The sequence below is a fragment of the Neolamprologus multifasciatus genome, chromosome 2, assembly GCF_963576455.1.
Source record: "Neolamprologus multifasciatus chromosome 2, fNeoMul1.2, whole genome shotgun sequence".
NCBI classification, from domain to species: Eukaryota; Metazoa; Chordata; class Actinopteri; order Cichliformes; family Cichlidae; genus Neolamprologus; species Neolamprologus multifasciatus.
In genome coordinates, this window is record NC_140440.1 from 27,113,324 (window position 1) to 27,231,968 (window position 118,645).

The window sequence follows — 118,645 nt, forward strand, 5'->3', positions numbered from 1 at the left end:
TTTCCCCACGGGGATCAATAAAGTATATGGTATTATTATTATTATTACATTATTATTCATTATTATTACATTTTACAATAGAAAAATGATGGTATTTACAGATGTATCCAGAAATGTGTATTTGTGTGTTGGAAATAGAAATCGGAAATACATGCAGCAATTTGTTAAAATGTGCAAACAAATGTTGGGATACCATATTTGAGAGATGTTTTTATTTATGCCACCAGATGGCACTGTCTCTCTTGAAATGCCCCTAGTCAGGGAAGGAGATAGTGGATAGCTTGTATTGATCCAACATTAACAGTACTGCTGTTCAGTATGTAACATTTTCTTATCAATTGAATACTAAGTAAATACAATTTAGAAATGTTGATTAGTGTAAAGTTTCTAGTGTTGTATGAATTGTTCTGTATGAGTTGAACTGAAACCCCGGCATCATTTTACCATTGTCACAATGTTATATCAAGAAAACTAGTTTATTCCAGTCAAACTATGATGTATGTATGATGTTTTTCACAGACTGAAGAACAACAATCAATGCAGGAATGGACATGTATACATTTATTTTGTATGAGAGCAGTTCACATACAGGCCTTCATAAGAATCAATGACTAACTCTATTTAATCTGTCAAAGGGCTTATTACAAATGTTTGCTATAAGTAATATTGTTACAGCTGCAGTCAAATAATCAATTAATAAATAAGTAAAGTTAATATTTACCCGACAAATGAAGCATCTTTATTTAATTTCTTCCCCTTCAGTTTTCTGTACATGTAAATACGACCTTTCAGTGTTCAATTCAATTTTATTTATGAAGTGCCAACAACAGACAACTAAAAGAGCTTTACATTGGAGGATACAATAATGTACAGAGAAAACCCCAACAATCAGACAGCCCTCTATGAACAAGCACTTTGGTGACATTTGGAAGGAAAAACTTCTATTTAACAGGAAGAAACCTCAAGCAGAACCAGACTCAGCCATCTGCTGTGAGCAGTTGGGGGTACAAATTTTAAACCATAACTTATATTTAAGGGAAAAGTTAGAAGCTGCTGAAGTTCCCTGCTGCCATTAAGAAAAGTCATAAATAAGAGTTACCATCTAACAAATCTTTCATTACATTAACATTGTTAGCTTAACTAATTAAAAATACAATAAAGAACAAACTGAGTCATCTATATTGGAACAGGTTGGGATATCTGGGACAGATATAAACAATGATTAATGTTTGTGAATATATGGACACTATGAAAAAAATATGTTAAAATATACATTGCTACAGGGTAGGGAAGGGTAAAATATACATTTATCTTTGTCTAAGGAGCTTGGAAAGAATCTTTGAACAGAGGTGGTGGTTTACGACACCAACTGTCTGCCATCTATAATCCAGCCTTGAGATCCCTTCCCAGACGCCTTAATGCACTCACATCCTGGGCCATCTGACCTCAGGAAATCACATGATAGGGTGGCTCTGGTTTCACAATGAGCTCACCCAAAACCCTGGCTCATTGTGACCCACACATGTTTTCACACCTTGGCTCATGTGATTAGGTAGAGGATCGTCAGGGGGTCCTTTGTCCCTCTTTGGGGGATACTCCCACTGGGGTTAATCTGGGACTCTCCACCATTTGACCTTAGAACTGAAGAAGCTTCTCGGATGAGAGGTGAAACGTCTTCAAGCAACTTAAAGAAGTCCAGACGCTTTTCTTTGCAAGCTCCTTAGACTACGATGACCTGGATGACTGAGAACCTTCACAGACTTATTAATAATTTACTATTAATAATAATGAGTTATTAATTTATTATTTTTATCCAATATGTTAATTTGTCACAAATACCCTCTAATGACAGGCAGATAAGCCGCTCTCTCCACACAGATGATTTCTTTGTGTTTGTCTAGTCTTTGGTCTTCAGTCTCAACATAACTGTAGAGTTTATGTATGTTTGGAAGGAGGCTGAGCTGCTTTCTTGTCAATACACTGACAATGTGAACTCCAGATATGTGTGTTAAAGCAGCTCTTAGATAATTGTTAGTATAAAAAAGATGCCAAGATGTTAAAAACACAACTTCCCCAGATCCAGAAAATGATCAGTATTGCTAGTATTATGTCTATAAGAAGTAATTTGATATTGCTTAATCTATAAATTTTAACTGTCTAATGTTTCCTAAGATTTTTTTAACACCATGTTCTCTTTTTCTGTGTTGCTGCAGTGAAATTTGTCCAAAAATTCAATTTTTCAATGTTTCCTTATTTTTCTAACAAGACAAGTTAAAAACTAGTCTCACTTAAATGATAACAGGAGGAAATCTCAGATCTTTAACAGAATACAAAAAAGAACACAAAAACCCCCACTCATAAAAGCTGTGGTTGAAAAGCTTGTACACTGAAAATCACAATAAATGAAAGATATTCATACATCTTGACAGTAAGTCCTCCCTCTGTGGCTCTTCAGTGGTTATTTTGCATAGAAGCTCTTAATTCACCTGACTTTATGAACCCTGGCATACAAGCAATCGTCTTCTGTAGTTTCAGTGTGCTGAGGCGGCTTTGAAAACCGGACTTGGCCATTCTCCACCTCTGCCTCCACCTCTGCTGTTTGCTCCACTCGCTTCTCCTGCAGTTTCATGACCTCTAGATTAGCATATGTTACTTCATCTTCACCTTCTTCATCTGCAAATTAGCAAGAAATGTGAGCAATTGTGAGACTTCTTTGCTTTTTTGATAGGGGTGAAATAAAAATGTTCACTGTCGTGTCTGCTGTGGAAACAGCTGTTTCATTTTAGCACAAAGACGGGAGATGATGTGAAATGGTTTGTCTGACTCTGATCAAAGTTCACACAAAAATGTTCCAGTAGTTAAATGTAGTTTTATCTTTGGAGAGAGCTGTTTCTCCTTCTTTGTAGTTATTGTATTGAAGTTAGCTGATCAGCAACAACCAAAAATTACATTTACATGTGACAAATGCATCAATAAACTCAAACTAAAACAGCAAAAACAGTTATTAAACAATGTAAAATTATGATGTATATTCAACAACAACAACAACAAAACAAAATCCAAAAGGTACACTAACCCGAGCAAGTGACTGAGGAAAAAATAAGTTTTGTACTTTTTGGTTTAGTTGGTCTGTAGTTTTGCTTTTTCCTCTGAGCACAGATGAGTGCTACACCCACAACTAAGTAAATTACAGCTGCTGAGAGAACAACACCGACCAGTGGGAAATATCCTGTTCAAAACAAACAGATGTTTGAGTCAGCAAACACACAGTATGTTCTTATAAAAAAGGTCAAGAAGGAAGAGGAAAATTACACACATAGATCTACAGAGTTTTTATTTTCCACTTACTAATGTTCCATGGTTCATCACTGCTGTTAGTAGAGTGATTCTTTGACACTATGCTGCTTTGTGTAGACTCTATTGTTTGTTCTCGTGTAGGTTGTGTTGTTGGTTCAATACACAGGGTGTAATTGGCTTCATGCACCCACCGTGATATCTGTGTCCCATTGACTAAGGTGCAGTTAATGAAAATGAAGCCTATGAGTAGAAACATATACTTGATGAAAAACAGAATGACCAAAATCATTAAAGTTGTCATTGTCACAGTGTTCTCACTCACCGCAGGTAGATATCCTCTTTTCTTTGGAGACATCACTGACGTTGTTTCTGACTGAGCAGACCAGACGTCCTGAGACGTGCTGTTTCAGAGTGATGATGTTACTCTCATTATTTTCAGAAAGGAGCTCAGCATCTGTCAGTGTGCGTCTATCCAGAGTCCAGCTGTACTGAAGACTGTCCCCTCCCTCAGAGGAGCAGGACACCCTCATCTCTCCCTGGGACAGACACTCAGAGAGCAGCAGGACAGAGGACACAGGAGCTGAGAGAAACACACACAGATGAGTTTAGATGTTAAATCAGAATCTTGATCATTCTAAAGTATAAAGAATAACATATAGGCATCCAAAATTTTATAAGATATGCTTTATAGATTAAAATTATAATTTAATTTATAGATTAATTGACAACTTATAATGTTAGCATTTTCCAACAGGGAAAACATTACCTTGAATAAACAACTGTAAAGTCCACACGTCTGATATTCTTCCATCTGAATCAAAGGTTTGAAGGGTATAATTACCACTGTCATTCCTTCTCAGATTATTGATCCTAAATATTCTATAACTGGAATTTAAGGCAGAGCTCCTTTCTGTGATATTAGGAATCACCTCATTATTTCTCACATGTAGTATTTTTAATGAATTCTTTAACAACTGGAATCTCGACATTTCTGAGGTGTTGTCCATCAGCTGGATGTCCACAGTTCCTCCCAAAGCTCCATAACACTGAACTCCATCCTGTCTGCCATCACAGTGAGTTTCCACACCTGCAAATAAAACACATGTAAAAAAACATAAATTATTATTTTAGGTGTTCAAATAGTACTTTTTTGCTTATTTTCTGTCTGTTTCAGTGCCAGAGGAGAGATGGTGGCTTTAATGGACAAAGGGTCTTAAATATAGAGCCTTATGCAGGAGGAAAAGAGGAAGACCTCAGAGAGCATTCATGCAGAGGGTAGGTGTGACAGAAGAGGATGCTGTGGACAGGATGAGATGGATGCTGTGGTGACCAAGCTGAAAGAAGAGAAATTGGAGCTGCTTCTTAGTAAGAATAATGAAACTCGTTTTTTGGCTGTATGGTGTACACTGTACAGCTTCTACCTAGCTTCAAAGCATATTGTTGAAACACAGTGAGGAGAGCTGAACAGCTTACCATGGGAGACTACAAAAACATAAATAGTCCATCTACAGCATCTATGCATGCTCACATTCAGCCTCTGCTGATCCAGTCAGCAGCTATCAAACTTCAAACTCATCAAAAAAGAAATGATCAACTTCAGAAATAAGTTTAGGTGACATAATTTAATAAAATAAATTATTTTTCATTGCCCTTCACAGTCAAATAACACTAATACTAATACTACTACTAATAATTATTATTATTATTATACATTTTCAACCTCTACATAAGATTTCAGATTACAGAAGAATATATAAAAAAATTGAAATTGTACTGTTGGAAATACTAACTCTGTCAGGTTAATCTTTAACGGCTTGACAAGAGTTCAATTTGGATATTTAACAGTCAATGTTTACAAAAATTAAATATCAGTTTTTAATTTATTTTTTCTTATATTCCACTAAAACAATAACACAATGCACAATGCAGCTACGCTAATTTTGAGCTTTTATTGTTTCTTTTTCAAACTTGAACATTTTAGGAATAACACTGCTTTCACAAATTCTTTTCTACAAATGATGGCACCCTCTAGTGGTGAATAATAACAATGCTACTTCAGACTTTATTGACAAACTTTCACACCTTCCTGTACTGTCATAATACAGTTCTGTGCATTTTTATAGCATAAAATCACAAAATATGCCACCTCCATAAAGATGAAGGCCTCGCAACATTAGAGAAAACCCCTATTAACATATTAAACTGCATTCAGGTATATTACTCTGTTTGACTGACATGATCATAGTGGGCTAACAACCCTCACAACCACCTTTGCTGGGATAGCCCCCATCAGGGGTTTATTATATTGGAGTCTCCACCTGTTCTAAAACTGAAGGAACATTTTGGATTAGAGGCGAAAAAAAAACTTAAAGAAGACCATTTATTTTATTTTACAATGACCTGGGTGGGCAGTACAATGGCAAGTGTTTCATTGTATACTCTGTTGTAATAGCAAAATAAGCTATATCTGATTTAAAGAATTCAATTTTCTAAAAGCAGCCATCACTGATGGGGTTCATTTTATACTCCTGTGAGTTTTTGAAGTTTTGTGTAATGTTTTGGGTGAATGTTTGGTGGCTTTCACCCAGTACCATTCAGGACAGGATGAGTTACAGTCATACATTTTTGTTTTATTATAGTTTTATTGGATGAAAAAAATGTGCTCCAATACTGGACTTGATAACACAGCTGGTACATGTGCAAACCCCCCCCCCCCCCCCCCCCCGCCCCCCAATAAACAGCATACTATAACAGACTCCTCAATTCCCATCTATTTAATCACAAGGCAGCTTTAAGACAAGCTCCTCTACTTAACACAGATGTAAACTTGTACAACCTACACTGAGCATGTTTCCTGTTAGTGATCAGTTTCAGACAAGAACACGTAAATTTAGACCAGACAGGAAGTAATTACTATTACATTTGACATCTGCTTTCAGTATCTTAGTGTTAACTACTTAAAGCAGTTGTCAGTACTCAATATCATCTCATTGGTACTAAGAATTCCAACCAAATATTGAACTCTCTTTGTCCAACTTAAAATCATTTGATTCATTCCTGTTCTACATTAAGGTGAAAATTTTATATCCTTCAAATTTTTTTTGTGAAAATAATATTTTTTGCAGATTGTGTTAAACCTCAACAGTGAAATCATGGCAAAAGAAGAAAACTAGCAAGATTGTTTCCACTTTTTCTATCAAGACAGTTGATATGGAGACTTCAGAAGGCAAGATGAAAAGCTAAACTTTAACATATAAAAATCAAAATGGATCTGAAAGTGACATGACAACGATGCCATGAAAACAAACAAGAAAGTATGCAAAGAGTAAGTTGGTTTTGTGTAGCAGAAACAAAGAGAAAGATACAATTGATTCGGAAATGTGTGCACAACCTGCCATGGACTGACAACCTGTCCAGGATGTACACCACGTTTACCTCTACGAAAAGCCCTGCTTGAGAAATAGATGGATGTATGAGATGCATGTGTACATATTTTTTTTTTACTGAATATGGAAATGCATTTCAGTATTTTAGTATTTGAGATAATTTTTTAATCATCAATAAAGGATAATTTAAAACTTTTATCGTGTGCACTTCGTCTTATTTCTGCAAAGCATGTGATTAATCATTTAAAATAAAATTTTAGTGGAAAAACCTTAAAAAGCTCACCATAAGAAACTCTGACCAGCAGCACCAGCAGTCCCACCACAGCTTTCATGTCTCCTCTCTGTTACGTGTCTGTCACCCAGTCAGCAACAGCCTGCAATGCATCTTATTAGAGATCATCAACAGAGGAGAAAGAGTGAAAACTTCAACCAATAAGAACATTGTTATAGTCCTCTTTATTTTTCTCTGAGGTGTAACTGAGGGGCTCTCATTTTACTTCCACTTTCATCATACCATAACTGGACATTTCTGAGCTGAGGAGAAGAAAACGATCCTTATAAGTACTCAAGCAGAGAGCTGTACTTTGTAAGATGATGCATCTCTTCTGCATATGTTTAAAGTGTGTAGTCACCTTAATAAAGTTTTTATGAAGTCAGAACTCACTATCGTTACAATTTTGGCCAAAGTTTTATACTTGTTGTTTCAGTTTTCAATTAGATTGTTGTTTACATGTTTATGATATAGTGACAATGATATTTGACTTTTATTTAAAAGCTAAAAGCAAATAAATTGTTGAAATCTGTTAAAATATATTAATAAGTCACCATATGTATTTATATATGTACACATATACACATGAAACCGAAAAAGAGAACAAGAGAGAGCAAGAGAGTATCACTGATACTTTTTAAGACCTCTGGAAATCCTGGCGAACATTTGTTAAAGCCTGCTTTTAAACGAGAAAGCCTGGCTTCTTAGGAGCGAAAATATAAAAAAGGGGAATGACACATGACTTTTGTACATTAGTTTTTATTTAGCATTATGAGTTTTTTTTTTCATTTTACAAATTACAGGTTGTATGATATAAACCCCAGATCCATCTGTCTATTTTCTATTATGACATGTATCAGACTGTGTCAGAGTTTTTGTCTGTAATGTATTGGAACTATAGCCAACTATTTGCTTTTGTAGGTCATTAATATGAAATTAGATAAACACTGAAAGGCACTTCTTTACTGATAATACGTCACACCATTAGCATCATATTTATTGTCCCGGAGGGCCTGGAGATTATCCCAGCTGTCTTAGGGCGAGAAGCAGGGTACACCCTAGACAGGTCGCCAGTCTTTCACGGCGCATGAATCTGATCACTAACAGAAGCTCAGAATCTGTGCAAAAGAAGCTCAGCTGAGAGCTGCCTGCTGAGTTGACAAAGAGTGAATAGTGATGAAGCTTCGTTTTGCCTGTATATCATTCAATTAGTGGTCTCTATTATACCCTCACTGGCTTGCTGAGTGGAAAAGATGTTTAAATGCATGCCACCAGATGGCACTGTTCCTCCATGGATGCTGGGAAACTGTGCAGAGACAGTCCTTAACATTATTCTACCTTTTAAAGTACTGGAATATGGATATTTATTGAGTCTCAAAAGCTCTTTTTTTATATGGATGATGAATGATTTTCTCTCTTCCTCTTAGTCACACATGAATTAGCTTTCTTTTTGAAGGCTTGAATGATGCATTTCAGTCACAGTGATGCCCTCTGCACACAAACTAAAGCATCTTTACAAAAACACAGTCAGACAGGCTGAAACCACAAAATTACAAGTTCTGCTTTGGGTAAAATTATGCCAATATCACCTTTACATGATGACAATTGTGGTTTTGTTTACTTTTTTGTTTGTAAGTTAGGAGACTTCTTGTGATAGCTGACAGGATTGGGATGAAGTGTGGACATTTACCTAGAATTCTTTAACAAAAGTTTAAGAATTCATTAAAAATACTAGATTTAAGAAATAATTAGGTTGTTCCTGATATCATAGAAAATAAATCTCTTTCTCTCCCCTAGTAACGGAACATTTAGGATCAGTAATCTGAGCAAGAATGACAGTGGTAAATATTAGTGTAAAATCTTTTATTCAGTTAGAAAATCATCAGTCAAGTTTAACATTTAAATTAAACACTGTTTTTAAAAAACATATATATATGATACATCTCACACAATACCAGATATGTGTATTTTGCACTTTCGCGCTTCATTCATTAACGACTATAAAGAAATCAGATCAAAAGTCATCTGGGTGTGTTTGTCTCAGCTCAGGGTACAGGATGATTGTACTGTGGGAACACCAAGCGGTAGAATAGTCATTCGAAAGTGGGACACAAATATTTTGGTGACAAAACAAATATAAGATCCAATAGATGTACTGATGTTCTGTTGTGATAGAGAAGTGGAGTGAAAGTAAAGGAGATCCATATATATGAGCTTTGATGGTTTGTATTTCAATCACCTGAAGCATCTTGACATACCATCTCACTCTGTTGTGCAGTATGTATAAAAGCACTGATCACTCAAATCATCTGATTTTTGAACATTGGCATACAAACAGTCATCTTCTGTAGGTTCAGTGTACAGAGGTCGCTTTGAAAACTTGACTTGGCCATACTCCACCTCCTCCTCAGATGTTTGCTCCATTTCCTTCTCCCGGTGTTTCATGACCCTGACATCAGCGTAGGTTACTTCCTCATCATCTTCTTCATCTATATTGTAGCAAGAAGGAGTAACACAAACATAGTATTACAGTGACTGAGTGGTTTGACTTTTCACAAAACCTTTTTTTTATAAGATTTAAACAAAAATGCTCAGTCCTGTTTCCTCACATTTCTCGTTACTGTATTAAAGCCAGCTGATAAATGATACACTCAAATTTTACTGACATATGACAGAATTATAAAGTTTTGGCAGTAAATCAAAAAATGTAGAGGTAGATGCTGGTGAGAAACAATATTTGTGTGTATTTCTGTAAATACCATCAAAATGATAATAAACCATCTCAAATCTTAGAAAAAATGTAAAAAGGCAGTCTGAGCTACATGAGTAAGAACAACAGGGATTTTCGTACCTTTTTGTTTTGTAGGTTTGTTGTTTTGCTTTTTTCTCTGAGCCCAGATGACTGCTACACCCACAACTAATAAAATTAGGAGCGCTAAGAGAACAGCACTGATCAGTGACAAAATACCTGTTTTAACAGGACACAAAACCAAACCATTCAGAAAACACCTTTTTTTTAATTAAGAAAGAACAAATTAGAAAAGAACATTAACGGATCTACTGTAGTAGAATTAATTTTCACTTACTAATGTACCACAGCTGAGCACTGCTGAAAGCTGGACTGAGGATATCATTCAGGTTGTCAATTGGCACTCTGTCACTCCCTTCAGTCACAGAACTTTGCGTGATCATTTTAGGGTCTTGTGTTGGTTGTGTTGTTGGTTTAATACACAGGGTTTTATTGGCTTCATGCACCCACCCTGATATCTGTGTCCCATTGACAGAAGTGCAGTTAATGAAAATGAAACCTGAGAGCAAAAACAGATTATGTACGTAAGACAAAGTGACCAAATGATCATATTTGTGATTATCACAATGTTCTCACTCACCACAGGTAGATATCCTCCCCTCTTTGGAGACATTACTGACGTTGTTCCTGACTGAGCAGACCAGATGTCCTGAGACGTGCTGTTTCAAAGTGATGATGTTACTCTCATTGTTTTCAGAAAAGAGTTCAGCATCTGTCAGTGTGCGTCCATCCAGAGTCCAGCTGTACCGAGGGCTGTCCCCTCCCTCAGAGGAGCAGGACACCCTCCTCTCTCCCTGGGACAGACACTCAGAGCCCAGCAGGACAGAGGACACAGGAGCTGAGAGAAACACACACAGATGAGCTTTGGTAGTATAACAGGATCCTGGTCATTCCTTATTATTGTAATTGAAGAACATACATACTGCTAAAATGCTATTACATGTATATCTATCAATAGCCTTAATTTCCGAGCAGGGAAAATAATTACCTTGAATAAACAACTGTAAAGTCCGCTTGCCTGTTGATCTTGCATCTGAATCAAAGGTTTCAAGGGTATAAATACCACTGTCATTGCTGCTCAAGTTATTGATCCTAAATGTTCTATTAACGTGGAAAATGAGAGATCTGTGTCCTGTGGTATTAGACAGAACTTGTTTGTCTGACACATATAGTAGTATTAATGAATTCTTTAAATATTTGTATTTATGTATTTCTGAGGTTCCGTTCATCAGCTGTATGTCTACTCTTCCTCCCAAAACTCCAAAACACTGAGCTCCATCCTGTCTGCCATCACAGTGAGTTTCCACACCTGCAAAAGAGAAAAAAAATTAAAGTCAAGAAAATAAAAGAATAATATCACAGTTTTGAGAGCTCAGTCTCTGTTAGAAGGTAAACATTTGCATCTGCAGCATGCAAATGTTAACCTAAATCAAAAATAGCACTTTTGTGGCTACTGTGTGTCTGTCTCAGTTCACAGTATGCAAATCATTTAGTATTTGCAGATGCATTATACAGGTTTGTCACGGAAAGAGAGTGAGGTTTCAGCTGACATGTCTTTTGTAGAACAGCTGCTGTAGCTTCAGTATTCTGCTGTCCATGTTTTAAATGCTGCAATTTGTCTGTGCCTTTTTACAACAAAAGAAAAGAAACGAAAAAGAAATAAAGCTCAGTAATTATAAAATTGTTGTTTATGAAAAAGTTGTTACCTTTGTTTGTGAAAAAGACCCTAATAATTTTAAAATCATTCAAAATACCTAATATTAAAATGAGTATTTTTGCCAGCATAGTGCTATGTCCGATCTACTTTTTTATGTGTATTTTTATATTTACATAATATTTAATCAGTTCGTCTGCGTTTAGTTTACTTAAACAATAATGCAACTGTTAATGTGTTTAACAAGCCCTCAACTGAAAAAAAAAAGTTTTATTAGCTGTAGTGGATCCCGTAGGCACAAAACTTGAATAAAACATAGAAGTTAACATTGAGGCACCACATGGAAAAAGTTTAGTAGCTCACCATGAGAGACTCCGAGCAACATCAAGAACAGTTTAAATACAACTTCCATGTTCTGCATTTTTATCTCTTTATGTCTCTAAAACAAGCGTGAACAGGTCTCGATATATCCTGTTAGTGATCAGCCTCAGAGGAGAACGTGTGAAACCGTTGAGGTGAGGTTTTACTGAAGTTAAAATGATCTTTTCACACGCTGAGAGGAAGAAAGAAAGAGGTATCAGTTTTTCTTCCTCTTTAAAAGATAACTCAGATGTGATGGATTGAGAGGAAGAGAGGGAACAATTTGTCATTCACGCTAAGCGAGGTTTGATTAAGACAAAAAGTAGTCAAGTGTTAACAGAAAAATAAATATTTACAGAAATAAATTTACATGAGAGAATAATCATAAGCTACATCTTGTAAAATACAGTTAAACCAAACTGGGTTTGAGTGTTTACTATTTGATTTTAACCTAAACATCAAAGTAATACTACTACTACTATGTCAGAACTATTTCTTTAACTACTGGCAGCCCCTAGTGGTAAAGAAGTTTCTTGTTGTTACAGCACTAACTTTCACTGGATATAAGGGGCCGAGCTGAACTCCTAACAAACAACCAAAAATCACAATTCCCCTTCCGCCAAACGTTACACTTGGCACATTGCAGTCAGACAAGTAGAGTTCTCCAAACCCATACTAATCCATCGGATTGCCAGATGAAGAAGGGCAGTTCGTTACTCCAGAGAACATGTCTAATGCTCTAGAATATAGTGGCACCATGCTTTAAACCACTTCATCCGACTGCTTTCATCGTGTTTGGTGATGTAAGGCTTGGATGCACCTGCTCAATCATGGAAACACATTTTATGAAGCTCTCTATGCTATTGGAAGGTCACACAAAGTTTGGAGGTCTGTAACAAAAGACTCTGCAGAAAGTTGGTGACCTGTGCACACTGTGCACCTGATGAACCTGTGCTGTGATTTCACATGAAATACCATTTTGTGGCTGAGTTGCTGTCATTCCCAATCACCTGGACTTTTTTAAAACAGCTGACTGTAGAATATTTACTAGTGAGAAAATTTTATGACTGGACTTGAAAATTGGCATACTATTACGATATAAAATTTTGTGAAATTTACTGAGCTCCTAACAGTGATTTCACAAATTTTTATACAAGCAGTCTGTATACCTAGGTGCTTGATTTCATACACCTGTGGCCATGAAAGTGATTGTATCTTCTGGATTCAATGATTTTAGTGGGTGAGTGAAAACTTTTGGCAATATATCCTTCAAGCTTAGACCTCTACCAGAAACCTGGGAGTTTTGAGGGTCCTGTGAAGTATCTTTGCTGTTCCTACAACTGTGCTCATTTGGTAATCTCAGATGACTATCCAGGAATGACATCCCCAACTGGCTGTCACCTTCCGCATCTTCCACCTTCCCCATTTTCTTCACCTTCTACATCGTCTCTAGACCTTGTGAGCCCTTGGTATTAATTTAATTTAGTAATTTAGCTTGTGTTCTGATCCTTCGGATCTTTCTATAGCTTGGTTTTGCTACATCTATCACTACGGCCGCCTTCTTCTTACAGGATGCCCAACACTACAGTGTCTGATTGGTTAGCCATCACCAGTTTGTCTGTCTGTAAGGACATCACACGGGATCTTAGCTTGGTCATTCTCAACAACTTATGGCGGCATATACCATTTTGCCCTTCAGGCCATACTCAGGATAGATATTTCAGTACCCTGTTCCAGGCACTATGTCATGGCGTATCTCCAACCTTGGTGAGCCTGTTCTAATACTGAGTCTCATTTATTAGTATCTCTGTGGAAACATTGTTACTGTACTCGAAAAATGACAACTTCACAGTAGTCAGATACCTTCAACATGTATCATCATCATCACCGTATCATCACAGTGTCCATTCATACATCATTAAAATCTGAAAATGCTTTTAAGATGTTTTGTTTGTGAAACTGATGGTTTTAATGTTAATATATATCAATGTCATTTTCAGTATCCACAAAAAGGCACCACATGTGTACAGGTTGTAATAAAATAAGTTTATACAGTGCTGTTGATTCACACTTTTATGAACTCATTCTTTTTCCTCACACTTTACTTTACTTAATTCATTAGAAATAGATGGAGGTGTGAAATGCATGTGTACATATTTGTTACTGAATATGGAAATGCTTTTCAGTATTTTGGTACTGAAGATTATTTTTAATCATCAATAAAGGATCATTTAAAACTTGTACTGCGTGCACTTCATCTTATTTCTGCAAAGCATGTTATAAATCATTTAAAATAAAGTTTTAGTGGAAAAACCTGAAACAAACTCACCATGAGAAACTCTGACCAGCAGCACCAGCAGTCCAACCACAGCTTTCATGTCTCCTCTCTCTTACGTGTCTGTCACCCAGTCAGCAACAGCCTGCAATGCATCCTGTTAGAAATCAGCAACACAGAACAATGTGTGAAAACTTTAACCAATAAGAACATTGTTATAGTCATCTTAACTGAGGAGTCATTCTACTTCTGCTTTCAACATTCAACAACTGGACATTTCTGAGCTGAAGAAAGGGGAAACAGTTCTTAAGTACTGAAACAGAGAGCTGATCTTGGTAAGACAAAATTGTATAAACACATCTGTTCTGCATATGTTTGAAGCGTGCCGTCACCTTAATTTAGATCTTTATAAAGTCAGAAATAACCATCATTACAGTTGTTGCCAAAAGTTTTGTCAGTGGCACAAATTTTGTGTTTCATGCTTGTTATTCAGTCTTTAATTAGATTGTTGGTCACATATTTATGTACATGTCACAATGATCTTCCTCTCTCGCCCCTGTGGGTGGTCGATCCTTCAAGTTCGGGTCCTCTACCAGAGGCCTGAGAGCTTGAGGGTCCTGCACAGTGTCTTAGCTGTTCCTAGGACTGCGCACTTCTGGACAGAGCTGTTGTTCCTGGGATCTGCTGGAGCCACTCGCCTAGCTTGTGGGTTATTGCACCGAGTTCTCCGATTATCACTAGGACCACTGTTACCTTCAACCTTCCACATCTTCTTGAGCTCTTGTCTGAGCCCTTGGTACTTCTTCAGCTTCTTGTGTTCCTTCTTCCTGATGTTGCTGTCATTCAGTATCACTTTGTCTATCACTACAGTCGTCTTTGTCTGCTTGTCTACCACCACTATGTCCGATTGATTACCCATCACCAATTTGTCCATCTGCACAAGTCCCACAGGATCTTAGCTTAACCATTCTCCACCACTCTAGCTGGTGTCTTTCATTTTGACCTCAGGACTTCCAGGCCATACTCGGCACAGAAGTTTCTGTATACGTAGTTATGGTGTTCCATGTATGCCCTGCCTGCTTGCATCTTGGACAGGAACATCTCTAAAAAGCCTCTTGCATGGTGTGATAGACCCCAGCCTCTATGGATCTTAGAGCTTGTTCCTGTGCTGCCATGATTAGTGCCTCTGTGCTGTCTTTCACTCCAGCTTTGTCCAGCTACTGGTAGGATTTCTGTATGTCAGCCACTTCCTCTGTTTGCTGATGGTACATACCGGGCAGGGGCACTGTCCTTCCATGATGGCTCCTCCTCTTTCTTGGGTTTCTGCTGTCTGAGGTATTTGCTGAACATTGTGGATGTTTGTTGTCTCATCCTGGACAACAGTTGCCTCTAGGTGTTTTCTATGTGAGGAAAAGACCCAAGAATATTACAAATAAAACAGCCAAAACTCTAACAATCATATGACCCTCTATGAGCAAGCACTTTGGAGACAGTGGGAGGGAAAACTCCCTTTAAACAGGAAGAAACCTCCAGCAGATGTAGGCTGAGGGAGGGGTATGTTGTTGTGAAGGGCTGGAGTTAGGGGAGGAAACCAGAACAAATAACATGCTCTGGAAGAGAGTCAGAGATAAATAATAACTGACTTCATCCAGAGAGATGTACAAACACATAGTGGGGAAAAAAGAGAGCCAGAGATTAATAACAAGTTTTCTGGCTATATTTGGTTATCAATACAATGGTAACTCGAAGTCTAGAAAACCGAAGATTTGTGTGTTTATGTGGCTCTTAGCTAATTCCAAGTGCAAATAAGTTAACAATATGTTTAACACCTTCCCCAGAATGACTATAATGAGCAGTTTGACAGTGCTCAAATACAAATTAGTATAAACAGCTGTCACTGATGTGATGATTATTTTAATCTAAATCAAAATCAGAATATTGGTCATTCAATGTTCAAGATCCAAGACGTTTCTTGTCACCACAAAACACAAATGGTTACACTGAGCATGAAATTCTTACTTTGCAAGTTCCCTTCATGCAACTGAATAAACATCTAATTAACACCCCCCCCCCCCCCCCCCCGCCAGATGGCAGGAGTGTAAACAGTGTGTGCTGTGGGTGGGTGCGGTCCCTAATGACATTGTCTGCCCTTTTTCTGACCTGGGCGTTGTAAATGTTCTTGTAGTGGTGGAAGGGGTACTCCACAGATGAATTGTGCACTTTTATTGACACACTGGTTAGCATTCCTGTCCTATTCCTGTACCACACTATGATGGAGTTTGTCAGGATACTCTCCACTGTTCGTCTGTAAAAGTTGCTAAGCAGTTTGGGGGGTGATCCAAATTTTCTTAGCTTCCTTAGTAAGAAGACTCATTGTTGAGCCTTCTTGATGATCTGCCGTGTGTTATGGGTCCAGTTGAGATCCTCACTGATGTGGGTGCATTGGAATTTGAAGGTGTTCCCCCTCTCCACCTCTGTCTCGTTGATGTATAGTGGGGCATACTGGTCACTCCTCATTCAGCAATCTTCTCCTTAGTCTTCTCAGCATTTAAGGAGAGATTGTTTTCCAGCCACCAGGACAGAAGTTGGGCCACCTGTTCCCGGTTGGCAGCCTCCTCTCCACCAGTGATCAGCCCAAAGATGGTTGTGTCGTCAGTGAACTTAATGATGGAAGTGTTGCACTGGGAGGGGATGGAGTCATAGGTGAAGAGGGTGTACAGGAGTGGACTGAGCACACAGCCTTGGGGGATCCCTGTGCTTACTGTCTTTGTACCTGATGTCCTGGTACCAACTCTAACTGCCTGAGGTCTGCCTGTGAGGAAGTCCAGGACCCAGCGACAGCGGGAGGGTGTCAGACCAAGAGTGAAGAAGTTTTCCTTCATTACAATTGAAGTGATTGCGATGGCGCGATACAGGTTAGGTTGTTCTTCTTGGGGAAGGGAACTATGGTGGTGGACTTGAAGCATGTGGGCACAGCTGACTGGGTGAGGGACACATTAAAAATGTTTGTAAACACCTCCGTCAACTCTGAAGAGCAGACCCCCAAAGCAGGACCAGCTGCTTTCTGGGGGTTAGTCCTTATCAGAACCTTGCATACTTCAGTCAAAGTCACAGTTAGTGAGGAGTAGTGATGTGTTGGTTACATATATATACATATGAGTGTTTGTGTATAAATACACAAACAAAAGACATATGCTGTGTAATTTAAGTGATCTAGGTAGCTCTGTTTTGGAAGTTCAGTTAATGCTAGCAATGTGTTTTGGAGTTTGTACGTGCTTTGTTTCTAGGGCTCCCTGTATATATTTATATATAAACGTATATAGTCAAAGGAGCTTGCAAAGAAAAGCGTCTGGACTTCTTTAAGTTACTTGAAGACGTTTCACCTCTCATCCGAGAGGCTTCTTCAGTTCTAAGGTCAAATGGTGGAGAGTCCCAGATATAAACCTGGTGGGAGTGTCCCCCCACAGAGGGACAAAAGGACCCCCTGATGATCCTCTAATCGCCTGAGCCAAGGTGTGGAACTGGGTGTGGGTCCCAAACAGCCAGAATGTTCACAATGAACTCACCTGAAACTCTGGCTGTTTGGGACCCACACCCAGTTCCACACCTTGGCTCAGGCGATTAGAGGATCATCAGGGGGTCCTTTTGTCCCTCTGTGGGGGGACACTCCCACCAGGTTTATATCTGGGACTCTCCACCATTTGACCTTAGAACTGAAGAAGCCTCTCGGATGAGAGGTGAAACGTCTTCAAGTAACTTAAAGAAGTCCAGACGCTTTTCTTTGCAAGCTCCTTTGACTACAATGACCTGGATGACTGAGAACCTTCACAGACATAAACGTATATAAATAAAACCACAATTTTTTTTACATTAGTATTTCCTTTTGTGCATAATTTTATATGATTTTTGATAACAAATTAATTAGACCAACAAAACAACCTGAAGAGCCGGTTGGGAGCCGAAAGAGCCTCCCAACTGGCTCTTTTTAGTGAGCTGAACCGAAAGAGCCGGTTCTCTAAAAAGAGCCGGAATTCCCATCACTAGTGAGGAGCTCTGTGATGCCTCTACTGGTAGAATCCCTCTGTGTTGGTTGGTGTTGAGGGTGTCGAAGTGAGCGTAGAACTCACTCAGCTCATCTGGTAGGGCGTTGCAGCAGACTGTGACCCTGCTGCTACTCTGTTGGAAATCAGTGATGTGTTGCAAGCCCTGCCACATGCATCAGGAATCTGAGTTGTTGTAGTATCCCTCCAGTCTCAATCTGTACTGCCTCCTGGCTTCCCTGATGGCCAAGGCCATATCTGTCCTTTTTTGAAGCCTTCTGCATCAACAGATTTATTATAATTTATTTATTTATAGAAATAGCTATAATATGGTGTAATATGGAGATTATAGCATAAATTGTAGATCTACTAAAGGCTTAATTTCCCAATAGGAAAAAAACTATTTTGTATGATTTGTGGGGGCAAAAGAGGAATAGGATAGGAATGGGATCCCAGAAAAACATACAGTGTAAAAAAGAGCAGATAATAGCAGGAGTTAATTGAAGACAGAGGGTATAAATACAAAAAAGTAATGGGGGAAGATGACACGGAAGAGAAACTATGACACAGCTGAAAATAATCAAGAGATAGAAGAAGTAAAACTAGACATGAAACACAGAAGATGACCAAAGAAATAAAACAAGAAGTTAATCAAAACCAAAGCTGACACACTGAACACAGGTGAACTTCACAGAAAGAAAACACAAAATGAATAAAGAAAACCAGCAATTTCAACAAATACAAATCAAAACTAGACAGACAGACAGACAGACAGACAGACAGACAGATAGATAGATAGATAGATAGATAGATAGATAGATAGATAGATAGATAGATAGATAGATAGATAGATAGATAGATAGAATAATTAATTCAAGAACCAATTAAAAAAAATCACCCATAATAAAAAACTAAAATGATAAAATAACATATAAAGCAACAGATGAAACACAAGGAACAAAATAATGCCTATGACTTCAAGAACCAAAACTTAAAACAGTTAAACATAATCTTAAGAAACATAATTAAATAACAGTCAAAAGCAGGGCCCAACCATTATGACTGAACCCTGCCTCAAGGGATGGTCAACAAGTCCAAGACAGTTCATGCTGCCTTGGTTGGGTGGAGGGAGCAAAGACAGATAGAAACAAGACATTCAAACAAGAGGGGAGCAAAAGAGTAAGCGACATGAAGGCTGGGCGAGATCAGGGGATTTAGGAGACACTTTGGGTGGCTGACCTTGACGAGGAGCAAGGTCAAGGGAATGTTCTGGGGGTCAGCTGCCAGTAAGTTTCCACACAGACAAATTTTAAAATGTTTGAGGAAAAAAAAAAGATGTTGCAGCAAATTCAAAGCACCAAATGTAACTCATTATGAAGTATTTTTATTAGTATTTTAATTGTAGAATTTAAAAATTTAAATGTAAAAATTTAAAGCTGGTACTCCGGCTTCCTCCCACCGTCCAAAGACATGCAGCTTGTGGGGATAGGTTAATTGGATAATCCAAATTGTCACTAGGTGTGAATGTGCGAATGAATGTGAGTGCGAATGGTTGTCTGTCCCTGTGTGTTAGCCCTGCGACAGACTGGCGACCTGTCCAGGGTGTAACCTGCCTCTCGCCCTATGACAGCTGGGATAGGCTCCAGCGCCCCCCGCGACCCTGAAAAGGATAAGCGGAAGCAAATGGATGGATGGATGGAAATTTTTCTTTTGATTAAATCTGCAGTCATAAATACAAAGAAAACAAATTCAGGCTCTTCTGGATGTTGACTTTTGTTTCCTTCTTTGTCAACATGATGCCACACTGCTTCAGTAATGTTAAGGTTCAGGTTCAGGTTCCCTCAGCCCTAGCTTTAACAAGGCTGAGGGAGCAACGCAGAGTACTTGATTACCAGTCAAAGGTTCGGACACACTTTCTCATTCAATGCTCTTGTTTTTTTGTTGTGTTTTTTTTCATCATACATAGCACAGTAAGTATATAGCATATACTCTACTATACTATACTATACTATACTATACATATACTAGTATATGTACATACATATGTATATATATGCACACTGCAAAAAACGTGGGAAAGAAGAAGCTGAGGTTATTTTGTCTCTGCCCTGGCTTTTGCTTCCTATATCACCTTTCCACATGTGTCTATTTTCAAGAATCTAAAACATGCTTTGAGTTAGTTCACTTTTTGTTTACTGCTTAATTCCATATGTGTGAAAATAAAGAAAAACCTTTAAATGAGACTGTAAGTGTATACATATATGGCTTAATATTTCTGCATAACTGTGTTTGTAAAATAAATTAAAAACAAAACAAAAAAATCTGCACACTAAAAAAAACATGGGAAAGAAGAAGCTGATGTTATTTTGTCTCTGCTCTTGGTTTTACTTCCTTTATCACCTTTCCACATACAGTTTGTGAACACCGACTGATGTGTAGTATCAGTCATTTCTGTTATTTATGCTGCAAACTGTATGAACACACTCTGAACAGCAAGAAGACATGGAAGCTGTGCTTGGATTGATAGTGATGTTGCTGGGTTTGTCTCATGGTGAGCTGAAAACAGTCGAGGAATTGTTTTTCTTGTATTTCTTTTAAAATAAAATAAAAAAATTCAGGAACTGTTGAATACATCTGCAGTTTAGGACTGTTTTAATATAGAGCACGTTCATTTTCTTTCTTTTTAGTTAATTTCATTTAATTCTTTTTTTCTTTATTAACACTTTTAATTATAATAGGAAACTCTGACATCACTTCATGTGAATAGCACTTTCAGGAAACATAACAACTATGTTGGATTTTCTTAAGCTGAGACACGGCTATTGGACCCCATGGTTTTAGGGCTACAGTGCCAATTAAAATATTTTTATGCAGTTCATAATTTTCATAATTTCATATTTTATTTTATTTTATTTTATTTTATTTTATTTTATTTTATTTTATTTTATTTTATTTTATTTTTTAACAATTTTAACAGGGCGTCAAAATTTATCTTACACTACCTAATATGGAAACGTGAATTTCTTGGGAATTTAAGTTGTTAGTTTCAAAAACCTCTTCTAGTATCATTAATGTAATGGTTCTCTCTCTTCCTCTCAGTTCTTCACACAGTAATTTACTTTTCTTCAAGGCTTGAACCCTAACTATGTTTCAGTCACAGACATGCTTGCATCAATAAATGTGTCTTCACAAAAATACAGACAGGCAGCAGCCACAAAAACACCATTTCTGTTTTCAGTAAACATTTGTCAGTGCTGCCAGTCCATTGTAATAATTTTGCTTTTCATTTCCTTTTTTGTGTGTTTGCAGGTGTGGGAACTTACTGTGATGGCAGACAGGATGGAGCTCAGTGTTATGGAGCTTTGGGAGGAACTGTGGACATCCAGCTGATGGACAGCAGCTCTGAAATACCTAGATACAAACTGTTAAAGAATTTCCTAATGATACTATCTGTGAGAAATAGCACAATTATTCCTAATACCATAGTACAGGGGTCTCTCTTTTTCCCCGGTAACGGAACATTTAGGATCAATAACCTGAGCAGGAATGACAGTGGTGATTATACCCTTGAAACCTTTGATTCAGATGGATATTCATCGGGCGAGCGGACTTTAAAGTTGATTGTTCAAGGTAAATGTTGGGAAATGCAGCCTTTAATTTATGTAAATGCAGTATTGTTTTGGTAATCTTTATAACATACAGCACAGAATTTCACATACGTACATTTTGTGCATTCCCTGTTTTGAATTAGCAAACCATAAATAATGATAATCTACATGATGCACACTACATTCACTAAAGTATTGGGCCACATCTCTTAATCTTTGAATTCTGATGTTTATAGCTCCACTGGCACAGATGTATGAAAACCAAGCAGCTAGCCATGCAGTCTGCTTCTACAAACATTTGTGAATTAATGAATAATTGTAAAGAGCTCACTGAAATTGTGTATGTTACTGTAACAGGATGCTACCTTTGCAGCAAATAATTTTGAGATATTTCTTCCCTCCTAGATATTCCATAACCAACTGATAGTGTTGCAAAGTAGTAGATTTTAGGAACTATGGAAAATCAGCTACCAAGTTTAAGACCATGTAAAGTTACACAGAAGGAAGCACAGTGCATGAAAGTGCATCTTGTTATAGTACCAAAACTCATCTGTGTGTGTTTCTCTCAGCTCCTGTGTCCTCTGTCCTGCTGGTCTCTGAGTGTCTGTCCCAAGGAGAGATGAGGGTGTCCTGCTCCTCTGAGGGAGGGGACAGTCCTCAGTACAGCTGGACTCTGGATGGACGCACACTGACAGATGCGGAGTTCCTTTCTGTAAATAATGAGACTAACATCATCACTCTGAAACAGCACGTCTCAGGACATCTGGTCTGCTCAGTCAGGAACAACGTCAGTGATGCCTTCAAAGAACAGAAGATATCTCCCTGTGGTGAGTGAGAACACTGTGAATTTTTATTACCATTACCTGGACCCCAGTTGTCTGCGTCTTCTTTAACGCATCTTTACTTAACGATATTCAGTAGCCACAAAAGCACCAGTTATGTTCTAGATAAACATTTTCATATGATTCTTGTTGTCTGTCTCTCTAATTCATACACATATTTCACAATGGAATTTCATTTTAACTGGAACATTGAAGCCACATTTTTAAATGTGTTGTAAAGAACAGAAAGTGTTCTGACTGTGTGTGTGTTTAAAAAAAATACATTTTCAGTTACTAACAAAAGTTAAATGGCAGTTACAATACCATCTATGATTTTATTGATTTATTGTGGCACCATATGTCTACCCAAACAGTGAAATATTCAGAGGTCCATGCTACTCATGTGTGCAACAATAAAGGCATCTTCACAAAAACACAGACAAACAGTGGCTGCAGTAACACCATTTCTGTTTCAGGTAAACATTTGTTAGTGCTGCCAGTCCATTCAAATAATTTTGCTTTTGTTTCCTTTTTTTGTGTCGTTGCAGGTGTGGAAACTTACTGTGATGGCAGACAGGATGGAGCTCAGTGTTATGGAGCTTTGGGAGGAAGTGTGGAGATAAAGCTGATGCACAGCACCGCAAAAATACCTCGATACCATTTGTTAAAGAATTCATTAAAAATACTAGATGTGGGAAAGAAAAAGATTCTTTCTAATATCATAGAACATAAATTTCTGTTTTTTCCCAGTAATGGAACACTTAGGCTCAATTATCTGAGCAGGACAGACAGCGGTAATTATAGCCTTAAAAGCTTTGATTCAGATGGAAAAGCATCAGACGAGCGGACTCTACAATTGTTTGTTCAAGGTAATGTTTTCCTTGTTGTGAAATGAAGCCATTAATAGATATGAATATAACTTTAACATTGTTGAAGTAATCCATATCTTTCCATACATGTATTTTACGGATTATACATATTTTTCACTGAAGACTATAAAGATTGATTGATTTAATTCTGCAGTGTCGATTTGAAATCTAAACTCATCTGTGTGTGTTTCTCTCAGCTCCTGTGTCCTCTGTCCTGCTGGTCTCTGAGTGTCTGTCCCAGGGAGAGAGGAGGGTGTCCTGTTCCTCTGAGGGAGGGGACAGTCCTCAGTACAGCTGGACTCTGGATGGACGCACACTGACAGATGCTGAACTCCTTTCTGTAAATAATGAGAGGAACATCATCACTCTGAAACAGCACGTCTCAGGACATCTGATCTGCTCAGTCAGGAACAACGTCAGTAATGTTTTCATAGAACACAGGCTGTCTACCTGTGGTGAGTGAGAACCTTATGAATAAAAGTTAATAAGAACAAATTAAATTTTTATGGTCATTATGTCTTGAACTGTTTGTTTGTTGGATTATACTATACTTCATGTTATTTCTTTTTTATTAACTGCAGCTCTGTCAGTGGGATACAAACATCAGGGTAGGTACATGAAAACAATGTGCACTGAACCAACAGCAGACCCAGCTCTGCCTAATATGTGATTTTGGTGTCTCTGAACAGATAAGTCCTTGCTTATATGTGGTTTGCGAGCAGTTGTGGTCATTCTCTTGCTAATTGGAATTTCCATCTACTTTGCTTGGAAGAAAAAGAAACATGACAAAGCTGAAGTCTCTGCTGTCCCACAAACAAGAGGAGATCCAGAGGACTCTCTTCTGATGGTTGAAATGAGTTCTGCAACTTACACCAACACCTAGTTTCACCTTTTACTTGCTGTTATTTGTCTTTGGTTCACAAGCATGAAAATAGCATTTAGAGAGAAATTCTTCTGCTCTTTTTATTCCCCACGAATTATGTTTCACAGACAGCTCATATTGAATTATGATGAGAAGCTCTGTGGTTTCTGGGTTTTACATTTTTTAAATACAAATTTTTACCATTCTTAAACAATAAAGTCTTGAATTAAGTTTACTTCATGTGTCAGGTTTTTTTTTTTTTAATTTTCTGCAAATGAAGTTACCGAGTGAGGGGAAGGGGAAGCAGGAGATTTATAGATGAACTGGGGCAACAACAGCAGTCATGCAGATGCTGCACTGGTCCATTGCACTGAAGAAAGAACTGAGAGAATAAGAGCTTTAGATTCATGTTCCTAAGATCACCAATTGTCATGAGCTCTGGTTAATGGCTGAAAGACTGAGATCACAAATTCAACCCAAGGCAGGAGATTTTTGTCATTTTAGACTCCTGGGTCCCATCTGTGCAATGTTTACATTAAATTCAAATGCAAGTCACATGCACTTTGTGGAAAAACAATGTGATCAATGCTTACGTGGCAAAATAAATGCATCTTGGTGTATATCTTTTAATTCTTGTACAGTGATAACATAAAAGCATATTAACTGAACTGATCACTGTTTCATAATGTCAAATACGTTTTTAGACATACTGCACAATATATTTTGTGGATGGTGAAAACTTCTATATTTGGAGTTTTATTATTTGAGTTTTAAAACATAAATAGGGGAGAGTGGGGTGGGTTTTTACTTAAAGTAAAAACTGGCACAACTCACTTTAAGATTTTGCTTAAAGTGAGGCCATGATAGTAATGGTTCCAACTAGGGATGCAACGATACCAATTTTTTCAAACCGATACGATACCGATACTTGGATCTGAGTACTTGCCGATACAGAGTACAAAAACCGATACTTCTACCACACACACACACACACACACAAATGCAATGAATTGGAAGACAGGTTTTATTTTATTCTCTGCCGATAAAAAATTAAGTCTTAATAAAAATGACCACAAAAAAATTTCAAGTGAAAATAAGCACTTCTGTTAAATTATTGCAGAGTCTCCACATTGTAATTTAACAAAATATCACTGAACTATTGTCACTGTCTCGAGCTTTCGGAATAATAAATAAACACTTTTGTTTGGAATAAAATAAATACAAATTAGGTTTGAGAATAAAATAAATTTTGAAATTATTGCAGAGTGTCCATATTGTAAACAAAAAAACAAAATAACGAAAGTATTTGGCATTGACGAATAAACTCCTCATCTGCCCATGGATCATCAGTCCACTGTGCCGTTAAACTGAGGACTGACATCGCGCACACACTGCTTGTCTTTACCTCTTCAGAAAGTTTTGGCACCATTATCTCTCTGATGTATGGGTGGTTGGGAATTTCATATCACAGCTCGAGTATGCTGAGAAGACAATGCAATCCTATGTTTTCCACGGCCGGCATTGGCTGGTCATCCAGAGCGATAAAATGAGTCAGAGCCTCTATTATTTAAACTGCCCGTGGATTTTCTCTTGACATTTTTCATCGCTTTTCCAAAACCTGAGTTAAAGTTGGCTGTTCCTGTCCACACTGCTGACATTTTGTTTAGCCTAGCTACAGCAGCCTCCAGTTTCTCTTTTTTATCTGGAGCAGCCAGTCTCACTCTCACCCTGTGCCTGTTTAGCCCGGGATGTCCCCCTAGTGGCCAATCTAAAAAACTACAACAGAAATGACAAGCCACCCTCTGATTAATGAAATAAGTTGGTATTGGTTCATGGTATCGGTTAACTTTTATGAGTATGAGTACACACATATTTTACAGTATCGGCCCCGATACCCGATACCAGTATCGGTATCGGTGCATCCCTAGTTCCAACTAAAACATGTACATATATTTGAGGATGTTGTACATCCCTGGGAACAATCACTTTGGATCTGAAATATAGTATTTAAGAAATATAGCTTTCTTAAAAAAAAGTGCTCTTGTGGCACAACTTGATTTTGCCTGCAAACTTCATAATGACAATCACAATTACTTTCAGATTTACATATGTCAAGCTATATGCTCTAAATAAGTACCCAACTTTACTTCTTTGTGAATTATCTGCATTTTGATAACTGATGATGAGCATTTCCTGGGGAAATAATTATTGTTCCCTGTATACTTTTCCTTAAATGCACACTTAACCCAACCTGCTTTTGCCTCTGATATCCCTGCCAGCTGGATCAAATTGTCATTTCTTTGTGCATATTCAAATACCATGAACTGGCTTTTGAGTATGCACAAAGTAATGAACACATAAAGGCTGCTAGTGCCTTCATATGTTCTGCCAGCTCTCTCTCCATATGGTCATCAAGGACTTGATTGACAAGTCCAGATCTTTTATATCCTTTTATAGCCTTATTTCTCTTCCATCTATCGTTTTCTTCTCCACATATTGTTTTAATGTCATCATGAATATGTTCATCTTCCTCGCCACTTGATGAATGGACTTCCCCTTCTCACGTCATTCACTCTGTCCATGTCTTGTAAAGGAGTGGAAGCCCTGCCTGTCCTCCCTATTATAAGTCAATGGCATGATGGTCCATTTCTATTTTTGGTCTGAAATAAAGAATGTCACTGTGAAAAACTGTAAATAAGAATAATAAAAAAATCAATCAATAAAATAATATATTTAAAATATTCATAAGTTGGGCACAAAGCACCACACCATATAGACTCACAGTGTAGCTTACCAAAGCACTAAAACATTTGTGAAATGTTTTTAAACCTGTCTGTAACTGTTTAGACAAAACAATCAAAAAACCTTGATCACAGGAATTTTACTTTGAAAGGCAAAAATCGTTTTTGAAATTAAATATTCTTAATTCTCATGCAATGAGGTTCTCTTATTTGCAGGATTAGTAAAATGGCTGACTCTTCAAAAATGTGCAGTCACATGACTGATTTCTTCTATGGTTCCCTAGAAACAAGGGGTACAAATCACCCCCTTTCTCCTATTGTGGTAATAGCAGCATGACAATTTTCAGTATGTTTTACACAATGTCGCCCTCTAGTGGGAAAGGTTTGGACTTTATCATTGCTTCGTTACACTGTCCTTGCTTTTATTATATTTTCCTTCACAAAAGACTTTACACTAATGTCAAGAACTTACTATTATATTATTATATTACTTACAATATTAAAGAAATCCACCAGTACAGCAACATTTTCCCATACCAAATAGTTTGAAACTACAGTACATTAAACCTTAACAAAATAAAAGTACACTGAAGTACATACTCAGTCCATGCTTAACAGGTTTGTGTATCTGATTTTATTTAATTTTTACAAGCAGAACGAACTCAGTGTCTCAAATTTATTAGTGTGATGGCTGTGAAAGCTATAGCTCTGGCGACTGTGTTGAATAAACAATAACTATTATTCATTTTTATTTTTACTTATTTATCTCAACTTCCTAAATCACTCATTTCTAAAATTACAATATTGTTTAAAAACATTTTAGGACATTTATTCATCTATTTTTTGCATTTTGCGTGCGGTAAGATGGTTTAAACATGTGCAGAGGAGGGATAGTGGCTATATTGCACAAAACATGTTAAAGATTGAGCTGCCAGGGGAAAACAAAATGAAAAAACCACAGAGAAAACATATGGATATCCTGAAGAAGGATATGCAGAGGGTTGGTGTGATAGGAGAGGATGCTAGAGACAGGGTGAGATGTAAGCAGATGATCGCCTGTGGTGACCCCTAAAGGCAGACACCAAAATAAGAAGAAAGAATGGGGCACTGTGATGTTTGTCTTTTATGACAGGGGGCACTGCACCACCCACAGAATCATTATTTGCGCAGCCCCAATGACACTGTACTAGTGTAGGAGGAAGGAGTTTAGTAACTTATTAGTACCTCATCACAGATTCAGAGATAACAAAGAGTTAAATATGTGTATTAACACTTTTTTATGTTGCAGTGTGGTCTGAAGGTCAGGTTTTTTCTCTATTTTCTATTTTCCTTCTCTGAAGCCAACCTCCTCCTTATGGCATCCTACTCGTGTTTTCTCTCCTGTGGTGTTGCCCAAGACTTAGGATTTAATGTTAAATAATGCTTTGCATGCATGTTTTACATTGCTTCATCATTGTTTAGAGCATTGCTGTCATGGTTCTCAGGATCTGGAGAGGGTGTGGTGTGTGTTTGTCTCAGCCTCTCCAACCAGGCGGAACTGGACTTTGCTTCCCCGCCTCTGAACCCGCTCTCACAGCACACCTGTGGCTCATTCACACTGATTCTGCTCTGGCTTCTCATCGCAAGCATTATTCCTGGCAGACTACTTAAGATGGCAGGAGATGCTGCTTCCTGGTTGGATTGTTGCACTACCTAGTGTCAGTGTAGCCTAGCCTAGCCTCTTGAGTATCTTTTGTCATTTCCCAGAGTTTCCTTCTAACATAGTTTTCCCTGCCCATCTCTCCTGCTGCCTGGATTCCTGTGGATGTGTGTGAGTGGGCACGAGTATTCTGGATTGGACTGCCTGAGTGAGTCACGGACTGTGTAAAAGAGGAGAGTGTGTGCCTGCCCTGGACCTTCCCTCACCTTCGGACCCCCCAACCCCCTGGAGCCCTGTATTACCTGTTCCACTGTATATATGTATATATTCTCACCTGGTGCCACATTGTAAATAAATCCTTCACCATCTCTCAAAAAATCAGAGTCCTGCGAGTGAGTCCTCTGCCTAACTGAGAGTGACAACTGCATGTTTTTATTGAGAATTTGCATCAATACTGCTTGTGATCATGGCATCATTGGGCCTGTCTAAATTTAGAATCATACTAGACAAACTTAAAACTGGTTTATACTGGTGTGAAATTAAAGACTGAGCTTAACAGTGATATTTTGTTTGCAAAGATAAAAACTGTAAGTGAGTACTGGCTATTATAAGTCACATCTAATCTTCACTTTGTAAAGACTACTCAGAATTACTATTTTAAACAACTAATGTGAAAATTGCTGCAACATATGATTTCTTTGTTGTACATACTTAAACAGAAGTCTCGTCTACTTGTAAAAAAACATGCAAACTAATTGCTATAACAAAATATACAAATAAGTGTTACTCAAAAGCTTCAGAAATCTTCCCCAAAACAGGTTCCATTCTCCTAAAAAAGGCCACATATGTACAATTAAGGTAAAAACACAGTTCAAAGTATAGTAATACAAGCGTACATCAAAATATAAAATGTGTATTTTACACCTCACCTTCTTTTATAAAGTAACTGACACCACACATTCAGAAACTGTTTCAGTCGTAATAATGAGAGAACAACACACAGAGAGAAGTCGGTCACCTATAGAAATAGCCATGTTCCTATGCACATGATAGGATGTTTAAAAACTGGATTTAAACATTAAAGTCAAATATGACCATTTAAAAACCTGACTGTCAAGCAACAGGCACACCTGGACACCAGTGTGGAGCACAGTGGTAAGGTTAAAATGGTGTTTGTTAGACAGAATTTGCAACCACTTCTTTCTTGGTGGTAAACTGGCGGCAGGGACAATATCAAACACTGATCTCAAAGAGTGGTTGAGAACAGAAGAGGAAAAACAAATGAAGGCTTTCTGCATTAGTCCACCAGAACAATGTCATTAGGATTTTTTCCAGATTTATTAAGACACATACAGAAGAGGGGGCCGATCCCCAGATATAAATCTAAAGACAGGCCAAAGACTATTAATATTATTATTATTGTTGTTGTTGTTCCTGTTGTTGTTATTATTAAAGTAGGGACAAAGTAGCCCATGAAGGTGTCACAGGAAGCTAAAGTGTCTGAATAGAATTCAGTCATCATTAATTTATTCATATTTGTTTTGCTCTTTATGTGCTGTTAGCTGGAACATTAACTGTGTTTCAGCCACAGACTTACATGAAGCAACAACCTTTTGGCATCTTGATGTCACCTCCTCCTTCGGTCTGCCGTCAGTGGTGCAGTCGGTGTAAAAGCTCCAACCACTTAAATCATCTCCTGTTGCTTGAAAACTTGATTTGGCCATACTCCACCTCCGCCTCTGCTCTTTGCTCAGCATCCTTCCTCTGACATTTTGTGATAATGACATCAGCATAGGTTACTTCCTGGTCATCTTCTTCAGCTGCAAATTAGTAGGAAGAGGTGGAGCAAACATAATGTTACAGTCAGTGTATTAGTACAGGAATGGTTTGACTTAAACAAGAACTTTCACTCTCATGTCTGCTGCAGGAACAGTTGATTAGCTTTAGCACAAAGGTTGAAGTCAGTGTGTGTGATTCTAACTGGTGCACTTTAAAACTAATTCAAAATGTTTCATTGGTGAACTCTAGGGTTGCCGTTTTTGGAGCTGTTTCCCCATGTTGTTATTTGTTGTGTTAAAACTAGCTGATTAGCCATACCAACAAATTTGACATATGACATGACATATGACAGAGGTGTGATTAAACTCTTGGCAAGACAGCAAAAAGGTTAATTAATTTAAAAAAAAATATATATATATATATTTAATTAATCAAAGTGGAGTGGGGAAATGAAAAGTTTGGTACCTCTTTGTTCTGTAGGTTTGGTTTTTTGCTTTATGATGTGTTCACAGGCACCTGCTACACCCACAACTAACAAAATGAGCAGTGCTGAGAGAACACCACCGATCAGTGGTAAATAGGCTGTTTGAAAAAAGGACAGAATAAGACAAAAACAAGTCAGCAAGTCTGAGTTTTTATGAAGACAAAGAAAGAAATAATGAGAAACTGGCAATAGTCAGTCTACTGTAGCAAAGTTATTTTCACTTACTTATGTACCATGGGTTATCACTGCTGACAGTTTGATCGAAGGGTTTGATCTTAGTGGGGTTTTTATTTGACACTACGGCGGTCTCCTTAGATGTTGCAGTTTGTTTGGGGACTGTTGTTGGTTTAATACACAGGGTGTTATTGGCTTCATACACCCACCGTGATATCTGTGTCCCATTGACTGAAGTGCAGTTAATGAAAATGAAGCCTGAGAGCAAAAATGTATAATTAATGAAAGACTGAGTGACCAAAATGATCATATTTGTGATTATCACAGTGTTCTCACTCACCACAGGTAGATATTCTCTCCTCTTTGGAGACATTACTGACGTTGTTCCTGACTGAGCAGACCAGACGTCCTGAGACGTGCTGTTTCAGAGTGATGATGTTACTCTCATTATTTCTAGAAAGGAGCTCAGCATCTGTCAGTGTGCGTCCATCCAGAGTCCAGCTGTACTGAGGACTGTCCCCTCCCTCAGAGGAGCAGGACACCCTCATCTCTCCCTGGGACAGACATTCAGGGTCCAGCAGGACAGAGGACACAGGAGCTGAGAGAAACACAGACAGATAAGTTTAGATTTTAAATCAGAATCTCCCTAATTCTTTAGAGCCTCTAATAAAAAATAGGGAAAGCATAGAATACAGGGAAATGTCGTGAGATATATTGTATAGATTATTGTATAGATTACCACAACAATAATTTATTTACATCTATTAATGGCTTAATTTCTCAATATTTACCTTCAATAAACAACTGTAAAATCCGCTCGCTTGATGATTTTCCATCTGAATCAAAGGTTTGAAGGCTATAATTACCACTGTCTGTCCTGTTCAGTTTATTGATCCTAAATGTTCCATTACTTGGAAAATGAGCTCTCTCTCTTATGGTATTAGAAATAACCGTATTATTTCTCACATCTAATATTTTTAATGAACTCTTTAATAATTGGTATCTATTAATATCTGAAGTGTTGTCCATCAGCTGGATGTCCACACTTCCTCCCAAAGCTCCATAACACTGAGCTCCGTCCCGTCTGCCATCACAGTAAGTTTTCACACCTGCAAAACAAAAATAAAGTTGTCATAGTTGTTAGTTTTGCTCAGTAGATGAACAGATGTCCACATGCCTGATGTAGTAGCCTGAGTTCTAGCCAGAGGGCTTTTACTGAACACTATTTAACAAATGTAAGCAATGTTTCAGAGAGGATATCATCAGTGGTAACAAAAGGAGATCAAAGCACAAAGTAATGGTTAATAGACCTGTACACCAGAACTATAAGACCAGGCAGACCAACCTGAGGATGCTTAGAACTCAGTGCTTCTGGATTTATGTGTGCTTGGCTTTATACAAGGCTAATATTGCACTAATGACATTTACTAAGAACTCAGGAGGGACAAAATTGTAGGCCAACTCAAAGGCAATCACAAAAGTCACCATCAAATGTGGAATATCCCACACTTGATGCACTGTCCATATCACAAAGATCAGAGTGGAGTGACCATCAGCCACGTCCTGTCCATCGATGACATTATGCTGTATGCCAGGACTAAAACATTGACTCACTGATCCACCTCACCAGGATCTACAGTGAGGACGCTAGGATGTCATTCTTTATAAATGTGTCAAAAAGTTTGTAAAGAGAGACTGATGGGGTGGAGTTGCCATAAGGACATACAGGACACACAGAAGAAGTGCTTGGGTATCCAACAGATTAATGAGAGCTACATGATAAAGACACAATAAAGTCAGACACAGTCAAGTACCTCCAGAAAGTATGAGAGGTGCTAAAAAAATGTGAGCCATCAATAAATATGTCTTTACGTCATCAGATACCAAGCTGGAATAACAAACTGGCCACAAGAGGAGACATGAAAACTCCTCACAATGCCACTCAACATCCTTCCTCTGATTTCCTCAATTTCCACTCAAAGGTCTGAGACTCTGTGAACAGATGTGGAAGTTGCTGTTGAAATAAAAATCGCTCCCTGAGGTGAGTTGCTCCAAAACAGCTGAAGACAGACAGTGATAAGGACCAGGAAGTGGGACCATTATGTATGACTGACCCCCTGCAGATATATCATCGACAGATAGAGGGAAGAAAAAGAACAGGGCCTAAGCACTAGATTTTAGAGGAAGGAGTCACATCTAACAGGGCTCAGAGACAGAGCAGCATACAGTAACAGGGCTTGGACAGCACACACTGACTTGCACAACCAACTACAAGAACATTTGTGCTGCATATGATCCCCAAATCCCGATAGGAGACCCCACTGAAGGTGGCTGAGAACAACAGTGCTAACTAAGGTCATGTGGAACTTTGAGTTCCACATAGACAGACAGCCAACCATTAACCACTCAGACATAACCACTGATCTGCGGTTGTGATACATGAAGCAATCCTAAAATCCAGATAGGAGACGGCAACATCAGAATGAAGGAGCATGACAAAACTAAGAAGTAACTTTTTTTCAGACCTAATTCTGATTGTACTGAAATTAAGTATGAAATAAGTATCTTTGAAACCTCGTATGAAAAAAAGAATTGGTTGCTCACCATGAGCTACTCCGAACATCAGCAACAGTCCAACTGCAGCTTCCATGTCAGCTGTTCAGTCTATGTTGACTTAATCAACAGCTTTCAAATCTTTTCTCTCAAATAAGCAAATCTGTAGTATTGATGTTAACAGACTGCAGTTAACAGACTGTTAGTGCTCAGCCTGAAAGGAGAAATCATGAAAACGTTGGCTTTAGGTTTTAGTGAAGTGGTAGATAACTTCTCACATGCTGAGAGTAGGAAAATGAATTGACATTAGTTTTTCTTCCTCCTTTAGCCTTCATGAAAATTTCATATATGAGAGTAACAATTTAAATTCCTAAGAAATAAAAGTTACAGACTTAAAATGAAATAATACATTTCAGAAATATGTTTAGATAAAAAAAAATAGACACAAAATTAATGATAGCACATGTTTCATCTCTAAGACACTTTCAACCTCTGTCAAACAGATGGTTCAGCATGTTGAGCAATAATGGTTTGAACATTCTTTGCACTGCACTGGTTAATGTTATATTTAAAAATGCTGATCACAGAAGAATTTATACAAACTACAGTACTGTTGGAATTAAATATTGCTTTAGTTGAATCTTAAATGGTGCCATGGGGTCATTTAACATTCATATCATTTAAAGTTTAATTGAACAAAACTTCAAAATCTCTGATTGCTTTTGCAATAAATGCTTATAAACACTAATCCAGATTCAAAACTACTGTTGAAGGATTTAAATCACAGAATTTATTTTTTCATAAATGTGCACTCTAGTGGTAAATAATCATTAGCAAAAAAGTATTGTAGCTAATATTTGACATTTATTAACATAAAAATAATTATTTTCGCCCATCTTAACTGTGGAATGACATTAAATTATACGGGCTGTGACAAAATGTGTATCTGATCCCTTTTTATACTTTCAAGAGGCCCAAAGTTTGAGATAATTTTACCAATTAAATTGATCAGTATTGTTTTTATTCATATTGTAGTTGTTGTTTTAAAAACTAGTATATTATAAAAAACCAGTGCTCAAATACAATTTCGTACAAACAGGTGCCACTGGTCAGATGACTTTATATGAAGCGATGATCTGATTCCACTTTCGCTAAAAGATAGACGAGTTAAAATTACAGTCATAACCTTTGAAATATAAAAATGTGTTATCTAAAATATTAAGCATTTGTTTGGAATAAAAACAAGATAATTTGACTGTAATTATACTTTTTATACCCAAAGGTCAAGTGACACCAGGTCTGGGGATAAATATGTATCAATAAAGTGCCGCATGAAATGAAAAAGCAGAACAGCTCATCCTCAGATACTCCCAGTAGCATCAACACAATGCCACCAACCTGTAAGCTGCAGAACTTACTGTAACACTAAAGACGACATCAAAATCTTTCAGTGGCTGTACTTATTACCACAGCAGCTGCATGCTTTGAATAAGTAAACACAGCTCACCATAAGAGACTCCTAATAGCATCACGAACAGTACAAACACAGCTTGCATGTTTTTTCTCTATACAGCATCTGTCGACTCCGCAGGCAGCTCTTCTGCTTTACTGTGATGCAAACAGACCCAACCTACACTGACCAGGTTTCCTGTTGGCGAGAAACCTTCAGATCAAAACATATAAATTTAGACCAAGCAGGATGTGGCTACTTCAGAATGTTTTTGTGTTAACTGCTAAAAGCAGTTGCCAATAAATTTCATTGCTTGTCAATACTGATCAGCTTCAGATAAGTATGTATGAACTCAGACCAGACAGGATGTGACCAGAATTTAACTGCAGAGAAAGAAAAGAGAAAAGTTTCATTTAAATTTAATTTAACAGTCCCAAACTAATCATGTAATTTTATTTTCCAACTAATAATGCCGTTTCATTGACAGTTGTAATATTTAAAGCTAAATTACACTGACAACTAAAATGTGTTTATTTGCATGCTTAAGCAAGTTTAATGGGGATGGCATAAAACAGAGTGTATAATAAAGCCAGACATGTTTCATTTAATACATCTTAATAAGAGATTTCATCAAACCTTGAAACACATTCACAGACATTTATGATGCCCGTGTTACTCAGTGGTTTTGAAATGTTATCATAAATAGAGGTTAAGTGTTGTGTTTCACCATAAAAGAACAGATTGTCATTGTATGTAGAAGGAAGTGAAACAAGAGAAACGGTCACCATACAAAACCAAAGGTACACATGCATCTTTTACCAAGAACAGCCAGTCCATTATTCTTCTTGTTATATCATGCTCCTCTATATTTAAGTGTAGACTATGAACACAGGGCACAGCAGAGGTTTCGTTCTTATTATTGTTTCTATTAATAACAGCAGCTTGTAAAATGTGATAGAGAGCAAGGAGAGAGAGAGAGAGAGAGAGAGAGAGTTTCTTTAGAACTTGTTTTTTAGGTTATTTTTAATTTCTTTTGTTTTAGTAGAGAGACAGCTGCTTGAAGTGTTTTAATTAAATGCCTTGTGGTGTTCTAAGTCCTGTCACCTAATTTTCTGTTTTCTTTGGTGCAGCTCCATATTATCTTCAGTTAGTTTGTTTAATAAACTTATTGAAATTGATTGGTCACGCCTCTGCCTCGTCAGTAAGGAGCCTGAGTGCCTTTGTAACTGGTGAAACTTTGCACTAGTTAATGTCGTATTTCCTGCCGTGTAACCAGTGTTGGGAAGGTTACTTTTAAAATGTATTCCATTACAGAATACAGAATACATGCCCCAAAATGTATTCTGTAACGTATTCCGTTACATTACTCAATGAGAGTAACGTATTCTGAATACTTTGGATTACTTAATATATTATCATGCTTTTTTCAACTACGTGAATGTACTATTGCTGTGATTTATTACTGTTACTGAAGGTCCGCGGCTCCGAAGGTAGTAAAGGACCTCTGGCTAATACGGCGGGTTCTGTGTTGGGCTCGTAGCCGAAAATAGCTTTACTTTGTTGTCTGGGTCAACTTTGCTAGAGAGAGACAGAGAGAGGCGTTGAAAGGCTGCTCCAATGGAACTTATTGTTTTTGGAGGAAAACACGAACACGGTGTGCAGTCGAGTCTTAATAGCTTACTTACAACTGGGCTCGTCAGGCACTCTTCTTGGCTGCAGTGGTTATTATTATATTTACATGCTTCCAGCTCCCGTTTTTGCTCGATGACAGCTCGTACTTTTCCTTTTTCTCCCTCCCTCGCTCACAGACACATAACGGGTATGGCAGTCCATTCTCCCTGCAGCACGGACTACACTGCCCATGAGGCTACATTCTTTAGAGCTATACCTGTAGCATTCTGCCTATTAGCTTAGCACAACAACAACAGGCGCGCTCTCACCCAGGAAATACGCAGAGAGAGCGTCACCCTGTAACCATGGCAACCGTAACGCTGCCACCTGGAACAACAGAACGTAGCTGTCAAACAAAACCCAAACAGTCCTGACCCGCGACAATATGAAACAGGAAAGTACCGCTGTGTAATCCATTTATTTCAACAAAGTAACTGTATTCTAAATACCACCTTTTTAAACGGTAACTGTAACGGAATACAGTTACTCATATTTTGTATTTTAAATACGTAACGGCGGTACATGTATTCCGTTACTCCCCAACACTGCGTGTAACTCCACCCCCAAGTGGCGTTGTCAGTACCATTTTGTTGCCTTTTCAGTTTCCTCCTCCTTCTTGCTGCCACATACTTATTTCTGATTATGTCCATCCAGGTCACTCCAATGAAAATCCTGACATATTCAGCTTTGCTACCTTAAGCTCTGCCTCTTGCCTCCATCTCCAAACTATAAATCAAAGCAGGTCTCACTTGCATCTTGTAAACCGTTGGTATCTTGTATTCTTGTGTCACAAATCTTCCCTAACACTTGTCTCCACCCACTCCACCCTACCTGCACTCTCTTCTTCACCTCTGTTGTGTACTGTCCATTCAATCAGCTTGGTGACGTTACATTTTTCAGATGGTCCACTTTAAAAAGTTACCTGAAGAAATGAGAGAATTCAGTGAAGATGCTTCTCATCTTTTATCACTTCTTTTGGATTTCTGTAAACAGATGAAATCGATCAAACATAATTTAGCAAATATTAATGTTTTACCAGAAAAGGTAAATTTTGTAATAATGAGATTATTAAGAGTTCAAAAGTTAACTTCTGTGTTCATTATGTGATTTTACTCTAGTCTTGTCTCTCTTTTTATTTCCCTTTGTTTCTGTGTGTCAAGTCTTTTGTCTCTGTGTTCTCTACCCATCTTATTTTGCCACTCCCTCATCTTGTGTGCTTTGTGTTTAATTTTGCTTCCCTCTGTGTTGTTTTCCCTGATTTGGTTGAGCTGTGTTTCCTGATTCCATCTCACTGATTACCTCACTTTTTCATAAGTTCTTTTTTGTGTCCTGCCTCATGTCGTGTGATCTGTGTGTCCTGTATTGTTTCCACAGTTCTCAATAAGTCGTCAGTTCCAGCATAGCTTAAATTTTTCATTCTGTTTTTGTTCCTTGAGTTCCAGCAATAAAGCTGTTTTCATCGGTTCATCATTTGTGTCTGGAGTCCTGCATTTTTGGTCTAAGCCCTTATAAAACACAGCATTTTAAAGGACACAAAAATTAAATGTGAAGGATTTATTTGAGACTTTATTTCTGAAATAAAGAAAAGCAAACCCGTACTTGAGAGACCACATGCATCAAAACAGAAATCAGAAAAACAGAAAAGGGACAAAGAAAATACATCATCAATTTAAAAAGGGTTTTGTAATTTTTTGTTTTTGAAGTTTATGGTTTTAATGTTGTTTCATGGCAACACTACACATGGTGATAAAATACATTCACACTATGCTGTTGATTCACATGTGTCTGAACTAGATAGATTTTCACATTGATGTTCCTGTTCTGAAGTTGAGTAAAATATCTCAGGCCATCCTCCTCTTTAAAAAAACATTAAAAAAAAAAACAAATCGCCCGAATCTTCTAGGACAAAAATCCTTGTTTAAAGCTTAGTGAAACTAAATGTTTCAGATGTTTGAATTAAAAAACTGACTTGACTGATTCCACCTTTACCAAGTAAGAAAAGAAGTTAAGTTGAGATTACATTCACAACCTTTGTAATCAAAGCTTCCACAAATAAAAATGCAGAAAACCCCCACAGCTTAATTCAGCATGAGCTGCTTAAGTGAGGAACATAATTTGCCAAGAATATAAACAAAAATGTGTTGTTTTGTCGAATTTCCATTAGATAAAAGGTGAAACTAGGTGTTGGTGTAAGTTGCAGAACTCATTTCAATCATCAGAACAGAGTCCTCTGGATCTCTTCTTGTTTGCGGGACAGCAGAGACTTCAGCTTTTTCATTTTTCTTTTTGTTCCAAGCGAAGTAGATGAAAATCCCAATTAACAAGAGAATGACCACAACTGCTCTCAAACCACACATAAGCGAGGACTTATCTGTTCAGAGACACAAAAATCACATGTTAGGCAGAGCTGTGTGTTTTCACTTACTTCTCATGGTAAGAAAGAAGAAAGTGTGTGAAATGCACTTCACACACACACAGTTCTTTACAGCCAGATGACATTTTATTTAGAGTTTTCGTTTGTTGTGACAGTCCACAGTCTGGACAGCTCCGGTCTCAGCTGTTCCCAGCTTCCCCTCCGCTCCTCTCCCGTCTCACTAAAAAGGGGAAGGAAAACCGTCATCAGACCAAACGCCATCACTTGTGTTCTCACCTGCCTCTCCAGCACCGCCCCGTTGAGCTCACTGCACCACTCCTCCCCTGCAGACCACACCTCCGCCACAAAGTGATGTAAATGAATCCAATTTACTGGAGTTAGTTTTCACTTACTATTGTGCCATGTGCCATCGCTGCAGGCAGTTTGATTAAAGGGTGTTATACTGTATTTTTGTGAGTTAAATCAAATAGATTTTCAAAACCATGTTAAATTTCTATCAAGTTCTTGAACTCATTCATAATAGTAAATTACCTTGAATGAACAACTGTAAAGACCGCTTGCTTGATTCTTTTCCATGTAAATCGAAGGTTTGAAGGGTATATTTACCACCATCATTCCTCCTCAGGTTATTGATCCTAAATCTTCCATTACTGGGAATAAAAAGAGACCTACTTTGTATTATACTATAAAGAACCTTATTACACAGTCACTACAACCACAATTCACTCACAAAGTTACACTAACAATGAACCTTATTCATAACTAATTTATTAACTAACTAAAAAAAAAAAGTCACACAAACTCTCCAGTTCAGTCTAAAACAAACACTGTACATGTTTGTTTGTTTAAAAAAAAAAATTAAAACTACAGGAGTGGAATCATGACTGATGACACTGTTAGAGAAAACAACATTGTCACTATTTCTTAATTTGTATGTAGAATTCAGTTAGTCAGTTGCTAAGCTAGTCAGTCCCAAGCTAAATGGAAAATATCATAATAACAAAACATGATATCCATAAAACATGAAAAAATTATATAAACGAAAAACTTCTTAGTCATTCTAAACTAACAAGAATCACCTTGAATTAACAACTGTAAAGTCCATTTCCTTGATGATGTTCCACTTGAATCAAAAGTTTAAAGGCTACGATTACTGCTGTCATTCCTGTTCACTTTCTTGATCTTAAATCTTCCATTGCAGGGAGAAAGGAGAGATCTATGTGATGTGGGGTTAGAAATACCCCTTTCTCTCTCACATCCAGTATATTTAATGAATTCTTTAACAATTGGTATCTAGGTATTTCTGAGGAGCTCTACCAGAAAATCATCAAGAAGAATTTCAGGACATGCTCAGAAATACGACAAGTCCACCTCTGAATGGCTCAACAAATAAATATTTTTAAAATATATATATATTTTTTTTAATTAAGGCTTTGAAGTGACCTTAGTCAAAGTTCACACTTAAATCCAATTAAGATGCTCGCTTCGCAGTTCTTGCTGCTAAGGGTCACACAACCGCTTGTTAGAGTTATGAAGTAATTACTTTTTCAGATAGGAGTGGGTAAGTTTGGGTATAGCTTTCTTTTCCTCAATAAAAAAATAATAATTTAAAAAGAATGGTGGCCACCTTCTCGAGTTATCGCATTCATTAGAGTTTCAGATTACTGGAAAAGTTACCTTTACCTAGAGGTCAAGGTCGCTTTCAGCAACAATACCTGATTGTGGCCACAAGATGGCAATAATGAAAAAGATGGATGTAAACAGGCAAGGAACTAGACAGCATTATGGCACTATGGCAGCTGTGATATCTGCCTTTTGCAACAGGGGGTGCTACAGCACCTGCAGCAATGTGAAGCAGACTCAACTTTTGACACTGGTCTAAAACTCATGCTTTCACTCTTTTCCTTCTCTGAAGCAGAACCTAAATTTATCATTATCATTTTTGTTAAAATATGTGCACTTTATTAAACTAGACGTTTTACTGAATACTAAATATCTTTAAGCTACAACGTCCAGTGAATCAGGAAGGGAAACTTCATGCACCCTCTTTTTGATGGCAAGGCTGAAATGCATGCTTACTGTCCGGTGGGGAGTATTTTTGTATTCATGTGTATGTGTGTGAGAGAGTTTATGAGTGGGTGTTTGGGAGTTTCCCACTAAGTGAACAGAAACAGAAGTAGGTCACATGGTAATGCTGGCCATGTCAAAAGCAGTTGTCACTTTTTCACCCCCCCCTTCAGATTGTTTTAAGTAAGCAAATACAATGCTTCACATTAATACATGTTTAAAACCTGTGAAGAATTCCGAGTCCCCACCATAACAAACAGGAGAGGGCTGATCCACTGCATCATGCCCTAAAAGAAGACAGGACAAGACCCTGAGGAGGAGTGTGTATGAGTGTGTTAGATTATATTCTTTTGTTGGCTGAAGATAGGAACAGTGGCCCTACAGTGTCTCTTTTTCATTAGTAGTGTAAGTTGTATTATTGGTAGTGACACAGCAGGCCATGATGCTGTCACATGAAGCTAAACAGGTAAATAAAACTGAATTAATTTAATTGACTTTTTTTTCAGTTATAATATTTAGCTGTTCTTTAGTGTTGTTAGCTGAACCCTAAATGTGTTTCAGACACAGACTTGCATAAAGCACCTTTGCATAGCATGGAATAAGACAGATGGGTGCAACCAAATGCTTTTTTCTGTTTTTGGTTAACATTTACAAATTGTGGTCAGAGTCCTTCTGGTTGGGACTGAAAACTCGAAATGGTGATGTTTGCTCTTTTTCTATTTGCAAGTGAGGAAACCTTTTGAGAAGGCAGACAGGATGCACTATAAAGCTTTGGGGTGATCTGTGGCAATTTAAGTAATGGATAGCACTTTATTTAGATAGCATATTTAGATTCTAGCTGTTAAAGGATCAATCAAAAGTACTCAATGGAAAAAAGAATAAGGTTCTACTTTATAACATAGAAACAGGTTTGTGGTCCCACTAATGCAATAATTAGAATCAATAACCTGAGAAGGACAGCTAGACAGAAGTCATTGTCTTTGCTCCTGAGAAATTTGTTCACCTCGTGGTTAAAAATCTAGGCCCTCTTGCTTCCTATATTGAATCATCCATTAGGAACCTTGGTGTTACATTTGATCCAGCTCTGACGCTGGACACACACGTTAAATCTTCGGTTCGCTCTTGTTCTTACCATTTAAGAAATATCACTAAGCTGAGTCCCATTGTGTCACGTTCTGAATTGGAAATGATTATTCATGCTTTTGTTTCATTTCGCTTAGACTATTGCAAGTTTACTTGCTTAAGTAATGCCTCCCTGGAATGACTGCAGGGTGTTCAAAATGCTGCTGCTAGGCTTCTGACAAAGCATCACAAATACTCCCATGCCACTCCCCTGCTGATTCAACTGCATTGGCTCCCTGTCAAGTTCAGAATCCAATTTAAGATCATAATCATGACTTATAGGGCCCTGCACGGTGTAGCTCCAACTTACTTAAGTGATCTTCTTCTTTCCTATCACCCCAGCAGGTCCCTGAGGTCTTGTGACCAGGGGTTGCTGGCTGTCCCGCATACAAGGTTAAAACAAAAGGTGACAGAGCGTTTGTATCAGTGGCTCCCAGACTCTGGAACTCACTCCCTTTGAGTTTGAGATCTGTGGACTCAGTCATGTCTTTTAAAAGCAGTTAAAAACCTATCTGTTTAAACTCGCTTTTGGTTGATTTTGTTTTGTTTTAGATTTTAATGTCTGTTTTCTGCCTCTGTAAAGCACTTTGTGATTTTATCTTGAAAGGTGCTATATAAATAAAATGTTATTTATTATTTATTATTATAGTGGTGAATATATCACTAAAAGCTTTTGTTCAAGTGGAAACATATCGGGCAAGCGGACTCCACACCCTAATACCCACTGCCATGTGTCAACTGCTATCAACCACCATCTTAATAGATCTTAATAGGTCTTTAAATGTCCCACAAGTTTTTCACACAGGGCTATGTAGGTTTGGATTTTATCCTCCCATTTTCTGTTTATTTGTGTTATCATTGTCTTTTATTTAAATTTGTTTGATGATCTGATCTTTGCTGTTCCTAGGACTGTGCTCTTCTGGACACAGATGTTGTTCATGGAATCTCTGAGCTGCTTGCCCATTTTGGGAGTCACAGCCTCAAGTGTTTTGATTACCACTGGGACCACTGCTGGCCTAACCTTTCAAATCTTCTCTAGCTCCCCTCTCACCCCTAGGTATTTCTCAAGCTTCTTGTGTTCCTTCTTCCAGATGTTGCTATCACTTGGTATAGCCACATCTGTCACTACAGTCTTTCTCTTCTGCTTGTCCACCACTACTATGTACTCACTCTCAGGGGCATATCCCATTTATATTCTACAATTACATTGGTATAGTGTATCTGTGCAAAAACAAAAATATATGAAAAGCTACATTTTTGTTCACATAACATGTGTGGTACAAAAGACGCTTTATTTACAGTCATATTTTCATAAACGTTAAAATGCTTTCTCTTTATCATGTTTCCATTTACATGTTGGTCGAACCTTTACCAAGAACTAATCAAAGGCTTCCACAGAGTACAGATGCAGAAAACACTCGGTGTTTGTAATTAAATCAAGAGGTCATGTAACAATAGTTGTGTTAATCACCTAATATATTACAAAAGTGACAGTTAAATAGTCCAATACATTAACACTTATAAGCTATGGTTTGTATTTTATACGGGGAATTTACATTAAATGAAGGACCTTTAGGCATCTTAACATCAGCTCCTCACTCCAATTACTTTAAGGAGCTGTCTGTCCAAAAGCACTGAGCACTTCTTCACCTGACTTTATGGACGTTAGCATACACACAATCAGTTCCTGTTGGTTCAGGCCTCCGAGGTCGCTTTGCAGGCTTGACTTGGCCGTACTCCATAGCCGCTTTTTTCTCAGCTTGGTTTGCCTGCCTTTTGACAAACTTGACATCAGCAAAGACTTCCTGGTCATCTTCTTCCTCTGAGAAGTAGCAAGAAGGGATGGTTCAAATATAGTATTAAAATAAGTGAATGATTAAAGGAATACAAAGACAGTAGATAACACACACAAAATATGACTTTTAAAATGGGTTCTTTAGCAAGCTTTAGAGTTTATAGTTTGTGGATTTTGTTTCCTTTAGACAGAGCTGTTTTCCCAGCTTTTGTGTTAAATGTAGCAGGATAGCAGTATCTGCATATTTAACTGATATATGACAGAGTAATCAATAAACTCTTGACAAGAAATCAAAAATGTATTTAAAAAGCTTACTATTCCGTATATCCTAAACAACAAAAAAGCAATCAGAGCAAAATAAGTGATGAAATAAAGTGTACCCTTTTTTGTAGGTTTGCTGTTTTGCTTTTTCCTCCGAGCACATATGACTGCTACACCAACAACCAAGAAAATTACCAGCGCTGAGAGAACACCACCTATCAGTGGCAAATTTCCTGTTTCAAAAATAAAAGGCACAAACATATAGCAGGTTGAATCAGAAAACATGTTGGTTTTTTATCAAGACAGAGAATGAGCAAAGGAGAAAATTACATCAATGGATCTAAAGTTACTTTTTACTTACTAATGTACCATGGCTCATCACTGATAATAGTTCCATAATCCTTACCCACAGAAGTCTGTTTTGGTGGAGTACACAGGGTGTTATTAGCTTGATACACCCACCGTGATATCTGTGTCCCATTGACTGAAGTACAGTTAATGAAAATAAAGCCTATGAGCAATAAAACACATAATTTGTTAGAGATGTGCAAAGTTACCATATTAATTAATGAATTAGTAATTATCATATATATATCAGATTATTTATATTCTCACTCACCACAGGTAGATATTCTCTCCTCTTTGGAGACATTACTGACATTATTACTGACTGAGCAGACCAGTTGTCCTGAGACGTGCTGTTTCAGAGTGATGATGTTACTCTCATGATTTCCAGAAAGGCGCTCAGCATCTGTCAGTGTGCGTCCATCCAGAGTCCAGCTGTACTGAGGACTGTCCCCTCCCTCAGAGGAGCAGGACACCCTCCTCTCTCCCTGGGACAGACACTCAGAGAGCAGCAGGACAGAGGACACAGGAGCTGAGAGAAACACATACAGATGAGTTTTTTTTAAATGGTATCTTGGTCATTCTTTATAGTCTCTAATGAAAAACAGGGAACGCACAAAACACATGTATCTGAAATTTTGTGAGATGTATTATATGGATTACCAAAAATCTATTACTGGCTTAATTTCCCAAAATTTACCTTGAATGAACAACTGTAAAGTCTGCTCGCCTGATGATCTTCCATCTGAGTCAAAGGTTTGAAGGGTATAATTACCACTGTCTGTGCTGCTCAGGTTATTGATCCTAAATGTTCCATTACTCAAAAAAAAGAGAGATCTGTGTGCTATGGTATTATAAAGAACACTATTATTTCTGACAATTAGTATTACTGATAAATTCTTTAATAATCGGTATCTAGATATTTCAGAGCTGCTGTCCATCAGCTGGATGTTCACAGTTCCTCTCAAAGGTCCATAACACTGAGCTCCATCCCGTCTGCCATCACAGTGAGTTTCCACACCTGCAAACAAAAAAAGTGTGTTTGTTTGTTTGTTTGTTTTTTAAGTTACAAATTTGAGTTTTGCAAAATCTGCAAATGTCTACCTAAACCAAAAATGACAGTTTTGTGCCCACTGTCTGTCACAGATGAACATTATACAGGTCTGTGAATCACAGTTAAGGTTCAGCTAGCAGCACTATTTTCCCTGTGCTGATGAACATTTACAAACTACAACTAGAAAATGATAAATTCAAATTATACAATTATTAATTGAATTTGATTTAGCTGCTGTAGCTTTAGGGTTTTGTTGATGAAACGTGTTGCCTTATTGTTATACCATCATAATCTTATTTCATTTTTATTGCTATAGATAGCCAGAGCTTTTTTTTTTCTTTTTTTTGCCTGTCCTGTCTGGCAGTGTAGCAATCAGAACTGATGTTAAAAGGACAAAAAAAATGCCCAACACATTTATTTTTCCAAGTGTATCATTACAGCTTTTGCTATACTGGTACACTTGTCATATTTTATTAGGATTTTTGGGGGTTACTACAATCAGATTGGACAAGACCGGGACAGGAAAGAAGAAAGAAAGAAAAGTTGGTGAGAAAGTTAACAGAAGAAGAGAAAGAGAAAAATAGAGAAGAAGAGGGCTAGAGAGAGAGGGAGACAGAGAGAAAAAAACACTGAAAATCTGCTTCACCACCCGCTGATTTTATTATTTATTTTTCACACGGTCATATTATTTAATGAAATGACCTGTTATAACTGACCCAGTTGAAGGTAAAGACTTATGGATGTTTAAAAGACTGATAGCTAATCTGGAAGATGTGGCCCAACATAAGGCCATTCTTATTTAAGAGCATAAATGGAATAATACAGAAAGCCTCCACAAAGCCAGCTAACTTTTATTTGGCATGTGGGACGCCTTGAAACTTATGTGAACATGAAAAAGTATGCTTTTGTAGTTCTGCATATCTTTAGTGCTCTGAACAGGAGAAGCTCTCCAGTGCAGTTCAGAAACAGAAATTACACTAAAAAGGGAGAACAGTATAATTAAATGTGTTTTTTTAATTAACTTATGATGAGAGCTGAAGGAGCTTACTACTGTGAAAAAGAAATTGTAGATTGTGTAATAGGAGGACAAATGCCCCCCCCCCCACTGAATATGGCATTAAAATAAAAATGAGAAACTAATTTAGGTCCAATATAACCCCAAGATCAAACTAAACAGAATACCTTCATCATGTCACAAGATGTGTCTTCCACAGTAGTATATAGCACATGTAAATAAAGGAAAGTTTCTTCATGCTCTGCTAAACAACCACTGCACAGACGTGTTTGCATACAGTAGATGCACCTATCAGTTGTGCTTGGTCAGAATTCATCTATGATAACATTTAGTACCTGAAAATAAAACCTAAGAAAACAGTTCTCTGGAGCAGTCAGAACAGACCCCTTGTTGAAGTGGGTGGGCCCAGGACCCTAAGGCTGGTAATTAAGTGCAGTTTAGTTCATCTTGAAGCAGATGTGTCGTAGTAAGTTTAGAGTACTTGAAGTTCATACAATAGAGTTTCACTCCCTACATCTGATTTCACCAAATAAACCAAAAAACTGTCACAATCAAAACTTCATATTAAATGCACACCCGTGTCAATATAACCTCTAATATTACAAAACAAATATTTCTTCAAAAGTAAATATGCTTAATGTAGCTTGTTGATCATACTCATACCTCAGCAATATAATTTCCATATAGGTATAGCCTATATGGCCTGTTAATGAAGGTATAGCCTTCATAAACAGGCCACACAAATGAGTATGTTTTGTTACAAATGCCAATAGTATTGATACCAGCACTGTTATTGGTATTGGATCAATACTAGTACGACAGGATCTATAGTGTGTGTTCAACATATGTTGAACAAAATATCTTTAGCTAAATATAGCTTTTTCTTCTCTCTCTCCTTTTTAATCATGGCTGGAAACATATTATTGATTATGAAATTAATAAGTAGAGACGACATGACAAAAATAAGTTACTCACCATGAGAGACTCTAAGCAACACCAGCAACAGTCCAACTGCAGCTTCCATGTCTGTTCAGCCTGTGTTGATCAAGTCAGCAGCTTTTCCATCAAAAACAAAGGTGGGTGTGGTGCTCTGAACGGACTCCAATGTGTTAGTAAGCAGCCTCAGAGGCGAGTGAAAACATTGACGTCCGGTTTTGAAGTTGTACTTGTATATTGATGCACTGAGGGGATAAAAGGAAGTGGTGTCGGTTTTCCTTCCTCTTTTAGCTTTCAAGAAAAAAGATTCATGCGTGATGGATTGCGAGGAAGAGAGGGGAAGCATTTATTATTTATTACTAAGTGATGTTTTGAGCATGCCTAAAATATAAATCGGCCCATAAAAAATAATCTATTCATCTATAAACACTGTAAAAAAAAATACATGTCTAACCCGTGACTAACAGGTCAACCAGCACATTTTGAGTTTACACATACTGTGTAGTATAGCAGTTAATTCCATGTTTAAAATCTAAGATTACTGAATAAAATATACAGTTCTAAAATGTATTCTTAAAATTAAATAATGGTTCATTCATTCATCTTTAAAGCTTAACAAGGGGTCATTTCAGATTTTTAGCATGTGAGGTATAACTGTACAAATCTTAACAAGACTTATAATCCACCAAAATACGTCACACATAAACTGTAACAACTGCAATGAAGTTGGATTTCAGTTCTTATGATTTCATTTTAAAACCTGAATGTTGAAGGAATAACACAATGTCAACTGTTCTTTCATTTAATGGCACTCTCTCCTGGAACAGAATAATAATACTGCTTCAAACCTTTCATTGCCTAGTTACACCTTTGTTTCTATGAACACTGACAACAATTAGTTATGTGAGATTCTTTTTTTTTTCTTTTGTCCATGCCCTCTGTCCATGCTAAATTATATTTGGGCATTTTTACACTGGTTAACATAGTGATAATAATAATATTGATATTATTCTGTCATCAATCTGAGAACCCCTTATTGCCTAGTATATCATATTTGATAAATACAGGATTTTTTTTAGTTTTTTCTAAAATTCTATATCATCTGTGTGATTTTTTTCCTGTAAAACCCCTAAATAAATTGCACAATACACTTTTAAGCAATTGAAACTCTCAACTTTCAAACAATTAGAATTTTCTGGCACTTATATCATGGTTCAGTTTTTAAAGGGTTAACATTTTTTCAGCTCTCTTGTGTTGACTTCTTGTACTGACCCGTTTGTATATGATGGCTTCACAGTGGTCAGATGCACTGAGATGTATTATAATCAGTGTCAGATCCCATCACAATGTCATTCTGTTTAGTTAAAGACTCGAGTTTCACGATGTTCTGTTACTGAAGATGCTTGTCATAATGTTCACAGCAATGCAAAGGAAGTACACATAATGTACAAGCTGATAAAATATGTGCATGCTTTTTCACTGTAATGTTCCTGTTCTCAAGCTAACTTAAGTTTCTCATGTTATCATGGTCACTTGGAAAAAAAAGTGAAAAAAACTTAGAGCAAATGTATTTAATTGGTGTCTAGATATTTCTGAAGTGCTGTGCATCACTTGGCAGACCACAGTTAGTGCACTAATTTATTCAAGCTTTCTTCAAGCAGTTATCTAAGTTATCTCTAAAATTATAAACACACAGTGAGCTCACTAACACTGTCAGAGAAAAGTTAAGGGCTTCTCTCTTTACCTGACAGAGGATAAATTATCCCCAGTCAGCCCTTCAGAGTCCACAGCCTGTGATCAGAACACAGTTAATGCTACATCTGTAAGTCTTCCATTAATTACTTATGTCAATGGATCCCCGAGGAAAGCCAAGAAAGCTGATGCTACACTTGCTAAATGTTTTATAGAAGTAACAGAAACAACAAGTGAGAAAAAAGGCATCTTCTTGAAAGATGACCTGTTTATGCACAAATGGGCCTAAGTTAAAGCAGGAAAATCAAGATGAGGACTAGGGTGTGGTATGGCAGATGGTAGTTCCCAAGGGGTACAGCCAAGGTGTGTTGCAGCTAGCCCACAAACATTCACAGTCTGGTCATTTAGAAGTTAAAAAAACATGACTGCATCCTCCATCATTGGCTGAGTGCTGGGAACATTTTTTCTGACTGGGTCTTAAAACTGATGTAGCTAAACCTGTAGCACTTGTCAAATTGCTGGTAAGTGTAACCACTTTGTGCAACCTGTTCCTATCATTTTGCGCTTGGTGAGCCTTTAGAGTGTGTAATTGTTGATTGTGTGGATCTGCAATCTTTAGGTATTTCGAATATAAAATCTCTAGCCTCAAACAAACATCTGGCATCAAACTTTAAAGGCCATGATGCACAAATACTGCCTTGAGACTGAAAGACACTGGGGTAAAGGTCTTGCTTTCCTGCTGTTTGCTGCTCACAAAACTAAGCAGATATCTCTCAGTTTTATCCCTGCTGAACTGCTGCAGCTACATTAGCCACAATTATAGTTACAGTCAGTGGTACATCAAAATGTACCAAGAATTGCAATGAATTATTTTTGTGTAAAGTTTTACAAGCATAGGTGAAGCTTTAAGTTGCAGAACTTAACACAAAGGATGTTATTAAAAGCTACTCAGTGACTGTACTTGATAACAGAGCTGTTGCATATTTTAAATAATTAAACAGAGCTAAACATAAGAAACTCCTAATAGCACCACCCACAGTCCAAATGTAGCTTCGTGTTTCCTCTCTGTTTGTCTGTGAAGGTTCTCAGTCATCCAGGTCATCGTAGTCTAAGGAGCTTGGAAAGAAAAGCGTCTGGACTTCTTTAAGTTCTTTCCTCTCTGTTCACTTTCTGTCAACTCAGCCAGCAGCTTTCAGATAAACTCCTCTACTTTACCAAGATGCAAATGGCACAGGCTAAATGCAAACAGGCCTCTTTGCACACTCTGTGCACAGAGGCACAACTGGTTTCCTGTTGGTGACCAGCTTCAAATAAAAATGTGTGAACTCAGACCAGGCAGGATGTATGTCAGAGAAACCCAATTCTCAAAAGTACTTTTAATATTTACAACTAAATAAAATGATAAAGGACAATTGATTTATATCCAGTTTGAAGCTAATTAAACACAGAAATGACAGAAATACGCTGTATAATAAAGCCATATATATTTTGTTTAATACATTTAAAAAATAGATTACTTCAAACCTCAGAACACATTCACAGACATTCACGATTGTTGTGTTGCTGAAGTTTTGTGTGTTAAGGTTATGTGCATGCCAGTAGAGATTCTAATAATGAATAAAAGAAAGTCAATCAGCATTAGTAGTCACCATACAAAACCACAAGTACTCATGTAGCTGTTACATGATCGAGCTATTATTCGTAGTGATTGTATTGTGCTCTTCCCATATATTATAAGTCTGTACTGATGAAGATAAGATGCAGCACAATATCCTTTTTAATTGTTTATTTGGGTTTTTTATGTAGAACAGTTTCAATGTTCACTGTGCATGTATTCAACATCTTACATTTGTATACAATATAATATATATATCTAAATATGTATCTATCTATCTATCTATATATATATATATATATATATATATATATATATATATATAGATGGCCGCACCTCTCTAAGCCTTATTCTGCTGGTTTCTTCCAGTTAACACAAATCTAACCAACCAACATGACAGTAGACATGATCACAATTACCTGCTGAAGTTCAAATTGAGCATTCAAATACGGAAGAAAGCTGATTTTGTGACTGTGAACGTGGCATGGTTGTTGTGGCATTAGTTACTAGTTCTTCAAAAAAGTAACTGAGTTAGTAACTGAGTTACAATATTTTAAAAGTAATTAATTACTTGAAAAGTAACTATTCTGTTACTTTTAAAAAAAACGTTTAACCCTCTAGGGTCCAGGGTATAACTGGCCATTTTTAACTACTTTTGATTTTCCCTCCACATTTTACCTTTAAAAACTATTTACTTTGCCTCGTTTGGTATCATTCTTTTCAGCACAACCTCATGTGTCTGAATTTACAGTTATGTTTTCATTTTGACATACTGCATTAACACAATTGATCTAAAATCAGACAAAAAACATAAAATCAGAGTAGAAAAAGTTATATTTTTACTGTAACAACCACAAACATGTTTAATGAATCATATTTCATAACTTTAAATGCAAATATAAATTGTCAATTTTAAAATCCTTTGCACAAGTTTTGCAAACAACACAGTAATTTGCATTCATTTACCTTTTACCTTGATTTTTTAAATAACCATTTCAAACTATTTACAGAACAATCAGCTGTTCTGCATTCAATAAGATGCCACACAAATTATTTGTGCCACTCCAAAAACACAATTTCTGTCCACTATAAAGGAGAACATCACAGCCTGATACCTGCAGGCCTTACAGCAGCAGGTGTATCACTTCTTTTTCTACCTGGAGACAGCAGTCGCCTCATTGTTCTGACACACAAAACTATCCACAACCCTACACACTAACTACACAAGACAACACCACTAACTACACAAGACAACACATTAACTACACACTCCAAACACGCTAAACGTCACAAATCTTTCTCTCTCTCTCTCTCTCTCTGCGTCACTCCTAAAACTCCCCGTTTTTTTGGGGTTTTTTTTGCTCATAAGCAGGGAGTGCTTTCTGGCGCTATCCTTAGACAGTAAACGTGATGAAACTATTGAGGAAAAAACACCGCGTATATATTGTTTATCATGACTCTGGTTTTATGTGGCCTTTCAACACAATTTAAAAACTGGTATATATCACCTTGTTGCTTTGTCTTTAAGTGGTCATGTAATTGGCTTACCACGACTACTTTATTCTTCCTCAGTCAAACAGCTGCACTCATGCGATTGTTTTGCCCCCTTAGCTCCAGGTGTTGTGCTAGACAGTGGTCATGATTACCGTCCGCGGGAGCGCGCAGCTGCTTAAAGCTGTAGCGTCCAGATTACTTACATAGGCAGCTACTTCCGTGCAACTGATATAAGATGTGGTAAGCTGAACACAGCTTCAACCGTCTGTGTGTTGAAAAATAGGCCGCATTTTCTTGTGAGTAACTGTAACGGCGTTGTAACAATAGGAATAGTGATTAGTTAGATTACTCGTTACTGAATAAAGTAACGCTGTTAGTAACGCCGTTACTTGTAACGCCGTTATTCCCATCACTGGTCGCAACGAGAACTGCCCAACACCTGGCAGTCCCTCCCCCATACTGAAGAAGCCTGAGCTACCCCAGACCACAAACCCCAAAGTTGCAGGTCAACAACCACACCAGAACAGCCAGTCACACCCCAGAATCAAGTTCCCACCTCCTCGACCACGTCCTACAGGGAAGACAAGAGAGAAACTGTTTGATGAAAACCATCATGTCATCAGTGAGAGTGGTGCACTGAGCCCTAAATTCACTGAATTACCTCAATAGAAACTGTCTGTGCTTTCAAGGAAAAAATAAAACAGAAAGAAATTTTCATATTCTCTACATTTTTATACTTTCAATACAACCGGTGAAAACACACATGAGAGAGTCATGCAGGTTCAGTATAAGCAAATCCCCAGATAAAACAAAATAAAACATCATGCTCCTGTCACAAGGTGTGGCTTTCATGGTAGTATATAGTATATGCAAATATCGAAAGTTTCTTCATGCTCTGCTGAACAACCACTGCAGGTTTTTGACAAAGAGTAACAACAACCATAGAATCAAACACAAGTCACAGTCACAGAACATTAAACACAAAAGATAACTAGAACAGGCAAGTTATCAATAAAGTAAACTTTGTTTCACCACTTGTCCTGATAACCCAACAGAGTGAACATTATTGCCACAAACTGTCACCTTCAAGCATGAGCTGAGAGTAGCTATGTGTCTCTCCTGTGCCTCCACCCAGACCCCCCACAACATTGTTGTCAGGTGTGCTAGGCTGTGCAAGAAAGGGTAGAGTTGGCTTAGGTTTCTCATTACTCAGCTTGTTGCTTGTGAAACCTCCAATGGTGAATGTGCTGTGGTTGATAAGTCACTAAAAATCCTCCATTACCACGTTCTCTCCATTTTATTCCTGTACAGGTGGTGTGGTCACCTGCAATTAGGTTGTACATGTACAATGACAATAAAGGTCTACTCTATTCCATTTTATTGTACTACAAACTTTTCAAAAACATTTAAAGGAATAAATGTAAACAAATTGAGTACAATACTATTCCTTTCAAAGTAAATGTCTTAGTAGAGGTTTGCACACTCTGAGTGCTTCTCGTTTCATTTTAAGACCTGAACATTGAAGGCATAACACCAAGACAACTATTGTAAATATCTCACATAATGGTTCCCTTCATTGACACATAATGCTGCTTTCATTGTTTTTCTTGGCCATTTAAAGCTTTGTCTGACCATATTCTGTTTAAAGTGATTTTATTGAATGCAGTTTTTATTGCACTACCTCAAAGGCCCTTAAGGTATTAGAGGAACCCAAAATAAACAGCTCTTGACAATAAAAGGTTTTTTAGGGTATTTTACACTTGCTGTAACAATAAGAATACTCTTTATCATCAACGCTTTCTTGTACTGACCTATTTAATAGTTAACAGTTTTACAGTAGTCATCTAAGTTTGAAATCTATTGCAGTGTCTGACCTCATCACAGTATCAGTCCATGTATCCATTTAAAAACAAAGGTTTTGAGATGTTTTGTTTACAAAATTGCTGGTTGAATTTAACAAAACTTGGCTAAGCAAGTGGACAGATCTGCTTATAAGCAGAAGCTCTGAAACTGTACATCTTGATAAGATATGGACAGTCATACTGTGCTATTGTTTCACACTCTAAACATCATGCTTCCTGTGTCACATGTCACTGGTTGTGTAGCAGGAAGGTTAGGATGCAAAGACAGAAGTTAAACTCAAAACAGCTTTATTGCTAAATGAACAAAAACTAAAATACAGAATACAAAATAATTCAATCAAGGTGGAAACAGAAACTAATGAATTAGGTTTACTCGGTAGGACACATGAACCGCAGAACACACAGCAAGAGGCACACTGTCTAGAGGAAGAACAGAACAAAAAACTAAATGAGACTGAGACCATACATGAACATATAGGAAGATGAGGGAACAGGCAAGAGGTGGGAGTACAGCTGACACTTATCCCAGGCTAATGAAATAAGAGAAACAAAACAGAACACAAAGCACAAGGGACAGCAAATTAAAACAGGAAATGACTAACATTGATACCTAGACTACGACATATGAGCTTGACACAAAGACAGAAAGGTAAACAAACACAGAAAAGGCAGAACCAGACAGATACACAAGGGAAGCAGGAAAACACAGCAATAAATAAACCAGACTGAAATGCTACCAAAAGAACTGATGAAACAAGAACACAAAACACTAAGAAAAACCTTAGGTAAACCCCTCACAACGTGGAAATGAAACCAATGCAGAATAATGTAACAAAGATTTTCAAAAAATGCAAAGCTAAAGAGAACTTAAAAACCTTGGGGACCATGGTTCCTTTTACATTATTCAGTTATGATTGACTACATTATTCAATCATCTTTTAGTCACAACTGTTATGTGACTATGTCTGTAAATCATCTAATACACACTACAAATATTAACATGCCCTACAAATATATTGTTAAAGTGTAGCAATAACAAAAGAAAAGTACACAGTATGAATCAGTGCTGTTGATTTCAACCACTTGCAACAGTGCTCAAATTCAGTTTAGTACAAACAGTAGTTTCTGGTGGGTTGATTATTTCTATTTGCAATTATGTAATATGTATTTGATTTTAGGCCACCATAAGCTTAACAAAAAATGTCTCAGATTAAAAGACTACTCTACTTACAGTTACAACATTTGTTATATTAGTTTCCACAGAATACAAATGCAGAAGATACTCAGACCTTCTCATGGTAATTCAGTGTAAGCTGTGTATATGTAAAACATGATTAGTGAATAAAAACAAGAGATACGTGTCATCTAAGTGTTATTTTCACACGCACAGAGATGTGAAATGTCAGTAGATCAAAGTTGACACTACACATTGCAAGAAGTAGAACTTCTCATTTCAAGCATCAGAACAGAGTTGTCTGGATAGTCCATTGTTTGTGGGACAGCAGAGACTTCAGCTTTTTCAGTTTTCTTTTTCTTCCAAGCAAAGTAGATGAAAATCCCAATTAATAAGAGAATTCCCATCACTGCTCTCAAACCACATAAAAGTAAGGAATTATCTGTTCAGAGACACAAATATCACATTAAATTAGAGCTTTGACCAGGTTCACTTATGTATAACTGAGTTACCATTGGAGTAAGTGATACTACTAGAGGATTGATTCCTTACCTAGAGCAGTGTCAGAGATTGTTATAGGGCCCATTGTTGGTTTAATACACAGGGTATTTTTGGTTGCAAGCACCCACTTTGCAATGTGTGTCCCATCAGATGAAGTGCAGTTAATGAATATGAATCCTGAGGAATTCATTTGCTGTTTCAATAATTTATGACAAATGTAAAACTCAGAACTCTTAAGTTATTTTTGCATCATGTTCTTACTCACCACAAGTACATATCCTTTGTTCTTTGGAGGCACTATTGACATGATTTCTCACTGAGCAAACCAGATGTCCTGAGATGTGCTGTTTCAGAATAATGTTGTTACTCTTATTATTTCCAGAAAGGAGCTCAGCATCTGTCAGTGTGCGTCCATCCAGAGTCCAGCTGTACTGAGGACTGTCCCCTCCCTCAGAGGAGCAGGACACCCTGATCTCTCCCTGGGACAGACACTCAGAGAGCAGCAGGACAGAGGACACAGGAGCTGAGAGAAACACACACAGATGAGTTTCGATATTATATGTCAGAACTGATCATTCTTAATACTATATAAGAAGAGAATTGTAGCCACAAAATACAGTTAAATTTAGAATATTCAATTAAATATTCAAATTCAATCTAATCTAATCTAATTTTATTAATAGCAACAAATCACAACAACAGTTGCCTCAAGCTGTTTATGTTGTAAAGTAAAGGACCATCTATACCACACAGAATATAAGATATATTATATAAGATGATATGTTATGTAGATTACCCAAAATAATGTTAAATTTACAGGGCTTAACACATTTATTAGGCTACCATCTAATGCAAAGTTTATACCACACCTGCCTTAAATAAACATTATTGATGATTAGCAAAGACATTTTTTATGTTTCTATGATTTTTCATGCACCAGTATTTATTTGCCCTTTAATCCATATATTTTAAATACTATAAAGTATTTATCTATAAAGTTTAAAATGTTTGGTGTTTTTATACATTTGTTAAGCACTATATATAATAATTGTAGTCATTTCTTGAAATGGAAAAAATTACCTTGAAAGATCAACTTAAAAGTCCACTCATCTGATGTTCTTCCATCTGAATCAAAGGTTTGAAGGATACCATGGTCATTCCTGTTTAGGCTACTGATTCTAAATGTTCCATTACTAGGAAAAAATAGAAATTTGTTCTCTGTGGTATCATGAAAACTCTTATTGTGTTTTACATCCAATATTTTTAATGAAGTGGTATAAGTGGTTTAACAAGTGGTATCTAAGTATTTCTGAGGTGCTGTCCATCAGCTGGATGTTCACAGTTCCTCCCAAAGCTCCATAACACTAAGCTCCATCCTGTCTGCCATCACAGTGAGTTTCCACACCTGCAAATTCAAAAAATATTTTTGTGAAAAAAAACAACAACAACAAAAAAGATATTAAGCAGCACTAAAGCAATTAAAAAATAATTCTGAATATTTCACTCAAAGTGGGTTAATTGGTAATAACGTGTAAAAACAAGGTATTATACCTGGCATTGTGTCTTATATGTCACAGGTAATAGAGGCTCCAGGACACGGCCACCGCAAACATAGTCACTACAAACTTTGCAACAAACTTGCAAAGTTACAGTAGTAAAATCCAAAATTTAGAGATATCCAACACGTTCTCACTCCCAAAGCGTAACAGTTTACGCTAGGTGACAAATCGTCAACATATTACGTTTTCGGCTACCCACCACGTTCCTGAATGACGACCTCGGAAAAATGAGGAAATATGAGAACCGTATGGACTCAATCTACACATGTTCGCTCTTTTTCTTCAAATCGCTTAGAAACACACTATTTAACATAATTAAAGTCTTGGTTAAGGTCAGGAAAAAGGTTATGGTTAGGGCTAGGGATAAGGTTAGGTTTAGGGCTGGAATACAGGGCTGGAACGTCTATTCCCGCGGGAGCGTCATTGCACTGGATTTCAGCCATAACCCGCCGCGTACCATAAGAACGCCGAAGGTCTCCTTTCGCGTTCCTCAGGAACGCCGCAGGACGTGACAAAACGTCGGCATGTTACGCCTCGGGAGTGAGAACGGACTCAGATATCTTAACTACTAAATATACCATATTTTCAGACCATAAGGCACACTGGTCTGTTTTATGTATGAAAACAGACCATGAACCGGTCTGTTTTCATACATAAGGCAGATAAGCGTCAGATAAGTCAATTTTGCTCAACTCATTCTTCTTGCTTCTTCCATTTCTGTACCATTGATTCATGAATGTTGAATCTTCCAGTATATTAATGACTAACATTTATTGTGGATGGGTTATCTCAGTTGTTCTCCTGACTGAAGTTTGGTCTGTTTATAGCATCCAGACATGCGATTGCATTTGTCCGAAGACCATCGGGAACCCTCACTTTAACTTTTATTGAGTGGAAAAAAGTTAGCATTCGTCCTCTAGCTTCACTGTGTTAATGTTGTGCTAACATAGCTGTGTCACTAGCAATCATGTAGCAAATCATTATATACCAGCTAGCCCAACTTCAGTAACCCTACAAAAGTCACTGCTGTTTAGTTTTCTGTCTTCATCTATGTTGGAAGTGAGAGCAGTCTCTAGTTCTATACTTGAAAGGTTTCACATCATTACTCTTTGTAATAATAGCAGCGACAGGCCTACATCTGTAATTAGAGTCATGTGAGACAAACACACTATGAGTTTATAATAGTGTCAAATTGAAGGCTTCAACTTAATAGCTATGTTCATGTTTCGTCTTTTTATTACTGCTATTTGCAATCCATTTTATTTTTTAGACATTTTTTGTCCCTAGTTTTATACTTTGAATTTTGATTTATTGTATTATTTCATCAATTCATGGGGTCCTTTAAAGCTTTGCATTATTTCACAAATGTTTGTAAAAGTGGGCTGCATGGCTAGGTGCTTGATTTAATATGCCTGTGGCAATGTAACTGAAAACACCTGAATTCAAATATTAAGAGATGCCTTTGTCTACATACACCACTTATATAGTGTACATTACAAACGTCACTGCTGTTTAGTTTCTCTCTTCATTTATGTCGGAAGTAATAGCAGAGCTGTACGTCTTAATTTGTTTACAAAATCTTTCAGTCAGAACATGGTATATCATGTTTAGGTGGAAACTAGCGAGCTAACTCCCTGCTAACTTCTAACTCCATTAAATTTAATAAATTCTGTTTTCATGGATGCCTGGATTTTGAACTTAATTGTTACACCTGGTAAAGCAGCAATGCTGATCATTATATTAAAGATGAAAGAATTTAGAAGGTTTTTAACTCCCAGTGATGCCCCAGTGTTCATTTATCTTTAGGACCTGAAACAGACGTTTTGGACACAGATTACTCCGTGAGGCTCCTGACTATGTTATCCATAATGCTCCAACAACAGTGCGGCTTCGTAGCTTACCAAAGTTGTACTAAAAAACTTTTTGACAGATTTTTGAGTTCGAGGTCAGTAAGCACAACCAGAATTCATACATAAGGTGCACCGGATTATAAAGCGCACTGCTGATTTTAGAGAAAATGTAAGCATTATAAATGTGCCTCATAGTGCGGAAACTAGAGTACTACTAAGGCAATTTGGTAAGTAAACAGTGTATAATATGTCACCTATGACAACTACAACTACGAAATCATGGCAATAAAATTTTAAATAAACCAAGCTACTTTTTGTACCTTATGAAATTTTAATTTAAAGTTTTAACATTTAGTTGGAAAATTAAACATCCTTAGATGTGAGAAAAAGAAAATAGGTAAAAAGATTCCATTATCAGGTAATTCCATTTCAACCACAAGAAGAAGAAGTTCGTTTTGTGCAGCAAGGATGAACAAAAACAGCCTAAATTCTAAAAATTAATGCACAAAGTAAAGAATTTTTCCATTTATCTGCAGCTGTATTTTTTCCAGTTAAAAACTTATATATATATATCGCTCAACACTACTGCATCATATAGCTACTGTAACTGATGAACACGTTAGTCATGTTGGAAATCTGTATTTGCCAACATGACTATAACTCAGCACTGCTTGTTTTTACCTTAAGTGCATACTGTAAATAAGATGAACTTATAAACAAATAAAAGACAAGAGATCCTTTGGCGGTTTTCAAGTAGTCAAATGTACTAACACATGCCATGGCTTCAAAACACACTGTTGATATATAAGATTTTGACATTATAAAAGTATTGCATCTCAAAAGCTGAAAAACTCACCCTGAGCAACTCCCAGTAGAATAATTATCAATCCAAGCACAGCTTCCATCTTTCCTCACTGTTCAGTGTGTGCTGGTACAGTTTTCAGCTGTCAGAGTGATTCCTTGCATGTGATAAGTGTAAATTGTAATCATCCACAAACATCAGTGGAAATTGTAGCAAAGAAAGCTTTCATTTAATATCCAGGCAACTGTAAATCCAAGGAAAACTTGGAATGAATTGGAATGAATTTTATTTTTGTATAAATTTATCATGTAGCTCAAACTTTAAGCTGCAGAACACTAAGGGTAATATCAACATCGATTCAGTGACCACACTTATTACCCCAGCTGCTGCATATTTCAAACAATTAAATACAGCTCACCACAGATATGATGCAATAATAGCATCATCAGTAATATAATATAATAATATGATAATAGCATCACCTACACAAACACAGCTTCTGTGTTTCTTCTCCATTCAGCCTATTCAGCAGGCAGCTTTCAGACAAACTCTTCTACTTTACCAAGATGTAAAAAGGCACAACCTACAATGACCATGTTTCCTGTTAGTGATAATCATCTTCATATAAGAATGTGTGAACACTGACCAGGCAGGATGTGACTACAATAGAGCTGCAAAGACAGACAAAAGAAAGAAGTTGCCTACCAATTTAATGAAAAACAGTCAATTATTTTTACCTGTCAAACCTTGAAACACTTCCACAAGCATTAATGATTGGTGTGTTTTTCAGTGGTTTTGAAATGTACCAAATTTCTGTGTGTCGAGGTCTCATGTTAGGTTTCACCATAAAAGGAGACATCAGTGTCATTGCACAGCAACTTACCGTCACTGCACACAGAAAGAAGTGAAACACAAAAAAAGTGTCACCATTCAAACCACAAATATGCATGTAGCTTTTATTACACAGAGCCACTCAATAACTCTTTTTGGTTATATTCTGCTCCTGCTCTATGTTTATGCCTATGTTTAAAATGTAGACTGATGAGCACAGGGTACACAATGCTTTTTTGATGTTTTATTTTTTTGCTTTTGATTTTTAATAAAAAATAGTTTAGGCAATGTGGGTGCGTTCAAACTATTACATCTGTATATGATACAGTATTTTGAGGAAAATAGATGCTGAAAGAAGAAATCCAAAGCAGAATATGTGTGTGGAGATTGAAATATAATCAGACTTGCTTCTCTAACTTTGTCTCCAAAATCCTCAACCTGAGCTGTTCCCTCTGATACTTATTTTGAGTCTTGTACGTTCGGGTTACTCCCATTGAAGATCTTAACCTGCAGATCCAAACCATAAATCATAGCATGTCTCTCTCTTCTTGCTATCCTTCTGTCACCCCTGACTCACTCAACAAAAAACATAGTTAAGCCAAACTGGGTTTGAAATGTAACATTTGAGTTTAAAACCTGAACACTGAATTCATAACAGAAACACTATCAGCTCAGTAGTTTTTACATAATGGCGCCCTCTAGTGATTAAGAATTATACAGCTTCAAAGCATTTTTGCACTGATGTTTACAGGAATATCATAAAAATAATACTTTCCTATATTCTGTCATCAATCTGAAATTTGGAAATTACACTTATTAAGTTTTGCCAGATTATTAGTTCTGAATTATTGCAGTGACATATTTGTAGGTGGCATCTTCACAGGGGTCAGGTAGGTTTGAAGTGTGTGTCATCAGTTATTGATTTTATCACAATGTCAAGCCAAATAACAGAGAAAAAGATGTTTGATATTTTTTTGTTTATGCTAAAGTGCTGTTTTGAATGAGTTTTGTTAAATTATTTATAACAGCTATGAAAAAATCTCACTGTAAGAACAGCTATTTCAGATGCTGGAATCTCTGAGGTGTTTCTGTACATGATTCCTGACAAAACATAACAGCTTAACTAAATTGATATTACAGTTTTTATTGATTGCATTTGCACAATTCTCACAACAGAAACATAATTCTCACTACTCTTAATACAGTTCTGAAATCAGTAACACATTAATCATTCTCATCATTTTCACACACTGCTGTTGTTTCTACACATACTTCACCTCTAAGATATTTGTTACTGTTCTGTTACAGGTTGCTGTTAACACGGCCCCTGACACAAGTGATATGTGTTTGACATATTACCATATTTGACATGGTAAAGCTTTTACACCTGATGTCCTTCATGATGCAATGTTCACCATTTATCCAGATTTGTGACTGGCACCAGCCATCCCAACCCCAACCCTAACCTGCCTGTGGGATGTGTGTGTGAACTTCCCTATCGAGCAAACAGAAACTAAACAAAGGCAGGTCACAGAGTAAGTCTGGTCATGTCCGCAGTTCTTATCACTTACTTTTTCCTTTCCCTCACATCATCTTAAGTAACAAATACAATGCATCGCATTATTAGGATAAGCTAATCAGGTAAGTTCAATTAAATTAATATTTAGATGTTCTTTAGTGTTGTTGTCAGATCTCTGTGTTTTACTCACAGACTTATATAAACGTTTGCATATAATTTATTTACTTCAACTGATACAAACAGATCCAGAAAAAATATGTTTGTTTTAAGTAAATATTTAAATTCTTTAAAAATGGGGACACCAGAACAAAACTTAAAAACTAGAATTACCAGAGCAAAGAAGGACTAGAGTGCTTAAACAGAAACCAAAACACTAGTAATCATAAACCATGAAGTCACAGATTAATAATAATAATAAAATAAATCCAAACTCTGGGTCACTGACCCAGAACCGGACAGTCATGGTTTGGCCTCCCCAAAACAACTCACCATTATTTAAGCAGTGTAGGATCATCTTGAAAGAATAGCAGAAATCACAGCCAACTTTCAAAGAAGAGCGTCAAATGTCCTTGAAGAACCCTGGATAACTATTCCTGAAAGCTACTTAAAGAAATCACAAGAAGATTTACTTAACAGAGTTCATACTGTGTTGAAGAATAATGGTGGTCATATCTGATATTAAGCTGCTAGAATTGCACTAAAAAAAGAGCCAGAGAGAACGAGGGAGGGATTCAATAAAGAATTTTCAGTCCAGAGTATATTATTTGATATATTCTACAAATGCACAAATGTTACAGTGTAGCTGTACATAAAGAAAAATATATGAAAGCCTCTATTTTCACATAACATCTTTGGTAGAAAGAAGCGTTATTTGCTTTGTTGCGATCGTGGTTCAAGAGTTGGGAGTTCGTCTTGTAACCGGAAGGTTGCTGGTTTGAGCCGCGGCTCATGAAACATGGCAGGGTTCGGTGGCTGAATCATCCATCCCCACCAATGCCAAAACCAAATCTTCGCACTTGTGCTGATATATAACATGTAAATATATATTAATGATATGCCACATATAAAAAGCTGAAAAAACTGCATGAATGAGGAAAGGAGAATGATGAAGAGCGCAGTGGACACTGATTAGCCCAAAGAAGGTGAGTAAGAAGATGATTGGACTAGAGTAAAGATGACAGTATTCAGACTGACAGCGTGAGAAAGTGGCAATGGTGAAGAGAACAGAGAAGCAGGCAAATGAGTGACTACAGATCTGCCCTAGTGAACTCACACATAACGTTCATTACAATCTATTTAGTGACTGTCTTTAATATCACGGTTGCTACAGGTTTCAAATAATTAAACCCAGTTCACCACAAAGGACAACTAATAGTATCACCTACACAAACACAGTTTCTGTGTTTCTTCACTATTCAGCCTCTTTTGACTGAGCAGGCAGCTTTTAAGTAAACCTTCTACTTTACTAAGATGCAAACAGGCAAAACCTCTGACCATGTTTCCTGTTTTAGTGATCAGCTTCTAAATAAGAATGTGTGACCTCAGAACAGGCAGGATGTGACTACAATACAACTGCAGAGACTGAGAAGACAGACTGCAGTCATTAATTTAGTAATACTAAAACTCTAAAACTCCTAAACCAATTTTGTAATTTTATTCAAGATTCAATTCAGGATTTTTCACGTACATAGTTATACAAGTATAACACGTAGTGAAATGTGACCTGATACGCTCCTCGACTGTGCAAAATATAGAGAGGAAAACATTATATACAGTAAGTAAATAGATATATACAAAGAGGACATTATGTGCAATATTGTCCAACTTATTATGCTTTTTCATCGACACTTGATATTTACAGCTAAATTAAATTAACAAGTTAAAGGGGTTTTTAAGCACTTTGAAGTTGGTTTACACAAAAATTACAAAAAAAAGTGTGTAATTAAGCCACAATTGTTTTTAATTTAAGAAATGTAAATAACAGATTCCGTCAAACCTTGAAGCACCTTCACAGACATTATTGCTTGTTATTTTGCTCAGTTTTGAAGTGTTGTCTGAAGTTCTGTTCGTTGATGTTATATGTCAGGTAAACCCGTCATTGTGCACAGAAGGAAGTGAAGCAATAGTAACTGCTACTACACAAACCACAAGCACACATGCAGGTTTTAAAATGAAAGGCCTCATTTTTATTCTTTTATTTATTTTTGTTATATTCTACTGTGTCACTACATTTAAATCTGGACTGATGAACACAGACTGCAGCACATATTTTAATGAATTCATTTTTTAATAAAAGCAGTTTGTACAATGTTTGTAACCTGTGTTCATGATTACATTTATATACAATACAGTATATGGAGAAAATGAGATACTAAAATAAGAGGACAGAAACAGAAGATGAGGTTTACCCTCTGATGTTTTATTATAAACTGTCTGGACAGGTCAGCAATACCTCTTCTTCTTCCATCTGATACTTTTAGGGGCCATCCCAGCAGTCCGTCTTCCTATCCCTAGTATCCTCTCCTATCATATCAGCTCTCTGCATGTCCAACATGACAACCATGTTGTCTCCAAACTGCTCAACCTGAGTTGTGCCTCTAATATACTAATTTCTACTCTTGTCCATCCTGGTTACTCCCAATGAAAAGGAACTAACATTATAAACGAAACCATGAACTAAAAATATAGATCTATAGATGACACTCAAAGGTAAACAGAAGGTAGAATGTGAACAGAAGATTATTGAGCTTGAACACCAAACTCACCATTACCCACAATGAACCTAAAGCCCCATTGAACAAAATTAATTTGAAAAATGAGTAAAACCCCAAAAAATCATAAAACTCACAACCCTGGGTAAATCACGTGGGTGACTTGGGATTACTCTGTCTCCACCTCTATCTCCCCTCTTTGACAACTTGCTTTCCTTGCTGTTGTGTGAGACTGACATCAGTAAACATTATTGCCTGGTCATCTTCTTCCTCGGCAGAGAAGCAAGAAGAATAAAGTAACATTAGTGAGTCATTAAAATAATTGTTTGAGGTCTAAACAGAAGTTTACCATCATTTCTTCAGCAGACTGAAAATTGTGAAATGGTTTCACTGATTCTGACCAAAATACACACAAAAAAAAAGACTTTTAATTTTGCTCACTTCTGGCTTTTTTGATGTATCAACAAACTTTTGGCAAAGAATGAAAAAATGTTTATTTAAAAAACAGCAAAAAGAAAAATTGTTATATGTAATTATAAAAAGAACAAAGTTTTTTTTACCTTCCTGTTTTGTAGGTTTGTTTTTTTTTTTGTTTCTTTCTCCGAGAACAGATGACTGCTACACCCACAACTAAGAAAACTATCAGTGCTAAGAGAACACCACCCATCAGTGTTAAAATTCCTGCTCCTAAAATAAATGAAATAAAAAAAAACAAGTCAACATGTGTTTTTATGGCAAAACACAAGGAGACAATAGAGAAATTTACATCAACAAATTCACTGCATTAAAGTTTTAATTTATTAATGTGCCATCAGTGATTATTACTGTCAAACTGATTAATATGCAATCAATGAAAATGAAGCTTATAGCCCATAAATAAATGATTTATGAAAGGAGTACAAATTGACCATTTTGGTCACTAACTTCCCAAGGGCAAGTCAGAGCAGATACATATTCACACTACAGTAGCAGTACAAATATCTAAAAAAAAGACCAGTTTCTGCCTTTTGTCAAGCTCTCGAGACTACTACCATGAGCTGGATGACTGGGAACCTACACTGACTGAATTGCTGAGTCAGTATTAGATATTATTTACAAAGACCTCACTCACCACAGGTAGATATCCTCTCTTCTTTGGAGACATTACTGACGTTGTTCCTGACTGAGCAGACCAGATTTCCTGAGATGTGCTGTTTCAAAGTGATGATGTTACTCTCATTATTTACAGAAAGGAGCTCAGCATCTGTCAGTGTGCGTCCATCCAGAGTCCAGCTGTACTGAGGACTGTCCCCTCCCTCAGAGGAGCAGGACACCCTCATCTCTCCCTGGGACAGACACTCAGAGACCAGCAGGACAGAGGACACAGGAGCTGAGAGAAAAACAGACAAATGAGTTTAGATTTAAAAATCAGAATCATTTTCTATAGTCTCTAAAAAGAAACAAGGAAAGAACAAAATACATGTATTTGATAGTTTGTGATATATTATTTAGTTTGCCAACAGAACAGAAAAAATACCTTGAATAAACAACTGTAAAATACGCTGATCTGATCTTCTTCCATCTGAATCAAAGGCTTGAAGAGTATAATTATCACTGTCACTCCTGCTCAAGTTATTGATCCTAAATGTCCCATTACTGAGGAAAAGATACCTATGTTCTGTGGTTTTAAAACTGATCATGGTCTTTTTCACATTAAATATTTTTAATGAATCCTTCAACAATTGGTATTCAAGTATTTCCGAGATGCTGCCCAGATGGATGTCCACAGTTCCTCCCAAAGCTCCATAGCACTTAGTTTCATCCTGGCTGCCATCACAGTAAGTTCCCATACCTGCCAATGCAAAGTAAACGGAAGCAAAATTTACACAATTTTGAGTGTTTAGTACCTACAAGAACTACAGTTTTTCTTTTCATTTAGCATTTGCACATGTTTAACAAAAACAGAAATTGCGGTTTTCTGTTTACTGTTTGCTAAAGTGTACACTATGCAATCAAGCATTTACGAGAGGACCCAAGTGCAGAGGTTTGGCAATAGTAACAATAACAAACAAGAAATTATGAACAATTAACTTTAACTTTACAATAGCTTAAAAAAATATACAATAAAGAATAAGTTACAATAACTTGCCTTCAACTTTTCCATTGTCTTTAACATCCAGGGTGAAATGAATGTTTTTCTCTTGGACTCCGTTTGAATTAAAGACCTCAATGCTGTATTGACCTGAATCCTTCCTCCTCAGGTTTGTGATCTTGAGTGTCCCGTTCTTGATTATAAACTGTAGTCTGTTGTTAAATTCCTTGTCTGTTGTTATTTTTTCTTTCTTTATATTGAACACAGTTATGTTCACCATGGGAAGCACCTTCAAACACTTCATTTCACGGCCACTAGCATTAGTCATCACTTGGATATACACAGTTCCTTTAAGAAGAGGAGCGCATGGGCATGTGTTCTTGGTAAGATCACATGTAGTCTCATGAACTGAAACGTGAGCTGGAAAAGATGCATTCACATGAACATGAGCTGAAATTATTCACACTACAAATACTAATGCTTGGCTACTTTATGAAGATGATCTTACCATGAATTCCCCCTGCCACAAGCACAATGATAAGAAACTGCTCCGTGCTCTTCATTAAGGCACGTTGTGATTTTAATCTTTAAAAATGACTGTAGAAAATTATGAACAAAGCTGGGTATAAATCAGTATAACATATATACTGTTGTTTACTGTTTTAGACAGTATTTTTTCAGCATACATTCACATACATATCTTACTTTTCTATCGCTGCTCTAATTACATCGGCAAAACTAAGTCTCTAGAGAACACTGTAGGGTGACACTTTCACAGCATATCAATGCAAGTATAAAAAAAAATGAATGTCACGTATTCTTGACATATCCTTTTGAGAAAGAACAGGCAACATGTGCGGTGACAAGTTAATTCACAAATAGTTCAGAACTTCCTGTGGGGAGAGCTGTACTGCTTAGCACTCTTTACAGGGTGTGCAGGAGTGATGCCTTTTTATGTTTGTAGGTTTGGATGAGTTTTCTTTCTGAAAGGAAAGGAGATAAACAGTATAGAACAAATAAAATTTAAATAACCAAGGAAAAACCAGCTTGTTAAAATGCTGCAAATCATTGCCACAAAATGGAACTATGAAGTAATGTTTTCCAGAAAATATTAAAACATTGAATTCTCATATCTATCAAAGCAGGCTGAATTCAATATAAAAATGTAGATGCACGACTCACAAGTAATCAAACTTGCCTACAGTATTTGTGTAAAGAAGACAAATTTAGGTAATCTAAATGTATGCATCTGTAATATGCCTTGAATCTTGTATTGTAAATGTAATTAACTTAAAAATTGCAAACAAGTTAAAGCAAACATTACAATTTTGTAATTACTTTTAATTTTTAATTGAAAAATAGGTTGAATATTTTGTACTTTATTAAAAAAGATAAAAACATTTAATTTCTTACTTACGTCAGTAAACAGCTGGAGTGATGGTTAAACATTAACAGAAGAAGAATTACCATCAAGGAAATAAGGATAAACATGATCCACTTCCAAATTAATGAATGCCTACATCAGCACAGGCTGAGGCAGTGACCCACTTACGAGCGCTCAACTGGAACCGGGCACAACTCATCTGTGAGAAAAGACACCCACACATGAGTACTTCCTGCATTACAGAGCAGAGATAGAAGCTAGCACTCTGAGAGACGTGCAGTGAAACTGTTCGAGTGGTACAGGGCTACTTTGAACTAACAGACCAGTCATATATATATATATATATATATATATATATATATATATATATATATATATTAGGGGTGCAACGATACACAAAATTCACGGTTTGGTCCGATACTTTGGTGTCTTTGGTGGTGCCTTTTTAATTTGTCATTTACTAAAATTATAAATATATATATCATAACTCAAAAGTACAGTTTTTAAATTTAATGTTGCTGAAACAACAAAATAATAGAAATAAACAAATCTATAAGATCGAGAAATCACTCCTCTTTGGAAAACAGAGTTTATTACAGAGAAATGGCTCTTTCCAAAATAAAAGCTATACTATACGCTTCTTCTGGGCTATATTCTCAGCAGCATATTAAACATATCAGGTCCCTGTGAGGAGAATCATGTGCTAACGGCTGTCTAAATGACTCGGGTAAAGTTTGTAGCATGCGTGCTTGTTGTTTTTGTCTGCTTCCACTTTCTTTGCACTAGGATGATGTCGGTGTAAATTATGGAACGCCAGGACTGCCATAATGAATTAATTAAATACACCATTAAATAATTAATTAAATGTGTCAATAATTAATTAAAATGGGAAATAATTAATTAAATAAATAGTTATGACACATGTAATTAATTAATTATTGACACATTTAATTAATTATTTATGTATTTCACATTTTAATTAATTATTGACACATTTAATTAATTATTGACACATTTAATTAATTAATTATTGACACATTTAATTAATTATTTATGTATTTCACATTTTAATTAATTATTGACACATTTAATTAATTATTTAATGATATATTTATTTATTTTATTTTGGCAGTCCTGGCGCCTGGCTCTCATCATGAAATAATTTTATCTGTCAACCTCACCCATCAAACGCAGGGGGCGGGGTTAACGCTGATCGACTCAAAACCATTGCTTTGGCCTGGTGGCCATTGTTTTTAGCACACAACAACCAGCATGTGGAAACTAACAGAACTGAACTTTGAAAACCCTGTTTATGTGTGTCACCAAATACAGTTTTAATATTTTTTTAGCCGAGAATGTAGTGGTTTAATCCTCATGTGTCTGGTCGGTTTCTCAAGATAGAGCCTCTTTGCAAAAGTGCTTCGACGATTTCGGAGATGTCTGCCCAGTCTCACGGCAAAGCGTGGATAGACCCGCTCGCCTCACAAGCAAACGAGCTGTTATTACCACCGACAAAGCTCAGGCCCCGGTACACAGCTGTAATAACCCCCGCTGACACGGACTTCTTTTACTGAGGTTATATTTATCAGGGTTTTATTTCCTGATGTTCGTCATACATGTTTCAGTATAATTCTGAATTATAACTAACATTAAAAACATGTTTAAGGAGGAGAGAGAGCAAATAAATTCGATTAACAGCTGATCTTTGGGTTTTTGTTCAGTAATCAGTGTGACCTGTGTATAAACGCATAAAAGAGATAACGTTGGTGTTTCCTCATGTAGTAACTGCTGGCTTTAACTGTACAAAGGTTGTTCGAAACTATGACACACATACAGACTTCATGATGTTCGGCTAATATTTTTATTGTGAATATTAATCATGAGGGTAAATGGACCTGTACACCACAGAGCGAGGTCAGCATATCCACGATATCTTCAGCTCTCTGAGGTAACACAGAGTTTCCCAGCTGACTAATCTAACTGTCATCTACGAATAATTCACGGGTCATATCAATATGATTTTACAGAAAAGCATCCTTAGTACTGCCAACTATTCCAGAGACGTGAAAATCTACAGCATAAAGAACACAAAAATATAGCAGTCTAACGCAACACTGTAACAGAGATGAAGCGTCAGTTTGTCAAAGTGGAATGAAAGCGATTGGTTGAACAGGTGTTCGTGATCTGTGTTTTCTGCATTTTCATCAGCGTAAGAGACTCAGCAGTTATAACAGTTATACATTTAATAAATTACCAAATGAACGCAAGAAACGAGCAAACCTGTTCCGACAATTTGAGTTTGTATTCCCTCAGCTGCAGACTGTTTAAATGTTTGAGAGGAAGATTAGATATAAAGCAATCGTCAAACATAGACTCAGTCTGCGTTCACATTTGATATGAGGCCAGGACGGATAATGGCTGTGTCCTGTTTTAAGATCATACATGTAAAATTGTTGTCTGACCTCCGTCGATCCAGCCGCTCAGAGTTAACTGAAGTTAACCTGGATAAATTATAGTTAAGGAGTATCACAGATAACACCCACGTGAGCTGTGTGACTGTTCACCACTACACTGAAATCAGTAGGCTATTACTGAAATACACGTGCTATTTCATAAACTATGATATAAATACTAAAGTCCTACTAACATGTTTAGTTTTAAAGGACACCTTCCTGCCTTATTAGCAGTATTAGTTTTCTTCTAACATCCAGAAGTCTGCACCATGTGTTTCATAGTTTGTAACAAACCTTTGACAGTTAAACAAGACATGACCGAAAAAGCAAAAAAAAAAAAAAATAAATAAAAAGAGAGAGAGAGAAAAAAATCACACAAATTATATGTTAACCTCATTTATTTTTAGTTAAGTAAACTCTAAAAATTCTAACAGATCGCTGGTGCTTAGAAAACCTATTAAAAACAGATGATATAATATTTCTGTCCAGGTTGCAGTCTGCATTATGAACATGTAGTTGGAAACTCTGCTCCTCTCGGTGGAAATGCGCCTTCTCTTTCCTCTTTGTATAAAAACATTTTAAAAGTCAGTTTAATCTCAAAATTTACTGTTAAATCCAAAACACACCAGATAAAGAAAAGCGAATGGTTCAGTCTAACACATGTGCCAGTGAACCATTAAACGTCTGTAAAACTGTGCAGTTATGAAACGTAACTTTAACCTCAGCCAAACCGATTTGCTCAGTTGTAAATAAAACAGCGAAGTAAACGTGACCCGACAGACAGAACCTGAGTGAATTAAGTCCAGCGTTTAACCACTGAGAGCTAAAACTCAGGTGAGGTTTCAAAGCTGTGCCGGTGATTGGACATCAGCCGCTGATGAAGTGGGTTCGCCAATAAAGTGCTCTGTTGGGAAACAAGCTCCAGCAGCTCTGCGCTCGGGAAAAACTATATTTACTTATCTTGTGCAGAAAAATGTGCTGACGTTGCGTAATATCGAGCACCGGCTGCCCAGTTAAACTGTGACTATCACCAGATAACGTTGGCGTGTTTCTTGAATTAGCAGCAGGTGTTAAACAGCTGACAGGTGAGGAGGAGGATGCATGCAGGTAAACTGAGGGTCTGTTGAGCTGATCGCTGGTTTCGTGAGAAAAATGTCAGCTCGTTCTTTATGTTACAGAAGCACAGAGACACAAGACCAGGTGGAAAGAGACGATCGTTCGGTGAAAATGAGAATCTGCGAATGCAACACGTGGAACACGGAGAGTGGAATATGTAAACAAACCGGTTAACGTAACCCCCTCGGTGCACTCTGCATGCTGACTGTTAGCAGAGCTACTGAAATCTCTGAAAACATCTGAGCACCTTTGCAAACATGTATAGAACATGTTTGCAAAGGTTGACAACCTGACCCGACATGTGAAGATTACAACGCGACATTCGCGGCTAAAACACGGTTAAAAGTGTAGTTGGTGACAGAAAAACGGGGTATTTTAAAACTACACCACCAACATTGCTGCCTGTGATTTGAAATGCATTCTGGGATACCTGGCTGCCCCAAGTCTACACAAGCAATCGATTATCTAGGATCGACCTGTTTTGACTTACTTTGCACGGCAACCAATCAAATGTTAGAGAAGCTGCATGGGCAGCGTTAACCCCGCCCCCTGCGTTTGATGGGTGAGGTTGACAGATAAAATTATTTCATGATGAGAGCCAGGCGCCAGGACTGCCAAAATGAAATAAATAAATATATCATTAAATAATTAATTAAATGTGTCAATAATTAATTAAAATGTGAAATACATAAATAATTAATTAAATGTGTCAATAAATAATTAATTAAATGTGTCAATAATTAATTAAAATGTGAAATACATAAATAATTAATTAAATGTGTCAATAATTAATTAATTACATGTGTCATAACTATTTATTTAATTAATTATTTCCCATTTTAATTAATTATTGACACATTTAATTAATTATTTAATGGTGTATTTAATTAATTCATTATGGCAGTCCTGGCGTTCCATAGTAAATGTGCAGTCATATTCAATGTGTTCCCACTAGTGCTGTCAGCATTAATCTCGTTGAAATGACGTTAACGCCATAACGCCGCAAATCTCTGTTAACGAGTTACCGCGGATCGCCCCGCGTGTGGGGCTGGACGGCGTCAACACGTTAACGAGCTAATTGCGCTAATGCACTAGTTCCCACCATTGTAATTGAGCATTGCGTGACACATCCGACATACTGTTTTACTTTTGTCCATGACGCGCTTACCATCAGGGTCTTGCTTCACATGAAAACCAAAATAGTTCCAAACACCAGATCTGAATGAGGGTGGGGGAGGTTCAATTTGCCATGTTGCAACGAGCTTAACTTCTGTCTCGCTAGCTTGCGCTGCACTCAGTGAATCTGCGCTCGACGGTGCAGCCTAGGTGGAGTAGTCGAACACAGATCCACTGAGCCCTCAACACAGACAGCATCGTCAGAAGAAAAGTTGATAAAATAAAATAAAAATTTTGTATTGTTTGATATATGCGTACATATGAGTACCGAACCGAAAGCACTGTATCGAACGGTTCAATACCAATACGAGTATTGTTGCACCCCTAATATATATATATATATATATATATATATATATATATATATATATATATATATATATATATATATATAATTACATTGCTGCTTATATTGCACCTCACAGCATATATAACCTTTATACAACTGTATATATCTGTGTAACTTTCAAATAAAAGATAAAAGTAATTTTAATGTAAAAATCTACATACTGCCAATGGAGAGATGCCAAACTGTCTTTCATTGTACTTGTAGTTATTCATGCTAGCAATAGCAGCTTCCTGTGACTGCGTAGGTTTGCTGACACTGCTGTTAATGGTGCAGCAGCTGCTGTAGCCACGGTGGCTAGCATGGTGGTTAATTTGACACCTTTTGATGCATTTATTTCTATTTTTTTCTCTTTCTTTCTTAGCTTTTCAGCTCCACTTTTTCGCTTTTTTTATCCATCTTTATTCTCTACTCCTACCACACTAAACTGTGTTCGGCATAGTGCATGAATGCACATGGAAGGGACTGGTTGCATTAGGATATTTGATTGGGTATTGCATTTGCTCATGAAAATAATGCACAGCAGCCCTTAATGTCAGCTGTAGCCTGTATAATTACATCAACACAGAGAAAAGATTATTGACCCATCAGCCCACAAGTGCATCAGCCCACCTGGAAAATGCCTGGTACGTCTGTCATGGTCCTGGATCTTTGACCCAGGGTTTAAGGTTTGCTTGACGTTATTCATTAATGGAACTATGAGATACGTATATTTAGTTTCTAAGGGACTTCGAGTTTTGCATGCTTATGTTTCAGGTTTTCAGTTCGTTTCCTTTTATATCTGATCTCTTTCTCATGTCCAGTCTGTCTTTGTCTCATCTGTGTTATATCTTCAGCGTCTCCTGTTTGTTTGATCTCCCTGTGTTTTGTCTACTTGTCTCCATGTTTGTTTATTCCCTTGACTAATGGATTGGGACATGGGACAAAAAAAAGTCTTCTTTGCCTTATTTGGCAAATAACAAACTAATGTCACATTTTTATATCCAAATTTGAGCCAGTTTCCCTGAGAAGTCAGATACTGATAAAGCATAACATTCAATTTCTGTTCAGAAAAGTAAATAAGGGCAATTTGCATCTGAAAACAGCAAGCAAATTATTATTATTTTTAACTCTGTTTATGTGTGAGTGTTTGTGCAAGTATGTCTAAGTAGTGAAAGGCACATCTTCAGTGGGTTCCCAGGTAGATCGTTGGGTATTTCCACTGGACAAAAATGGAATATAATGATTTGACACAAATGACACAGAAACATTCAGGATGATTTACCATCATCATCTCAGTTCAGTAATTCAGACTGACTGCAGTAAAACACAGATTCCTGTTTCATGTGGAAATGCTTTTTTAAAAAAAAATTCATATGAAAAAGAATTGCAATCAGCAAATCAGCAGCTTGGATATTGAGTCACATATTAAAATATGGTACTGTAATTTGGTAGTTGCTATATGTTATCACATAACAACCTGTTAAAGAAAATACCAAAAAATGATTAAAACCTAATACAACACGATAAAATTATAAAATGAATATAGGTGTGGTATGAGATGGTAAAAAATTTTGGTGTCAATGTAGCTGAAACATTTATCAGAGAAAGCATTTAGCTGCATGTGGTGCAGAGTAGGTTGAGCATCCATGTATTATCCACAGCCACAATCCTCTGACGGAGGAATCGAAATAGTGTGTTGATTCAAACTGAAACCAAAAAGTTTGAGTACACTCAAAAGTAGGTGTTGCCGAAAGATTTCCTTCCGATGATGTGAGGTCTAGTAGGAATGTGCTCAGAAAATTTAGTTAAGAGGTATTTTGATCTTTAAAGAAGCAGCAGTGCTTCCAAATGTTTTCTGTGGCTAATTGACTCATATAAAGTCCCAGGTGTGAGAAATGCTGCATGTGAAAGATATGTTGAAATGCTGGTGGTATACAAGTCTGGCCTAAATCTACTGTCAGAAAGACTGAAGCAATCCAGGAGTTCAATTAACTGTCTTTAATAAATTCATACAGACAAAATGAACAACATTGTGTCTCTGTTTCTTGCCAGCCTTAATTTGAATTTTTTGCAGATAGGAGTGAACGTATGTATGTGATAATTTGTGTGTGATTTTCTGAGACACAAACAGATAATTCTATAATTAGTAAAGTTATAAATACTGGCATGAATAATGATAATATCACCTTCTGCTGAGGTAGGACACTCTGCACAAGGCACAAGCAATATCTCACAATGTCTACAAGACATCTCACACGTGAGGTCAAAATTAGCAACAGTTTTGGAGCTGAACAGTCCTTTTACTTATTCTTAATACAGGCTGTAGCACTTGGGCACCTTGTGTGGCAGAGTGAAGTACAAGTATCTCTAGCTCTCAAGACTACCGTGACCTGGATTGCTGTGAAACTACAGTGACTGAACTGCTGATTCATTATTAGATACTGCTTACAATGTTCTCACTCAACACAGGTAGATATCTCCTGTTCTTTGGAGACACTATTGACATTGTTCTTGACTGAGCAGACCAGATGTCCTGAGATGTGATGTTTCAGAATGATGATGTTAGTCTCATTGTTTCCAGGAAGGAGCTCAGCATCTGTCAGCCTGCGTCCATCCAGAGTCCAGCTGTACTGAGGACTGTCCCCTCCCTCAGAGGAGCAGGACACCCTCCTCTCTCCCTGGGACAGACACTCAGAGACCAGCAGGACAGAGGACACAGGAGCTGAGAGAAACACAGACAGATGAGTTTAGATTTAAAAACCAGAATTGTGAAAATTCTTTACAGTCTCAAATGAAGAACAATGAAAGCACAAAATACATGTATCTGAACATTTTTTATATTTATTGTATAGATCAGCAAAACATTGTTAAATTAAATCTATTAATAGCTTTATTGAGAAGAAAAGGAAAGGAATTACCTTGAATAAGCAACTGTAAAGTCTGCTCGCCTGATGATCTGCCTTCTGAATCAAAGGTTATAAGGCTATAATTACCACTGTCTGTCCTGCTTAGATCACTGATTCTAAATGTTCCATTACTGGGTAAGATTAGAGATTTGTGTGCTATGGTATTATAAATAGCCTTATTCCCTCTCACATGTAGTATATTTAATGAATCCTTTAACAAGTAGTATCTAGGTATTTCAGAGGTGCTGTTCACTAGCTGGATGTCCACGGTCCCTCCCAAAGCTCCATAACACTGAGCTCCATCCTGTCTGCCATCACAGTAAGTTTCCACACCTGCAAATAAAAAATTAGACAAAAGCAAAACTGTCAAACTTTTGAGTGTTAAGTTACTACCAGAAAGACTGCAGTAGCATATGCAAATGTTTACAATGAACAGAAATTTGTAAGCTTCATGATTATTTATGATTATTTTTACACGGTTCCCACAGGTGGGCACAAATTAATGACTGAATTCCATCAACAGAAATAGTGGTTTTGTGGCTACTGTCTTTTTGTTTTAGTAGTAGTTTGTTGTTTACTCAGGCCTGCTGGAAATCAAAAAGAGAATATGTATCTAACTGTTATGCAAAACCTCAATTTTTTTGCTGTTCTTAGGGTCTAAAAAACTGACTTTCGCAAGCTGCTCTCATGTGACAGTTATTCATTGAAAATGAATGCAGGAAGTGAAAATGGAGGAAATTTTAACCCACAAAGAAAAGGTTTGAGTACTCCTGAAACAGGGGACAGTTGTGCAAAAATGCTGCCAATCTTTTTAAATGTATGTAAATTAGCAGCATCACTTCCCAACAGGGAAAATGTTACCTTGAATAAACAAATGTAGAGTCCAAACATCTGATGTCCTGCCATCTGAATCAAAGGTTTCAAGGGTATATTTACCAATGTCAGTCCTGCTCAGGCCATTGATCCTAAATGTCCCATTGCTGGGAAAAATGAGATATCTATGTGCAATGGTATTAGAAATAACCTTATCCCCTTTCACATCTAGTATTTTTAATGAATCCTTTAACAACTGGTATCTAGTTATTTCTGAGGTGCTGTTCATCAGCTGGATGTTCACAGTTCCTCCAAAAGCTCCATAACACTGAGCTCCATCCTGTCTGCCATCACAGTAAGTTTCCACACCTGTAAAGAAAAACAAAAAAGTAAACAATTTATTCTTTTTTTTTTTTTAACTTTTACTTATTATTTAACAAGTTCACCTCTCAAAGCTGTATTTTTCAGCTCCATATTAGGTAAATAGTTAAAAAAAATTAAATATAAAATAAGATAAAACTGCATTTGCTATTATCTTGTTCAAATTCATTCTGATAGTCTCTAAAAAAGAACAGAGAAAGCAGAAAATGCTATATATATATATATATATATATATATATAGCATTTTCTGCTTTCTCTGTATATATATGTAAAGATTACCAAAAAATCTTATATTTATATAAAAAAAATTACCTTGAGTAAACAAATATAGAGTCCGCTCGCCTGATTTTCTTCCATCTGAATCAAAGGTTTCAAGGGTATATTTACCAATGTCATTCCTACTCAGGTCATTGATCCTAAATGTTCCATTACTAGGAAAAATGAGAGACCTATGCTCTATGGCATTAGAAATAACTGTATTATTTCTCCCTGCTAGTATTTTTAATGAATCCTTTAACAGCTGGTATCTAGGTATTTCAGAGGTGCTATTGATCAACTGGATGTCCACAGTTCCTCCCAAAGCTACATAACACTGAGCTCCATCCTGTCTGCCATCACAATGAGTGTTCACACCTGCGAAAAAAAAGTGAACAAATAAACAAAGTCAAAATCAAACCCAGATGATAAAATCAGTGACTGAATTTAATTTAGTCAAATATAAGTAATAGAAGTAAAGTAGTAGTAAAGTAAAGTGTTAAAATAAAACTCATAAACTGCAGTTCAACAAATCCTTTGATGAATTCAGCTTAATTTTATTGATGGTGCTAGATCACGTGGCAGCAAAACCTCTTTTTTTATTATAAAATTAAGCATTAATGAAGAAGAACAAAACGTTTAGTAGCTCACCATAAGAGACACCGAGTAACATAAACAACAGTCCAATGACAGCTTCCATGTCTGCTCACTGTACAGCCCCTTATGATCCAGTCAGCAACTTTTCCTTCAATAACAGAAGTGTGTGTGCTGCGCTACACGCTGCTGTCAGCTTGTACTTCACTTTTCATTCGCTGAGAGGATGAAAGGAAGTGACATCATATTTGATCCCCGTTTTACTATCAAGAAAAAAAAACACTGTCAAAAAAAAAGGTCTTCAAAAGCAACATCTAGTGGTTGAATATAAATTGAATACATGTGTGAGCAGTGAAATGAACCCTTTCATGGTATTCAGGTCTGACCATTTTCAAATTTTTTAAGTATAATTTTTTTCTGCCTAAAAATATTTGGGGTAATGTTTATTTTCTGCAACATGTGTATATTACCGAAAGTAGTCACTCACTCATCCAAATCATTTATGTATTCCAAACAGGTCTTGTCAGATAGCATGTTGGACATTAACTATCCATGAACAGTATTGTACACAATATTCACTAATTGATAGGGGATCATTTCAGATATTTAACACTCAAGGTTTAAACATTGAACTCCTCCACTTGGGGCAGGAACTCATCCCCGACCCGGAGTGGGCACTCCACCCTTTTCCGGCTGAGAACCATGGCCTCAGATTTGGAGGTGCTGATCCTCATTCCCGCTGCTTCACACTCGGCTGTGAACCGTTCCAGTGCGAGCTGGAGGCCTTCACCCAATGAAGCCAAGAGAACCACATCATCTGCGAAAAGCAGAGATAAGATTCTGAGGCTACCGAAGTGAAAGCCTTTTTTGCAATAAAGGCGTACAATCCACAAAAACACTTCATGCAAATTAATAAATACAGTTCTTATTATTTCATTGTATAACTTGAACATAACACAATAACTATCAACCAGCATTTTCATATAAGGGCTCCCTCTAGTGGTACGAAATAATAATACTGCTTCAAACTTTTCATTGACGGGTTACTCTGGCAATATTCAGTTCAATTTGTTTTTATTCGGTAATTATTATTATTTAAATTTTATCACACCACCTAAAATTACTTTACCCATCAAGTTCAAAGCCTCACAGTATTAGAGAAACCCAACACTAACACCTGTCCATAATTAATTGGAAATTGGACATTTTACTCTGGTTATCATAGTGAAAATAATACTGATAATATTCTGTTATCAATCCCATCTGGTGATGACACATGTTGTCTGCTTGTCTCTTCTCAACTTCTTGTACTGGCTTGTTTATTGCTGATGGCTTCACTGAGGTCAGATTAGGGATGGGTATCGTTTAGGTTTTATCCGATACCGGTGCCAAACCGGTACTTTTGAAACGGTGCCGGTGCTTAAACGGTGCTCAAACTGGCGCTTAAAGAATGGAGAACTCAAAATTGGTCCAAAAACCTCTCACCAGTTCAGTTGTTTTTTTTTGTAAAAAGATAACAATGTTAGCCTTTTCTGCAGCTATGGGGCATATATGGTATCACTCTTGGCTGGAAGCAGTGCTTAAACAATGGAAAAAACACAAACTTTATCCAAAAACCTCTCATGTTTAGCTGTTTTCCACTTTTTCTTTGGTCATTTTAGCCTTTTTGGCCAGGGTGAAGGGAGTATCTGCCATCAAACAAGAAGACAGCCGCATGTAGCTATGATGATGTTTGCTAGTTCACCTTACGTGCATTAATGTAATAACGTGGTTAGCGTACTCACACAAACAACATTAAGCTACTCACGCAGAGAAGAACGGCTGCTGCTGCCATCATCATCCGTCATCATTTCTGCTACACTGGCAGGGCTAGGGGCCAGGACTCTACTCTTCGGGTTTTTGGAGGATGTTGCAAACTCCGGGTCCGATAACAGGCACCACACCCGCAGTAGATGTGCTTGGTGTGAGGTCTCGCAGCAAGCTATCAAATACGGCGCATTTCTCGGCTTTTAAAAAAAACGCTATGCGTCGCCAGGTGTTTCATCGGATTCGACGTGTTACCTCCTTTGACAGTATCACAGTATCAGCTTAAAGCACTTGTTGCAGGCTGCTGAGTTTGTATCTTTTGCTGTGAAGTACAGCCAGACTTTTGACCGCTTCGCCTTGGCCATTTTTAATCTGTAGCTCTGCTCTAAAAGAACGTACGTACCTGGACCCGCCTTCTATCCTCTGAAACGTAAAATGATTGGCTAGAATCTAAAGTGTATCACAGCTCAGGAAAAAAAAGCACCGAAATAAAGCACCAAAATGTGCGCTGCTTTTCGGTCTGGTTACTACCGTTTATGTCAGAACCGGTGCCATCATGGCACCGGATACCGGTACCCATCCCTAGGTCAGATGCATTTGGAGTGTATTTTTGTCATATTCAGTGTCAGTTCATGCATCAGTTAGGAGATCAAAATTCATTTTAAAGGAATCATTTCTTTAAATAGTAAGTGAATGTAAGACACTCAATAGTTGAGTAGAACTAAAAAAAACTTTCTGAAATAAACTTGCAAAAATCAGCTGGATGCTCCAGTACTTTTGACTGATGTTTTTTTTAATGTACCCCTCTCTCCCCTGCATGCGGTCTATCCTTCAAGCTCAGGTATCTACCAGAGGCCTGGAAGCTTGAGGGTCCTGTGTAATGTCTTATATATTCTTAGGACTGTGCTCTTCTGGACAAAGATCTCAGATGTTGTTCCTGGGATCTGCTGGAGCCACTCACTCGCTGCACCTAGCGGTCCAATTACCACTGGGACCAAGGTTACCTTCACCCTCCACATCTTCTCGAGCTCTTCTCTGACTCCTTGGCATTTCCCAGGTTTCTCGTTTTCCTTCTTCCTGATGTTGCTGTCATTCGGAACCGCTATCTATCACTATGGCCGTCTTCTTCTGTTTGTCTATCACCACTATGTCTGGTTGGTTAGCCATCACCATTTTGTCCTTCTGTATCTGGAAGTCTCACATGTTCTTAGCTCGTACGAATAGCTATTGTATGAACATCTAAATAGCATTTAAAACAACATACTTTATTAACATAAACTTTGTTTACAACACTGTATTTTGACATAGCATTTTTACACCAGTAATATGACACCATTTACACATTTATGTATTGTCAATGTACTTGCATACATTTCTCCAGACGTGTGTTAAACTGGTTCATTAGTTAGTTTTAAGTACCAATAACCCGTCAATGTGGTGATTACATGTCTTCACCAGATGCTCAATGGATGACAGAATATTATCATACTCCCACAGGGCTTAAATCTGGGACTCTCCACCATTTGATCCTAGAACTGAAGAAGCTTCTTGGATGAGAAGTGAAATTTCTTCAAGCAACTTAAAGAAGTCCAGATGCTTTTTTCTTTCCAAGCTCCTTAGATTACGATGACCTGCATGACTGAGAACCTTCACAGACATATTCCCTGTCTGTTCAAAAAAGTTAAATTATACATTAATCTTGCAGATGGATGTCAGTGGATGTCAGCTTTTCTACATGGTAAAGAAATTCTGGTGTAGTAAATAAGAGAAGTCTAGAGAGAATGTTCTTCCCAGACTGTCCTGTAACTATAAAAAGATAAATTTATTCAAGGATCACTTAAAAAAAAAAAAAAAAAGGTAAATTCTACCATAAATAGTGAAAAGCATGAATGTGTCTGTCATTTATCTCTTACTTAATTACTTTGATGTAGTCTGAATGGTCATAAGGACCGGTCTTTTCCTGTAAAATACAGTTTAAAGTCTAAAATTGGACTCACATTTACCAAAGCTGTTGAGTCTGCGATATTGAAGCCTGTGCTAGTGCGACACCCATGATCTACAGGTTTTGAGAAGTGGCTTTCTGGTCATTACTTTTAGTGTTGTTGCATGACAGGACATGTGCAGAACAGGAAAATGTAAACTGCATCCTGGGCAGAAAAAACAGCATTGTACTGCCAACACAACTTCTGCTCTTTCCAGAAAACTGCACTAACACCATGCTAATGCAGAGCTAGAAAAGAACCCTCATCAAGTAACAGTATGATCAGTTGGGTTTGAAGCACTGGTTCACCAGCTAACCCTGTTCATGTTTTTACAGACGAATCACTGAGGTGATCACTTTAAAGTGTCTTTGAGTTGATTTTCAACTTTGCTTTAGTTCTCAGCTTTGTGTTTATGTATAAAACACCAGGTTTCGAAATGTATTCAGTAACTGTACCTAATGCCACACCTGATGCAGGTTTTAAATAATTATACACAGCTCACGTTAAGAGTATCCTATAACATCACCTACAATCCAAACATAGCTTCTATGCTTCTTTACTATTCAGCCTCTTTTGACTCAGCAGGCAACTTTCAGGCAACCTCCTATACTTTACCAAGATACAAACAGGCCCAGCCTACACTGACCATGTTTCCTGTGGTAAATACAGACCATCCAGGATGCGACTGCTTCACAGTTTTTTAATCTTAACTACAGAACACAGTTGTCATTGGTTTCCATTGATCACAATAGGCAGGATGTAGCTATAATAGAACTGCAGAGAGAGAAGAGAGAGAAGAGAGAGAAGTTGTTTATCAATTTAGTGACACTAAAATCCCAAACCAAGTCATGTCATTTTATTGTCCAACTAATTAATGGACTTTAATATTTACATTTAAATAAAATTAACCAAAAAAGAAGTTTATGAACACTTTGATGCCAGTTTAACACAGACATGACAGTCATTATAATTTATAATTAAGCTATAAATATTTTATTTGACACATTTTAATAACATATTACTTGCTCAAAACACATTTACAGACATTAATGATTGTTGTGTTGCTCGGTGAGTTTTAAAAGTCCAATTTGTTGAGGTTACATGTTTCAACATAAAAGAAAGGTTTGTCACTGTAACCACAAGGAAATGAAGCAGCAGCAAGGGTCACTACTCAAACCACAGGTGCAGATGCAGCTTTTAGCATGAAGAGTGTCTCTGTTATTTTTCTTGGTTATATTTTGACCCTTCCCTATAATTAGCTGTCCAACAGTATGTTGCATTCATGTCCATAACAGTCTTACTGCTCTAGAAACCATTACAGCAGTATAATAGGGGTATACTCTCTCACATGTACTCACCTGTTACTTTTCCTTCTCACTGTGACCAACACTGGTACCAAAAAAAAAACAAAAAACAACTTCATGATCTCCCTCCCATGCTTTCCAGGTCCCAGATATCATTGATCTTCATTTTGCAGTTTCTCCCTTGCTCTGTTGCATCTATCCTGCTGTGATGAAACCCTTGAGTTGGCCTCCTGTATCCATTTTTTCATGATAGGATCGGATTGAAACACAAACATGGTCTGTAATTGCCAATACAACTAACCCTTTAAATACATGATGAGCTGGAGTGTTTAGTTTTACCTGACCTCTTATGTTGCTTCACTTCTCTGTCCACAACAGGACAGTGTTATCAGGAGCACAGACTGGGATGATGACTGTTTTCAGATTAAAGCAGTTTCTCTCTATTCAGGTGTAGAATTTGGTAACAGTTTAAAAGTAAGTATTATTAAAAAGCTGTAGATACATAGCTGCTTAGGCACACCTCCATTGTTTTTTTTTTTCAAGGTAAAGGGTTATTAATAGGACAGATTTAATCTTGAGGTTTTAGTGCTTAAATCTAACAAAAAGCTGATATAAGTAAAACTAAACTGTGTGAAACAGAAAATGCACACAAAAGTAGTAGCCTTCAAAGTCTGTGTAACTGTTTCCAACATAAAAGATCCAGCTAGGTTTTTTATCATGTTATGTATGATGCCGGAATATCAGGCATATGCAAAAAACAATGTGCATTTTTCTGCGCATTTTTCACAGCTACTGTAACACAATTAATTTTGTCAATAATGAGACTGTCTGCTTTACTATCAGTATCAATAGTAGGCCTGGAGAATATATTCACCACTGTCTATCATGCTTACTTTAATAATCCTAAATGCTCAACACAAAGTAGTTATTAGACTTTGGAGCCAAAGATTATTGAAAGAGATATATAAACCAGCTGTATGATCTGGAATTATAAGGATAGCTCACGGAAACCTTTGTTTTTTTTTTTGTTTGTTTGTTTTTTTTTAAATGACACAAAAAGTCAATGAGATTAAAGTATTAAATATTTAATAACTTTAGAGCTTTGTTCGTCAGTAATGCTGATAGAATGTGGACGTGAAACAGACTCCAAAGAGATCAGTAACACAATAATTATCAACATCATTCAACCATCTCAAAGTTTATGTTAGACATGCATTTCAGTATTTGTAAATATTTCTGTAAATTACCAAATGCACAATAATACATTTTTTCAAATATATAAATATATTTCAAATATATTGTTACAGTGTAGTTATACAAAAGCAAAACCTATAAAAATAATCTTAAACAAAAAAAAAAGAATAATGTCACTGTCTCCAAATTTATCTCTACATGTGCATTTTGTTGTTTATCTAATATTGACATTGAATAAAAAAGCAAGAACATAATTATAAAAGCATAGTTGAACTGATTAAATGTTATCTTGACTCTGAAGATCTCTTTGATATTCGTGCTGAAGCTTATTGTCAATTTACTGTCCAGTATAAACATATTCAAAGCATTTATAGGTTGTTGTAAGTGAAAAAAGGCTTCCACTGTGTTGAGCATGTGCCCATAGATCCAAAACTGATGCTTATTTTAATCACTATAAAAAGTAGTTTAGCAGTGCACAAATCTACAATACTATAAGGTTTTACTGTGTGATGTTTCATGAGATGTTATGATTTGGTGGCATATAAAGAAATCTGATCTGATTTGTGTTTAAATGTATAAAGAATGTGTGTTTGTTATACTGCCAGTACTGCTTAATAGTGATGACACCAAATAACACAATGTGTTTGATTATTCTTTAAAAATAATAATTATATAAGAGAAGCTGGAATTTGGATGTTTTATCACTGCCCAGAGTACTGGTTGCACTGCATTCATGCAACAGTTTAATCTGATGATTACTTTCCACAATTACAAAGTCAAAACTAGTCAATTTCAAATTAAAAGAAAATCCCTCATTACAATCACAATCTTTGTTCCATCAGACCTTCAACAAAATACAAACGCAGAAAAAACATACAGTGCTTCTGTAATTAAATATAGAGAGAATCTAAGACTGGATGCATTGATGCCCTGTCGTAATTTGGAACTCGAGTAATGAAAATCAATATTAATGAGCTTTGATGATTAGTCTGATGTGAAATCACATTAAATGAAAAACCTTTAGGTATCTTTCCATCACCTTCTCCCTCCATGGACTTTCAGTGTTGCAGCCCACCTAAACTCAGCAATCACTTAAATTACCTTTATGGACCTTTGCATACAAGCAATCACCTCCTGTCGGTTTTGTGTGCCTACATCGCTTTTTAGTCTTGACTTGGGCGTATTGTATCTCCACCTCCATCTTCACTGCTGCTCTTTGCTCCACTTGGTCATCTTCTTCCTCTGCAGAGTAACAAGAAGATAAAATAAAACTCAGTAAGTCATTAATACAATAGTTTGACTTATGCAGATTGACAGGAGTTAAAAAGAAACAGAAAATGATAAACATGTCATTTCAGATTCTGAGCAAAAATTACACACAAACTGATTTAAAATTGTCTTTTTTGTGAGTTCACATGACTTCTTTATCAACATGATCAGAATCAACCTTTTGGGATTTACTTAACTGAATAACTGAGCATGCATCAAGACATTCCTTATCAATATTTAAGAAAGTAAAACGGTTGTTTGCTTGTTTTTAAAATAAAAGCAAGAGCAAATTTTATTCTTTATATATTTACATGTATTATCAACTTATAAAAAAGAGCAATAAACAACCAGAGTGCAGCGAGCACAACAAAAGTTTTGTACCTTCTTGTCTTGCAGATGTTGTTTTGTTTTTTCTTCTGAAAACAGATGACTGCTATACCCACAACTAAGAAAATCACCAGTGCTGAGAGGACACCAACCATCAATAGCAAAATTACTGCTGCAAAAATAAATGACATAAAAACAAATAAGTCAACAAATGAAGAAGACAACAAAGAAAATAAACATCAATGAATCCACTTCATAAAACTCCATTTTTATTTGCTAAAGTACCAGTCATCATTGCTGACATTTTGATTTCATGATATTAGTTGGGTTAAGTTAACTGGTTATTGTAAATATCCCATAGGTATGAGTGGAAATGGTTGTCTGTCTCTCTGTGTTAGCCCTAAATCAGTCTGGGGACCTGTTAAAGGTGTAGCCTGCCTCTTGCCCTAAGATAGCTGAGATTGACTCCAGCCCTCTCCACCACCCTGATAAGCAGAAGGGAATGGATGGATATGATATTTGTGCCCTGTTGACTAATGTGCAAACAATAGAAATGAGCAAACAATCGAAGGATTTATGAAAACCTTACAGCGCCCATAATAAACGCAAATCACTATTTAGCTTTTATTAATAATGTGTTCACTCACCACAGATAGATATTTTCTCTTCTTTGAAGACATTACTGACGTTGTTCCACACCGAGCAGACCAGATGTCCTGTGATGTGCTGTTTCAGAATGATTTTGTAACTCTCATTATCTCCAGAAAGGAGCTCAGCATCTGTCAGTGTGCATCCATCCAGAGTCCAGCTGTACCGAGGACTGTCCCCTCCCTCAGAGAAGCAGGACACCCTCCTCTCTCCCTGGGACAGACACTCAGAGACCAGCAGGACAGAGGACACAGCAGCTGCGACAAATAAACACAGATGACTATTGATTTTAAGATGCGCGTTATTATTTATATTGTCCAATGAAGAACAGGGAAAATACAGAATACATGAAATTTTGTGAAATATATAAATTACCAAAAAACTATTATGTGTGTTTATATATATATGTGTGTGTGTGTGTGTGTGTGTGTGTGTGTGTGTATGTGTGTGTGTCTGTGTGTGTGTGTGTGTGTGTAATTGTTGTCAATTTCCTCAATTTTTTATTATTAAAGTATTTTAACATTTACTATTAATATTTACCTTGAATACAAAAGGTTAAAAAATATGTTTAGATTTCACAATGTTAAATTTCTATCTACAAATTGTCATCATTTCCCAATCGGAGAAAAATTTACTCTCATTATTTACCTTGAATAAACAACTGTAAAGTCTGCTCCCCTGTTGATGTTCCATCTGAATCAAAGGTTTGAAGGGTATAATTACCACTGTCATTCCTGCTCAGGTCACTGAGCCTAAATGTCCCATTACAGGGGAAAATGACTGATCTATCTTGTATTATATTAGAAATAACCTTATTATTTCTGACATCTAGTATTTTTAATAAATTCTTTAACAGTTTGTATCTTGGTATTTGTGAGGTGCTGTCCACCAGCTGGATGTCCACAGTTCCTCCCAAAGCTCCATAACACCGAGCTCCATCCTGTCTGTCATCATAGTAAGTTTCTACACCTGCAAATAAATAGAAAAAATAAACAAAATAAACACAATCAAAACATTGACAACTTTCATTGTTCAATGCCCTCCAAGTAGTAGTTGCTGCCGGTCACTGTAGCTTTACAGTCACATCATCATAAAATAGAAAAAAGATAGAAAAAAATGTTAAATATTGTACATAGCCTGTAGCCTTTTCTACACCCCCCCCCCCCCAAAAAAAAAACAAAAAACAAAAAACAAAAAAAACAAAAAAAAACAAAAAAAACAAAAACCTTTTAATGGATTGATATCAGCAATTCAGTGATTTTCCAAAATGGGAAAAACAGAGGACTAAGCAAAGGATAGTTTTAGATTTACTTTTCCATAAAATTCTCATTGCTATAATTAATTTAACCGCATACTCATGTTGAAGTTATCTCAGAATGAGCTATTATTGTTTTTTTTAAACAATAATGCATGTGGCAGGAGTTTTTTTTAAACACAGATACCATTAACTGACCTCAGAGTCTTTTTTATTCTTTCTGTGCAGAAGCTACTTAAGAATTGTGCTATGTAAAAAAAAGTACATTATATTGTTATACCTCACCAAACAACACCAGAGATGATAGCTGTTAGACACCCCAAAAAAGTTGCATGGAAAACTTATGTAAAAGCAGAACAATCACAACCACATCTACTATTATACTTGTGCTTGACACTTTAATTTGCTCGTTTGGTGCAGCTAATAATGATTGGTGACCAAGTGGAAAGCTTCAGTATGAATTTAAAGCATAAAGTTTAATATTAAATCAGTAATATTAATAGCAGCCCATGTGTAACTAAAATAACTGGTAATACTAATAGATACACAGATGTTATATCAGACATTCTGCTCATTCACTTCAAGAATCTGGAAACTTTAAACATGTTAAAGTTGTGTCTGTGTGTGGATATATGTTTTTCCTTTGAAATTCTGTTATATGTCGCATAAGTGATGTACACTGTGCTTTGCAGTTCTACTCAAATGGCGTTTATATGATTTGTGATAAACTTTACAATAACTTTAAAGCTATAAAATCATAAGTAACTTACATAACTTGCCTTCAACTTTGCCATTGTCTTTAACATCCAGGGTGAAATTAATGTTTTTCTCTTGGACTCCATTGGAATTAAAGACTTCAACAGTATATTGACCTGAATCATTCCTCCGCATGTTTGTGATCTTGAGTGTCCTGTTCTCGATTATAAACTGTAGTCTGTTGTTAAATTCCTTGTCTGTTGTCGTTATTTTTTCTTTCTTCAGACTGAACACAGTTATGTTACCCTTGGGAAGTACCTTCAAAAACGTCATTTCACGGCCACTAGCATTAGTCATCACTTGGATATACACAGTTCCTTCAGTCAGAGGAGTGCACGGGCATGTGTTCTTGGTGAGATTACATGTAGTCTCACCAACTGGAAAGAAAGCTGGAAAAGATGCATTCAAAGGATTGTGAGCTTAAATTATTCACACTTCAAATGTACATATTTGGCATCTCTTTGAGGACAATCTTACCATGAGTTCCTGCTACTACTAGCAAAAGGGTGAGAAACTGCTCCATGATCCTTATTCATCCACGCTGTGGTTTGAATCTTGAAAAGTAATTTTAAAAAAATGCACTTTAAAAATGAAATGAAATTATGAGCAAATCTGGTTATAAATCTGCTGGGACCTTTAGTTCACACTGAAACAGTAAATGGGTGATAATGTAGACACATTATTTTTGTAAAAAGAATAAAATAAGCTAAACTGTCTTACTTCTCCTTCTCATTTTCCTCTCCCTGTTTTAATTGTACTTGCAAAACTGAGTCTAGACAACACTGTGTCACTAAAGCGAAACTTTTAAAGGGTGATTATCATACAATATCTCTTGTTTACAACAGTCTTGAGTTTTCTTCCTAGAAAGCACAGGCAACAATTCACAAATAGTCTAGAAGTGTCCTGGGGGGAGAGCGCTGTTGCTTAGCAGTCTTTACAGGCTGTGAGGGAGAGATGCCTTTTTGAGTGCTTAGGTTTGCATGAAAGGAAGGGAAATAAACAATATAGAAAGAAAAAAAAAAGATGCAAAGCATTGCAACAGCATGAAACTGTGAAGCAGTATTGTTCAACTTTTGGAATTGCCGGCTGATTCACCAGCAAACCCTGTTCATGTTTTTACAGACGAATCACTGAGGTGATGACTTTAAAGTAGCTTTGAAGTTGAAGCTTTGAAAAGTTTTCAACTTTTGTTCTCAGCTTTGTGTTTATGTAGAAAACACAGGATATCGAAATGTATTCAGTAACTGTCCTGTCACACTGACTGCAGGTTAGAAATAATTAAACACAGCTCACCTTAAGAGTCTCCTATAGCATCACCTACACTCCAAACATAGCTTCTATGCTTCTTTACTATTCAGCCTCTGTGGACTCAGCAGGCAACTTTCAGACAAGCTCCTTTATTTTACCAAGATGCAAATAGGCCCAGTTTAGAATGACCATGTTTCCTGTAAGTGATCAGCTTCAAATAAACTGTACTCAGTTTCCATTGCTTGGTGTTACTGATCAGATTCAGATAAGAATGCATAAACTCACATGAGGCAGGATGTAACTACAATAGAACTGCAGAGAGAGAAGTTGTGTATCAATTTAGTGACACTTAAACTCCCAAAACCAGTCGTGTCATTTTATACTCCAACTAATGCAGTTTCACTGAGACTGTAATATTTTCTTTTAAATAGATATAACCCAAAAAAGAAGTTTACAAACAAATTGATGCCAATTTAACACAGACATGACAGGCATTATAATGTATAATTAAGCTATAAATAATTTATTTGATATATCTGAGCTTAATTGCTCAAAACACATTTACAGACATTAAGATTGTTGTACTGCTCAGTGAGTCCTCTGTGTTGAGGTTAGATGTTAGGTTTTAACATAAAAGAAAAGATTGTCATTGTAACCACAAGGAAATGAAACAACAGTAAGGGTCACTACACACATGACAAGCTCAGATGCAGCTTTTACCACGAAGAGCCTCTGTATGTTTCTTCTTGCTTATATTCTGACCCTTCACCATAGTATACTTTCACACTCTATCTGTACAATCTTCACATATACTTTTGAGAAAGAACATGCAACAACTGAAGTAGTATGACAGTAAACACACCGACTTGCGCAATCTCACAGCTGTATATCAAAATGTCAGAGGATCCAGTCAGTTCTCCCTTGAGAGAATGAACATCTTCAGCTACAACTACAACTCGATCTTGTAGCACCTTGGCTTAATAGTGAAAATACATTTTCATGTGTCCTGACAACAAAAAGAACAACTCTTGATTTTCTAGTCATGTCATAAATTCTATTGATTGTAATTAATGTTGAGTTTCCTGAAAAATTAAAATGATCAGATTGAAATGTATTACTATCACTTCTAGACACAACACAGTGTTAATCCATGTACCAATTTCAAATAATGTTTTTGAGATTTTTAGTTTGTGAAATTGCTGATTTAATGTTCCTTTATAATTCACAACCTTATGAAATGGCAAAGGAAACTCTTCACGCCTTCTTAGCAGAAACAAGAAATATACATGCAAAGTGATCAAATACATACTTTCACACTGTGGTGTTATTTCACACTTGTCTAACACCCATGCCTTTGCTTTGTAACTTTTCTGTTGCAGAGCTCAACTCACTCGCTCTCTTCTGGTTAAATTCCTTCACCCAACACTGGTTGTCTATGGTTTGAAGACATATTATGCTTTGAATTTCAGTGTTACATAGCTTTTCTTCTGTAGGTATCATTTATTTCAAATACTGGCATGTTATTAACAAAGAGTTTTACTGAGTGCAGACATTATGTATGAACAACAGTAACCCCTCGGTAAACCAGTAGAGGGAGACCTCACACCTCTGCATACTGATGATAGGTTTTTGTTCAATGAAACAGCCCACAGTTGAAATGTCAGCAAAGCTTAACAGGATAAGCTGAGGACACAGTACAAGGACAGTTAACTGAACAGGAAATAAAATGCTGTCAAAGATTTCACATCATTACTGCTTGAAATATTGATAGAAACAGGCCAAAAATAACCACAAATAATATTTTTGTTAGCAGTTAATTAATAAATTCATATTTTATCAGTAGTATTCTGTCAGGAAAAGCAAAGCAATTTAAAACTAGAAAACAGCAATCCTTCTTCTTTGATATCAGAAAGCACTGCCATAAAACTCCTTGCCTGTCAGTTAATAAGTGCATCTATCCTTAACATTACTGCCACCTTGTGGCTACAGTCATCTGTCAAAGCTGTGCTTATTTCATCTCATAGCAAAGTGTAGCGCAATCTGGTTCCTGTGAATGATAACTGGAGCTGGGCAAACTGAGAGGTCAGTAACGTGTTCCTGGTCGTTTGCGCATGTACTTTGTAGATAAACTTTTGGTCTGTAAACTGATGGTAGATCTGGTAGAAGCTTGCCACACAGGCTTCCAGTGGCTCTGCTTTCACTGTTCTGAGATCAGTTCTGACCTGCACTTCATATGGAAATACAGGTAGCATCAGGAAGTAAACAAGCTTCAGTGATTTATCATGCTACGAATGAGTTTTATCATACAAAACATCTTGGGCATCATGTGTGACCTAGAGAAGATACAGTGTGAAAAGTTGTTAATCACTAATTTAGTACAAAGCTCTGACAATCTCAGCAGTACTTGTAGATGAGCTTCTTTGAGTAATCACATGGTTGACTGAATGTAAAACGGTAACCAGATGTTTCGCCAACACTCCACATTCATTTTCCATTAATATTTTAATTGTAGATGTTGACAGTTAAACATAAACAGCTCAAGACTTTTAATTCAGCTCATTTATTTAATATTATTAATATAATTTCATTTACTTTTCTTTTTAAAAAAAAAAAAGTTTAATTAAACTGCCTTTTAGTTACTCCTTTAATCTCTAAGGCTATGTTCACACTGCAGGTCTTAATGCTCAATTCCGATTTTTTGATCATTTTTTTTGTCTCGTTGTTAAAACTACAAATAAAATGTGACAGCAAACGCGCTCTAGTGCGAACGGTTCACGGCCCTCAAAGCGGCCTGCATGCACAGCTGGGTGACAGCTGGCTGACAGCTGGGTTTGTCGCCCAAAACACGGCCAAGCTCATCATAAAACGGGCAGGTGACTCGATCACGTCCGGTTTGTGTTTTCTTTAAACTTGGCTCTGAGGCTCTTCACTTTCCTCTGACACTGTAGCCACGTTCGCCTTTGCCCTCGTTCAACCATTTCTTTGGCAATGCACTCGAACACAGCCCGGTTACGATACGACTCTTCAAATTTAGCATGAATAGAATTGTCTCCCCATATGGTAATCAAGTCCAAAACCTCAGTTTCTGTCCATTGACTCCCTCCGTCTCCAGTTTCCGCCGCCATGCTTTCTCATTTGTCTTTGCTGATAATTGGCGTCTGTCTTGTGTTAGTGACATAAAAGATGGATTTAATGACCATGAACATGACCATTCAAACAGCAGTCGCTTTCTAAAACATCAGATGTGTATCAGACTCAGTACCACATACGAAAGTGACCTGGGTCGGATTTGAAAATATCGGATTTGTGCTGTCCACACTGTCATACCATGATCGTATATGGGTCGCATAGGGTCAAGAAAGTCGGATTTAATGCGCTTTCGCCTGCAGTGTGAACGTAGCCTAAGTCTTGTGTCCAACCTCTGCCACCCACACAGCCACCATGACAAAAAAATACTAACATATGTGCTTAATGTCTTTTTGGAATATATTTCAAGTAGACAAATAAAATACAATTGCAAAATAAATAATACATGAAAGAAGGAGACAAAGATCTTTCTCTGATTTTCCACTTCGATTATATTTTGCTGGATTGCTGTTCTTGAATAATAAAAACACAAAAAACATATTGACATATACTAAAAATATACTAAGCTGCCAATAAAATGTGGAATGACCCCCCACCCCCACCCCCCACCCCACCCCCTGCGCCCCACTAATGCTTATTTACAAGCCTATAAGGACACATGAGAAATGTACAACAGGTGAAAAGTGACACTATGTGTTGGAGTGAGAACTCAATGCAATCATCAAAACAGAGTTATCTGGAGATTCCATCCTTTGTGGGACAGCAGAGCCCTCCAATATTGTTTTTTTCTTCCAAGCGAAATAGAGCAAAATTCCACTTAATGATATAATTACCACAGCGGCTTTCAAACCAAACATGAACCAGGAAGCACCTGTGCAGAAAAACAAAATGTTTATGACAAGTTAGAACAGTGAAAGAAGAGTCATTGTAGAATTTTGCTTATATACCATACTTTATAAGACAAAGGGGAAAAAAAATGAATTAATCCCCTTCATCAGAGTTAATCTTCCCTCTTTAATAACACCTTGGGTCATTACTGATGGCAGTTTAATCAAAGAGGATTATTTGACACTATGTTATTCTCCTTACCCACTGCAGTTTGTGTGGCCGTGGTAGGGTCTCCTGTTGGTTCCGGACAAAGGGTATTACTGGACTTATGCACCCACCCTGACATCTGTGTCCCATTAAGTAATGAGCAGCTGATGAAAACAAAGCCTATGAGCAGATAAAGAGATAACTTCAAAAAAATAATTACACTAAGAATCAGCTTTTATCAGTGTTGTTCTCACTCACCACAGGTAGATATCATCTGTTCTTTGGAGACATTACTGACGTTGTTCCTGACTGAGCAGACCAGATGTCCTGAGACATGCTGTTTCAGAGTGATGATGTTTGTCTTATTATTTCCAGAAAGGAGCTCAGCATCTGTCAGCCTGCGTCCATCCAGAGTCCAGCTGTACTGAGGACTGTCCCCTCCCTCAGAAGAGCAGGACACCCTCCTCTCTCCCTGGGACAGACACTCCGAGACCAGCAGGACAGAGGACACTGGAGCTGAGAGAAACACACACAGGTGAGTTTTGTATTTGCACTTTGTTATTGTACTAAAGTAGAATTATCAGGTATCTGTGCTTTACTTGAATAGTTTTTTTCTGAAAATGTTTTGTTCTACTCCTTACATTTTCAACACAGGCTTTTTACTATTGGTTTAACACATTTGAGAGGAGTTATTATTTCTCATCAGTGCATGCCTTCAAACATCAAACCGATTTGAGCCTAAGCAATAACGCATGGAATACAATCCTGTTTGTGTGTTAATCACCAGAGGATGTCGTATAAAAAGAGATCAAAGAGGAAAAACTTTGTGCCATAGTCAAGGGTTCAAGTAGCAGAGGAAGAAGAGAGGTTAGATATAAAGTCAAGGACTGCTCAGTGGTATTTGATCAATTGGAAATTGGAAGTTTACATGCAAGTCCTCATGTTTTTAAATCAGATTTATTAGGTCCTTGTATTATAATGATGACTTAAGTTCAAGTTTATACAGCTTTAGTCTTGTGTTCTTGTTTAGTGAGGCTCCTCTTGTGTCTTTGTCACACCCCTGTGTCGCTTGTGTGAGCCTGTGGTCTTATCTGTCTCTTTGTTTCTTCCCCCGTTCTTCTCCAGGTTTCTGTGTCACGTGTTTGTGTACTTCCTGTTTCATTTTGACAGTTTTTCGTCCCGAGTTCAGTGCATTTGGTTTTGCTTCCCATGTGTTTCTTCTTCCCTAATCACCCTCATGTATATATTATGTCAGTTTCCCCTCATCCATTTTCAGTGCGTTTGCTTATCCTTCCTTGTGTCTTTGTGTTTTCTTGGTTCTTCCAAACTGTTTTGATGTATTCCCTGTGTTTTAGGTTTTTTGTTTGTTTAGTTCTAGCTTCACAAGTTAAAATTTTGAATATTCTTCAAGGAGGTGGTGTTACTTTCTTACTTTGAGTATATTTCAAAGCTAGTACTTTTTTTTAAGCCATTTTAAATGTAGCAGGTTCCCAGTTTTTTTCTACAAGTCAGAACACGTTTTTACATTTCATCTGTGAACTACATTTTAATGGTTTAATAGAGGTTGTTCAGTTGTTTTCCCAAAGGAAGGCGACTGTGCAAATGGAAGCTCATTTAATATAGTCTGCTTTTTTTTCTCTTATGTACTATTTAATGAGTTTAATGAGAACTATATTTACTTTACTTTACATGCATATTTGTGTTGGAATGATTGCAGATTGAGACATTAATGTTCACAGCAAAGCAAGTGATATGAGTAGAACATGTGCAATACATCCTGGCTTGAAGCAAACCCCTACCCACTAGGAACTCTTAAGTGTTGTTTTTATAAGTTGCAGGGTGCTGAGTGAATGCTTTTTAACCAAAAGTAGAATGTTTTTCTTTTTTCTTTTAACTCTGTAACTTTAGTCCTTAGAGAAAGCAAAACTAAAAGTATTGTGATCCTCCTCCACCCTCCTCTCTCCTTTTAAATGTACTACTAGCTATTTAGAGTGATAGTTTCAATTATTTCTGTATTTATGAAGATCTTTATCATTCTTTTGAAACATAAAATAAGTAAATTTACTTATCTATGAATTTACTATTTATTAACCAATTTACTATAAAGCATTACCTACATTTTTTGGAATTACAAAGGTGCTCATCAAAAATGATGTCACTGAGTGTGCAACACAATATGAAACAGACACTTTTTTATAAGGCTGAAGCATCAGGTTACAAGTGCAAAAACTAATGCATCTGGCACTTTTTCAGCTACCATTGCACAGTTAACATTGTGGCTCAATACTTGATTAACCATTTCAGTTGTCAGGAAATCCACACTAATACACTCAAAGTTGGTTTCTCCAGTGTGCTTTGCTTTTTTATGGTTTCTGATTTGTTATTGTGCTTATCTGTTATTCTTTCCAACCCTTTCTGTGAATAACCTTGTTAATAAATGTGCCATGTAAATAAAGTTTATTGTTCTTATATAGATTAAACCTCAGCACACCACCATAGCTGGTAGTGTCAGACACCAATCAAAAAATACACTGAAAACGTCTGTGAAACAAGCACACATTTTCCGTACAAAAACCACATCAAATGACCCTCAAATGATACTTATATAGTTCTGTTTAACTTTATAATAATTTCAAAAATATACAATAAAGAGTAAGTTGCATAACTTGCCTTCAACTTTTCCATTGTCTTTAACATCCAGGGTGAAATGAATATTTTTCTCTTGAACGCCATCTGAATTAAAGACCTCAATGCTGTATCGACCTGAATCATTCCTCTTCAGGTTTGTGATCTTGAATGTCCCGTTCTTGATTATAAACTGTAGTCTGTTGTTAAATTCCTTGTCTGTTGTTATTTTTTCTTTCTTCAGATTGAACACAGTTATGTTCCCCCTCGGAAGCACCTTCAAACACTTCATTTCACGGCCACTAGCATCAGTCATCACTTGGATATACACAGTTCCTTCAAGAATAGGAGAGCATGGACATGTGTTCGTCCTGAGGTCACAAGTTGTCTCATCACCTGGAATGAGAGCTGGAGAAGACGCATTCAAATGAACGTGAGCTTAAATTATTCACACTTCAAATGGAAATGATTGGCTCCTTTCCTGGCAAATTTTCTACTATAATACTTATTCACTGCTTAAAGTACTCATTTAGTGCAGCTAACACTAATCAATGACCACGTTTAACAGTCTAATGTCCCTTTAAAGTTAAAGATTAAATTATGAGTATGGATACCATGTGTGGTGAAAATAACTGGAAATACCAATAGATAGACAAATACTATATCACAAAATTTTCCATTCATTCTCTTCAAGAATTTGAAAACATTAAGCAGCATGAAACATTTGCATCTGTCTTTGTAGTTTTTTTTCCTCAGATCTTCTATCATTTGTTGGACAAGTGATGTTTACGGTTTTGCAGTTTTACTGCAACATGATGCTTATATTTCTGATTAACTTTGTAATAACTTCAAAATATATAACTTGCCTTCAACGTTGCCATTGTCCTCAACATCCAGGGTGAAATGAATATTTTTCTCTTGGACTCCATTTGAATTAAAGACCTCAATGCTGTATCGACCTGAATCATTCCTCTTCACGTTTGTGATCTTGAGCGCCCCGTTCTTGATTATAAACGTGAGTCTGTTGTTAAATTCCTTGTCTGTCGTTATTTTTTCTTTCTTTATATTGAACACAGTTATGTTTCCCTTGGGAAGCACCTTCAAACACTTCATTTCACGGCCACTAGCATCAGTCATCACTTGGATATACACAGTTCCTTTAAGAAGAGGAAAGCATGGGCATGTGTTCGTCCTGAGGTCACATGTAGTCTCATCAACTGGAACCAGAGCTGGAAAAAAGACATTGAAAAGAACATGAGCTTAAATTATTCACACTTCAAATGGAAATGATTGGCTTCGTTCCTGGCAAATTTTCTACTATAATACTTCTTCTTCACTGCCTAAAGTACTCATTTAGTTTTGATTTGTTTTGATTTTTTGCTCCTGCTCTCTCTCTCCCCTCCCTCACTGTCCCTCCTTCCTCTTACTGCCTGGGCAGCGCTCACCTGTGGGCTCCCGCCCTTGGCCCACGCACTTGTTCGTAATCTCACACCTGTGGCTCATCACTCGACAATGTTCCAGTAACTATATAAGATGGCAGCTCTGTGTTTCTCGTCACTGGACCGTTGCCGACTCTTGTCAGTGTTAACCCCGGCCTTGTTTATTCTCGTATCTCTAGCAATCTTCCCGTAGCAATCTTCTCGTATCTTTGTGAATAGATTTCCCTGGACCTGTCCATGTGTTACCTGTGTGACTGAGTGTGTGAGAATGGGAGCCAGCTTTGTGTTTCTTGTGGATTGGTGGAGAGTGAAGAGGAGCGTGTGGCGTGGAGTGTGGACCTAGGAGCGTGTGTTGGTGCAAGCGTCTTTCCCTGTTCGTGTGGATTCCCGGAATCCGTCTTTTCCCTCACTTTGTAAATAGCTCACCTGGTGTTTCTGTAAATAAACACTCTTTATTTTTCAGGACTCAGAGCCTGCGCTTGAGTCCCTTCAGTCCCGTTGCGACAGATGCTTATATTTCTGATTAACTTTATAATAACTTCAAAATATATAACTTGCCTTCAACTTTTCCATTGTCTTTAACATCCAGGGTGAAATGAATATTTTTCTCTTGAACTCCATCTGAATTAAAGACCTCAATGCTGTATTGACCTGAATCATTCCTCCTCAGGTTTGTGATCTTGAGTGTCCCGTTCTTGATTATAAACTGTAGTCTGTTGTTAAATTCCTTGTCTATCATTATTTTTTCTTTCTTCAGATTGAACACAGTTATGTTCACACTGGGAAGCACCTTCAAACACTTCATTTCACGGCCACTAGCATCATTCATTATTTGGATATACACAGTTCCTTCAAGAACAGGAGAGCATGGACATGTGTTCGTCCTGAGGTCACATGTAGTCTCATCAACTGGAACGAGAGCTGGAAAAAAAGCATGAAAAAAACACAAGTTTAAATTATTCATCCTAAAAATTTATATGTTTGTCATCTTTATGAGAAAGACCTTACCGAGTGTTCCTCCTGCTAATAGAACAATGATAAGAAACTGCTCCATGCTCTTCATTTATCGACTGGAAAATTATGAACAAATCCAGATATAAATCTGCAACAAACCTAAACCCAAACTGACAGGAAAAAGTAAATCGGTGACAACACATGATGTTTTCCCAAAAACAGAAAAGAAACTATCACTTCTACTTGCCAGCACAGAGAATACTGATATAGGCTGCTGTAGCAAACTGAAAGAAATATCTACCACATGTGAACAAATCATTTTCCTCCACTATTTCAATATACATAACTAAGTTTAAACAACACTGAATTGGTCTTCACATAATGTATACTTTTGAAAACGACACACAAAAGCTAAAATCACAAGTTCATTCGTAAGTATTCCAAAAGTTCCTGTGAGGAGAGCTATACTGCTATATGGGTGTGCTGAAGAGACATGTTTATTCAGAAAGGATGGGGAATAAACAATATAGAAAGAATAAAATGTAGACAACCGGGTAAAAAGCAGCTTGTTAAAAGGATGCAAATCTTTGCCCCAACATGAATCTGTGAAGCAATGCTGTCCAGATAATATTAAAACACAGATATCCATCAAAGCAGACTGTAAAAATATTATTTGCTACCGATAAAAGGAAATTAAAATGTATATTTTAAGCTTTACATCACTTGAAATGTGCTAATAGAATAGAATAGGCATGTAATAACACAAAACATTGAGTTAAATGTCAGACAGTCTGTATGAATGTAGTGTAATTAAATACTCCAGACTCTGTACAGTTACACACAGTAAACATAAAACGTGATGGTGAACATCAACAAAAGAAGGATGTATATAACTTACTTACATTTGAATGGATGAACAAGCTAAGGCAGTAATGCACATGCAACCACTTAACTGGAACTGAGAAACACTCATTCGTGAGAAAAAAAACAACCTACATGGGTACTTCCCGTATTACAGAGCAAGGATGGGATCTTCTATTCTGAAAGCGGTAATAAAAGTTACAATTATACAACTATGTCTATTCACATGTCAGGCAGCATACTTGTGTACAGCTGGGCATCTCATCAGTTTTTACCTTGGGACAATCTGGCAAAAATACCAGTTTTTTACAAATAATCAGGCCGAAATATATTAAGCATAGAAATTAGGGTTTACGTTTTGGAGGAGATGTAAACAGAACACACACACACACACACACACACACACACACACACACACACACACACACATATATATATATATATATATATATATATATATATATATATATACATCTTGAACATTCATGTTAACAAAATATGTAAACATTTCTCCACTCTCTCTGTCACTCTTGAGGAGGCACTTCAAGTCCTTGAAACGAGAAACCAAAGCTATGTAAAGCGCGTGTTCTCAACGATATTAATAGGTCTGCAGTTTGTTGCAATCCACTTGACAATTGTATCAGTCAATATGTCTGACGTAGACTTACTGAGTCCCTGATGCTCGTGAGTGGTTTGTCGCAAGCTGGGTGATGCGTTTGCGAAAGTGCTAGCAGCATCCCCGACTAACATATGATTTGAGTCAATGTGATATTTTAAGCTGGAAGTGCTTCGGTGAAAAGAAAAAAAAAAAAAATATATATATATATATAGGTATATTTGCATGAATCAAAACGGCATATTCCCTTCTGCGATTTCAACTTCTTATCCTTGTCAAGTAAACATATTTTGATTTTGTGAAATAATCCTTACCAGTTGATAATAAACACACTTGTTTCCACATACTCACAGCTATAGCTTATAAAATGGAACCAGCCAATATTTTTGAACTTATAATGTTCATTTTTGGTTACACATTATAAGCAGTATTTTATTCAAGCAGATCCAAAAAAATAATAATGAAAGCATCACTAGAGCCAGTTAGTTCTTCTTTGGGAGACCAAACATTCAGCTGCAGCTTTTACAAACTTGACTCCTTGAGTGAAAACACATCTTCATAAGTTCCCACAACAATTTATTTATATGAATTTATTTATAGTGGCTTAAAGCTTAAGATCAATACTTGCAACGTCCTGGTCTCACAGTACACAGGAGTATGCTGTGACCAGGGTGTGTGTGGCAGAGAAGATAAGCTAACAGTAAGGAGCTGGTGCCCTACACCAGTTGAGTTGAGTGGACAACATCGGAAGCATTGCTCATAGTTTGTAATAAAGAGTTACTCTGAGCTGGAAACGCTGCATCCTTTGCAGGTATGTTCAAGGACCAGATCAAGAAGTACATCACACATCACAGATAACATTTTTGTTAGCACTTTATTCTTAAAACAAATTCACAGTTTACTTTTTTACATTCTAAATCTACTTTTCTTGCCCCACTGATATAATTACTTATAATCTTGTGCATGCTGGACACTCAATTGTAAATCTTGATATTGTCAACTCTGCCACCTCCAGCTTTGTCTCTTGTTTCTGTCTCCAAATCAGCACTCCATCCATCATAGGAGGTCTTACTACCATCTTGGAAACCGTCCCTTTCATTCTAGCTCCAATATCCTTCTTTCAGAAATCACCCTGACACTCGTCTTCACCCTCTCCACCCTGCCTGAACTTTCACCTACAGCTCTGTTGTGCATTGTCCATTGTTTTGAATGGCTGATTCAAAGATTTAAATGAGTCAAAGATCCTTTATCGTTTCCTTTATTATGCAGTCACATAACAGAATTGTGTGTGGTCAGCTTAACACCAACTAGTATACAAAGCACAGAAAGATACATAATATATAAATATACAGAACAGGAAAAAACGGTAGCATTGTAGTTACATGTTTCAAAGTGCAGTTGCCCTGTGTGTGTGTGTGTGTATGCACAGGGGTGATAGAGTTCATTGTTCTAGGGGGAAAAGTGTGCTTCAGTCTAATGCTTCTTGCTTAAATAGTCCTAAACCACCTTCAAGAAGGCAGAGGGACAAACAGTCATTTACTCAAGTGCGTGGGATCTGCACCAAAGCAGCTGGCTTTCTTCTGGACACAGCAAGCATACACAGAGTCCAGATCTGTGAGAAGATTTTCCACAGCGCCCTGTGCTGTTCTCACTACCCTGGCCATGTCATTTCTGTCCTGTGCCGTGCAGCTGCCATGCCATACTGTCATACTACAACAGATGATGCTTTCTGTTGCGTTTCTATAGAAGTTTGCCAGCAGTCTAAAGAGCCTTTGCTGGGCCTTATTTACATTGATGGTTTATCAATGTTTCAAGTTTTTGCTGCACAGAAATTCATAGAAATGTTCACCACACTTTTTACTTTAATCATTTTCATTTAAAGGATGATTGAATTCCACATTTACAAGGTCAAAAAGTAGTCAACATATTCAATTAAAAGAGAGACTTCTCCACTACAATCGTGACCTTAAATCTATCAGAGCTTTAACACAATGCAAATGCAGACAACGCACATATTGCTTGTAATTAAACATGGAAGGAACCTAAAACTGGATGCATTGATGCTCTGTTTTAATCAGCTGAGCTTTGTGTATTTGCCTGATAATTAAAAGTGTCTTTAGGTGTCTTGATGTCACCTCCTCATGTGGACCTTCAGTGGTGCAGTCTGTATAAAGACACCGACCATTTAAATCACCTTATTTTACGGACTGTTGCATATAAATAAGTATCTCCTGTTGGTTGAGTGTGTCGAGGTTGCTTTGGAAACTTGACCTGGGCATACTCCACTTCCACCTTTTTCTCTGCCTCTGCCTCATCCTCGCCCTCACCCTCATCCTCATATTCATCTTCACTCTCAATCTCCACCTCGAACTCCAGCTCAATCTCAGCCTGCAAATTCACTGCTGCTCTGAGCTCCACTTGGTCATCCTCTTCATCTGCAGAGTAGTAAGATCAAATTAAAACATTAGTTTGACTTCTGATTTTCACTGTCATTTCTGATTCTGACTAAAATCACAAACACAATGCCTTTATTATCCATTTTGGAATTTACATGACAGCTGCATCAACATAGTCTTAGCAAGAATATTATACTTCTGAGTGAAGTAAGTAAAAAGGAGGTTTTGTACCTTTTTCTTTTGTAGGTTTGTAGTTTTGTTTTTTCCTCTGATCAAAGATGATTGCTATACCAATAACTAATAAAATTAGCAGTGCTAAGAGAACACCACCGATCACTTGCAAAATACCTGCTTCTGAAATAAAGTGACATAAAAAACAAACAAGTAAACAAATGCATGTTTTTACTAATTTACTAATGTACCATTACCGCTGACCACTTGATTTACTGATGTGATATCACTGTTTTACTGATTGCTCATTTTAATTGAATGTACCTCAAACAGTCTGAGGATTTATGAAAGTACAAATAATCAACAAAAACTAATTATCAACCTTTTTTCATCACGTTCTCACTCACCGCAGGTAGATATCCTCTCCTCTTTGGAGACATTACTGACGTTGTTCCTGACTGAGCAGACCAGATGTCCTGAGACGTGCTGTTTCAGGGTAATAATGTTAGTCTCATTATTTACAGAAAGGAGCTCAGCATCTGTCAGTGTGCGTCCATCCAGAGTCCAGCTGTACTGAAGACTGTCCCCTCCCTCAGAGGAGCAGGACACCCTCATCTCTCCCTGGGACAGACACTCAGAGACCAGCAGGACAGAGGACACAGGAGCTGAGAGAAACACACACAGATGAGTTAAATCTTTAAGTTGGCCTTTAATGAAAAACAGCAAAAGCAGAAAATTCTAAAGCTTACTAAAGCAATATTAAATTTCTATTAATTTTAATTAATTCCCTTCAGGGAAACCATTATAAAAGGAATTACCTTGAATAAACAACTGTAAAGTCCACTCGCCTGATGCTCTTCCATCTGAATCAAAGGTTTGAAGGGTATAATTACCACTGTCATTCCTGCTCATGTTAGGAATCCTATATGTTCCATTACTGGGAAAGTAATGCTGAAGGACAAATCTTTGTCCTTCAGCATTAGGAAGAACTTTATTATTTCTGACATTTAGTATTTTTAATGAATTTTTCATCAATTGGTATTTTGATGTCTTTGAGGTATTGTCCATCAGTTGGATGTCCACATTTCCACCTAAAGATCCATAACACTGAGCTCCATGCTGTTTAATGTCACAGCAAGTTTCCAAACCTGCAAATAAAAAAAGTAAACAAAAGCAAAACTGTAAAATTTTGGAGTATTCAGTCCCTACCAGAAGGATTGCAGCAGCTTTTGCAAATGTTTACCTAAAACAATCGACTACTGTCTGTCTCACTTCACACTATGTGAAGAAATATTTAGTGCTCATGCCGATGAGCACTACACAGGTTTATGACTTAAACACAGCAAGGGTTCAGCGCTATTTTGCTTGTGCTGATCTTTTTCAAAATGAAAATTTGGAAATTCTAACTGGAAAATCGAAAATCAAAAATGAAAATGAAAAAAAAAAGACTGGATTTAATTTAGCTGCTGTAGCTTCAGAGTTCTGCTGATATGCATGTTGAGTTACTGTCACACTATGATGATAATGAGGATGTGACACTAAGCCCATTCTTTTCTACAAGCATTTAAAATACCTGCTGTAAAATAAGGCTATTTTAATCCGTTATTAAGTGATTTTTCCAAAATGGAAACTGAGAAAAGCAAAGCTCTTGTAATCTTTTGTATTTTGACCTTTTACAGATTATTTAATGATCTAATTTCTCAAAACTGTTTTTTACAGCATATTCATTTTGAAAGGATCTCAGAAAGGGGCATCAATATTTAAAGAAAAGCAAGCAAGTAAGTGGAAAGGTGCAACACACATCACATTAGCTGACACAGCACTTGGGCACTGAGCATGCAGTGATGGGAAGGTTACTTTTAAAATGTATTCCACTAGCCCAAACCAGGATCTTTTCCTAAAATGAAACAAGTGGTTTTAGTGCTTGAAGCAAACAAAGAGCTGGTGAATACAGAGCTAAATGAACCGCCCTACACAAAGTTTACTAAAACCGTCATTGTCTTTTACAGCTATGTGCAGCTTAATAGTAACAGTTTGGTTCAGTAAAAAAATATTAGCCTGTATGTGAAGATGATTAGACTTTTATTCAAACACAAACTAAGTCTATGCGTTTGCAACAGAAGTTTCAAATGTGAAACGAGCCACTTGGTTTTGAGGCTGCAGAATTAGGTTAAAAATGCAACAATCATATCAGCCTGTGTGGTTTTCCTGAGCTACCGTTACGCAGTTTACATTGGGGTCGAATACTTTATTATCTGACCTGAATTCAGGTGTCAGGAAATCCACGTTGATACACTCCAAGTACGTCTTTTTCCGCGAGCTTTGCTTTTTAATGGTTTCTGATTTATTATTGTTCTCATCTGTTATTCTTTCCAACCCTATTTTGTGAACCCAGTTATTGAGAACTTCAGCTTTGTTTCTTCTTTGCTTTTTAATGGTTTCTGATTTACTCGTGTTCTTATCTTCTGCGGAGCTCCTTGTTAAGAAGGCTGCTATGTTAGTAAAGATTATTGTTCTTATTGTAATTATTTGCTAAACCTCACCATATCACACTATAGCGGACACAGCTGTGTTAGACACTGAAGAAAAAAACTGAAGAACTACATCTGCTACAGTGCTTCTTTTTCCCACCTTAATGTTTAAATTAAATGCAACTAATAATAATCAATGACGAAGTGGAAAGTGTGCCTTTTAAGTTTACATGGTAGTTACTGGGAAATAAAAGATGATTAATTTATGAATATGAGTAGCGGTCCACATGTGGCAAAAATAACTGGAAACATCAATAGATAGACGAATAATATATCAGCAAATGTTCTGTTCTATTCTGTTCACTGTACATTTGCTCTGTGCATATGCTTATTTTTTTGTCATTTCATCTTCTATCATTTTGTTGCCCAAGTGATGTATACTGTTTAACAGTTCTACTGCCATATAATGTTTACATGTCTGATTATCTTTATAATAACTTGAAAACTATGCAATAAAGGATAAGTAATATAACTTGCCTTCAACTTTGCCATTTTCTTTAACATCCAGGGTGAAAACAATGTTTTTTTCTTGGACTCCATCTGAATTAAAGACCTCAATGCTGTATTGACCTGAATCATTCCTCTTCACGTTTGTGATCTTGAGTGTCCCGTTCATAAACTGTAGTCTGTTGTTAAATTCCTTGTCTATCGTTATTTTTTCTTTCTTCAGATTGAACACAGTTATGTTCACCCTGGGAAGCACCTTCAAACACTTCACATCACGGCCACTAGCATTAGCCATCACATCACATTGGATATACACAGTTCCTTTAAGAAGAGGAGAGCATGGGCATCTGTTTGCATTGAGATCACATGTAGTTTCATCAACTGGAAAGAAAGCTGAAAAAGATGCATTCAAAAGAACATGAGCTTATATGAATCACACTACAAATGTGAATGTTTGGTGTTTTTTATGAAGACAATCTTACCATGAGTTCCTCCTGCTAATAACACAACAATAAAGAACTGTTCCATCCTCTTCATATATCAACACTGTGGATTTAATCTTAAAAAAAAAATAAAGATAATAGAAAAATATTAACAAATGCTGAACCTCCTGTGAACCTCAGGCAAACTGACAACAAACAGTAGATGATACAGACAGGGTGTTTTCACAAGAGCAGGAAATAAAGTGACTCACTTCCACTTGCCCACACAAATAGAAGTGACATAGAGAGAAGTGAGGCAGGCTTTTGCTTGTGTGCTGTAATAAACTGATCTCAAGAAATATCCTCAAATGTTAATGATTCTTTTTCCCTCAACTGGTATAATTTGGGGGAATTACCTATGCAATCTATAGGCAATCTAGGCAACACTCTTTACTGGGGTAAAACTTTCAAGTGTCAATAAAGCATTCACATATGGTCTTAATATATATATTTTAAGAAAAAAAAACAGAAAGCAATTCAAAATAGACCAGAGGTTTCTGTGGGGAGAGCTTTGTTGTTTCATGGTCTTTACAGTGTGTGCAGGAGAGACGTCTTTTTATGTTTGCAGGTTTGCGTAAGTTTGCTTTTTGAAAGAAAGAGAAATAAACAATAAAGAAAGAGTGTAAAGTGTAAATACTGAATGGATGCAAATCAATGCCACAACATGAAACTGTGAAACAATGTCCTCTAGACAAAAACAGAAAAAAAAAATTACCCATCAAAGCAAACAGACTCAAAAGTAATAGAACTCACTTACAGTATTTGAATAAAGAAAACAAATGAAAACAATGCAAATTTAAATCTCTCTCTGTAAACGGCTCGTAATGTGTTTAGAATGAATGTGTAATAACACAAGTTTTCAGTGGTAAATAGCAGAATGTCACTGAATGTATTTAAATTAAACACTGCAGACTCTGCACACTGGAGGCTTTGCAATTTTTCACGTACTTTTGATTACTCTCAGTAAGCACGAGGAGTGATGGCGAACATGGATAGAAGAAGACTCATGATTAAGAAACATAGGATGTACATGATATACTTATGTTGCAATGGATGCACACATCAGCAAAGCCTAAGTAAGCAACATATTCAATTCAATTCAATTTTATTTATATAGCGCCAAATCACAACAAAAGTCGCCTCAAGGCGCTTCATAGATACAGAGAAACCCCCAACAACCACATGACCCCCTATGAGCAAGCACTTTGGCGACAGTGGGAAGGAAAAACTCCCTTTTAACAGGAAGAAACCTCCGGCAGAACCAGGCTCAGGGAGGGGCGGGGCCATCTGCTGCGATGGGGTGAGAGAAGGAAGACAGGATAAAAGACATGCTGTGGAAGAGAGACAGAGGTTAATAACAGATATGATTCAATGCAGAGAGGTCATATATAAGCACTCTACTGGAAATGTGAAAAATCATCTATGAGAAAAGCAAACCCTGCATAAGTAGTCTCTGCATTATAGAACAAAGCTGGAACCTTCAACTCTGAGCGGGTTGCAATGAAACTGTCCGAATGTTATGGCAGGACTATTGTTTTACATACTTCCTCTTACTCTGCCCTAAAAATGGAAGTGAGAACTATGTTTATGCACATGCGTCGACAAAACGTCCTGTTTTCCCAAATAAGAAGTTGAAAATATATTGAGCATAGAAGATATAGAATTGAGATATGAGATATACAATTTATACATTTCATACTCTTCAGTTTGAAAAAATGTAAACAGAATAGTTAAGGACAATCCCAATAAAGGAAATTAAGTTTGGTATATGTCATTACAATTGATGTCATGCTGACACAACTGCAGAGAAAAGACTGGAGGAACAGAAAGGAATCACAAAAGGGAACTACTGAACCCAAAATAATCCAAAACTCAGCACGAAACTAAAGAAACAAAAAACAAAGAAACCCAAAAAGTATTGGTGAATATGAATGAACAGAAGACCATAACCAACACAGAGTTAGAACAAATCCGTCATCAAAACCACAAGAAATCATAAACACGCAAAAACTCAAAGCATGGCGTTCTGAACTCAAGTGTTTAGTTTCCTGACTGTATCCCAAATCCCATATAATTTCTGCAGGAAGCCAGTGCGTGCATAGTTATACAAAGGTTTGATATTGTACAAGATCTCCAGCCTGGGTGATTCTTTTCCTTCACTGATGGCTTCCAACACATTATCCCCATCAAGCCTCTCAGTGAGGGACTCATCACAACTTGATAATCCCATTAGTGTGGGGTACCAGTCAGTAATGTGTACTGCTTTGCTCACCCTCCCTTTTGATCAGGCAGTTGGGCTAGAAAGGTCAGATCATGGATGGATTGTCAGATGAGTGTTGGAGTCCACTGTGCATTTTGTCATGTTTGTTTGGATTAAAGGCAGTGTATGGGGGAACTCTGCAGCACTGCAGACTGACACACAGGAGCTTTGTTAGAGGGGAATGAAGCGATTAAATGGCGTCCGAAAGGTCGATGTAATTAATTTTAAAAAGCCAGTGGGTGGTTAACAGTCTTACTTGAGTTGGGAGTGAATGGAGCATTGGAGGTAGTCTAAGGTCACCTAGATTAGCAAGGTTTCTGTGGAAGTACAAAGCAAGTAACTAAGAGAACTGAGAAAAACTGGGTTAGCCCGAAACAGGCATTTGCAGGCAAGGTAACAGAAATGACTTAATGTTCCCTATTATGGCAACTATTGAGAGAAATATGTCTCAAACCTGAATGAATACTAATCACTACCCAGAATGTATTAAGTTCAAGTACTTTAAGCAGATCTGCCCCTGGTATTTATTTAGGTTTGGATGTATGCATTTGTAAAATACTTTTACATGTGGCCAAATTGCTTCAGATTTGTATGTGGATTGAAGCACGCACATGTGAGTCCTTAAAACTTACACATGAATCATTGTACACATTTGTAAAGCCTAGTTTACGCTTGTGGGTCATATCGTACACATTTACAATGCTTATGAGACATATTTCTCTTAACAGACAATGATCCATGATGAGAACTGCTGCAAGCTTCAATCTAAAATACTCCACAGCTGATTACAATGTGCAAGGCAGGTGTGGAAAGCGCTGCTTGTGTGAGACAACACAGGAAGTCTGCACTTGTTACCAGACATGTTTAATTTCCTCGCTGATGTCAGCTTTAACTGACACCTTATAGTTTCTATTTGTTGTTGCGCCATCATCATTACTGGAACAACAATTTATACCCCCGCACAAGGCCAAGGCATCCTCTCCCTTTCTGTTGTGTAAGCGTGTAGCAATTTCACCTAAAAACACTCAACTTTCTTACCTGTTAACCCTTCACACCGTGGGGTGCTTGTATCCTTCTAATGAGGAGTGTATTAACTCTATTATCAGTATAAATTGCAATTATTTTAAAAATGAAACATAATAAAACTTATTTCTAACAATTCCTTCCTTTCACAATGTCAGTTGTGAATCCCAATCATGCTTATCATTTAACTCATCCCTCCAGGATTCCCAGCCAGGTGTGATACTGAGCTCGAGGCCTTTCTCTCCTTAACTTGTACTGTGTCTTCCTTTCAGACAGGAGAGTTACCCTAAGAAGTTCAAAAATGTTGTTCAAGCATACTCAATGATTAAATCACTCACTGCCACCTGATCCCTAAATGATGTCTCTACTGTTCTGGGGATCCTACCCACTCTTCTTCATCTGAATCTCCACCCTTTTGATTATTACTGAGTCTTTTTCTCTCTTAAGCCTGTACTGCCTCTCCCTTTCAGACAGGAGAAATCTGTCTGATATAACAGCATCAATAACGTTGAGATATTTAAAACACCCTAAAGGTATTTACAATGCAGTTTTGAAAGAAGGTTTAATCTGGTGGTTCAAAGCAAAATCATTTGTGAAAGGACCACAAAATTCTCTTTCAGAGTTTCGAAGTGTCAGAAATCAGTAGATATAACAAAGGAACTTACAGCTGTAGTTGTTATATTTACAAGGGAAATGAGGATGATGCTCAAGTTTCTCAGGTGTCAGGAACTGGCATCACTGTATGAAGCAGTCTAGCTGCTATACAGAAGTGCAGGAGTCCAAAAGAATTTGTCAGTCAAGTAGCTGTGAAATTTGTATACTGAATCACTGCTGATAGTGGAGCCTGTCGCACAACATATTTGGGCATCCACTGTCAGCAATATGATCGTATGTCCAAAACTGTCTTTGTGTTTTTGGAATGGACTGAATCGCTGCAGTCCTTTTTAGACAGAGGGACTTACCATCTAATGTGATCACATGACCCAAATAGGTTAATTACTCTGAATCCCACTGTAATTTGGAGAGGCTCACTTTGTGACTGTTCTCAGTGAGGTGTTTTACAGCACTTTAGCAGGCCTGCTTATAAGGAGAACAGATTAATGAATGATTTACATATGCAAAAATGTCTACTCCTCATGAAGGATGAAACCTGACAGGTTTTCTTTAGGCGCCCTGGTTTAGGCATGTCATGTACATCCTGTTGAAGGACAGGAGACCTGCCAATAAAAGTTGGATTTTTTTCCACCTGGTTAGGGATCATCAGATCACAGGTCAGGTACAGGCTAAGCAGGCTCATGATTGAGAAACTGATCAGAGCTGTAATGCCATGGTTCCTGTGACGCTTTAAACCACTTAAACTTGCTTGTATTTAGTATACTGTCTCTAAATCAGTGTGCAGTGAGACTCAGAGTGGTAAATCCCCTTATAAGATGTTGCAAATGGCCCCTTATGCACTTAATTGGCAGGATAAGGAACCTAAAAAACTAAAAAAAAAAAGCTACACCTCCGTCCTCACTGAGGCTCCAAACTGTCTGTGTCATTTGTGCTGTTGTAGTGTAGATCAGATTTGTTTTAGCTTTAAACCTTGAATCTTTATTCAAGGCCATTAAGATCAAACATGGCTAGATGACAAAAAGTGAACAACAAAATGTCACAGTTTTGAGTGTTCAGTTCTTACCAGAATGACTGTGGTAACAGATGCAAATGTTGACCTAAAACAGAAATAGTGGTTTTGTGGCTCCCATCTGTCTCAGTTTAGACCATACGAACAAGTATTTATTGCCATACAGATGAGCATTACACAGGTCTTAAAAAACTTTCTCTCTCCTTCTCGCCACCCATTTTGGTAATAAAGGCTTATAATCATCTAAAACACTCTTAGTTCAATCTAAGAAATGCAGTGAAGCTTGATTGAAATGTGTTACCATCAATTCCACACTCATCGCAATGTGAAGCCATGTCCTTATTTAAACATAGTTTTTCAGATGTTTTGTTTTTTGGAGTTGTGGATTCCCTGGATCCCTCCCTGGAGCACTGTTTCACATGCTACTTTGTTAATGTGAAATATATATTACTCCAGTGTAAATAAAATGCACTGAAGTGTGATCTCCCAAGTCCCTCTTCCCAGAGCACCTGTGTCGTCTGTGCCTTCACACCACAATACAGCCACACTGTGCTGCCATTTCACACTTGTCTAAATGTCATGCTTTGTCTCTGTAATGTTCCTGTTGTGAAGCTCCCCTCACTTGCTCTCCTCTGGTTAAATCATCCGATACTATTTATATGATTTAGAGAAACATGATGCTTTGCATGTAGGTTTTGTGAAGCTTTGCCCTGCAAGCATTGTTTTCATAATAATAAGAACACGTTTTTTTAATAAGAAAGAAAGAAAGAAAGAAAGAAAGAAAGAAAGAAAAATAAGAGATTCACTGACTCACTCACTGAACTTATTTGTAAGCAAATGCAATACCTCTGTGAACCAGTAGAGGGAAACCTGACACCAAAAAGTCTTACTGGGCAAACAGTTCAAATGACACATTAAATGACAAATTTCTGAACGGTTTCTAAATACAAAAACAACAGGAAACAACTATATTAAAGCTCCTGTTTTTAATACATCTCTTCTCACTGGTCGGTGTGTGCTGATGCAGTCAGCAGTGTCAGAGTGCTTCCTCACTAGTGACAGTTTAAGGAGAAAGAGCGATTATTCATAAACAGTTAAAATTACACCAAAAAAATATCCTCTTCCTTTGTATGTCAAAGTAAAAATTATAATGAATTGTTATTGCAGGGAGTAATCAAGTAATGCAGCATTATTTTTAAGGAAAATAGCAAGTAAAGTGTAATACATTACTTTTTTGACTTATGACCCTAACAGTCTACATCAAAATCTATTCAGGGGCTGTTCCTAATACCACTGGGGTAATTGAAGGACTCCTAATAGCATCAACTACAGTCCAAACACAGGTTACATGTTTCTCTGTCAAGTCAACAGGAAACCTTCAGACAAACTCTCCTTTACACAGATGCAAACAGGCGCACCCTACACTGACCACGTTTCCTGTTCGTGACCAGTTTCACATCAAAACATGCAAATTTAGATTTGGTAGGATGTGACTAGTTTCACAGTATTTCAGTACTAACTGAAAGCATTTGTCATTATTGCCATTTCTTGTTATTACTGATCATCTTCAGACAAGAATGTGTGAACTCAGACCAGGCAGGATGTGACTAGAATAGAAATGCAGAGAAAGAAGCAATAAATGTTTAATTATTTTAAAACTTTTTTTTATCAATTATGTTGATAAACTATTGAAGTGAAAAAGACTCCAAAGAGATGAGGAACAACTAATTAATGGCATCATTCAACCATAGCAAAGTCATCAGTATTTATGAATATATGTCTGTGCAAAAGCAAACTGTATTAATATATAGTAAATTAAAATTCAGCAAATGTAAAACAGAAGCTTTATTTATAATGTCATAAAGAGATATTAACACCAGAATAATGGCACTGTCACTACATTTATGCTTAAATGTGTCTTTGGTTGTTTATCTAACATATGAACTGAACAAAGAAAAATCTGCAACATGATTACAGACACGGGACTGGGCTCCATAAATGTTGTTCTGACTTTGAACATTTCCTTGATATTTTTACCGATGCTGATTTAAAAAACACTAGCACCTCTGAACAACAACAAAACTCCAGATATGTGTGTTAAACTTGCCCCAGGGGTATTGTAAGTACAAATAAACTACGACAGTGTTGAACCTGTGCTGTCCCTGTGATCCCAGACTGATGACCAAGTATCATAAATACTGTTGGTATTATTATCTCTATAACAGGTAGTTTGACAGTGCTCAAATTTAATATACTCTAATGTTTTACTGTGTGATATTACTTGAGATGCTATGATTTGGTGCTACATAGTGACATCTGATCTGAACTGTATTTAAATTATGAAGCAAAAAGTGTTATGCAGCAATGAAACCAAATAACATGAAACAAAATGCACTTTGTTACACCAATTTCAAATTAAAAGAGAATCTGCCATTACAATCATAAACTTTGTTCTATCAGAGGTTCAGAGCAGGAACATAAGACTGGATGCATTAAAGCACTTTCAAAATGTGGAAGAACAGTGAAATGTATGAAATTCAATATTTATGAGCTTTGATGATTTGTCTGATAGGAAATCTCATTATATAATAGACCTTTCGGTATCTCGACATCACCTCTGTGGACCTTCAGTGGTGTAGTCTGTGTAAAAATGCTGATCACTTTAATCACCTGATTTTATGCATGCTGACATACAAACAATCGTCTCCTGTTAGTTCAGTGTGCTGAGAATTCTTATCAAAATCTATTCAAAAACTGGTATCTAAATTTTGTTTGTTTGTTTGTTTTTTCTTTATTGAAAAAAAAAGCAAAACCAAAATTTATTTTTTTATATTTGCAAAAAACAAAGCAAAAGAAAAAACAACCGGAATGAACTGAGTAAAAAGGAAGATACGTACCTTTTGTAGGTGTGTTTTTTTTTTTTTTCCTCTGAGCACAGATGACCGCTGCAGCCACAGTTAGGAAAATTACCAAAGTCGAGAGAACACCACAGATCACTGGCAAAATACCTGCTTCTACAATAAAACACAAAAACAAACAAGTCCACAAACACATGTTTTTATGAAGAGAAAAAAATGACATCAGTTAACTTAAAGGTCGATATTTCCTAATGTACCATCAGTCATCACTGCTGGGAGTTTGATTTAAGAATGATTATTAAGATGTTAGTGTCTTATTGTTTGAGGTGCAGGTAATGAAAATGAAGCATGTGGGCAAATACACAGATGATTTACAAAAGATGTTTAATCCACTTATTAACAAAAATTTTATTAATAATGCCCTCACTCACCACAAGTAGATATCTTCTGTTCTTTGAAGACAATACTGACGTTGTTCCTGACTGAGCAGACCAGATGTCCTGAGATGAGACATGCTGTTTCAGAGTGATGCTGGTAACTCATATAGTGGTTAAGAGGTGGAAAGTAACAGAGTAAAAATACTTTGTTACGGTACTTAAATTTTCATGTATCTGTACTGTATCTAAGAACTTTTACTTTTACTCTCTACATATTTTAACATATATCTGCACCTTCTACTCCTTACATTTTCAAAGTATGCTCATTGACATTTGAGGGGAGTATTAATTTTAGGTCACATCTTTTTTTATAATAAGTGCAGGAGTTCATAAGTTGTGTTCACAGCACTTCAGCATCTAGCTCACCCTACAGAAGAGGAGCTTTTACAAAGGCAGTAACAATTTTTAAGTCGCACGTAATTTCAAATGTAAATGTATACATCAGCTCCACAAACTTCAGTAAATGCACAAACTGTTTGTATGCAGTTTGTTGCATAGTGTGTCTGCTTGATTAAAGTCTATTTCACAGGGAGAGAAATGAGTGTGGGATATGTTTTGTAGTTGTAGTTTTTTTCATGACTCATGTCAGAGCTTCAACATTAGCTAAAGTGTTTCCACTCTTATTGGTCATCATAGCTGTTTAATCAGCCATCAAATTACCTTAAGACTACAGTCAGATATTCAAATAATATATTCAGCCCACTGAAACATATTAAATGAAAGCCACTGAGAGGGCGGGAGGTTTTTGTGACCACTTTAATGTACCTCAGAATCCCTTTATCCTCTGTGAATAACCCTGAAGCCTGCAAACAATATACATTTCCTACAGTAAAAAAGGAGCAGCTTGGATAATATTGTGTGGAATGCAAAAAAAAAAATCCAACCAGATGGATGGGGTCTACTACGGAGCCCCACAAGGGACATTGGAGAAAAAAAAATGAAGATGACCTTTTGCGAGACCTCGCAAAACTTTTGCGAGATGTGCTGGGAGTGCGGCGTTCCCCCCAGCTCTAGTGGGCCTCGACCTCCTGATCAGCTTCAAGCTGGTGGGTAACAGACGTCGCTGAAAACGTCGGAGCACTTTTGAAAATATGTGATGTCTTGATAAACCAAGCAGTAATATTAAAACTAAGTAGCATCCACCATTGTTGGAAACTGGAATTGGCTGAGCCACGCTATGAATTCTAGGATATGTTGGGCCACAAAGATACACCGACTCAGTCTTCAAATGCAACCTGTGAAGGATTGCATCTTTTTTGCAAGATGATAGACTAAAGACTAGATTGCATTAATAATTTTTTAAAAAAAAGAAACAAAAACACACACACTGCTGCAGAAAGAGAGACACATAGCTTTAGCTATCCTCTGTACTGAAACACACAGACACACTGGTGTAGCTGTCCATAGCACTAAAACCCATGGTGTAGCTGTCTATGGTGCTGAAGTACATGGATACATTGGTGTAGCTATCCATCGTGCCAAATCACGCAGATCTACATCAGATCTAGAACAATCTACATGGCTATCCGTGGTGAAAACAAAACACTCACTGTTGCTTTAAATAATTAACTCTATGCACTACAAACCACCTACCTTGGGATAGCCAACCAGTCTGTAAGGGTCACTTCTAAAGCATCAAATCCACAGCAACAGTGGGTAGCTCTTGCCAACAGTTTGGTGCCGAATGATTTTAATGTACAGAAAGGGGTTTTTTGTTGTTGTTGTTGTTTTTGGCTGTTTTGAAATCACAGGGGTACAGAGATGAGCGATTGGAGTGGAAAACAAAGCTCATTCTTGGGTGGAATTCATCATTTTTAGTTTTATGAAGTTCATGAAGTTTGTCACTCTTGTTAGACTCAAAGAACACACTGAACTCATAACTATAAAAAGAAATGTGGGGGTGAAATGTATGTTTTATATTTAACTAATAATAATGATCAATAAGCAACAGTAACACATCTGTAAACCAGTAGAGGGAAACGTCACACCTTTTCATACCTATCTGTTCACTTCTTACATTTTCTTAAACAGCTGTTTATCAAAATGGCAGCAAAAGCTTAAAAAATGAATTTGTGGAGGACATCAGAAGGACAGTTAACTGAAATGTTTTAAATACAGAACAAGAAAAAACTCAATTAAAGTTCCTACTTTAATTCTGTCAAATGTTTCATGTCATTACTCTTTAAAATAATGATACTTAAAGGCCTACATCTGTAATTAGAATCATATGAGACAAATACATGAGTATATAATTGTGTAAAATTGTGAGGTTTCAAGTAGTTTAAAATGGATAGTTACATATTTTCTATGGTTATGCTTATATTCAAGTATTAAAAATAACCACAAATAATATTCTTGTTAGGACTTGGAGTAAAGTAAAGTAAATTTTTATTTATATAGCACCTTTCAAGACAAAAGATCACAAAATGCTTCACACAGAAATGCCAAGGCATGAAACAAAAACAGATAGAAAGTTAACCAAAAGCAATTGTAAAAAGATGAGTTTTTAGTTGTTTTTTAAAAGAGACTACTGAGTCCACAGATCTTAAGCTCAGAGGGAGAGCGTTCCACAGTCTGGGGGCCACAGTGGCAAAGGGTTTCTCAGGGTGAAGTTTTCCCCTGTCTCCCTTAGTTCTCCACCTTGTATGCTGTGTGTGCAGTGTTTTGAACAACCTGCAGACTCTCCAGGGAGTTTTTGCTTAGACATATAAACAGTGAATTACTATAGTCTAAACGTGTTGAAATGAATGCATGTGTAACAATCTCCAGTTTGGTGTGAGATACAATAGGGCTCAATTTAACAGTGTTTCTTAGATGATAAAAGCAAAACCGAAGCAGAAATTTGACATGAACATCCAAAGTGAGAGCCAAGTTAAAAGTTTACCTCTAGGTTGCTGATAGACAATTTCACAAATGTCAAAAGGGGACCAAGAGCTTTCGTTGTCTTAGGTGCAAATCTGTCAGGAGCACATTCAAGGACTTTAGTTTTTCCTTCATTAAGTTGAAGGAAGTTGTCAGCCATCCAACCTTTAATGGATTCTAAGCACTGATTTAGAATCTACAGCTTAGAAACATCTTGGGGCTTAAAAGAAATGTATAACTGAATGTCATTTGCATAGCAGTGATAGCAAATGTCCTTAGAGGGGTCAAAGTATGCTGAAGAGGAAGTAGATATATTAGAAACAATAAAGGTCCCAATACAGAACCACGT

The 118,645-nt window shown here is 36.9% G+C and overlaps 8 protein-coding genes and 2 pseudogenes across 14 annotated transcripts; 1 reads left to right on the forward strand and 9 right to left on the reverse strand.

Moving 5' to 3' along the window:
• Positions 1–286: 286 nt before the first annotated feature.
• Positions 287–4,384, reverse strand: LOC146524547 (uncharacterized; annotated as a pseudogene). The gene is made up of 4 exons (XR_014869430.1): positions 4,064–4,384; positions 3,349–3,877; positions 3,077–3,229; positions 287–2,673 (listed from the first exon to the last, which is right to left on the reverse strand). The product of XR_014869430.1 is annotated as an uncharacterized LOC146524547 (transcript).
• A 3,484-nt stretch (positions 4,385–7,868) lies between these two features.
• On the reverse strand, positions 7,869–15,024 carry LOC146524548 (uncharacterized). 3 transcript variants are annotated; one of them, XM_085132992.1, is made up of 6 exons: positions 14,107–15,024; positions 10,752–11,072; positions 10,344–10,601; positions 10,041–10,262; positions 9,806–9,922; positions 7,869–9,443 (listed from the first exon to the last, which is right to left on the reverse strand). In XM_085132992.1, the coding sequence occupies exons 1-6, from the start codon at positions 14,153–14,155 to the stop codon at positions 9,217–9,219; spliced, it is 1,194 nt and encodes a 397-aa protein (XP_084989118.1). In that variant the 5' UTR covers positions 14,156–15,024; the 3' UTR covers positions 7,869–9,216. The 3 variants fall into 3 exon arrangements, with proteins under 3 accessions (XP_084989118.1, XP_084989129.1, XP_084989108.1); XM_085133003.1 differs by lacking the exon at positions 14,107–15,024 and adding an exon at positions 11,781–14,072 and having other exon boundaries at positions 9,806–9,889; XM_085132982.1 differs by lacking the exon at positions 14,107–15,024 and adding an exon at positions 11,781–14,071.
• Positions 15,025–20,508: 5,484 nt separating this feature from the next.
• LOC146524549 (pregnancy-specific beta-1-glycoprotein 1-like) lies at positions 20,509–26,184 on the forward strand. 3 transcript variants are annotated; one of them, XM_085136262.1, is made up of 7 exons: positions 20,512–20,643; positions 21,402–21,722; positions 22,270–22,527; positions 23,070–23,390; positions 23,588–23,845; positions 23,972–23,998; positions 24,080–26,184. In XM_085136262.1, the coding sequence occupies exons 1-7, from the start codon at positions 20,595–20,597 to the stop codon at positions 24,271–24,273; spliced, it is 1,428 nt and encodes a 475-aa protein (XP_084992388.1). In that variant the 5' UTR covers positions 20,512–20,594; the 3' UTR covers positions 24,274–26,184. The 3 variants fall into 3 exon arrangements, with proteins under 3 accessions (XP_084992394.1, XP_084992398.1, XP_084992388.1); XM_085136268.1 differs by having other exon boundaries at positions 20,509–20,643; positions 23,972–24,186; XM_085136272.1 differs by lacking the exons at positions 23,972–23,998; positions 24,080–26,184 and having other exon boundaries at positions 20,511–20,643; positions 23,588–23,933.
• A 2,103-nt stretch (positions 26,185–28,287) lies between these two features.
• On the reverse strand, positions 28,288–35,843 carry LOC146524550 (uncharacterized). Its single transcript, XM_085133319.1, has 6 exons — positions 33,674–35,843; positions 31,861–32,178; positions 31,410–31,667; positions 31,121–31,327; positions 30,877–30,993; positions 28,288–30,452 (listed from the first exon to the last, which is right to left on the reverse strand). The coding sequence occupies exons 1-6, from the start codon at positions 33,717–33,719 to the stop codon at positions 30,322–30,324; spliced, it is 1,077 nt and encodes a 358-aa protein (XP_084989445.1). The 5' UTR covers positions 33,720–35,843; the 3' UTR covers positions 28,288–30,321.
• A 7,840-nt stretch (positions 35,844–43,683) lies between these two features.
• Positions 43,684–48,246, reverse strand: LOC146524551 (uncharacterized). Its single transcript, XM_085133040.1, has 6 exons — positions 47,752–48,246; positions 45,408–45,728; positions 44,982–45,239; positions 44,724–44,873; positions 44,482–44,595; positions 43,684–44,128 (listed from the first exon to the last, which is right to left on the reverse strand). The coding sequence occupies exons 1-6, from the start codon at positions 47,798–47,800 to the stop codon at positions 43,953–43,955; spliced, it is 1,068 nt and encodes a 355-aa protein (XP_084989166.1). The 5' UTR covers positions 47,801–48,246; the 3' UTR covers positions 43,684–43,952.
• A 3,764-nt stretch (positions 48,247–52,010) lies between these two features.
• Positions 52,011–60,723, reverse strand: LOC146524552 (uncharacterized; annotated as a pseudogene). The gene is made up of 5 exons (XR_014869423.1): positions 60,316–60,723; positions 57,131–57,455; positions 56,316–56,573; positions 56,102–56,227; positions 52,011–55,991 (listed from the first exon to the last, which is right to left on the reverse strand). The product of XR_014869423.1 is annotated as an uncharacterized LOC146524552 (transcript).
• A 3,845-nt stretch (positions 60,724–64,568) lies between these two features.
• LOC146524553 (T-cell surface antigen CD2-like) lies at positions 64,569–67,283 on the reverse strand. The gene is made up of 4 exons (XM_085133224.1): positions 66,839–67,283; positions 66,434–66,691; positions 65,883–66,009; positions 64,569–65,588 (listed from the first exon to the last, which is right to left on the reverse strand). The coding sequence occupies exons 1-4, from the start codon at positions 67,149–67,151 to the stop codon at positions 65,582–65,584; spliced, it is 705 nt and encodes a 234-aa protein (XP_084989350.1). The 5' UTR covers positions 67,152–67,283; the 3' UTR covers positions 64,569–65,581.
• An 8,550-nt stretch (positions 67,284–75,833) lies between these two features.
• On the reverse strand, positions 75,834–79,001 carry LOC146524554 (pregnancy-specific glycoprotein 22-like). The gene is made up of 5 exons (XM_085132972.1): positions 78,857–79,001; positions 78,263–78,583; positions 77,618–77,938; positions 76,769–77,089; positions 75,834–76,572 (listed from the first exon to the last, which is right to left on the reverse strand). Exons 1-5 carry the CDS (start codon positions 78,903–78,905, stop codon positions 76,307–76,309), a joined length of 1,278 nt encoding a protein of 425 aa, XP_084989098.1. The 5' UTR covers positions 78,906–79,001; the 3' UTR covers positions 75,834–76,306.
• Positions 79,002–86,600: 7,599 nt separating this feature from the next.
• Positions 86,601–101,009, reverse strand: LOC146524555 (uncharacterized). Its single transcript, XM_085135665.1, has 9 exons — positions 99,783–101,009; positions 99,314–99,695; positions 99,021–99,145; positions 98,202–98,564; positions 97,381–97,743; positions 94,969–95,289; positions 87,978–88,298; positions 87,329–87,586; positions 86,601–86,853 (listed from the first exon to the last, which is right to left on the reverse strand). The coding sequence occupies exons 1-9, from the start codon at positions 99,835–99,837 to the stop codon at positions 86,654–86,656; spliced, it is 2,388 nt and encodes a 795-aa protein (XP_084991791.1). The 5' UTR covers positions 99,838–101,009; the 3' UTR covers positions 86,601–86,653.
• A 434-nt stretch (positions 101,010–101,443) lies between these two features.
• Positions 101,444–105,101, reverse strand: LOC146524556 (uncharacterized). The gene is made up of 4 exons (XM_085133166.1): positions 104,591–105,101; positions 104,180–104,437; positions 103,833–103,955; positions 101,444–103,640 (listed from the first exon to the last, which is right to left on the reverse strand). Exons 1-4 carry the CDS (start codon positions 104,838–104,840, stop codon positions 103,396–103,398), a joined length of 876 nt encoding a protein of 291 aa, XP_084989292.1. The 5' UTR covers positions 104,841–105,101; the 3' UTR covers positions 101,444–103,395.
• Positions 105,102–118,645: the final 13,544 nt, after the last annotated feature.

What these genes read in the sequence shown, in the direction of transcription:
- LOC146524548 (XM_085132982.1), bottom strand. Translation starts at nt 11,838, where the DNA reads ATGCAGAACATGGAAGTTGTATTTAAACTGTTCTTGATGTTGCTCGGA. An exon ending in TTTACAGTTGTTTATTCAAG is followed by an intron (nt 10,602 to 10,751) that starts GTAATTATTTTC and finishes TGTTTCTCTCAG; the next exon opens with CTCCTGTGTCCTCTGTCCTG. An exon ending in TGCTCAGCTGTGGTACATTA is followed by an intron (nt 9,923 to 10,040) that starts GTAAGTGAAAAT and finishes CTGTTAAAACAG; the next exon opens with GTATTTTGTCACTGATCAGT.
- LOC146524549 (XM_085136262.1), top strand. Translation starts at nt 20,595, where the DNA reads ATGGAAGCTGTGCTTGGATTGATAGTGATGTTGCTGGGTTTGTCTCAT. An exon ending in TTTAAAGTTGATTGTTCAAG is followed by an intron (nt 21,723 to 22,269) that starts GTAAATGTTGGG and finishes TGTTTCTCTCAG; the next exon opens with CTCCTGTGTCCTCTGTCCTG. An exon ending in TCTACAATTGTTTGTTCAAG is followed by an intron (nt 23,391 to 23,587) that starts GTAATGTTTTCC and finishes TGTTTCTCTCAG; the next exon opens with CTCCTGTGTCCTCTGTCCTG.
- LOC146524550 (XM_085133319.1), bottom strand. Translation starts at nt 33,719, where the DNA reads ATGGAAGCTGCAGTTGGACTGTTGCTGATGTTCGGAGTAGCTCATG. An exon ending in GGAGAGAATATCTACCTGTG is followed by an intron (nt 31,328 to 31,409) that starts GTGAGTGAGAAC and finishes TTTTGCTCTCAG; the next exon opens with GCTTCATTTTCATTAACTGC. An exon ending in CAAACCTACAGAACAAAGAG is followed by an intron (nt 30,453 to 30,876) that starts GTACCAAACTTT and finishes ACTAATTTGCAG; the next exon opens with CTGAAGAAGATGACCAGGAA.
- LOC146524551 (XM_085133040.1), bottom strand. Translation starts at nt 47,800, where the DNA reads ATGGAAGCTGCAGTTGGACTGTTGCTGGTGTTGCTTAGAGTCTCTCAT. An exon ending in GTTGCTTAGAGTCTCTCATG is followed by an intron (nt 45,729 to 47,751) that starts GTGAGTAACTTA and finishes TTTTGTTTGCAG; the next exon opens with GTGTGGAAACTCACTGTGAT. An exon ending in TTTACAGTTGTTCATTCAAG is followed by an intron (nt 45,240 to 45,407) that starts GTAAATTTTGGG and finishes TGTTTCTCTCAG; the next exon opens with CTCCTGTGTCCTCTGTCCTG.
- LOC146524553 (XM_085133224.1), bottom strand. Translation starts at nt 67,151, where the DNA reads ATGGGAACTTACTGTGATGGCAGCCAGGATGAAACTAAGTGCTATGGA. An exon ending in TTTACAGTTGTTTATTCAAG is followed by an intron (nt 66,692 to 66,838) that starts GTATTTTTTCTG and finishes TTTTTCTCTCAG; the next exon opens with CTCCTGTGTCCTCTGTCCTG. An exon ending in AGAGAGGATATCTACCTGTG is followed by an intron (nt 66,010 to 66,433) that starts GTGAGTGAGGTC and finishes CATTTATTTTAG; the next exon opens with GAGCAGGAATTTTAACACTG.
- LOC146524554 (XM_085132972.1), bottom strand. Translation starts at nt 78,905, where the DNA reads ATGGAAGCTGTCATTGGACTGTTGTTTATGTTACTCGGTGTCTCTTAT. An exon ending in TCTACATTTGTTTATTCAAG is followed by an intron (nt 77,090 to 77,617) that starts GTAACATTTTCC and finishes TTTTATTTGCAG; the next exon opens with GTGTGGAAACTTACTGTGAT. An exon ending in TTTACAGTTGCTTATTCAAG is followed by an intron (nt 76,573 to 76,768) that starts GTAATTCCTTTC and finishes TGTTTCTCTCAG; the next exon opens with CTCCTGTGTCCTCTGTCCTG.
- LOC146524555 (XM_085135665.1), bottom strand. Translation starts at nt 99,837, where the DNA reads ATGAAGAGCATGGAGCAGTTTCTTATCATTGTTCTATTAGCAGGAGGA. An exon ending in AGACAATGGAAAAGTTGAAG is followed by an intron (nt 95,290 to 97,380) that starts GCAAGTTATGCA and finishes CAGATACCTGAT; the next exon opens with AATTCTACTTTAGTACAATA. An exon ending in AGAGAAAATATCTATCTGTG is followed by an intron (nt 86,854 to 87,328) that starts GTGAGTGAACAC and finishes TTATTTTTGCAG; the next exon opens with CAGTAATTTTGCTATTGATG.
- LOC146524556 (XM_085133166.1), bottom strand. Translation starts at nt 104,840, where the DNA reads ATGGACAATACCTCAAAGACATCAAAATACCAATTGATGAAAAATTCA. An exon ending in TTTACAGTTGTTTATTCAAG is followed by an intron (nt 104,438 to 104,590) that starts GTAATTCCTTTT and finishes TGTTTCTCTCAG; the next exon opens with CTCCTGTGTCCTCTGTCCTG. An exon ending in CAAACCTACAAAAGAAAAAG is followed by an intron (nt 103,641 to 103,832) that starts GTACAAAACCTC and finishes ACTACTCTGCAG; the next exon opens with ATGAAGAGGATGACCAAGTG.